Raw genomic sequence first — 106,861 nt, forward strand, 5'->3', positions numbered from 1 at the left:
TAATTTAACATGGTTTAATATGCTTGTGGAAACACCCAAAAGTCCTGTAACAACTATGGCATTTGTTTCCTGTTTATGTCACAGCCTCCAGAGGAGGAGAAGTCAGCAGATGATGAGCTTTGAGAGGTAGCGTGTAAGAGTCAGAGCTTTACTTTAAAAATAATTCCCTGCTAGAGGCTTTGCACATGACAAAGAGGAATGGATTTCTTTAAATAAAATGTTGCAACAACATGAGAACATTTATCCCATGTTTTCAGGAATGTATGCCTATGCACTCTGGGAATTTTTTAAACATTTTAACACTCTTCAGCATGGGAGCATATAGCATAGCGTGCATATGTATAGCCTCAGTAATTAAAATTGTTCACTCAGATATTAGTTGTCACATTGTGTTAAAGGAATCCTCAGCATATTCCCTTGAAAGGGTTGGGCTGCCCGCAGTCCTGTCATCTGTTCATGTGCCTTGAATATACCCAGCCAGAATGCCTCATTGGCAGGTTCTGTGGAGATTCAACCTAACCCCCCCCCCCACACACAAAACCTTCCCTTGATGAGGAAAACGAGTGGTGGTTGGGGTGGGGAGATGGAAGCCAACTACAGTGGTACCTCGGGTTAAGAACTTAATTCGTTCTGGAGGTCTGTTCTTAACCTGAAACTCTTCTTAACCTGAAGCACCACTTTAGCTAATAGGGCCTCCAGCTGCCGCCGGAGCACGATTTCTGTTCTCATCCTGAAGCTGTTCTCATCCTGAAGTTCTTAACCCGAGGTAATATTTCTGGGTTAGTGGAGTCTGTAACCTGAAGCGTATGTAACCCGAGGTACCACTGTATGGGACATAGGTAAAGGTAAAGGTACCCCTGACCATTAGGTCCAGTCGTGACCAACTCTGGGGTTGCGGTACTCATCTCGCTCTATGGGCCGAGGGAGCCGGCGTTTGTCCACAGACAGTTTCCGGGTCATGTGGCCAGCATGACTAAGCCACTTCTGGTGAACCAGAGCAGTGCACAGAAACGCCGTTTACCTTCCCGCCGGAGCAGTACCTATTTATCTACTTGCACTTGGACGTGCTTTCGAACTGCTAGGTTGGCAGGAGCAGGGACTGAGCAATGGGAGCTCACCCCGTCACGGGGATTCGAACCGCCAACCTTCTGATCAGCAAGTCCTAGGCTCTGTGGTTTAACCCACAGTGCCACCCATGTATGGGACATAGTCCAGTATATTTTCCAGGGTGGTGAGAGGGAGCCATTCAAAACTGGTTTGGGTGTGGTTTGCTGAGTGAAAAAAAGAAAGAAAAAGAAAGAATTGAACTGAACTCAACAACAAGAACAAGGTCAAGGACACCAATTGTAAGAACAGCAGAAGATGCCCTCCTGGTGATTCCTCTTCACATGGTTTGGGGCCCCAGGAAAGAACTTTTCCCATGGTATTCCCTCACATGTTGAATTCCCTCCCTACTGAGGTATGTCCGGCCTCATCCCGTAATATTTTTCTACAGGTGTCTGAGGGAGTGGGGACCTGACTACTGCTACTATTAGTAACTGGGTGGGTTATTTTTGTTTCCTTTTATGCAATTTGTTATGTGTTTTTAGGTAAAGGTAAAGGGACCCCTGACCATTAGGTCCAGTTGTGACCGACTCTGGGGTTGCAGCGCTCATCTTGCTTTATTGGCCGAGGGAGCTGGCATACAGCTTCCGGGTCATGTGGCCAGCATGACTAAGCCACTTCTGGCGAACCAGAGCAGCGCACGGAAATGCCGTTTACCTTCCTGCTGGAGCGGTACCTATTTATCTACTTGCACTGGTGAGCTTTCGAACTGCCATGTTGGCAGGAGCAGGGACCAAGCAACAGGAGCTCACCCCATCGCGGGGATCTGAACCGCCGACCTTCTGATTGGCAAGCCCTAGGCTCTGTGGTTTAACCCACAGCGCCACCCACGTCCCATGTGTTTTTAAGGATTGTGTTATTTTATGGATTTTTTAAATCTATCTGCCTGTTGTGCACTCCCCTGTGGTTTGTTCAAAAGGCAATATGTATTAATTATCTTAATAAATAGTTCCTTTAAGTTGTCTCTTTGAAACTACTTAATGCCAGTGGCGTAGCGTGGGTTGTCAGCACCCGGGGCAAGGCAAGTAATTTGCGCCCCCTAACCCGTGGATTTGCGCCCCCTAACCCTAACCCCCAGATGTTGCACCCGGTGCAGCTGCCCCCCCCCCGCACCCCCACGCTACGCCACTGGTGAGCGCCTCCTAAGCATGTGCAGAGCGCCTCCCTCCGCGTCACGTGCGCTTGGCAATCCCCGGCACCTCTCCTCTCCTCTCTCTCTCCCTGGAGAAATGAAGCAGTGACCCGACAAGGAGTAGCGAAGGATGGGCATGTTTCGTCCCTGATCCGGATGAGATCAAGGCGCCGGCAACGGGAAGGAGGCGTGGGAGAAGCAGGAGCAGGCCAGCCAGGGCTGCTCCAGACCCCCCCCCATCTCTCCCATCGCCGCTGGAGGGGTCATGGAGGCACTGAGCCCGGGAGGTGGGTAGCCAGCCAGGGCGCACCTACCCAACCTCGCCGCGCCCAGGCGCGCTGCTCTCTCCAGCTTCCTCCCAGCCGGGCCAGCGGCTCCACCTCTTCCTTTGCCTCTTTGAGCCGCTTAATTCCCAGCCAGCGATTAGCAGGCTCGGATCGGATCCTGCGGCAGGTGGCGCCTCCACCTCCTCCTCCTCCCGGCTTTGCTGCTGCTGCCGCGCAGCTCTTTTCCCTCCACCGGCGGCGTGCTGCGCCTTGGAGAGGTTCCCGCTTCCTCGAGGGGGGCCGGCCAAACGGAGACGACAACCCCCCACTGCAAACAAGCCTTGATTGCTTGTCCCTTCCCTCTGGACTCACGCCCCCCCCCCAGATGTTGAGCCCCTGGCACCCTCCACGCTACGCCACTGCTTAATGCACAAGCGAACAAGTCCCTTTGAGTCTCCTTTCTTTGGGAATCCCATATCCCATGGGTAGGCAACCTAAGGCCCGGGGGCCGGATCTGGCCCAATCACCTTCTAAATCCAGCCCCCGGACAGTCCGGGAATCAGCGTGTTTTTACATGAGTGGAATGTGTCCTTTTATTTAAAATGCATCTCTGGGAAAGTCTGGCCCCCCACAAGGTCTGAGGGACAGTGGACCGGCCCCCTGCTGAAAAAGTTTGCTAACCCCTGCCATATCTGGTCAATATAAGTGCTGCTGCTATTTAGCTTACAGAGCTGCAGACTCATTTCCACAGTGAAAACAGGCACAAAAACATGGTTACAAAGCACGGATCCACATGGATCCTCAAGCGTTTTTGCATTGGCTCACCCCAAATTCACCATCAGATCACACAGCAGGTCCATGGCTATAGCCTGCACCAAAAAAATCACATATCCACTGTTTCGTGGGGCCACAATGGTGCAAAACGTGGTTACGGATCCACATGGATCCTCATGGATCCTCAGGGTTTTTGCATTGGGCTACCCCAAACTCACCGTCAAATCACATATCATGTCTGTGGCCACAGCATGAACCCCAAAAATCATACATCCACTGTTTCTTTCAGAATATTTTTTTTTCTTGTTTTCCTCCTCTAAAAACTAGGTGCGTCTTATGGAGTGAAAAATACGGTACTCCTCATTTTTTGCGGGATATCCAAATCTGTGATCCCCACTATTTTATTCAAATTGGCACCCCTGGGTGCAAAAATTGTGCCTCTGTTGTCTCTATTTTCACATGGGAAACAGTGGAGGGCAGGGCGTAATGTCGTCTCCTTCCTATAGCAGAGGGGTTGTAAGCTTCCCATTCATTTCGGAAAAGTGGCTTTATCTGTCTTATTTATTGTATTTTTATTTTGTACCTGGCTAGGATATTTGATAACGTTTAGTAGTGTATACAATTCTCGAATAAATATATAACTGTCAGTGCAGCTTATGCAGAAGAATCTTATGGTAAAGCAAGGCAACACACACACACACACACACACACACACACACACTGATACTGGTGTGCATTAAATTCCTCGCGCAGACAAGGCCTCTCTCTGTTTTGTGATTCTTGCAAATCCCTCTCTCTATCCAGAGATATCTGTTCCTTTCAGTGTGTGCCCAGCTCTCTTCCCTCATGCGCTGCAGAAAAATGCGAGGCATGAGTTGGCCAGAGCTTTCAGTGGGCAGGAGTCCATAGCAAAGCACTTGGACTATGCATGGTATTTTCAAACCTGTGCCAAGGCAAGAGATTCACCTGTGTGGGGCAGACAGTGAGGAATTGTTCAAAGCAAAACACTGTGCAATCAAGTAGAGATAGTGGAGGCAATGGGGTCAGGCAGGCTGCCCAGGACGTCTTTCATCTCGGACTTATATTGGTGGCATGCAAAGGGTGTTCTCGATGGCCTGGTGCGCAGGTGAAAGGCAGGCTTGTTTCTGCTGTCTATCTGCCATCTCACTGAGGTCACAGGTTTCGTTCAGGTAGCTCACTTCAAAGACACTTTGGTGGGGCTTGATTTTTTTTTAAGTTGGAGGATAATAGCAAAGCTTTTCAGAAGCATTTTGCTGCGCAATAAAATCAAATATGTTTAAATGCAGCAGGGAGGGATGACCCTGTTCCAGCAAAGCAGATTTACAAGGGAAGCCAGGAGGGAGATTTGGAGGCAAATCTGCAGGGGAGCCATGGGGTACAAACTTCTCTCTGTGCAGCGCTCATTAGGCTGCAATATGATGACCAGGGAGGGAGGAGAAATTTGATTTAAAGGTGCACTTTCTGAAACAAAAGAGGACTAAGACACACCCATCCTTATCTGAATTTTGTGGCGCGATTCTCCAACCACGACACATTTAAAAAAATGCATGTATTACTTAAAATAGCATGCAAAAATATTCTACCACCACATCATATTGCTGATTCTTGTTTAGCTTCTGGTGTAGATACTTTTCTACATGTACTACTGTCAAGTCAGGTGTCCCCCATACTTTATTTGTGCATCTGATTCTTCCTGCCTAAATGCAGAGCTCTACGTCTGCTGAAATTTATTTTGTTAGTGTTGGCCAAGCACTCCTCCCTGTCTAGGTCATATTGAATCCTGTTTCTGTCTTCTAAGGTATTAGCTACCCCACCCAATCTGGAATCATCTGCATAGTTGATGGGCATCCTTCATCAAAGTCATGTATAAATATGTCAAACAATGGCAGCCCCAGGACACTATGCCCAGGACATTCTTCTCCAGACTGAGAACCAGGCAGAGGGCCTTCTCGGTAGTGGCACCCGCCCTGTGGAACACCCTTCCATCAGATGTTAAGGAAATAAACAACAACAGTGGTACCTCGGGTTAAGTACTTAATTCGTTCTGGAGGTCCGTTCTTAACCTGAAACTGTTCTTAACCTGAAGCACCACTTTAGCTAATGGGACCTCCTGCTGCTGCTGCGCTACCGCGTCACAATTTCTGTTCTCATCCTGAAGCAAAGTTCTTAACCCGAGGTAATATTTCTGGGTTAGTGGAGTCTGTAACATGAAGCATATGTAACCCAAGGTACCACTGTATCTGACTTTTAGAAGACATCTGAAGGCAGCCCTGTTTAGGGAAGTGTTTAATGACTGATGTTTTATTGTGTTTTAAATATTCTGTTGGGAGCCACTCAGAGTGGCTGGGGAAACCCAACCAGATGGGTGGGGTATAAATAATGTTGTTGTTGTTGTTGTTGTTGTTGTTGTTGTTGTTGTTGTTGTTGTTGTTGTTGTTGTTGTTGTTGTTGTTGTTACTCTTCAGCTGAATGGGCCATCAACCAGCTACACATTCACCAAACAGAAGCATCAGCATCTTGCTAACAAGAATATCACATGGGAAATTGTCAAAAGCCTTGCTGATATCACGATATTCTATGTCCACAGCATTCCTCCGATCTGCATTGATCTGGTTCTTTAAAAGTGTTTTCCCCAAAAGAAAGCAGATACCAGACTTCTTAATTTCCATGTCTGCATACATTTCACATGAGCATTTGTGGCACAAACACACATTTGATTCAGGTGCATTTGAAACGCTGGTCCAAGCTTTATAAAAGTGCATCTGTCTGCCTGCCTGTCAGTCTTTTCCAACAGGTGGACCAGAGTTTAAAGGGGAACCAACTCAGTGCACCTGTGCTCACTTGAGCAGAGGTAAAAATGTGTTTTCCAGTAGGAGTCCACTAGTGATGAAAGAGGTTGAGGCGATACGGCTTTGATGCAGAATTTTTTCCTTATCCTTCTGTACAATAATTTGAGTTTTGCAAGCGAGTTCCCATAGAAACTTGTCGTCCACAAGCCTCTGTAATCTAAACACATCCACTACAACCAGTTAGATGAATTTTCTATTTAAAAAACAGCACACCATGGGCTGCATTAAGCATGAATTCCTCCTATTTGTACCTAGACTAACAACACTAACAAGAATGTCTTCATTCGAACTTGCTGCATCCCAGCTTGTAACTTGAAGCCTTGGTTTGAGTCTACCCTCCACAGCAGGAGAAAACAATCTTGCTCCATCTTCCTTGTGACAGCCCTTGAGATATTTGAAGGTGACTATCATATCATATGGTCTGAAGCTCAACATCAAAAAAACGAAGATCATGGCCACTGGTCCTATCACCTCCTGCAAATAGAAGGGGAAGAAATGAAGGCAGTGAGAGATTTTACTTTCTTGGGCTCCATGATCACTGCAGATGGTGACAGCAGCCATGAAATTAAAAGACGCCTGATTCTTGGGAGAAAGGCAAACCTGGACAGCATCTTAAAAAGCAGAGACATCACCTTGCCGACAAAGGTCCGTATAGTTAAAGCTATGGTTTTCCCAGTAGTGATGTATGGAAGTGAGAGCTGGACCATAAAGAAGGCTGATCGCCGAAGAATTGATGCTTTTGAATTATGGTGCTGGAGGAGACTCTTGATAGTCCCATGGACTGCAAGAAGATCAAACCTATCCATTCTTAAGGAAATCAGCCCTGAGTGCTCACTGGAAGGACAGATCCTGAAGCTGAGGCTCCAATACTTTGGCTTCCTGGAAAAGACCCTGATGTTGGGAAAGATGGAGGGCACAAGGAGAAGGGGACGACAGAGGACGAGATGGTGGGACAGTGTTCTGGAAGCTACCAGCATGAGTTTGACGAAACTGCGGGAGGCAGTGGAAGACAGGAGTGCCTGGCGTGCTCTGGTCCATGGGGTCACGAAGAGTCGGACACGACTAAACGACTAAACAACAACATCACCTCTCCTCTCACTTCCCTCTCTTCCAGGTTAAACGTACCCACCTCCTTCAACCATTCCTCCTAAGGCTTGGTTTCCAGACCCTTTATCATCTTGGCTGCAAACGTTCCAGCTCATCAATATCCTGCTTGAATTGTGTCACCCAGAATGGGACACAGTATTCCAGGTGTGATTGCAGAATAGAGTGGTACTATTACTTCCCTTAATCTGGACACTATACTTCAAGTGATGCAGCCTAGAATAGCATTAGCTTTTTTTGCAGCTGCATCACACTGCATCACACTGTTAACTCATGTGAAGTTTGTGATCTACTGAGACCCCTAGATCCTTTTCACATGTACTACTGGCAAGCCAGGTGTTCCCCATCTTATATTTATGCAGTTGTTTCTTCCTGTGTAGAACCTTACATATGTCCCTGTTGGAATTTATTTCGCTAGTTTTGGCCAGTTCTCCAATCTGTTACGGTCATCTTGAATCCCGATTCTGTCTTACTGTCAGAAAGTTATTCCTGATGTTCAGTTGGAATCTCCTTTCTTGTAACTTGAAGCCATTGGTTCGAGTCCTACTCTCCAGGTGCCCCCCCCCCCAAAATCTGCTCCCTGGAATCTTATATTTGTGCAGCTGGTTCTTCCAGTTGAAGTGCAGGACCTCACATTTGTCCCTACTAAAATTTATTTTGCTAATTTGGGCCAGTTCTGCAATCTGTTAAGGTCATCTTGAATCCTGATTCTGTCTTCTGCGGTAAATGCTACTATTCCCAGTGTAGTGTCATCTGCAAATTTGACGAGTATCTCCTCAATTCCTTCATCCAAGTCATTTATAAAGACGTTGAACAACAACGGGCCCAGGACAGAACTCTGTCACCTTTTTCCAGGATGTTGAGGAACCATTAATGAGCACTCTTTGAGTTGGGTCAGTCAACCAGCTACAAATCCACGTAACAGTTACTCATGCAGCCCACATTTTATCAGCTTCCTCACAACAATATCATGGGGGACTTTGTCAAAAGCCTTACTGAAAGGGGGGGGGGGGAACACTATCAAAAAAAGAAATGAGATTTTTCTGGCACGACTTGTTTTTGAGAAACCCTTGCTGGGTCTTCTTTAAGGATTGCTAAATTATTTAAGGATTGTTGAATTATATGTTCTAGAACCTTTCTAGGTATTGGTGTCAAGCTCATTGGTCGGTAGTTACCTGATTCTTCTTCTTTTTGCCCCATTTTGAAGATGGGGACAACATTTGCCCACCTCCAGTCTGAAGGGGCCTCACATGTTCCCCAAGAATTTTCAAAGATCATAGACAAAGACTCTGAGATTCCATCCAGAAGCCCCTTGGGTACATCTCATCAGGCCCTGGAGATTTGAATTCATTTAAAGTACCCAGATGTTCCCTTATGACCTCTTTGCCTCTCTTGGGCTGTAGCTCTCTCCTTACATCATTTATTTTGTTATCACCAGGTTGGGCATCACTTTCCTTTTGGGTGAAGATAGAGGCATACTAAGTGTTAAGTAGTTCCACCATCTCTATGTCACCCAAGAGCATTTCTCTGTCTTCCCCACGTAGAGGACTCTACCACTTGCTTGTTCTTCCTCTTGCTTCAAATATAACCAAACAAACCTATTATTATTATTATTATTATTATTATTATTATTATTATTATTATTATTATTAACCTCTCTTGCAAGCCTGAGCTCATTCTGAGCTTTAGCCAGCCTGACTTTCAACCTGCAACTGCTGGCTACTCATGTATATTCCTCCTTTGTGATTTCTCTCTTCTTCCATTTCTTATACATGCCCTTTTTAAAAATCTCAGCTCATCTGCAAGCTCCTTATGCAGCCATACCAGTTTCCTTAGATGCCTGTTCTTTCCTGCTGGAGTTTTCTGCATTTGGGCCTTCAATATTTCTCCTTTAAGAAACTCTCATCCATCTTGGACTCCCTTTTCTTCGTGTGTGTCATTGAGAGGGCTTTATGTATCAAATTGACTATATTCAATTTTGATGAATTTACTGAATCTCAGCAGTTAGTATATATATGTATATATAGTATATATATACAGAGAGTATATATATGGACTACTGCAATGCACTCTACATGGGGCTATCTTTGAAGGTGACCCGGAAACTACAACTAATCCAGAATACGGCACCTAGACTGGTGACTGGGAGTGGCCAACAAGACCATATAACACCGGTCTTGAAAGATCTACATTGGCTCCCAGTACGTTTCCGAGCACAATTCAAAGTGTTGGTGCTGACCTTTAAAGTCCTAAATGGCCTCGATCCTGTATACCTGAAGGAGCGTCTCCACCCCCATCGTTCTACCCGGACACTGAGGTCCAGCGCCGAGGGCCTTCTGGTGGTTCTCTCACTGCGAGAAGCCAAGTTACAGGGAACCAGGCTGACGGCCTTCTCGGTAGTGGTGCCTGCCCTGTGGAATGCCCTCCCAGCAGATGTCAAGGAAATAAACAACTATTTTACTTTTAAAAGTTTAGAGAAGTTTTTAATGTCTGACGCTGTATTGTTTTTAATATTCAGTTGGAAGCCACCCAGAGTGGCTGAGGAAACCCAGCCAGATGGGGGGAGTATAAATAATAAATTATTATTAGTAGTAGTATGTAAAATATTGTTTCATTTTTTTCTCTCTTACAAATCCCTCACTTTACGTTATTATTTTCCCTCACTTTTGTTATTATTTTGATTTGAAATGTGGAGGGTGGCAGCAAAATGAGAGTGGGACTTTTCTGTTTGTGGAATGCTCTCCCCAGAGAAGCTCACCTGATACCTTCGTTACATAACTTTAGGCAGCAGGCAAAACCATTCCTCTTCTCCCAGGCCTTTGGCCAATTAAACAAACTATGGTCTTTTAAATGGTGTGCAGGGAGGTTATCACATTTTGCTTGTTACTATGCTGTGTATTTTTGTGTCTTTATATCGCAAACCACCCTGTGATCCGTGGATGAAGGGCGGTTTAGAAATTTAATAAATAAAAACAAATATTAAATACATAAATAAATAAATAAAAATCCAGATGTAATGGATTTAGGGGTTGCTCGTGCGTAAGTTGCCGCCACTGCTGGTGAGGTTACCTGGTTAAACCCTTTCTGACTGAACAGCTTCCAGCATCGTGACTGTCTCAGTCGCTGGCAGAATCCGTCAGTGGGCGTTTCTTGAACCTTTTCCAGCATAAAAGTTGTTTGACGCCAAGTCTCCTCCTACTTTCCCTGCGCGGAAGTCTTCTGCGCAGGGAGGGTGTGGGCAGCGGAGTACCCATACTCTCTCCGCTGGTGTCCGGCGAGGAGTCTTGGAGCCTCCTCTCTGATCCCCCCATCTGCCCCCCTTCTCCACTAGTGTTACGCTGATTTCCTTCCCCAGCAGATGGGCTGCCTCTCTCCCTACTGGGACCCTCTCCGGCATCCCTCTGGAGCCTTCCCTCCGCCTCTAGCTCCGATGGCAGTTCCCTGACACCAGAGAAGTGCGAAAACTGAAGGATAATTATATTCTGGTCAATTTGGGAGGCGCAGAACAGGTCTTTTTGCACTGGAATTCAGAGGTGACTGGGGAGCTCCTGGTTCTGCCCTCAATGCTAGACAAGCTCATGTGTCTAAGTGTGGTGGTTTTCTGCAAGGAAGCAACCTATGTGATTGGTTTGGTGCTGCTGCATGTGCAGGGACACGGGTGGTGCTGTGATCTAAACCACTGAGTCTCTTGGGATTGCCAGTCAGAATCCCAGTGACAGGGTGAGCTCCCATTGCTCTGTCCCAGTTCCTGCCAGCCTAGCAGTTCAAATGTATGCCAGTGCAAGTAGATAAATAGGTACCTTGGTGGCGGGAAGGTAAACAGCATTTCTGTGCGCTCTGGCTTCCATCATGGTGTCCCGTTGCACCAGAAGCGGTTTAGTCCTGCTGGCCACATGACCCAGAAAGCTGTCGGTGGACAAACACTGGCTCCCTCGGCCTGAAAGCAAGATGAGCGCAGCACCCCATAGTCGCCTTTGATTGGACTTTTAACTATCCAGGGGTCCTTTACCTTTTTACCTATGTGCCAGCTGTAAGGAGTAGCATTTTATTCCACACTCAATGTTGTGCCCAAGTTGGAACAGATTTAACTGATTTTATCTGGGAAAGGTTTAGCACAGGGGTAGGCAACCTAAGGCCCGGGGGCCGGATGCGGCCCAATCGCCTTCTCAATCCGGCCCGCGGACGGTCCAGGAATCACCATGTTTTTACATGAGTAGAATGTGTGCTTTTATTTAAAACTCATCTCTGGGTTATTTGTTGGGCATAGGAATTCGTTCATTTCCCCCCAAAAAATATAGTCCGGCCCCCCACATGGTCTGAGGAACAGTGGCTGAAAAAGGTTGCTGACCCCTGGTTTAGCAAATTGGTTGCAGTATGACTCCGAGGGCTAAATTGAATTGATTAGTTAGAAGCAGATACAACCCTCTGTTACTAACCCCAATAAATATAAAATCCTATCACCTGGTGGTGCAGTGAAATTAAAGGTCGTCTCTGAAAAAATAGTAAAGAGCGTTTGCCTGTTGATTCTATTGCATCTTAAATTAATTTTATAAAATTGTTGTCAGACCATGGGTAATCCGCAGAACAAATCCTCCAGTTTGGTTGGCCTCTACTTGGGCTGCAGTTGACCCCTGTGGCCAGGGACTGAGAGAGTACACTTAAGAGAAAGGAACAAAGTTCCACGCCCAGTGTGTCAACCTTCTGCGGACAGAAGCCTTGAACCACCCAGGAGAGATACTTTGAAATCAATTGGGCACTAGGACACTGGCTAAGGACTGGGCACGATGGCTAGGAATCACCTTAAGGACAAGTGACGAAAGAGGCATCTAAGATTTCGAGTCCATTCTTATTTAATGCGGTCTTACCCCTTGCTTTGTTCTTGCCATTTTGCACTCTGCCTCCGCTGACATTTTCCCAAGAAACAGGATCCTTGCAGACATACAATGCTTCTTCTGTACCGGGGACGATGTTATCGGAGCGAGCTTGGCCTGGAGCACACAGTCAGACAGCCGCTAAGCTGGGGTGGCCAAGGCTGACAGACTGAAACAAGACTCCTGATCCTCCGTCTAATACACGCTGGGCTTTGTGAGGCCTTTTGGGAGCCAAACACATTTCTGCTTGTGTGTTGTTGGTATTTAGGGTCACCAGCTCGCCCGAGAGAGCGAAATATTTTTTTGTTGTGTGTGTGTGCACGCACATGTATACATACGTGTGTGATAACCATAGCTGTCAACCTTCCCCTTTTTTTGCGGGAAATTCCCTTATTGCAGCACAGTTTCCCACTGCTGTCCCAGATTGTTAGATATCCCGTAGACTGTCCCCGGGACAGGTGAGGCTGCTGATCCCTTATTTTTGAGGCTGCTGATCCCTTATTTTCAAATCGGAAAGTTGACAGCTATGGTGATAACCAATGGCTGCACTGCACATGTTGATCCATTTAAGCCTTTGCACATGGAACAGCGCCACTGCCCCCAAATCAAACTACTCCACACACTCCACTGGAAAAAAAACCATTAGCGAGATTAATATAACGTTAGTCAATTTCGTTTAGTCTGACAGAGGCCTGCCTTTAAAGCTCTTTTGTTCTAGACCCTCCCCCCCATCTGTTTGTGTTACAAGTACTGCATTTTATCACCCATCGCCAGAGAAACGTTCAATCTGTCTTTTTGCTCTCCTACTACACATGCTTGATAAATGCAATTACTTCTGTTTACACCATCTCAATCCTCTCTGCGTTTTCTGTTTCTCGTTGCCCTGGCTCAGATATAAAGGGAAGCCAAGGCTTCTCATTCCCCTCCTTTGTACATGAGAAGTAAGGATAAGAGCTGTTAGGACTGTGGAATATTTGGTGCTTTTTTCTGTTTCTAGACAAGGGTTTCCCATAGTGCTCAATATTGACCCCCTGAGGTCTATGGGACTGTGCAGGGAGTGAATAAAGACCTAGGGACTGAAAGGGGGTTGAAAACAGTCTGAAGGTAAAAAAGTTTATGTGGTACAGCGTGAAAAAATGTAATTAGGTACTATGATCTTCATAAATAAAGGGCATTCACAGGTTCCTTTGCCAATGAACAACATCTGTATTTAATAAGAAGATTCCACAGTACAACAGTATCCTTATTTTTTATGATTCCTAGTTATGGTAATTGATGATTAATAAATGTTGATAGTACATGGATTTTTCTTGACCATTTTACTATTTCATTTTAAAGGCTACTCAGTTTTGTTTGTCTGCTCCTTTGGCAAAATCAAAGCGATGCTAGCTAGTAGCTCCATTTGTAGCAAAAACTTTAAATAATAAATTTAATTATTGATTGAATAACCTGTACTTTTAATACAGCTGACATTATAATTGAATGCAAAAGCAAACGTAATGCATTTCCCCCAAAAGTAAAATTTCTGGAATAATTGCCTCTCTGCATCAGAGATTAGTGTTTAGGATTGCCACCTTAGCTTTATGGAATTGTATTGTATTGAATTATGGGCAAGTAAACAATCACACACATATCACAACAGATATGTTAATTCAGAATTGTTCATCCCATTCATACCTGAAGACTGAATTTTACCTGTTTTGAAAATGAACTACTCTTGCTGTAAGCTGCCCAGAGTGGTTGGGGAAGCCCAGTTGGATGGGCGGGATATAAATAATAAAAATTATTATTATTATTATTATTATTATTATTATTATTATTATTATTTCTAAGAATTTGGAATCAATGATGATGTATAAGCTCATCAAGGGGTCAATGAACTCAGAAGTTTGAGAAGCCCTGATCTAGACCATCTCCCTGGCCTGGTGCAGATATAACGGGAATCTGTGGTTTTCCATGATGAAGGCATGCCCCAAACCCTGGCAGCCTTCTGTGTTCATGGTTTCCTATTACATCTGGACCAAGCCTCTAAAGAACTGGATGAAGTGGCTGCACCTGCCAAAGGCTATTGACTATCCTGGCAGAAATGACTGGCAGAATCCGAGACCAGGGAGAAGAGTCGGTGGAAGAAGATTGGAAGAAATTTAAAGACTATCTACAGAAATATTGTAAAATTAATGAATGTTAGAATGATGTTGGATAGAAATTAAGTGGTTTCCAGCTGTAATGCTTTAAGGGGATATGAAAAATGGGTTGTTAATAGGGAAAAAATCTAATGTTACTATTTTAAGACCAAAGATTAGGATAAACAAAGAGGGTAAGGATTTGCTAAGCCAACAAATTGAACTGGAATACATAAAGGGAGGTATGAGGAGGTCCGGGAAACAAACTAAGGAAAGTAAGTAATAGAAAAATGGAGTGGTTTTTAATCATTTTTATTTTGTATTTATTTTTCTTTTTCATTTTGTATTGTAATATCTTAAAAAAATCTCAATAAATATCTTATAAAAAAGGCTATTGACTATCCATCCAACAGCTGAAACGAACAGTACAAACAGTTAGTCTTGCCTCAAAAGCTGGCAGCCTTGACCCTTATGGCCAGCACTATAAAAACTGGCCATTCAAAGAATAAAATTATTCACTGGGGAAAAGGCAATGTCATCCAACAAGCAGTAACGCATACGAGTGATCATGAGCAGATACTGCATGTAAAACGATGCTCTTAAACAATGGGAATGAATCGTGCATGTGAATCAATTTGAATAAAATATCGGGGGGAGGGGCAGGTAAGCCCTGCCCCGCATAATCGATCACAAGACACGATGCACCATTTGAATGGCAATGCCCCTCAATTATTTTATGGGCTGGGGAGAGACCCTAGGAGTTGGCTCCTATGAATTGTGACTTGTGCTTCAAGCTTGTGAAAGGATCTGTAAACGCAATGGAAATGAAGGTGTTCAAAAGCTGAGCAAAGGGGATGTGAGACACACTTCTTGCTTGCTGGGGGAGTCCCTTGGCACAGATGTAGACATCAGGGGGGGTTGGGCAGCCGCCCCCTGATATTTTAAAGAAGGGCGTCACCTCCCCCCAAAGATCTGCAGTGGTCCTTAAAAAGACGTACCACGAGGAAGATGTTTCATAGAATCATAGAATCATAGAATCCTAGAGTTGGAAGAGACCACAAGGGCCATCGAGTCCAACCCCCTGCCAAGCAGGAAACACCATCAGAGCACTCCTGACATATGGTTGTCAAGCCTCTGCTTAAAGACCTCGAAAGAAGTAGACTCCACCACACTCCTTGGCAGCAAATTCCACTGTCGAACAGCTCTTACTGTCAGGAAGTTCTTCCTAATGTTTAGGTGGAATCTTCTTTCTTGTAGTTTGGATCCATTGCTCCGTGTCCGCTTCTCTGGAGCAGCAGAAAACAACCTTTCTCCCTCCTCTATGTGACATCCTTTTATATATTTGAACACGGCTATCATATCACCCCTTAACCTCCTCTTCTCCAGGCTAAACATGCCCAGCTCCCTTAGCCGTTCCTCATAAGGCATCGTTTCTAGGCCTTTGACCATTTTGGTTGCCCTCCTCAGGACACGTTCCAGTTTGGCCCTACCATGTCCTTTTGAGGATTGCCAGGGATGAGGCAGGACAAAACATTTCCGCCCCTCGCATCCTTTTCACAAGGTAAGGCAGTGGCTGGGTGGGGGATGGCGGGCCGAGTTGGCCTGACCGGACTGGGGGGGGGTGTTGTACGTACGACATCATGCACATGGGATGTTAGGTAAAGGGTAAAGGGACCCCTGACCATTAGGTCCAGTTGTGACTGACTCTGGGGTTGCGGCGCTCATCTCGCTTTACTGGCCGAGGGAGCCAGCGTACAGCTTCCGGGTCATGTGGCCAGCATGGCTAAGCTGCTTCTGGTGAACCAGAGCAGCGCACGGAAACGGCGTTTACCTTCCCGCTGGAGCAGTACCTATTTATCTACTTGCACTTTGAGGTGCTTTCGAACTGCTAGGTTGGCAGGAGCTGGGACCGAGCAACAGGAGCTCACCCCGTCGCGGGGATTTGAACCGCCGACCTTCTGATCGGCAAGTCCTAGGCTCTGTGGTTTAACCCACAGTGCCACCCGCGTCCCTACATGGGATGTTACCTCCCCAAACATGTTGGGCACAGCTCGGTGTGCCTGATAGACATGTACCCCCCCCCGGTCTCCCTCTGTACAACCTTTCCCTTCAACCACCCATCCCACATCAATCAGCCATCAAAATAAGCATTTTCTAGCTCCTTGCAAGTACTGGCCTGAGGTGAGTGGGGCTGTATGAGAGCTGGTACTCAAGAGAAACAGATGTGAAACTGCAGGAGCAATTAATTAAGTGATAGCCCCATCTTCTTTAATAGGCCTGTTTGCGTTTAAAAGCATTCTGGAATAAGCGATAATTACTTGATTGATGGTAATTTCTCCTGCTAAGGGATGCTAGGATATGGTACCCTGAAGAATATCAGCTAAGTAAATGGTTGCCAGCCTGAGCTATGGCTATCATGCACATTATGTTATTTATCTGGGCTTATTAGCTGTCGTTACAATTTTTTTAAAAAAAATGTCCAAAGTAGCTACAAAAGCACTGATGGAAAAGAGTGCTATAGAACACTGGCACAGGAATAGAAGAGAAAGATGCTCTGGTGTAATAGGATGCTACACATGACCTCATATGATCTTCAGGAGGCCAGAAATCGGGTAAGAAATCGAATCAATCAATCAATCAATCAATCAATCAATCAATCAATAGTATGTGTGAAAGATTTTGAGAAGGCATTTTAAGCCTAGCCGAATTTCAAAGGATGCTTTACACTGTGTGAGAGAATAGGCTATCTTAAGACCTGTACAATGTGCATTTACCGTATTTTTTGCACCATAACACTCACTTTTTTCCTCCTAGAAAGTAAGGGGAAATCTCTGTGCGTGTTATGGAGGGAATGCCTACGGGTGGCATGCCTACGGATTTTCCTCCTCTAAAAACTATGTGCATGTTATGGTCGGGTGCGTGTTATGGAGCGAAAAATACGGTATATTATCATGGCAGATACCAAACTTGGAGATTCTTCCTTATCAGCTGATAGGCCATTGATGCCAGCTATAAGCAGGAAAATACTTTGTGGACATTTTTAGGGAACGTGACACCTGGTCTGTCCTTCAAAAGGCAGATTTTATTATTTTATTGTTTTTACTCATTATTTTAAGGGTACTAAACAGAGTTGCTACAAGTTTACTGGCACTGGAGTGAGCTTTGCTAAACAGAGTATAATGATAGTATCACAAATATTTGATGGGGTTATTATTTTATTGCTTAACTGTAAAAAAAATTGTCATGTGTGTGTTTTCTTTGGCTTAACTGTAAAAATCTATCTGTGCGTGTGTTCTGTCATGGCTAATGCCTAAAAACAATAAAATGAGCTGCAGTTTGAAATTCTCATAATGTTATGTAATGATATATAATGCAAACAATATGTATCCTCACCTCTCTTTGTGGTGAATGCAAGTGAAGTGACTTGCCTGATTCTGTATTTACGTGTTCTCATCCGTTTTAACCACTACAACAGCCCTGTGTATTTGTGTGGGCATGCATGCCCTTTACCTGATTAAACAAACAAACAAACTTAAAAGTGAAAAATCACTATTAGAGTTGGAAAATAAAAGCTACTGGTGAAGAGAGCCTTTCTAGGAGGTGGAGCTCGGCTATAGTAAAAAGATGCAAACTTTACAGTGGTACCTCGGGTTACATACGCTTCAGGTTACATACGCTTCAGGTTACAGACTCTGCTAACCCAGAAATAATGCTTCAGGTTAAGAACTTTGCTTCAGGATAAGAACAGAAATTGTGCTCCGGCGGCGCGGTGGCAGCAGGAGGCCCCATTAGCTAAAGTGGTGCTTCAGGTTAAGAACAGTTTCAGGTTAAGAACAGACCTCCGGAACGAATTAAGTACTTAACCGGAGGTACCACTGTATTCATATATACCTGGAGGGAAGAGGCACATTTATCCCCGACCCCAAGGTCACGCGACAGTTTGAGCCCCTCTTGTGATGAGTGTGAACTTCTGTAGCAAGGAGCCTTCTGAATCCATGGCAGCTCCCTGCATGACTAGGTACCCTAGAAGACAAGGTTTAAAGATCAAGACCCCCACCTTAAATTGTCCCCAGTAACTAGTGAGGTGATGTTGCTGCAAAACTGGAACTTCCAGGTGAGTGTGTCCTGGACCAGCTATAATTTCTGAGCATGTTTTAAATACAGCCACGCTTAAAGCATGTTGCAGTAACCTAAGGCATATGTTCATACGTTACCAATACATGGGTAAACATAGAGAGACTAGTGCCATTCGCGTGTTCCAGGTTACAGAATGATGAACTGCCGAGAGGTTGGAGAGTGAAGCAGAGGCCCCAGATCAAAAGAAGATGTGTGCATACAGTCGAATCTTATGTCAATACCAGCAACGTGATAGTGTCGCCTAACACACCTGAGAGGAGCAGAGTAATGATGGGGATTCATGACAGGGTTATGGCACCCAGAGCTTTGATCTCCATCAGAGGTGAATGGCCACAGGACTTGTGGGAAGAAGAAGAAGAAGAGTTTGGATTTGATATCCCGCTTTATCACTACCCGAAGGAGTCTCAAAGCGGCTCACATTCTCCTTTCCTTTCCTCCCCCACAACAAACACTCTGTGAGGTGAGCGAGGCTGAGAGACTTCAAAGAAGTGTGACTGGCCCAAGGTCACCCAGCAGCTGCATGTGGAGGAGCGGAGACGCGAACCCAGTTCACCAGATTACGAGTCTACCACTCTTAACCACTACACCACACTGGCACTGGTGGGGGGGGGAATGGCTGGAAGTGGGCTGCTGCCATTGCTGCCCCCAGGAATCTGGCACCTGGGGTGTTTGCTTCACTCTCTCTATTGGCAGGACTTCCCCAGTGTTGACACATGTTCAGGTAAGGGCAGCCAGATGTTTTCAAATCAAGCAATTTCTGCACTTCAAGGAGTCCCAAAGCAGGGAACTGACCCAGGGGGCAGGTAGCTTAGCTCTTGGCCTTGTTTTGCCTTTCCTGCTACATAGTTGGGCAAAAGTATTTAGATAGGATAGGATGGGCAATGACAATGTATCTATGGTTTGCAAGGAATCTGAAGGTGTTCTGGCAAAGGTGAGGCGCCTTATAAGGTCTGGTGCTCCTTTTCTGAGGTTTCAAACCTCCAAATGGAGGCTTGAAATACAAAGCTTTGGCCTAAAACTACTTGAACATATAGTTTTACATTTTGTTTCAGAGTTTTGGCGCATCCACATCATAGTGTAGTATGTTAAGTGTATTGGGAATTGTAGCTTCATGAGAGGTAAACTACAGTTCCTATGATTCTTTGGGCGATGCCATTATCTGAGTCCGACTTCGGCTGGGGAGGGCAGGATATAAATAAATTATTATTATTATTATTATTATTATTATTATTATTATTATTATTATTATTATCCTTTAAATATACAGTGAAGGGGCTGATTTTACAAGATCTCTGCCAAACCCAGTCCAAGGACTCCAGGTAAGCAGGAAGGTCTCTGGTTTAGCTCTGCCTAGCTTAATTTGATTTATAATCTTCCCAGCAATGATATATTTATTTTGTAAAGGGGGTTGGGAAGCCTTTCTTCCGACCATTCCTCTCTTTCCATAAGTCTTTTCATCATTAACTATCCTCATGTCAGCCCATGTCAGTGGTTGACTTTGGCCCAGTCTCGATTTCCAGGTTCTTTCTCTTCTCCCTCTTGCCAAGATGTGGCATAATCTCTTTTGCTGGAAGCAACTTAAAATTAACATAATATTAGTTAGAGCAAGCTTGTTCCTCCCTATCAATAGCATCTAATCAGCATCCTTACCTGAAAGGTAATCTCTGCTGATCTCCCCTTGGCCATCACACAGCTTCCAGGAAGAATGGACGCTTTGTTTATTCAATGTTACAGCTGATACAGGAAGGTCAGATCCCTCAGCCCCCCCCCCCTTGTCCTTGGCTGCAGCAGCAAAGCAAGCAATGTCCAGGTATCTGCAAAGATACGGCCCATGCCCCCCCACACAGTTCCCAGTACGGACCCATGGACGATACCCTTGCAGGGAAAACGAGAGCTGATGATCTACATCACAGGTTTCCAAAATAGTGTCACTCCTGTTACTGAGGCATCTGTTGCAGAGCCCATTTTTCCAGCGTCTTGTGGAACAGGAGAGGGGTATGAGCTTTCCTGAATCTATTATTTGTTTTCCTTTCGGCCCTGCTGCTCAGAGCCTGGTAAATGGCTCCCTGAGCTCTATTAAAGGTAAAGGGACCCCTGACCATTAGATCCAGTCGTGGCCGACTCTGGAGTTGCGGCGCTCATCTCGCTTTATTGGCTGAGGGAGCCGGCGTACAGCTTCCGGGTCATGGGGCCAGCATGACTAAGCCGCTTCTGGCGAACCAGAGCAGCGCACGGAAACGCCATTTACCTTCCCACCGGAGTGGTACCTATTTATCTACTTGCACTTTGACGTGCTTTCGAACTGTCCTGATGAGGAGATAAGGCTACATAGACCAGATGAACAGAAAGTGTTGGTACTGGCAGCCTAGTTTCCTGGAAGCTTTGTCCCCCGAGAGATACCGTATTTTCCATGTATAAGACGCCCCCAGGTATAAGACGCCCCCTATGTTTTAAAGACAACCCCTATGGGACGCGGGTGGCATTGTGGGTTAAACCACAGAGCCTAGGACTTGCCAATCAGAAGGTCGGCGGTTCGAATCCCCGCGATGGGGTGAACTCCCGTTGCTCGGTCCCAGCACCTGCCAACCTAGTAGTTCAAAAGCACATCAAAGTGCAAGTAGATAAATAGGTACTGCTCTGGCGGGAAGGTAAACGGCGTTTCCGTGTGCTGCTCTGATTCACCAGAAGCGGTCTAGTCATGCTGGCCACAGGACCTGGAAGCTGTACGCCAGCTCCCTCGGCCCATAAAGCAAGATGAGCGCCGCAACCCCAGAGTCAGTCACGACTGGACCTAATGGTCAGGGGTCCCTTTACCTTTACATTTAGGTATGTTTTATGTTATGAAAATAAGGTAGTGTGTTGTGTATGTGCATTGTATAAATGTAAATGTATGTGTTTTATATGTTAATAAAAAAAATCAAAAATCAAATAAAATTGAAAAGGCACTCTGTTCCACTGAGGTTTGAGCAATTGAGAGCAAAGCTACAACACTCCTGGGGTGTGGTCAGTTTTCCCCGGTCTGTGGATTATCCTTTAGCAACAAGTAGCAACAAGAGATTCTCCAGAAACTGTTTTCAGCAGCACAAATATTCATGTTTCCTATGTAATATCAGCATTCACTGAGACTTCCCCCTCACAGCTGCGGGCTTGCTAGAGAGACGTGCAGGTCTGGCCATGTGCAAAATGCCTTTGTTTCACCACTGAGTACTGAGTAGCCATTTTTGTGTAAAACTATAGTTGCATTAGATGCTGTAACACAGCTGATGTGATGTGCAAACTGACACAGAATCCACCTAGATAATTCATTCCGAAGTGAACTTTGAACCGGGGACTTCTGGGCTCAGAGTCTTAGCTACTATTCTACATCAGCTATTCTACAAACTTTCACGACAGATCAGTCTTTTTTCATGTTGTTTATTCTCAAACCCCTCATTTATTCTCATAATCTTACTTCCATTGATGCAGCAGTTCCAACAACTTGTCACATTCTGTTACATTCAGTGTATAAACTTTAGCATGGCCAAAACCTATAGCATCACAACTACTTTTCATTCAGTTTCTTTTCTTTACATAATTTATCAATGAACAGCATAATATTTTTATACAACACAAACTATGATAGGGACAACGAGGCTGTGTGTGCAACTAACCTCGGCAAAGGCTTTAAGGGACATGACTCATGAGTTCCATAAGAAATTTCTGTTTTAAGAGAAGACAATTTCCATGTATGTATGGCTTTGCGTGGACAAATGTTTGCAAGTTCATTCTGTGTGGTTCCAAAAAATTACCACTACTGAGCAATAATAGATTTTTCATGTGTGCTTTCACAGTGTTCACAGTAATTTCCCTAAGTTAGTGTCAGGGACTGGGCAGAGGAGGAATAGTGGAGACCGCCTCCCCATCCCAACCCTTCCAGGGAAGAGGAAGACAGTATAGATTTACAACAGGGGTTTGAGGGAGGTAGCAGCTCAGAGGCAGATGAGGGGGAAAGCTGGGAAATAATGGGAGAGGAGGAGGCAGAACCAGGTTAGCAGCTGGCTGACACGGTGTCATTAGAAAGCATCCCAGACCCTCTATCTCCCAGAAACTGGCGAGCCTTGAAAGTAGGAGAGCAAAGAACTCAAAGACAGAGGGCACGTAGCAGGACCCATAGAGCAGCATTTCCAACCTTGGGCCTCCAGCTGTTTTTGGACTACAACTCCCATAATCCTCAGCTAGCAAGACCAGTGGTCAGGGATGATGGGAATTGTAGTTCAAAAACAACTGGAGGCCCAAGGTTGGGAAACACTGCAGAGGACAGGATGAGAATGATGAACAAGGAAGTGGGAGAGACAGGGGTGGAGATTCACTTGGGACAACACCATTATCCAAGAGGCTGGGTTCTATAGCCTCTCTCTGTGAAGACTGAAATAAAAAATGATGGTAAGAAACTTTTCATTGTCTTTATACTTTCCTGGGCAACGAGCTGGAAGCTGCTGGAAGCATCCTGACAATTAAGGCTGCAACCCTGTTGTCCCTACATGGGTAGAAAAGTAGAAAGACACCCCACACCAAAGTAGTAGAGTCCTTTGGTCTCCTACCAGGCCAACCCCATGCAGCTGGGCATAGCAGTGAACCAGTGCATTCATCGTTCAGTGGCTCATTCTTCCTCAGATGCTGTGTCCGACTCCTCTCCTGCTTCCACCAGGAGACACATCTTTGTACTAGGGCTCTGAGGAAGAACAAGCTGCCGGATACAAGACCTCACCTTGGAGAGCACAGGGAGGTTGCAATACTGCATGCCTAACAGCGCAACGGCCAGCAGACAAGTAATCTGGTGAGGAAGGGAGAGCTATACCGTTTTTATGGGGTGCCTTAGCATCTTCCAAGATAGCCCGCCTTGTCATTCTGAAAATGGACTTACCATGTGAGCGCTGCAATCATTACTTGGAAAACATGATGATGAGAACTCATGCTAGGTCTTATTATCCCAAAGTCTCAAAGTTGAGAGTTGCTAACTCAACTATCCATATACCTCTATGCCATTCTTGGTCATTCCAGTGGACCACCAGTGGCCTCAGGATCACAGTGGAGATATCATTTCCTGGAGCGGGAATCTGGCACCTGGTAGTCATTGACAGACCTGTCTCCACATGTTCACCCAATCTGTTGGGGGTGGGGTAACCTTTATACTCATTTGCATCATAGCATCTTATGGTAGATTGCTTGTCAAATCCAAACTCTTCTTCTTCTTCTTCTTGTGAAGTACTACGACTCTGTCACAAGAGACTAGGGCCCTGCGGGACCTGACATCTTTCCGCAGGGCCTGCAAGACAGAGTTGTTCCACCAGGCCTTTGGTCAGGGCGTAGCCTGACTCCCTCCTCTGGCAACCTGCGCAGAATTTTGCTTAACGGTTGCCATTAATTTGATTTTAATTAATTTGTATAATGAAATGTTTGTAGAATGTTGGATTATTTGATTGTTTGATTATTTGATTGTTGTTAGCTGCCCTGAGCCCGGCTTTGGCTGGGGAGGGCGGGATATAAATAAAATTTATTATTATTATTACGTTCTTTTAGATTGGAGATAGACCGTTATTTTTCAAGAGCTGAAAGTGATCTGAGAGAAGCTTCATTTCTTCTAGTATTACTTTTGTTCTATTGTTGACATGGATCAAGCAGGTTTTTGAAGCAATACCTAAACTTGCAAGGCATGTTTCAGTGGAGAAAAAAGAAGGGTCAGGGCATGCATTATGGGCAGTGCTCCCTCTTATCATGATCAGCTCTGAAATATTGTCTGTCTCCAGTTTTAGACAAACTGAATATTACTGATCACCATGTTTTAGGGAAGCTGGGGGGGGGGAATGTTACGTGCTTCCTCCTACTACACAGAGGAGCATGGTCAAGTCAGCACCATCAGCACAGAAGGAAGTCAGGCCCACCAACAGAGACAGGGAAGAAGAGCAGGGAGCTGGATTCCTACAGCTCCATGTCAGAGGAACTTGAATCTGCCTGGGTCCTCTCCAGTTCCCTCTCAGTCAGCCCATTATGAGTCTTCTCTAAATAAGAGGTGGAACTCAGCATGTTAAAGACATATATGTAGCGATCCTTCACTCCGGCCAGTTCAACAGAAGATTTCTCGGTTACATTGGAAGACTCCATTATTTAAGTGGCAGAAGAATGAGCTAGTCTAACTCATCTGGAAGGCACATGAAGACCAATGTCCATTGCCTATGGAGTTCACCGGAAGTCCTTTCTATTGCAACAAAGGACTTTAGAATGGATACCCATGACAATTGTCGATGTTATTTTGTCAAATTCTTTGTGGTGTTTTGTAGATCCATCTATTCTATTCTTCACCAACAGCAGTGGAGGTTCTGGTTTCTGAAAGGAGTCAACCATTTAGTTTCTTAAGTGTTCCTACATCATCCCCTTGCGAATCTTGATAGTGGGATTCTTAAACTCTCCACAGCCCATGAATGTACTCTGGAATTGTTAGAAAATCCAGAGGCAGCTTTTCCATTGCTTTGAAAGATGCCTTCATTTAGAATAAGGGCTTCCTCTACGTGTATGTACAAGGCTAACCTCTGTGCTGCTGATGCGACACGAAGCATGATGTGTCTCTTTCTTGGGATGACAATTCTCTTGTATAGAACCAATGTTGGCTGCAACCCGAATTGCACTGAAGTCAACAGCAGAGTTTTCCTTTATTCTAATGGAACTAGATTGCATGCATAAGGGAGGATGGGTAACCCTGATATTTTCAGACGTGGATTTTCATTTGAAAACCAATGAAGAAATGGAAAGAAGCATCAAATTGCCTCCAGCTGAGACTGCTACTCTAACTCTGCTTTTCCGTCCTTGCAAACCAAATGTGATATTTTAGAAAACCCAGTTCTTTCGTTTCATAACTTAAGTGCATTGAGCAATTTCTTAAATATAGTTCACTCAGAAAATAAAGTTATTTTTTGCTGTGCAGAACATTTCTATCATTAGGGATAAACCTGATGCAATATTAGGTGCGCTTGTATCTTGCATATAAATGCACACGCCCTTACATGAACACACTCAAACACCTTGACACACATGCTTGCCAGGCACCAAATTGATAGCTATATGAACAAACCATGAGCCTTCCCACCCCTCCCTACATTTTTGCCAGTGTCAAAAATGCCTCCCATGTCAATTATTTTCTGTCACTCATTGCAAAATAATAATAATAATGTTCATTTATTAGTTTAAATTGCTCTCACTCTCACATGCCCAGATCTAACTGACTTCATTCTGATATCATCCTGTTCACTGTGTGATTCTGATAAGGTGGGTTCACTTACGTGATTAATCCAGGAAGGAGAAAGAAATAGCAACCAAGGAAGAAATGATAGCAATGCAGAAATCGCAGAAGCCACCAGGATTGCCAAAAAGGATTGCAAAATGCACAAATTATTGAAAATTATCTAAGTCCCCCCCCCCGAAGGGTAGTCCACCCAAATGAGGAACTTTTGTTTCAGCCCCAAAGTGGGAAATATTGCTTGCCTATCTAGTCTAAGCCTAAAGTACTGCTTTTTGCAACTTGCCTTCAAGACAGCCTTAAATAAAACAAAGGGGGGGGGGAATAAGTTTTTGTCTTCTTTCATGCATTCCTTGACACTTCAAAATTTAAAACTCAGTTTCAAAAAGTCGTTCCATAAATGGGTTCGCGAAAGGAGAACGGAGTTTTGAATTCTTCCTTCACAAATGTTCCTGATTTCCGCTGAATTTTTCAAATGGGAAACGAAGCGAGCCATTTCAAAATCCTTTCCTCTCCTTCTCTCCAGGTGGCACCTGCAGTGAGCCCAGCCCTGGTCTGTTCAGAGCCTCAAATGCCTCAAGATGTGAAGTAGGAGCTCTGCATGGAGTACAGGTGGTCAATGGGGTTCCCCACTCTGGACTGCAAGGCCCCAGGTTCCACAGTTGTTAAGAAACAGTCGCCCAGGTTGCTGAGGGAGGTGTCGTCACTGTCCATCTCACACAAAAGGTGCTCAGAACCTTCAGAACAGAGAGAAAGATTTGTTCCACTCAGGCACAATCCACTCACACAACACTGAAATGAACGGGAGCTGCTTGGGTGCAGAGTCGCGCTCTTGCGCCATTATTTTTAATGGCGCTTGCACACGAGAACTTCTTTCAGAAGTGCCATCAGAATTTTGACTAAGCCACTCTAATAATAATAATAATAATAATAATAATAATAATAATAATAATAATAATAATATCTCATGTGTTTGAGGTAGCTAAACAGACATACAATCTGAATCAAGGATCTAGACCAGGCATAGGCAAACTCCAGCCCTCCAGATGTTTGGGACTACAATTCCCATCATCCCTAGCTAACAGGACCAGTGGTTAGGGATGATGGGAATTGTAGTCCCAAACATCTGGAGTTTGTCTATGCCTGATCCAGATGGAAACCAGACACGTTTAAAATCTCAAGCTCCACTAGCTTAAGCCTGGAAGCCCAAGCCCAGCGCGGATATTGTCTTAGAGGGCTATGGACTCTTGCCATCCTAAATTCACGTTGCTAAGGGGTTCCGCTTAGTCTGTCTGAGACGTTGCAATGGGACATACAGAAAGAAGCCGTTTCAAACTCTGACTCAATTTACAGCTCCCTCAAAATGTGCAATATGCAGGGTTTCCGTTCTTACCATAAGGGTGCATGTGGTCTCCTGGCATTTGTGGCGGAGTGAGCCCTTGCCGGAAGGGGTCTGAGCTGTAAACACTTTGATCAATGACCAATACTTGTTGTGGAGGTGGTTGCAAGGTGGTATAAGAGTTCATGATTCCTTCGAGGCCTGTGTTGTTGCCACTGTTTGTCTGAGCTGGAAGACAATGGCAAATAAAATGCATGTGTTCATAAGATCAGTCTCCCAGTACCTTATTATTTCACTTATGTCAGCAAGACCTGGCTCTTATCTGTCTTCTATACTTATCTGTCTTTTTTCTTAATGAACTTTTTTCTTGAATTTCCAGTCCCAGGAGGTGCGAACGTTTTCCCAGCTCCCCTATTTTCAAAGCCATACCCGACCAACCCATATACGACTTCTCATAAATGAATTAAACCATCAGTCAACTCAAATATATGAGCTGCTTAAAGGGTCACAGCCAGCCAGACCTACATTTTATCAAGTTCATGAAAAATATAACTATAAGCTCCTTTGGAACTGGGATGCCAAGTTCACTGTACGACAGGACTCCTGTGATGATAATGATGATGATGATATTTATACCCTGCTCATCTGGCTGGGTTTCCCCAGCCACTCTGGGCAGCTTACAGCACATAAAAAATTGTAAACAATTAGATATTGAAAACTTCCCTAAACAGGACTGCCTTCAGATGTCTTCTAAAAGTTAGATAGCTGTTTATTTCCTTGACATCTGATGGGAGGGCATTCCACAGGGCGGGTGCCACTACTGAGAAGGCCCTCTGTTGCACAGAATGGAAATCCCCCCCATGTTCAACCCCCTTCTCTCTCCCCTCTCTCTTTCTTTCATTCTTTGACATGCAAAAGAACCCTCAACAGGTTCAGTCTTAGAGTCAATCCAGAAAAGATGCTGAAAGATCAATGTCTGGATCTCAGACTTGTTTTTCTTTTTAGTTCAATACATCTGAGGGGGTTGGGGAACATTGGATCAGGAAACTCCTCTGCTTTTTGTCTCACAGAGGGAAGTATACACACTTTAAAGGGGGTGACTGAGATCAGGAAAAGAACACAGGAAGGGTTTCCCACCACTGCTTTCCCAATTCATGTCCCCTCACTGAACTAAGAGAGAGAGAGAGAGAGAGAGAGAGAGAGAGAGAGAGAGAGAGAATATTCAGAAGACCCAGCCATGGATCTCCCAGTGCCTTGTTTTCATTGGCCCTTAATTCCTCTTATCATTAAACTAGATGTGTTCACTGTTCAGGGTGGGAGTTGAGTAGCATCATGCAAAAGAGGGGGCGTTGTGCTAGAAGAGTGACCCAAGCGTGGAAAGAAGAGTTGAGATGGGAAGCACGTTCAGCCTTGTATAGTAAGGGGAAATTGGGAAGCAAAGCTAAGGACTGAAAAAGCTATGGAGATTACAGTGGAAAACCCATGACAATCTGAGGAGAGTTCCCAGGTAGGACATGGCAGCTGAGAAGTCCTAGGAACCAAGGAGAAGTGAATCATAACTTCTCCGTATCAATATATTCTAGTTTTTCAAGGTAACACCCAAGAACTGAGTGTTGACAAAGCCATGGGATAAGTCAAATCAATATTGTGGGGAGGACCATAGCTGTTCATGGCATGCTATTAAAGTCTTTGAGGAAATGAAATCTTGCCCATTGCAGAGGACTGGTTCACTGGCCGCCATATATTGTTGATGCCCTCCCTCATTCAGCATGGCATATTCTGCCTTCTGGCTCAAGTAGGAAGCACCTGCATTTGAAAGGAGGGGAGCTAGGAAAGTATTTGGTCCTCCTGTCCAGCAACTCCTGGTGCCTCCATGGAAAGAGAATCTACTTTCCATTTTCAGAATCCTGGCTGTAGGTGGTGGAGTTTCAAGGAAGAGGGAACAGGCAGCTCCCATGACAGAAGGGGGTTAGGAGACAGGCTTACCAGAAGTGAGCCTCTGTGTTGTTTGCTGATCTTGCTGTTGCTGCTGCTGTCGTCTTGCTAATTTCTTCATCTGTTACAGAAAGGGAGGAAAGGTTAGAAGAAGCCAATATCCCCTCCTTTTCTTTTCTTAAATGGTGGAAAAGCATCCACAAGGTTAGCAGAAGCATGATGCTGCCGTTACACTCTGATAGTTCTTAAGATGAGCATCTTAAAATGGGCTGAGAGAGAGAGCCCTGTCTAAGGAGGAGGTGGGGTTGCAGGCTTCACGGCCCCTTCACACGTGCGATGGGTGGAGGCCAGCCCCCGCGCGATTGGGGGGATTCCCGGCTGCGTCACCCCCTAGCCGGCCAATCGGCCAGTTCAGGGGGTGTGGCCTGCCCTATAAAGGCAGGACGTGGCCGGGGGTCTCCCTCTTTGCCGCTCGCCAGCTGTTCCTGCTTTTCCCACCCTCCCGCCCTATAAGGTTGTCGTTCTTTGACCTTGCTATAGACCTTGGTTGGTCGCCGTTGAGGGGCCTGGTAGGAATTTTTCCACTTGGCAAATTGGCACCAGCCACTTGGTTTTCACCTAAAAGGTAAAGGGACCCCTGACCATTAGGTCTAGTCGTGGCCGACTCTGGGGTTGTGGCACTCATCTCGCTTTATTGGCCGATGCAGCCGGCATACAGCTTCCTGGTCATGTGGCCAGCATGACTAAGCAGCTTCTGGCGAACCAGAGGAGCACACGGAAATGCTGTTTACCTTCCCGCCGGAGCAGTACCTATTTATCTACTTGCACTTTGAGGTGCTTTTGAACTGCTAGGTTGGCGGGAGCAGGGACCAAGCAACGGGAGCTCACCCCATCGCAGGGGATTCGAACCGCTGACCTTCCAATCGGCAAGTCCTAGGCTCTGTGGTTTAACCCACAGCGCCACCTGCATCCCCTACCTTGAAGTTTTCACCTACCTCATAGCAAATCATCACAACTTTTCGGGTATTGGCAGTTAGGCATTGGTATAGTTCTGTAGATGGAAGAGGGGAGATGGCGCCATCACCTGCCCCATATATTGAAGGGTAGTCTGATAAAGGATTCCGGGGGGTGTGGCCCTGCCAAAGCCTAGGGAGGCGAGGGCCTAAGGCACGCCCCCAAGCGGTGACTGCGGGGGAGTTCCTAGTCGATGTGCATCAGCAGGACTCCCCCTATTGGTTGTTAACCCTTCCCAGATGTCGAGCGGACGGGCTGAAGTCAGATATAGTCAGTTAGGACCAATGCCTAAGCCAATACTGCTCATCACCTGTAACCAATAAAGTTGTGGCCTTTTTTAGCCCATTAACCTTAATAATTGTGTCATGTGTCATTATTTCCACCGGGACTCAACCATACAACTTCTGCCAGCCTGTGCAGCTCAGTGCAACTATGCTAGATGGTCTGTAAGATAGCTTCCCAAATCCAAAAACGCAATCTGCAAATTGCCTATTCCTACTCCAAACTAAGACTACATTTTAAGTTTAGATAGATAGCCCTCCTATCTAAAAATGGATGAAAGGCCCCAGCGTCATTATGTAGTAAGTGATTCGAGGAGAAATGTTGTTACCTTAGCTCTTTGATTCTGGAACCAGACCTGAACAACTCGGACACTCAGACCCGTCTCGGCTGCTAACGTTTCCCTTACCTTCATGAAATGTCAGAACAGCAGACATGATTATTCGTTTAAAACAGAGGCAAAAGGATCAGCAAAATACTAAATGTGTAGGACCCCCCACACAAAATTCAACATTTTCATAAAAGGGTTTTTTCATTGTGGCACAAAATCTCAACGTTTGCAGTTGCTCCCTAGATTTCTCACCAAAATCCAAAACCTTAAGAACTGGAAGTTTTTGGAGTTCGGCAGTCAGATTTCAAACATGTGTCTCCAAACAGGGGAGCTGTGAAAACACACGGAATACTGATCAGTGCGCATCAAAAGTTATCACGGGGATGAAGCAACTCCCCCGGGGGGGGGGAGTTGCGGCATTTGGGACTTTTTGGTTTAGAGCAAAGGCTAGTAGCAGGTGACAGGACAGAAGTTTTAAAAATTATGCATGGCATGGAGAAAGCGGGTGAAGAAAGGTTTTCCTTACTGTCTCATAACACTGAATGTTGGAAGATGCAGGACAGTCAAAGGAAAGTGCTTCTTCGCTCAGTGCGTAAACTATGGAATTTTATCCCACAAGAGGTTGCAATGGACACCAACTTGGATGGCTTTAGAGAAATGGCTATTAGCTACAATGACTATTGTAGAGTATGCCTCTGAAGAGTAGTGCCTGGGGAAATGAAGTGGGCAAGGGCTTGCCACGGGCTCATCACTGGCCATTGTGAGAACAGGGTCTGGGCCTTTGGTTTGATCCAGCAGGGATCTTATGGTTTAATGTGGGATTATTATTTTTCTAAAGAACCCACAACTCTTTAGTTTTTCCCTGTAAATGTAAAAAAGGTAAAGGACCCCTGGATAGTTAAGTCCAATCAAAAGCGACTAGGGGATTGCAGTGCTCATCTTGCTTTCAGGCCGAGGGAGCCAGCATTTGCCAGCTTTCCGGGTCATGTAGCTAGCATGACTAAACCGCTTCTGGCGCAACGGGACACCGTGACAGAAACCAGAGCACACAGAAATGCCGTTTACCTTCCCGCCACAGCAGCACCTATTTATCTACTTGCACTGGTGTGCTTTTGAACTGCTAGGTTGGCAGGAGCTGGGGCAGAGCAACAGGAGCTCACCCTGTCATGCGGTTTCGACTGGTAAGCCCAAGAGGCTCAGTGGTTTAGACCACAGCGCCACCCACATCCTCTGAACAGTAGCTGCTGGGGAAATGAAGTGGGGGAGTGTGCTGTGCTGCTCAAATCCTGTTTGGGGCTTTCCACGGGCATGTGGGGTGTGAAACACAGAGCAGTCAAATGCATCATTCCTAGAGTGGACATGTTTACACATGAAGAGGGATGTTTGTCCAGACAGTAGAGAAACTTCCTGTTTTCTCCTGTGCTGGGACAAACTTCCTCTACATGTGACCAGAGTTGGGTATGACCTTACCTGTGCAGGTAACAAAATAGCACAGGGCAGGCAGCCATCTCTCTCTCTGACTCCATTCCTTGAAGAAGCAACAGCTCCTTAACCTGAGATGCTCTCTTGGCTGGAAGCCAAGAGAGGACAAAAGAACTATCTCCTTATGGGATAGATTCCAGGTGTATATATTTTGTAACTTAAGTCTGCCTTCTGGGATCCATTTGTGAACAGAATGTGTGAGTAAACTCTTTTTATACTTTTATACAAGACTGTGTTGTGTTTATTCTTTTTAGGAGGGAATAAAAGGGGAATTACCAGGAAACTTATTTTAGAGGTTTATGCAAGCTTGGCAAACCTATCAGCTGTGCAAGTTTAAAAGGGGAATGTTACTCTGCTAAATCATAGAACTGGTTAGGAAGGATATTATTAAATAATATATCCTCTCCTGCCTTCCTGAACATTCCCACAGGGCACCACACTGGTCATTGTGAGAACAGAATGTGGGAATAGCTGGGCCTTTGATTTGATCCAGCAGGGAATCTTTTTTCCAAACTAAACAACCCACAATTTTTGAGTTTTCCCAGCAGGTAAGGGGCTCTCAGGCTTAAGTAGGCTTAAGCCGGGCTACACAACTTGCAGTCCATCATCATGTCATCTACATACAGTGGCTCACGCCTGGGTCATTAAATCTCTCTTGTCCTTTTGCTGACTGCTCAGGAGTGATGGTCAAGTGCCTGGGAAATCACAACACTTGCCTGTTGGGCTGCATTCTGTTTAGTGGACCACACGCCTGAATCTGACTGCCACCGACAGAGCACAATGTCTAGGAATTATTAAGACAGGAGTCACTCTACGGCCATGGAATTTAACAACATCTTAGGCAGTGTAAACTGGCTACCTCTGGTGATTCCAGTGTTCATGGTGCCAGTTTCTTCTTATGATCAAACTGTACCTTCCTGCATGGTTTAGAAGACACTTCAAACGATGCCTTGAATGCCCGGCGCTGCTGGGTCGTCAAGATGGTCCGGGGTCGTTTTGGCCGCTTGTGGTCCTTGCTCTCCTCGGCTGTTTTCCCACTGCCATCTCCCATTTTGCACAGGCTCCCTTCATCATCACTTTTACCTTGAAAGATTGGGGAAGGGGATAAAATCCCACACAGTGTGATTCACGAGCCAGCCTTTGCTTAAAACGAAATCACCCCAAATTGAGAAGCCGCATGGAAAAGCTCCATACTAACAGGAAGATGCTCAAAAACCCTTTCAGAATTTGCACAGGTAGGGCTACAAAGCACTCAGAAGCATTTGGTAAGGAAAGGAAAGACAGTGGAGAGAAACCAGGGGTCCTGTGTTGCAACCTTTACAGGGGTGTGGCTGGGGTGGTTGTAAGAAAATAACAAAGCAGTCAAAAAAGGATTATAAACTCAACTCAAATCTGGTTACACAGCAAGTCAGCAGCCATCTCCCAGTGGCCTAAATGCCTTCCTAAAGAAGGATATTTAAACATCCTTCTGCAAACTAGAAACAAGATGGCCAGACAGGCTTCTCTGGGCAAAGGTTTCAAAGCGGGAATTAGCCTTGCTCCAGTTGCCACTAATGGAACCTCAGACAGCCTAACCCTAGATTCAGACCATTTCAAACTTTTTAAGTCAACAGTAACACTTGGAATTAAGCCCAGAGATTAACTGTTACCAAGTGCAGTTCTGTATGTACAGGTATCATATGGTGTTTTTAGCTAAGACCCAACCTATAGCTCAGCTCCAAATGCTCTTTAAGAATGTCCCCATTGCACTGGAGAAATCTCACCTCAAGGCTCTCAAAGCATGCATCATGGCAGCCAGAACTCCACTGAAGAGTAATTAAGCAGGCTTTTCAATTAGAATGTGTGAAACGCCGGGACACTTTACCTGGGAGGTGTAGAAGCTCTTAAGCCATCGGCCTCCATTACTCTAAGTAAATGTCTGGAATAAGGTAGTCCTAATTGGCAAGGTTAGCATTCATGTAAAATGTTTGGCACTAGAGTGTGTGCCTTCAATAGTATGCCGCTTCATATTGCACATGGAGGGGGGCGCGCCATTTTAAAAAAATGTTCCCTCATATTAACAGTTCCTTGCAAACAGAAAATGAGCATAACAATGGAGAATGCTTCTGGCCCTAAACCAAGACCCAGCTGTGATAATTTTCAACTTGCACGGTGCATTTAAAAACGACAACAAATCTGTGGAGTGGTAAAAGCTTTCTGGGAAATGATATATAATGAGTTAAAGAAACTGTTTAAGAAAACTTTTGTTAAAAAAACAGAAGGTTTTCTGTTAGGTATACAGTGGTACCTCTAGTTATGAACTTAATTCATTCCGGAGGTCCGTTCTTAACCTGAAACTGTTCTTAACTAGAGGCGTGCTTTTGCTAATGGGGCCTCTTGCTGCCGCCGGCACACGATTTTCATTCTCATCCTGGGGCAAAGTTCTCAACTCGAGGTACCTCTTCCAGGTTAGTGGAGTTTGTAACCTGAATCATTTGTAACCTGAGGTGTTTGTAACTCAAGGTACCACTGTAAAAGGTGAAGAGATACCAAAAGAAGACATAATACTTTTAATGTATGCAAGGACGGCAGCAAGAATACTACTAGACCAGAGATGGAAGGAGGGAAAGGGTCGACTAGAGAAGAATGGCATACTAAATTGATGGAGTACGCAGAGATGGCAAGACTGACGGGAAATATCGGAAACCAGGAAGACCAAGTATTTCTACCAACTTGCTGATATAATCTTGGGAATTGGGATGCACGAGGGGGGGGGTGGGGGGAAGTCAGGGAACAAGGTTATGAGAAGAGGATCTGCTGAATTTATACATGTTTGTGTCTTGTGTTATTGTTGTGTTTGTATTGTCTCTATAAAGGCGGAAAACCCAATAAAAATTTTATAAAAAAAAAAAAAAGGAAGACCAAGTATTTCTAAAGTCTGGAAGAAAATTTTAATGTATTTAAAAGACCACTGTAAACGGTTAAAATCATTGGCAGGGATACAATGACACTTGTAATGTGAAATGAACGATGGTAACTATGGATATATAACAGATAAAGGTAAAGGTAAAGGTACCCCTGCCCGTACGGGCCAGTCGTGACCGACTCTAGGGTTGCGCGCTCATCTCGCTCAAGAGGCCGGGAGCCAGCGCTGTCCGAAGACACTTCCAGGTCACGTGGCCAGCATGATGAAGCTGCAACTGGCGAGCCAGCACCAGCGCCGCACACGGAAACACCATTTACCTTCCCGCTATAAAGCGGTACCTATTTATCTACTTGCACTTAGGGGTGCTTTCGAACTGCTAGGTGGGCAGGAGCTGGGACCGAATGATGGGAGCTCACCCCGCCGTGGGGATTCGAACCACCAACCTTACGATCAGTAAGTCCTAGGCACTGAGGTTTTATCCACAGCGCCACCCGCGTCCCTATATAACAGATAGATAACAGTAAAAGATGCAGAATATATATTTTTTTAATATGGAACTTTTGAAGGGAGAGAAGAGGGTCCGAAGGTTTGAAAGAACCTTTTACTTTAATGTTTTGAAATGGTTAAAGTTAAAATGTATAAAAGTATGTAAAACCAATACATTTTTTAATAAAAAATAAATAAAATAAAAACAACAAATCCTCACTTGCAGTCTGGACTAAGTATGGTCCATACTTCCACCTCAGTCCCATCTCCTGATGTGTTGCATGTGTGGAATAGGCCTGAGTAGAGTTCAAAATAGTAGCATTTTACTAATGAATAGTATTTGAAAACAATGAGTTGATTGCTCTAATAAAGCCAGTGTATGCAAGACTTATAGCTCCTGATTCTGAATAACTTTTTTAAAAGGCACCTCACACTATGTTGTGCGTGTGTTTTCATACATTCAACAGTTTATTTTACAGTGCAGAATATGGGATAACTGGAGGCAATGAGACAAAAGGGAGTCAAGTTTGCATTGTGCAAACACATGTTTCAGAAACTAGGCAGACTCCTAGTTTGGACCAATTTCTGAAAATGCTCTGTATTTTGCAACTTTTAACTAAAAGGGCATCAAGTCCCAAGACTTGGAGTCTATTCAGAACACACTCAAATGAAACCTATTTTCTAGCTGCTGGCAAATCACAGTCTCATTTTTACCACTGGATGATGTTTTGGTCAAATATAGTGTGAATGTTGTGTTATTGTTCAGGATTTCGTTCCCTCCACAGAGTCTCTTGAACTTGAAACTCCAAGTGGCCAACAGGGAATGTATCTTGTCCCTATGTGTAATAGGTATGAGTTACTCGTGCGTAAACTGGTGCCTTTCTCGGTTAATTTGCCTTGTTAAACCTTTCTGACTGCACAGCCCCTTCTCATGGTGGCTGCCTCAGTCACTGGCAGAATCCGTCAGTGGGCGTTTCTTGAACCTCTTCCAACATAAAAGTTGTTTGACACCCAGTCTCCTCCTCCTCTCACTGCGCGGGAGTCTTCTGCGCAGGGAAGGCGTGGGTAGCGGAGGACCTGGGCTCTCCTCACTGATGTCCAGTGAAGAGTCCTGGAGCCCTCTCTCCACTTCCCCCGTCTGCCTCCCTTTATCCCTGGTGTTGCACTGATTGGCTTCCCCCTCTACTGAGCTGTTTCTCCCCCTGCTGCTGGGTCCTTCGCCAGCATCATCTGGGAGCCTCCCCTTCGCCTCTCGCTCCGATGTCAGTTCCCTGACACTATGTTTGCTGCAGGAAACAGCACAAGTGCTCGATAAACACATCTGATTGCCGTATGTAGTGTGACACTGTTTCTAGACAAAGGTGCTTAAGATTTTTTCTGAGCTTTCTGGCATTTTACAACAACAGGTTCCTCAACTGCTAAATTTGCAATACATTTTTGATTCAAGAAAATGGAAGCCTACTGATTTTTTAAAATTCTGATATCCCACGTTGGAGTTCAAATTATTATGTTGGCTGCTCTGAAATCAATCGCATTGGCGAAGTGACAATTAGTTGGTTTGTGTTTGGGGACCAATCATTTGGGTAGGCATGAGATTTCAGAACTCGGCACTGTTTCCATGCGCCTGTCTGTGCTCCTGTCTGGGTTTGTGCCGTATTTTTCGCTCCAAAAGACGCACCAGACCATAAGGCGCACCTAGTTTTGGGAGGAGGAAAACAAGAAAAAATTATTCTGAATCCCAGAAGCCAGAACAGCAAGAGGGATTTGGCTTCTGGGATACTGTGTGGCTGTTTTGGCATCTGGGATAACCATGCCAAGCCTCTTCAGGGCAGCGGGATGAAGGCTCCCCCTGCCCAAAGAGGCTGCGCAGGGCTAAGGCAGAAGCCAGGACGGTGCGTCGCTGAAGGGGCGCTGCACAGTTCTCCCTCTCTGAGAGGGAGAAGTGCGCAGCGCCCCTTCAGCGAAGCTGGAGTAGGAACAGAAGGAGTCTCTTCTGTTCCTCCTCCGGCTTCGCATGACAGGCGCGTCGCTGAGGGGCGCTGCGCACTTCTCTCTCTCTGTGCAGAGAGGGAGAAGTGTGTAGCGCCGCTTCAGTGAAGCTGGAGAAGGAACAGAAGGAGACCCTTCTGTTCCTCCTCTGGCTTCACAGGACAGGCACTACGCAGAGATGGAGAGCTGCGCAGCACCCCTTCAGCGAAGCGGGAGGAGGAACAGAAGGGGCTCCATAAGACGCACTCACATTTCCCCATACTTTTTAGAAGGAAAAATGTGCGTCTTATGGAGCGAAAAATACGGTAGTTCAGTGTCTACAATGTTGCCAGATTCTTAACTAGAGCAAAACACCTCCCTGGTGCTGCGTTTGCCCCTCAGCGCATTATTGCTAGGAGGCGTTCCTGTTTCTTTTTCGCAGGATGACTAGAGAAACGGGCTGATTGGAAGGAACATTTTATCATATGTGGTGGGAATGTAAGAAAGTAAAAAACTTCTGGGAAATGATATATAATGAGATGAAAAAGATGTTGAAATATAAAAAAACCAGAAGCATTTTTACTTGGCACTATAGGTGAGGATATTAATAGAAAGGATGTAAAATTGTTTTTATATCCAACAACAGCAGCAAAAGTATTGTTGGCTCAGAAATGGAAACAAGAAGAAATACCGACGAAAGAAGAACGGCAGACAAAATTCATGGACTACGCAGAATTGGATAAAATGACAGGAAGGATTTGAAACCTGTGGGACCAGAGATTTACAGAAGATTGGAAGAAATATACAAACTATTTGAAGAGCAACTGTAATCAGCAAATTATGCTACAAGAAGTTCTGTAAGGAGAAATATATGAAATTTTGCTTAGAAGAGAAAGAAGAGAGATACTAGTTATGAGATTTCAATGTAATAGTGAAAATAAGAAATGTAAATCAAATAAATAGATTGGAAAATTTTCAGATGTGATTGTTGGAAGTCAAAACAATTGTATAAGATGTTAAAGTACGTTTAATTATTGTTGAAAATGATATGTTGAAAATTAATTTAAAAATTATATACGAGAAAAAGAGAGAGAAACGGGCTGATCAAATATTTCCCACATCTGTCCATATAGGAGAATGAAATAGGGAAATGCTTTGAAATGGATGGGGAAGGGGGGAGGGAAACAGTGCGGAGAGAAGTCTGGGGGAATCCCATCCCATGAAAGAAGAGTGGCCGTTTTCCCCCGCCACCCCAGACACCTGCTCGCCAAATCCCTCCAAGTGATGGAAAGTTGATTCTGCTTTAGCGTGGCAATGCTTTTAATTAACTCTGCCTTTCAAGCCTTCCTCGAACAGGGTAGGAATTAATTAATCTTTAAGACTCCTCCTGGTGTCACATGGGAAAGGACTACAGGCGGTTTATATTGTCTGCCGTGACCTCTGCGCAACCCCAAGGCTCACTGGGGGAATGATGAAGAACCGGCTTCGTGTATGAAGATGAAGAAATTCTTTGGTTAGGGGGAATTAGGAAAAGGAGGGATGTTAGTACACTTTTAATTGGAAAGGGGGTCCTCTTTCACAGGCGCCTGTTTACTTAGGCTTGGACACTGGGGCTCAAGGGAAGGAGTCATTGAACTGGGGGCTTTGCAGATTATGGGCAGCATATGGCTTCCAGTGCTTTGCTCTTTATTTTTATTTTCTCATAAAGTGGTCCTAAGTTTGCATTGTGCTCCTTGTTCCCTTATGTTTCTGACTGGGTCTTTAAAGATACATATATGCTGACTGGTCAAGTAGATGCCATAATCTCATAGCCTCACAATTAAATGTCACGGGGGAAAGTCTGTCCTTCCTCTTAGACAGAGAATGATAGAATCATAGAATCATAGAGTTGGAAGGGACCACGAGGGTTATCTAGTCCAACCCCCTGCAACGCAGGAATCTTTTGACCAACGTGGGGCTCGAACCCACAGCCCTGAGATTAAGGGTCTAATGCTCTACTGACTGAGCTATGGAGCGCTCCACATTTATTTTGCTTTTTAGAAAACTTACATTCTGCCAGTCAACCAAACAGGTTCTCAGGCCAGCTTGTAGCAAATCAGGACAGCCCTTTGAGAAGTTAAGCTGAGAGGGTTAGACTGCAACATAGAAAATATACTGGTGCTTTTAGTTTACATGTGAGAGCTTTACATGTGAGAGCCTAATGGCCCAATCCTACTTATGACTAGATTGTACTGAAGATAGTGAGACTTATTTTTGAGTCAATGTGGTTTAGGGTTGGATTACACAACTTTGTTGTTTATCATCAGCATCTACGTAAAAAACAACAACCCCAATCAGGCCCAAATAAACAGAACTGGACTCCTTGATTAATTGTAATTCAGCAGCTTCACACCAGAGAACCCTTTAAAATGACTTTGTTCTAGTATGACTACCTTAAGAGTGTGGGGTGTGAAACACAGGAAAAGTCAAATACAACATTCCTAGAGTGGACATGTTTAGACATGAAGAGGAATGTTTGTCCAGACAGTAGATAAACTTCCTGTTTCCTCCTGTGCTGGGACAAACTTCCTCTGCATGTGACCAGAGGTGGGCGTGACTTTACCTGTGCAGGTAACAAAAGCACAGGACTGACCACCACATCTCTGTTTCCTCCATTTTGCTTTCGTCAAAGAAGCATCAGCCTGAGATACTCTCTTGGCTTCCAGCCAAGGAACAAAGGACAAAGGAGCAAAGGAACAAAGGAACTATCTCCCTATGGGATAGATTCCAGGTGTATATATTTTGTAACTTATGTCTGCCTTCTGGGATCCATCTGTGAACAGAATGAGTGAGTAAACTATTTTATACTTTTATACAAGACTGTGTCGTGTCTATTCTTTTTTAAGAGGGTATAAAAGGGGAACTACCAGGAAACTTATTTTAGAGGCTTAAGCAAGCCTGGCAAACCTATCCGCTGTGTAAGTTTAAAAGGGGACTGTTACTCTGCTAAACTGTAGAACTTGTTAACACAAGTTGGGAAGGATATAATTAAACAATATATCCTCTCCTGCCTCCTTGAACATTCCCACAAAAAGCGCTCTGGTTTCTGGATGCTGCCATTTCTCATGTCAGATTTGGGTTTGTTTATTCCAGAGGTAGTGAACCTTTCTGTTCCAATGGGAACTACTGCAAGCCAGCTTTGACAGGCAGACAGGGCCACCCAGCTCTCAACCAACTGAAGTCATAAGGGTGTCAGGTGATTCACAGGTAGGTCACTCACCTGCCAAAAGTAGTCCATGGGACTGGGGGGGGGGGAGAGAGAGGTTTTAAAGCACCGTACAAGGCTTGCAAAGAGCACTGTGCAGTGCTTTTAAGCGCCAATGATCAGCAGGCTTGAACTGCCTACTCATCAGCAAATGGGCAGGAAGCTCAAGTCTGCAGGGATCGGCTGTGTGCAAGTTGCGCATCAAGAACTCAGTCGCACAGCCAAACCAAGCAATCCTTGAACTGATGGGTGGGAGGTCCAAGCCTGTTTTCTGCACAGATCAGCTGCACAGAACTTGCTCTTGCAGCCAAATTATCCACGCCTCTCCCTGGCCAATTTTGCTCCATTGGTCTATCGCGTAAAGACAGGTTTGTTTCTCCATTCCTGGCAGGAGATAGCACATATGACAGCGGAAGATGAGCAAGTGAAGCAATCTGTGGTGCTGTGGCTGACACTGTTAGGTCCTGTAATAGTGTTGCCCGAGTAGATATGGGAACAAACATGGCATCTTGGTTTGTGGTAGGGTTTGGTCTCTGTGTTTATGCCTTTGTGACGTAGTCTGTATGTGGTCCAACTAGCGATGGAAAGAGTCTGAGGCTCAAGGGAGACTAGCTGTCTGCAACCAAGTACAGGTTGACTACCCAAGACCTGCAAGAGGGAAGTGTCATTGGCTATAGACCACTGGAAGTATGCTGGAGCAGCTTTGGCTTTGAGCCGTAGATGACATCAAGTGGTGCTTCATTATCTTCTCTTCGAGGTCTGTAGTGTAGTAGAGATCTAGGTTTGTGCAAGGAAAGTAGATTAAAGCACATTTTCTTTCTTTAGGGGGTCAGATTGTCCTTAGGAAAGGGACACGGAAGGGATAGATATAAGATATATGTTCAAAAATACAGTAAAGGTTTGCTATCTATGCTAGCATTTGACTGACGTTGGAGAGAGACTGAGTTGAGAAATAAGACCAAGGGTACATATTGATAGAGGAATGTATTAGATAAAACGTAAAGAAATATACAATAATAAGAGTACATTCATTTGTAAAAAAGGAATATGCAATGGGATAGACAGGAAGTCCAACGTGTTGGTGTATATATGATTTTGGAATAGTTTTTTGTCCTTGTGTTTTGTTTTGTTTTCCTTTAAGTATATAAACTTTGTATACATGCTGAAAATTACAGTATAATAAGCCTTGTGATGTAATATGGTAATGTTTACAGATGTAACATAAGAACTTTAATAAATAAATAAAACTGCAAGCAAAAACAAAAGGAAAGGGACACGGACAAAAAAATGTGCGACAATGACACCACCAGGTAGATAAATCAAAATAAATGCTCGTTGTCACATGATCTCCTCACTAACAAATCAGAAGCAATGTTCAGTAAAAGGCAGGCAGCACATAACCTCCACATGAAGCTTTGTGCAAGCAAATCAGGACAAATGCTCCCTGAACAGGTCGTCTGGAGAAGCACTTAATGTCTACTGTTTTTGCATTTCATTTCCATTTGGCCTCCTTCCTTTACTTTTCAACCACCATCTCTTTCCAATTTAGAATTACAAGACATGCACCTGATGAAATGGACTGTGGCCCTCAAAAGTTTCTGCCATAATCCATTTCTGCCACAAAGAATCTTTATTGCTTTTGCCTCATTCTACTCAGTGCTCGGCGTGATATCAGAGTTGGGGCGTTGTGTTCAATTTCAGGAAATATTCCTGGAAGAAACCTGTGAATGGTACCTCTAAGGGGCAATCAGAGACGCATGACAACCTGGCAACTAGCCGTGGAATGGGCCTGAGGCTCAATAGGCCAAGTCTGGCAGTCTCGGTCTTCTGCTCCACTGAGCCCAATCTCCTTCGCGAAGAACGCGATGCAACTGCTCTCACTTCTGAGAACTATCTGGGCAGAGCAATTGAGTCTTTTCAATCAAACCTGGCTCTTTCTCATTGCGTATCTAGTTACTTCACTCTATTTACCACCCATCTGCCAGAAGATGGCAGCATTTTGCTGGTTTTGTTCTACGTGGCAGCTGCATTTTCTAGAGTCACCTCTCTGTCAAAACGGTCATTATCAAAGCCATCACGGTGCTGTTTGTGATGTGGGCGAGTGTGTGAGAGAGTCTGGTCCGTCCTACAATCCTAACCTTTCTCTGAAAAAGGTCTCATCCCCACTTTTGGATTTACAGCTGGCAAAAGAAGAAAACTTTCCCTATGTAATTCTTACTCGTTCCTGCTTTCTGCCTCTTATCTCTCTCGTTGCTCCAACCAGAGCCAAGACTCTGACATGGAGGGAGAGGAATGCCAGGAGGGTCAGTGGCAGAGACTGCACAAGTGTTAAGCCCCCAGCACCCAAGCAAAGAGTCTTTCAAGCCGGAGACTGGTACCTCTGAAGGCAGCACCCACTGAATTCAGATTCTCCCAAGGGACTGGCACCCTCAGAACCACAGGGGGTATGGAAAAGCTCAGGAGATGCCAAGAACCTGCTGAAATGGTCTGTTCCTTGTGATCTGTCCAGGGTACTGAAGGACCAGTTGCTAACTTTGTTTCAACGTTTCTTGGTTTCTGATTGGACGTGCCGTCCCTGCCCACTGCTCAGCACTGCCTGCCCCTGACCACGACCAAAGATTTGGAAGGTGATCTTGAGATGGAGGAAGAAATCAAGGAGACGACTAAAGGATAAAGTGTTGCAACAACGAATCTCACACTGAACGGATAGATGCATGCTTGAGTCATGACAAAGAAACAAAGGAAATCGTAAGAGGCAAGAAGGCTTCCTTCGGAAAATGCGAGTCTTGACCAAATGAGAACAAAAAAGGGTACAAACTCAAGGAAAAAATATAACAGCTGAAAACAAGGCAAGCAAATAAGAAAAAAATAGGAGGATATTGATAAAAACACTAATACCAATATTAAAAAAAATTAAATACATGAGAAGTAGTAAAGTGGTCAGGAAGACCATTGGGACATTAGATAACAAGGGACTGGCTTTGTTGATTGTGCCGCAATTTGTGGAACATCATCTGGTCACCGTATAAAAGTGAGTGTTCTCTATAGTTGTGCCTGTCCTCTGAGATACCTTCCATCCTTGGACTCAGGAGGCATCAATCTTTGGGTGCTTCTGGCATTTATTAAAAGCTCGTTTGTTTGTTCAGGCTTCCCCTGATTTGTAGCATTCATCCTACTGCCTTGAATGGTATAAGATACCTGTACTATTTTTGAAACTGAAGTGGCTTTGAATGCATTTTTATTTACTTCTTTATAAACTGCTACAAGATTTATTCGCAATGATAAGTGGAGGGGGGTAATTGGGCAGTTCAAGACAATGCATGAGACTTGACAGAGTCTGAGACCTAGTTTTAATTGAGTTTACAAAACTACCTTTGGGCTGAGGCTGGGCTGCTTCAGTTTGTGGCTGTTGGGCCACAATATTTATCGCTCCTCCTTGCAAAACAATTCCCTGTGCACAGAACACTAACATGTTGGGGAGAAGGCTAAGTCAGAACTCAGACACAATCCAGAAACAGGTTAACTGCTTGTGAGGGAACATTCTCCACAGAGTTTTTTTGATGGATTAAGCAGATATGGAGTTATTTTAATCAGATACAGGTTTGTTTGTTTCCTTGTTTCCTTGCTTGTTTCCTTGCTTGCTTGATTTAAAGTTAGGTGTGTTTTATTCTATTGCTTTTAAATATTGCTCCCTTGAGCTTCAGCTGAAGCTCAACATCAAAAAAACGAAGATCATGGCCACTGGTCCCATCACCTCCTGGCAAATAGAAGGGGAAGAAATGGAGGCAGTGAGAGATTTTACTTTCTTGGGCTCCCTGATCACTGCAGATGGTGACAGCAGCCACGAAATTAAAAGACGCCTGCTTCTTGGGAGAAAAGCAATGACAAACCTAGACAGCATCTTAAAAAGCAATCACCTTGCCAACAAAGGTCCGTATAGTTAAAGCTATGGTTTTCCCAGTAGTGATTTATGGAAGTGAGAGCTGGACCATAAAGAGGGTTAGGGTTTGCTGCCGAAGAATTGATGCTTTTGAATTCTGGTGCTGGAGGAGACTCTTGAGAGTCCCATGGACTGCAAGAAGATCAAACCTATCCATTCTGAAGGAAATCAGCCCTGAGTGCTCACTGGAAGGACAGATCCTGAAGCTCAGGCTCCAATACTTTGGCCACCTCATGAGAAGAAAAGACTCCCTGGAAAAGACCCTGATGTTGGGAAAGACTGAGGGCACAAGGAGAAGGGGATGACAGAGGACGAGATGGTGGGACAGTGTTCTTGAAGCTACCAACATGAGTTTGACCAAACTGCGGGAGGCAGTGGAAGACAGGAGTGCCTGGCATGCTCTGGTCCATGGGGTCACAAAGAGTCGGACACGACTAAACAACAACAACAACATTGCTCCCTTCCCCTGGGGTTGGTGTGAATCAGAAATAAATAACATATTTTGCAGCCCAGAGGATTTTGAATTATAAAACTAAGAGCAGATTGGGGAATGTCACCGGGGAACATTTCATACCCTGACCCCCAAATATCACAACAAGAGCCCTTCTGCGGCAGGCAGTAACCAGCAGCACCCTTAAGACCCCCTTACCAGAATCAGACGCAGTTGGGCTCACTAGGCTGAGGAGATCACGCTCCTTCTCATAGTCGCTCTTGCAAAGCAGCTGGTCCTCCTTCAGGACAAATTCGTCCCCCTTCTGAAGCTGCTTCTCACAGACGCAACAGCAGAAGCAGCCCACGTGGTAGACACTTTTTTGGGCTCGCATGACGAACTCGCTGGGTGCAATGGCTCCAAAGCAGCTGCTGCACTTCACTGCAAAGAGTCTGCCATGCAAAAGGCCCAAAGCAGAGTGTTAGGTTTAGGCCTCGATTGGGGTGGTCAGCTCAGCAGTCGGTTTTGGAACAGTCCCCATTACTCCCTTACGTTGCCCCCCAAAAGTTAAGGCTATCTTGTGCTGGCAACAGAAGGCAGAAATTGCTTGTTTTTCTTTCTCTGCGTTGACATTGCCCCAAGCTTGTGCTTTAATCTTGCTTTTACTGACAATTTTTTGTGTCAGTGAATTTCAGTTCAGGGCCATAGCTGTCAAGCGCCCCTTATTTGGTGGGACAGTCCCTTATCCCAGCGCCATGTCCCGCTGCTGCCCCTTATTGATGATGTCCCTTAAATAAGCTACTGAAAGTAATGTGGCCCTTTCTATGTCCAGCTGTGCTTTGTCAACAACAAATCGTTGCTGTTTTTTGTGTTGAATATATGCTATATGGTAATTTATGGACCTAATAGGTATCTAAAGCCACTTGCACGCAACAAAATATGTATTTTATCAAAGTAATTGTTGATCCCTTATTTTGGCTGCTGATCCCTTATTTTCGAGGCTGCTGGTCCCTTATTTTCAAATCTGTAAGTTGACAGCTATGTTCACCTAGGGTGCCCTCTGACTTTTTGAGGAAAATCTCACTCTAGAACACAACTTATGTTCTAGCCAAACACCCACCAATTTGTAATGCCTGGAGGGAATATCAACCTTTGAGCTTCTTGGACCTTGTAATAGCCATGGAAACTGCAAGGTGGCACAGCCCTGAGCTAGTCTGAACTAAGAACTGTGTGCTGCTCCAGATTGTGGCGGGGGCAGAAGGGGTGGGGAATGACCCAAAGTTTCTCCACTTTAAACGGCACACTGCTTTCTCATAAAAGGCAAGCAGGCCACAGAGAAGAGCAGGGCTCGTCTTGCAGAGACAGGGTTGCCATTGCAAACTTTTGATTTCGAACATTCTGGCAAGTGGGCTGCACCTGTGACAGGTTGAGGGTTGAGGCAAAATGGAGAAACAGGTGTGAGAGTAATCTCTGTGATCTACTGCTGCCCCATCACCATATAGCTTTGCCCTCCCAGCACAACAAACACACATACAGTGCAGGTATTTGGCAGCTCACGAGAGCCAATGGAGGGAATCACAAACCTGCAGACTTCAGTCTCACATGCAACAATGTGTGAAAGTGTCACAGTGGCTGAGCTCAGAAACCTGAAGGGGTTGTAACATGTCTACCCAGAAGCAAAAGGTTGCAGCAAAGAATGGAGTTCATGATTGGCTGTTGGACCTGTACTAATAACATTCCAGAAATTATTATGAAGTATAGAACACAACAAACGTTCTTAGAATACACTGCTTGCCTTCCAGTTAGATCTTGAATTTATCCAGACCTGGGCACCTAAACACTGGTTGCCATAAATCTCTGCTGACTTAAAACACTTCCCTGCCACCTGAAATATCGCACATGATCTTGTACTGGATTGCCAGCCTAAGATCAAATGATGAAAGACCTGCAACTAGTTTAAGACTCAAGAAACTTGAATTCTTGACATGGTTTAAGGTTGCCATGGTGAGAGAGCAGAGCTCTTGTTTCTTTAACAGCTGTGTGACTAGCAGAAATTCAATTGGTTGGCCCTTTTTTAAGATTTTGTTTATGGGTTTGCCTGTAGACATGCTGTGCCTATCAATCATATTGCTCATAGTGGTTGATCCACTCCAGCCTATCAGTCAACGACCCTTTATGGGGACCCTTCATGGGGTGGGCAGTGGGGACGGCTTCCAATCCCTGCCTTATGCTTCCTGAAACCAAGAGGGTCCAAATAGGGATTAGAGGGGATCTCACCTGGTTACGGGATGCGGGTGGCCCTGTGGGTTAAACCACAGAGCCTAGGACTTGATCAGAAGGTCGGCGGTTCGAATCCCCGCGATGGGATGAGCTCCCATTGCTCGGTCCCTGCTTCTGCCCACCTAGCAGTTCGAAAGCACGTCAAAGTGCAAGTAGATAAATAGATACCGCTCTGGTCGGAAGGTAAACGGCATTTCCACGTGCTGCTCTGGTTTGCCAGAAGTGGCTTAGTCATGCTGGCCACATGACCCGGAAGCTGTACGCTGGCTCCCTCGGCCAATAACGTGAGATGAGCGCCGCAACCCCAGTGTCAGTCATGACTGGACCTAATGGTCAGGGGTCCCTTTACCCTTTACATTTTACACCTGGTTATGGCCTCCTCCACTATGGTGAGGTGTATATTTTTATTTTAATAAATGACTTCTAATTTTGCATCTATTAACACAGTATAAATAAACATATTTTCATGCAAATTGTGCCCTCTTTTGTGGATCCAATCCACATACAGTGAACATGCACAGAAAAAAGTAAAAGGTAAAGGACCCCTGGACGGTTAAGTCCAGTCAAAGGTGACTATGGGGTTGCGGCGTTCATCTTGCTTTCAGGCTGAGGGAGCTGGCGTTTGTCCACAGACAGTTTTCTGGGTCATGTGGACAGCATGACTAAACCGCTTCTGGCACAATGGGACACTGTGACAGAAACCAGAGCGCATGAAAATGCCATTTACCTTCCCACCACAGTGGTACCTGTTTATCTACTTTCACTGGCGTGCTTTTGAACTACTAGGTTGGCAGAAGCTGGGACAGAGCAACGGGAGCTCACCCCGTCATGGGGGTTCAAACCGCCAACCTTCCAATCGGCAAGCCCAAGAGGCTCAGTGTTTTACACCACAGCGCCACCCGCGTCCCATCTTGCTGGCATCCCTGTTGTCCAGGGAGGAAGTTTACTACCTCATCTGCTGTTTGAATGAACTAGGCCTAGCCCTAAGGTTTTTGCTCCAGAATGCAGAAGCTGCTGTGACAAATCTTCACACTGGGAGCCAGTGTGGTGTAGTGGTTAAGAGCGGTAGACTCATAATCTGGTGAACCGGATTCACTTCCCCACTCCTCCACATGCAGCTGCTGGGTTACATTGGGCCAGTCACACTTCTCTGAAGTCTCTCAGCCCCACTCACCTCACAGAGTGTTTGTTGTGGGGGAGGAAGGGAAAGGAGAATGTTAGCCGCTTTGAGACTCCTTCGGGTAGTGATAAAGCGGGATATCAAATCTAAACTCCTCCTCCTCCTCCTCCTCCTCCTCCTCCTCCTCTTCTTCTTCTTCTTCTATGCACCCAAGATGCCCATTTTAAAGGTCGATTCATGTCTCTTTATCTCAATCATTTGGATCTCTTTTGAGATTTCCTAAGCAAACCTATTAGTGGTCATTACAGCAAAACTCTGCAAGAGCTAGGCTTGTTTAGCTAGAGATATGACAACTTTACTGTAGACCAGGGGTTGCCAACTTCCAAGAGACTGTGACTACTCACAGAGTTAAAAACTGGCAGTGATCTACCCCCTTTTGGGTTCAGGTCACAGTTGTTAAGCTTTTTTTAGGAAGGAAAACCCTGTTTTGGGTGGTTCGGGTCAAGGTTGTTGAGCTTTTTAGCTTTTTTATACCACAGACGTCCAGTGATCTACCAGTAGATCACAATCTACCTGTTGGACATGCCTGCTCTATTGCTGGACATGAGATGCCCAGTCAAAATAAAGCTGCTTCCAAGTGCTCAGCTTTTGTGAGAGTAAATGTGAGCTTTGCTAAACCTTAATGACAAAGGTACCTCAGTTCCAAGGTCTCATGGCTCCAATCGTGGTATCTCTGTCTCTCTGTCTCCAAATACCAAACAGTGTCAGGTTCCCAGATGGGTTGTTAAGCTAAGGTTACCAGATTTTTTTTTTCAATAAATCCGGGGACGCTTAAAATAAATAAATAAATAAATACATGTTGATGCAGCAGCGATGGCAGTGGCAGAGGGGCGGCCACCGCCTTGACCTCAACCACCACGTTTCCCCTTCCTCCAAGGCTTATATCTCCTTTCTCCATGAGCCTGGACAGCCCCTGAGTTGTTGGTTCTTCGCTGGTGGTGGTGGGGAAGCAGTGCGCGGTGGGTCAGGCATGGAAGGCGGAGAAGGAGGGCCGAGAGCGGTCATGGTGGCGAGGCTCAGGCAGCGCGATGCCTCCCTTCCCATCGGGGCAGCCCCAATACCATTCCAACTTGCGTGCAAGCAGGAGGGGCGGGGATCCCTCAGCTGGGAAGGGAGGCTTCCTGTTGCCTAACTGAGAGATCCCTGCCCCCTCCTGCTTGCACACAAGCTCTGATAGGCAGCGTGAAGCCTCCCTTCACAGCTTAGTTGCTGGGGTCAGGGAAGTTGGAGGCAGCCCGGAAGCTGCGTCTTAGAGAGCCTGAACCACCATCGTATGGGGACTTCCGAGCAGCTCCTGAAGCCAGCCAGAGCCAACTGCTCTGGGCTGCTGAGACTGCCGCTGCTGCATTAGATGAAATCTGGGGACATTCCAGGGATGGAATTTGTCCAGGGACTTATTCGCAAATCCGGGGACTGTCCCCGGGAAACGGGGACGTCTGGTAACCCTATGTTAAGCTACACCACAGGGGCTACATTATATGAAAGGCAGGGATCCAACATGGAATGCCATACATAAATCTAATTGCAGGTCATCACAACAAAGACCAGATGAAAGACTAGATACGTAATAATTCTGCAGATGTCCAAAACTATTGTAACGGGAGCATAAAAAGGTAAAGGGACCCCTGACCATTAGGTCCAGTTGGGACCGACTCTGGGGTTGCAGCGCTCATCTCGCTTTATTGGCCGAGGGAGCTGGCGTACAGCTTCCGGGTCATGTGGCCAGCATGACTAAGCCGCTTCTGGCGAACCAGAGCAGTGCACTGAAACACCGTTTACCTTCCCGCCGGAGTGGTACCTATTTATCTACTTGCACTTTGACGTGCTTTCGAACTGCTAGGTTGGCAGGAGCAGGGACCGAGCAACGGGAGCTCACCCCATCGCAGGGATTCGAACCGCCGACCTTCTGATCGGCAAGTCCTAGGCTCTGTGGTTTAACCCACAGCGCCACCCGCGTCCAACAGGAGCATAATTTATTGTAATTATTGTAAGCTCTTTTCTTCCTGATGATTATTAGTGTTGAGCTGAACATAGCATGCACAAACTTTTGTGGAGCCATTTCCAGCAACTTGGGTGGGGGCTTAGCAAATGCTTATACTTGTCTATTAGGTGGGGGTCTTACCATGATTGAGGCAGCAGAAGCCCCTCCCCCCCCAGTAAAAATGCTTTCCTGCTCCTTCAAACTGTGGCAGAGCAGCACAGCAGACTGCCCTTCGTTTTGATGGCAATGTCCAAGGGGGAGAAGAGCAGACATTAGACGGTAATGTTTTCATTGTGGAAAAGCAAATCGAAAACCACGGCAGCCTTGTCAATAATGCCACCCACCCCTGAAAAGTATTCAAATTCACTAAGCTCTCCAAAATCATTCCAGTCTCAGGGTGCATTTTCAGCTTACCCACCAAAACAGCCTAGCCCAAATACTCCAGCCTTACCCCAAGGTATGTACAGTGGTACTTTGGTTTACGAACTTAATCCGTTCCCAAAGTCTGTTCTTAAACCAAAGCATTCTTAAACCAAGGCATGCTTTCCCCATAGCAGTGGGGGACTCAGTTTACAAATGGAACACACTCAACAGGAAGCGAAACATGTTCTTATTCCAAGGCAAAGTTCACAAACCAAAACACCTACTTCCGGGTTTGCAGCGTTCTTAATCCAAGTTGTTCATAAACAAAGCTGTTCTCAAAACAAGGTACTACTGTATCTGCTTTTTCATTTTTAAAGTGCGCCCCCCCCAGACCTTCATTTCGTCTATTATTTATTGTTCCCAATAATGAAATATTGAAATATATTACTGATTGAAACAACAAGAAGAAGCCGGGCTGATTAAGAAAGGGGGCTTCTTCTCCCTGCAAAATGGACCACCAGCGGTTCTTGCTGGAAGAAAAGAACAATGAAAATGCCGACAGACAGCCGCAAGGCGCTGCACCACATCATATCTCAAATTCAGCCCAGGGAGGAAGAAAAGATAATCTTCCAGTCCTGGCCAGGGATAGCAGCAGGAGGAGGTACGATCCTGTGGTAGACGCAGCACTGAGCTGCCTGGTAACAGGAGACATGAGAATGAGCTTGACCCACTGACGGATGGGAGATTCCTTCGCTGACTTTCTGAAGCACCACTTAACTCTGACAAGCCTGTGGTTTTTGTAAGATGAGCTAACACCACACTGGATATTGTGCTATGCCAGATATTTGGCTCTTATTCTGCCGAGAAGATGCAGAAAACAAAACCTACCATATGGGGAAGCTAATTGCAAACACTTGCTGCTCTTACTGAGGGTCCTATTTTTCAAAGGTCTGCTGAGATCCGGCAACAGCAGCAGTGAGAGCATCCAGCAAACTTGCGTGCTCATGCAGCCAGGGCCCTGCCACACTGGAGACAAAAGATCAGCACTCCGAATGGTTCGCAAGGACAAAATCTATCTCCTCTCCCTCCCTGACCCTCTCAAACCCTAGATGGACGGGTGCTGCTCCACTAACAGTGACTTCACAGATTACATGAGGGTGAGATGAGAAGTCAACTAGCCTATTCCTCTCTGCCCCCCAGGCCTCGTTTTCATTTCATTATTTCATTACTTGATAGGATAGAGGCCACAGGCTATCACCAAATCTAACACCTGATATAAAACTATCCAGAGCAACCGAAGGAGTTGCAATCAGGCGCGGCTGATGATACATTTGCCTTCTTTAACTGACTTTCCTTGGCACAGAGCGTTAATTGTGAGGCTATCACAGATGGAAGGGGGTGTGTGGAAATAGACGGGATTTGCAGGGCTGCCCCTCCCAACGAACAACATTTTTCTGACATGACAGAAGAGAAAAGAACGTGATTGACAGGGGCTTCTAGATTGCTGTTTGTTACTATGATAGTTGCATGTGACGCATTTGAACAATGACCTTCAAATCCCTCCAGAACAGGCCGTGGAGAGTCAGGGATTCCATGATAAATACTGGACGGACACAATTCAAGAACTTCCTCCATCTCCTTATCCCACGGCTTTAGCTGCCATTAATGTGCATAATGCATTTTCCCCATTTAAAAGGAAATGGAAACGGGGGGGGGGGAGAGGAGAAACAAACTGCTCCCCCCAAATAAGGTTGCTTGGAGGGTGGTCCCCCTGCCCCCCCACCAGTGAAGTGCTTAGAAAAACATAGAAGCCCAGGCTGAGAAAGAGGCAGTTGGTGGGTGATCCTATCCTGTGGGCTGTGGGCAGCTGATAGCAAGTGCATCAGAATCCATTGCTGTCTCCAAAGGACTCACTGTTTATTAAGTTTGAAGGCTTAAGGAAACAAAAGACGGGCAAAGAAAAAACAATAAATTCCATCCACACCCTATTCCTTCCTTGCAGCACTTATTCTCTTAAGTTTCTTTCAAAACACAAAATTTCTTCTACAGTAGTTTCACTTCCCCATCTACCGTATTTTTCGCACCATAGGGCGCACCGGACCATAGGGCGCACCTAGTTTTGGGAGGCGGAAAACAAGAAAAAATTACTCTGAACCCCGGAAGCCAGAACAGCAAGAGGGATCTGGCTTCTGGGATACTGTGTGGCTGTTCTGGCTTCTGGGGTAACCGCACCAAGCCTCCTCAGGGCAGCGGGATGAAGGCTCCCCCTGCCCAAAGAGGCTGCGCAGGGCTAAAGCAGAAGGCAGAAGCCAGGACAGACACGTCGCTGAAGGGGCACTGCACCTTCTCTCTCTCTGTGCAGCGCCCCTCCTTCACAGGAGAGGTGCTGCGCAGAGAGGGAGAAGGTGCAGCGCCCCTTCAGCGAAGCTGGAGAAGGAACAGAAGGAGACCCTTCTGTTCCTCCTCCGGCTTCGCATGACAGGCGCGTCGCTGCCAAGCGGGAGGAGGAACAGAAGAAGACCCTTCTGTTCCTCCTCCGGCTTCGCTTGATAGGCGCGTGCTCAAGGGGCGCTGCGCCTTCTCTCTCTCTGCGAAGCGCTTCTCCTTCACAGGAGAGGCGCTGCGCAGAGAGGGAGAAGGCGCAGCACCCTTCAGCGAAGCTGGAGAAGGAACAGAAGGAGACCCTTCTGTTCCTCCTCCGGCTTCCAGGACAGGCACGTCGCCGCGAAGCCAAGGAGCCTGCTTCCCCAACCTCCGGCCTCCAGTTGTTTTTTGGCCTACAACTCCCATCATCCCTAGCTAGCAGGACCAGTGGTCAGTGATGATGGGAACTGTAGTCTCAAAACATGTAGAGGGCTGAGGTTGAGGAAGCCTGCATTAGACTGTGTGTACAGACCCTGCAAGGATACTAACTGTATGTGTTTAGGCTCTGTGTGCATGGTTGAGCACTCACTGAATGCTTTTTGCTTTTACAGAGGTCTTGGCCGTGAGTACAGTGGACGCTCGGGTTGCGAACGTGATCCATGCGGGTCGCGATTCGGCGCTTCTGTGCATGCGCAAAGCGCGATTTAGCACTTCTACACATGCGCAACCGCCGAAACCCAGAAGTAACCCGTTCCGGTCCTTCCGGGTTTCGGCGGGTGCGTAACCTGAAAAAACACAACCTGAAGTGGCTGTAACCCGAGGTATGACTGTACAGAGTTTATATATGTCCCACTTGTGCGTGCTGTGGATTTGTGCAGACAGTACATCAGACGGGGCGATGCCTGCCATCACAATCCTGCTCCCTCCCACTTACTCGCATGTGTTCACACCAGTGCTATTTTTCTATAATAATAAAAGAGGTGGCAGAACTCACCATGAACGCCTCCCTTGTTCTCTTATAATGGCAATGGTGCCCACCTGAGAGGTGCCGGAACTGAGTTCTGGCTGGGGGAAAAGCCCTGGTTCACAACTACACATTTGAAAAAGCCGTTCTACTTTAAGAAGGGTGGACCCAAGCTAGACAGAGAGGCTCTGCCATTGCTGCTGAGGTCTCCCTGTTTTGTTTTCTTCTTCTTTTTTACAAAACAAAAGTACAGCAAAATTAAAAGGTCCCTCTTTAACCTCTCCAACCATGGTCATGAGGCAAATAGTCTCAGTCTTGAACCATCAATGGAACATTTCAAGATTTAAATATCCGAGGCTTGCCATAGTCATTCCTTTAAACCTTTGCAGTGTGCTCTTTCTGTAAATAAAATATCGCCACTGTCAAGTAAACAGATTGAAGAGGGACAATTTCTGAGGTTGTTAGCACAACCCTTATCTCCCTTTGCCTCTCCTACCCCCCCCCCCCGTGGTGGACAAACGTCCATTTTACTGCCTGGCAACGGGTTAGGGGCTAAGCCTGCAAAAATATGAGTGTTTTTTGGCTGGAGTACCGGAGGGCTTGCAGCCCTACCGAGAGAGAAAAATTAAACACCCCATGCCATGGCTCCAGAAAGGGGAAGAATTAGGTTTCATACCGTGAAGGCTGGACCATGGCATTCTTTAGCTAATGCTTAACAAACCCTTCAACAAAAGGAGCCAACTTAGCTGCATGTTTGTAAAATGTATTCTCAGCAGAATCAGGTTTATTGGAGAATTTTGTGGTCCACCCACCCCTTTCTCTGCATCCCTTCCTTGACTAAATTCATGCCCATTCATGCCAACAGAGCAACATTTAAGGCTCTGAGAGGTTTAGCTACCAGGGCAAAAATTAGGTATATCGGAAAAACTCCATTAATTACAGCTATAGCACAAATGCCCACTGCAAGGAAGACAAGAAATAACGCCCATATAAAAACCACTTTATGTTTCCCTACTTGTAGCTTGAAATGATGCATGAAGAAATATTAGAAAACAAATAGCACTATTGCCGCTATTAGGCCATGTTACGTTGGGAAGAACTCCTGCACTCACCACACTGGAAAATAAAGAGAATATATGTGTGAGGTGTTTGTGGAAGGGCAGCTATTGAAGCCTCCCATCCCCAAATCAAAGACATAAAATGCACACCAGCTGAAGACAGACAATACATTTTAAGGGAGAGGACAATGTTACAATAAAGCCGCCATTGTCTGGGTTATACCTACTCATTTGGGTAGGGTATTTATGTGTGTATGCCCATGTCCTATGAGCCTCTCTAGTAAAACAAGTCATGAAGGTTTGTACAATAATAGGGAAACCTAAAGAAGCTATTGAAACCATAGTATGGCAAAATAAACATTCAGGACAACTTCCTAGAAAGATTATAGTTCTTCATTTGCATGAAATGCGCTAAAGCTGTTTAGTTCAGACTGAAGTCCTGGCCTGCCCCTAAATACAGTGGTACCTCGGGTTAAGAATGTAATTTGTTCTGGAGGTCCGTTCTTAACCTGAAACTGTTCTTAACCCGAAGCACCACTTTGGCTAATGGGGCCTCCCGCTGCTGCCACACCGCCGGAGCACGATTTCTGTTCTCACCCTGAAGCAAAGTTCTTAACCCAAGCAACTATTTCTGGGTTAGCGGAGTCTGTAACCTGAAGCATCTGTAACCTGAAGCGTATGTAACCCAAGGTACCACTGTAGTATCCAAACTTGCCCCCACCCCCACAATCCCTGCTACAGTGAGCAGGAGGTAAGTTTCGTGCCCCCTTAATTTAATGGGGGGGCAATCTGTCGCCAAGAAAACAAAGATAACTGGAAAATATAACACTGCTAGTCAAATTTATTATCAGAAAACAGGGAGGAAGCTAGCGGTCAGAATTAATTACTCCCAGGCAATTTGCAGCATAGCACAGCATAAACATGCCCCTCCAGGGTGGCGTGGGGGTCCAACAGACCTTGCTAATTATTAAGTCCTAGTTTAAACGTATCCCCAGAAGCTTTTGAATGCTCTTCTCAGAGCTTCTGCTTCTGCTGAGATTTATGATTAGGCAGAAGATATAATCACAGTGGCCCATTTAGGAGGCTGAGTGCCCCTTCATTCGGATCATAGAATCACAGAACGGTAGACTTTGAGGAGACCCTAAGAGTCCTTTGGTCCAACCCCCTGCGATGAAGGAATCTCAACTAAAGCATCCATGACAGATGGTCACCCAACCTCTGCTTAAAAATCTCCAAGGAAGGAGAATCCCATAACCTCCAAGGGGGGGGGGGAGTTGCTTTGGGGGGATGAAGAAGGCACACAGGAATTACACATCTGTTTAGAGCAGCCTTGACATTACAGCCTTTAACAGATTACAAAAAACTGGAATAAATAACCTTTGTGAGGAATTTGAGTGAAAGTGTTTTGATAGCAACTTTTTAATAAATATATATATGGTCATACCTCAGGTTGAATGTGCTTCAGGTTGAGCGCTTATGGGTTGCACTCCGTGGCAACCTGGAAGTAACAGAGCACATTACTTTCAGGTTTTGCCACTCGCGCATGCGCAGACACTCAAAATGATGTCACACACATGCGCGGAAGCGGCAAAACGCAACCCACGCACGTGCAGATGCACCATCGCATCTAATGTTCTGTTCAGGATGCGAACGGGGCTCCGGAACTGATCCTGTTCGCATCCCGAGGTACCACTGTATATATATGAGACCGAGCAAAACCTCATCAAAATCACTTTGTGTAGTACATGATTTGAGTCAGTAGACCTGGATCCTAGTGGAAAATTGGGTGATTTGCAGTAGTTCAGTCAGGATTTTTGACAATACAGTGGTGCCTCGCAAGACGAAATTAATTCATTCCGCGAGTTTTTTCGTCTAGCGAATTTTTCGTCCTGTGAAGCACGAAATCCCATAGGAATGCATTGAAATTCAATTAATGAGTTCCTATGGTCAAAAAAAGTCCAAACAAAACCAAATTTGGTACAACAAGAGTTTATTAAGTGCTCTTTAAAGTCACAGATACTGTAAAGAGCATTTCAAAAATTGAAGGAACAATAAATTAAGTTTCTAAACATGACAGAAAAACATTTAAAAATCAACAAAGTGTACAGTACACTTTCTAAGACTCTGGGGACAACTCAAAGAAGGTTCCTCTTCCACTCTTTGCTTCTTGCTGAAGAACGGTACCTATTTATCTACTTGCACTTTGACGTGCTTTTGAACTGCTAGGTTGGCAGGAGCAGGGACCGAGCAATGGGAGCTCACCATGTCATGGGGATTCGAGCCGCCGACCTTCTGACCGGCAAGTCCTAGGCTCTGTGGTTTAACCCACAGCACTACCCGCGTCCCTTATCTCCGAGGCAACCCTCCACAAATGTGGACATCTTGAAAGAATAGCTTCACTGGGTTCAAACATACCTCCAGCATGCAGCCAGCGGAAATTGGCACACTCACGTTGTTTGGGCTGCCACAAAGCACCGAGGTTGTGCTCCAGTGAGGAGCAAAGGGAATCAAGGGTGTGGAAATAGGGACTACCCACTAGAATCACCACCACACACGGCAAAAAGAAAAATGTTCTAATGATCTGCCACACCAGTGGTGACTGAAGATGTATAACTGACTGTTTTTTCTTAGCAGCTTTTCTGAGTTAAGAGGAAATCTGAATTAAGTGTTGTTGTTCTTTTAATTATTAAAGATTTTCATGAATTACAAAAGAGCGTACAGTGGTACCTCGGGTTACATATGTTTCAGGTTACATATGCTTCAGGTTACAGACTCCGCTAACCCAGAAATATTACCTCGGGTGAAGAACTTTGCTTCAGGATGAGAACAGAAATTGCGCAGTGGCAGCGGGAGGCCCCATTAGCTAAAGTGGTGCTTCAGGTTAAGAACAGTTTCAGGTTAAGTACGGACCTCCAGAATGAATTAAGTACTTAACCTGAGGTACCACTGTACAATGTCTCTTTCTGTTGTTGTTCAGATTATAAAGTCTTTTGGTTACGTTCGACGTAAGACGATGCGGTTGAATTAAATGTTTTTAAAAAGCGGCCTGACATTTTGGTGACAAGGATGTCATGTGGGCAGCGCGTGAGCGGCACTGATTCTGCAAGAAAACCCCATCTGGAAGCCCCCACAGAGGTGGCAGATGGCTGTATCATTTTTTGATTAAGCAACGCAAACTGTATTATTTGCTGGGTATATTGTTCGAGGGATTAGGCGGAGATAACTTGAGTGAGTGGCTAGTAGGAAGCAGATATATTGGAGCAGATCAGTCCTCCAACTGGGGTCTAAGCGGTTCTTTGTCTCCTCAGCTGCAGTCAAGGACTCCGTTTCCCTTCCTTATGACAGGAAGCCAGTTGGGGAGAGCTGGAAAAGGACATAGCACTTTACAGATGCTCAGTCTGTGTACAGGTGTGCCAGTAAAGAAGCTGTCAGGTTCATTCAAGGTGCAGGTTCCTTGTCAATCCTAGTCCCCCATCACTGATAATTCCAAGTAGCTCAAAAGCAATATCCTTTTAGAATGAGGCATGGTTTGTTATATTTCCGTAGGAATTAGCTGCCATAAAATCAGTGGGCAATATAACATTGAATCAGAGTAAACTATAGTCGATGAACAAACAGAGTTGCGGAGGGGAAGCCTGAAGTTGTAAAATGGAGTTATCCATTTCCAGTTAGACTCTGACTTCATGATCTAATCTTTCATCTTCAGCTCATTCCCCTGTGGCAGGTGGGAAATTATTTTTGTTGATCCTCCTCCTTTTTTTTACAAGCTCTATAGCCGAAACGTGCAATCCACTGGTTTTCAAAATTTAATTTATAAAATCAAAAACAGCTGTTGTGGTATCAGTTACAAGCCAGATGAGAATCTCCCAAACCCCAACTGGACAGTGGATCTAAGTGTCTCAAAAGAGGCATTCCTCATTCATACAACCCTTTGCTCCCTCATCTATATGCATGCGCTTTCTCTATCCTGCTCAGGATTTGCTGAAGAAATGTATCTTGAACGAACAGGAAATGCTAAGCCAAAAGGAAACGGGCTTTGTATTTTTACTCAGGAGTAAGCCCCACTGAACTGAGTGAGCCCCACGCTTAGTTATGGAGCGAAAAGATTTCCACATAATATTACTATTGCTGTCTACCTATGCTACTTGGCTGTATTCTTTGGTACAGACAGATTTTCGTTCAAACACAGTCAGATAGTCTCACGATAAGCTTGCCGTCACATGTGTAACTGTACTTCGTGGGATGAATGATGCAAGAGTTGCTAGTGGTACATGCTGCACAAAACTCAAAGGTGACCAAATAATGTAATAGTGTCACATTACGCAGAGCAGTTGTTGGTTATGACTCAGATGTGCTGGCGTTGCCTCGTGCCCATAATGAAGACTAGAGATGCAAGAAGTGTCATCAAAAGAGGTTATATTTCTTAAATTAGGATCTGTTTTTTTAAAAAAGTTTTTTTTAAAAAAACAAAACAGTTAGCCAAATTAGTCAAATCAAAATAGTACAGGAAGCAGAGTTACCTAGGAAAGTGTGTTCTGTGTTGGGGGGCAGGGGGAGACACCAATAATATGATTTCTTTTTCCCTGTTTTCTTTATAAACACTTTGTCCTGCTTCAATCCACACGTAACAGAACTGAACAGGGCATAGTGTACTGTACAGCATGGTAGGCAAACTAAGACCCGGGGGCCAGATCCAGCCAAATTGCCTTCTCAATCCGGCCCGTGGACGGTCCAGGAATCAGTGTGCTTTTATTTAAAATGTATCTCTGGGTTATTTGTGGGGCATAGGAATTCGTTCATATTTTTTTCCCCAAAATATAGTCCGGCCCCCCACAAGGTCTGAGGGACAGTGGACCGGCCCCCTGCTGAAAAAGTTTGCTGACCCCTGGTGTACAGTTTAGGTGGTTTTGTTGTGGGGGACAGGTGATTGCTGCTGCTGCTAATTTTTTGTACCTTTATTTTGGATCTTATGATTTATGTAGAAATTGTTTCAGTTGGTTGTGCCCTCTTGGATGTTTGTTATGTTTGTCTTTCCTTAATATGTTGTAAGCCGCCTTGAATAAGGTTTTAACTCTGGAAAGGCTGCATGCAAATAAAATGACTGATCGCCTGATCATGATGTCATATAATTCAAAGGGAGGATTCAATAGGAAATCACTGAATTCATTTCTATCATCTGTAGCTTGAATCAGAAAAAGATGAGTTTTTTAATTCAATCACACTCTATGTGTGTAAATTAGCTAACCAATGCCTGGATGTCATTGAAAACTGTTCTGTGAATGACTGCTAATAATATAATTATTCCGGTATGTACTTTTTGTATTTCATTTCCCCCAACCTTGCTGTTTATAATTCCCACCAATCATGGGTTATGCTGAAATTCAGAATAACACTTCATGTATCTCATGAAATGGAGTGTAATCCATGGAAGTTTATCACAGAACAGATCTTTTAATCTTTGAAGTAGCACAACTCTTCACTATTTTTTATTGAAAATTTGGGATCTGTGATTGTGTGCGCAGAATATGGACCGCCCTATTTTATAGCTGTTCAAAGCCAGAGGAGAGCAACTTGCACCAGTGATGAGCAGTGTGAGTTTGTCTATGCCAGCAGGATGAAGAATCTTGGTCCTTTTATTGTTGTGTGAGATGTAAAGACTGTTCATAGAAGCAACTCAGAGAGAGGATATTACCTTTAAACCTATTCGTTTTATTGCTTCTGCTCTGCAAATATTTGCTCAGCAAAGGAAAGGTTTCTTTCCGTGGTATCTGTGTCAAAACAGGCCCCATTAATTTCTGATTCTCCTAAATCTTTCTTTCCCATAATTTCAGCTTACAAGGCAAATATTGATCATACCAATTAACTGCTAGCTAAATAATGTAAAGTTGCATGATGTTTTCCATTCTGCATGGATGGCAACATGAACGTTGAGCACGACACCAAAAACTAGCCTCACAAACACACCTGGTGCAAAGAAGGCCTGCCTTGTTCACTTCAGGAAAAGATGCCCTTAGAAGATGCCTAGCAACCATTTCCTGCCCAACACCAGGAAGAGTTTATCTTGCAATCTCTGACAAAGGCAAACGTCTTCTTCCATTCTTTCACTCGTGTAACTGCATGCAGGGAAAAACTGGGCCTACTATACTTCAGTTGAGCACAGCTTCTCAAAGAGCAAGAGCAACTTCTGGATTCTCAAAAGCCGCAATATTTTCTAGGTAGGAAACCCCGGCCTGTGAGGCTCACACATCAACCACCTCATGCAAGGTCAAGACTCTGTTATGAAACTGATGCTGTCTAGCAGTGTTTTATAATTGTGAACCACACAAGTGCAGGCATGTTATTTACAAATAACCTCCTTCCCTGGCTTTGAACTTGAAGCCATTGGTTTTGTAAAGGTAAAGGGACCCCTGACCATTAGGTCCAGTCGTGGCCGACTCTGGGGTTGCGGTGCTCATCTTGCTTTATTGGCTGAGGGAGCCAGCCTACAACTTCCGGGTCATGTGACCAGCATGACCAGAGCAGCGCACGGAAACGCCGTATACCTTCCCGCCGGAGCGGTACCTATTTATCAACTTGCACTTTGATGTGCTTTCGAACTGCTAGGTTGGCAGGAGCAGGGACCGAGCAACAGGAGCTCACCCCATCACGGGGATTCGAACCGTCAACCTTCTGATCGGCAAGCCCTAGGCTCTGTGGTTTAACCCACAGAGCCACCTGCGTCCCCCATTGGTTTGAGTCCTACCCAATTCCTCCTTGAATTGTGGAGGTGGAGTACAGGATCAGGTTTAAGGTGCTGGTTTTAACCTTTAAAGCCCTATATGGCCTAGGACCCTCGTACCTACGGGACCGCCTCTCCTGGTATGTCCCACAGAGGAACTTACGGTCTTCAAATAAAAACATCCTGAAGGTCCCAGGCCTCATTGAGGTTAGGCTGGCCTCAACTAGAGCCAGGGCTTTTTCGGCTGTGGCTCCAATCTGGTGGAACGCTCTGTCACAAGAGACTAGGGCCCTGCGGGACTTGACATCTTTCCGCAGGGCCTGTAAGACAGAGCTGTTCCACCAGGCTTTTGGTCAGGGCGCAGCCTGAATCCCTCCTTTGGCAATCTCCACAGATTTTTGTTGATTCATCTAGAATTTTGTTGACTTTTGTTGATTCATCTAGAATAGCACTAGCCTTTTTTGATGCTGCATCACACTATTGACTCATGTGAAGTTTGTGGTCCACCAAGACCCCTAGATCCTTTTCACATGTACTACTTAATTAATTAATTTTAATAAATTAGTTTTAATAAATTAGTTTTAATTTTTATTAATTTATTAATTTATTAAAATTAATTAATTTTAATTAATTTATTTATTAAAATTAATTAATTTTAATTAATTAATTTTATAATGAATGTTTTTAGAATGCTGGATTATTTTGATTGTTGTTAGCCGCCCTGAGCCCAGCTTCGGCTGGGAAGGGCGGGATATAAATAAAATTTATTATTATTATTATTATTACTGGTAAGCCAGGTGTTCCCCATCTTATTTTTGTGTGGCTCGTTATTCCTGCCTAAGTGTATAACGTTGCTTATAATCTATCTCACCCACACTTACATTTTCCTCTGCGCTTTCTAGGCACAGGTCCATGCTTTAAAGCGCTGTGTCTGAACACTGTTGGGTTTTTGTTTTGTTTTTTTGCCACAGAGCTTTCCCCCTGCTCTTTAATGCCAAATTGGAACAAACAGCAATTTGTGTTTTCCTCATATTTGCTCCCATTTGCCATTAGGTCTAGTTGAGTTGTGAAGAGTGGGTTTTCATAGGGAAAGCGTTGCGGGGGGAGGACATGGCCCTATAAAGCACAGGCCTGTGCCTAAAAACGCATCACAAATGGCAGTCTGCATGGACCACATAACAGTGAGCTCACTGCTGGGTGTAAGCAACCTTGCATGTTTCCATTTAGTAGAGGGCAGGGTTGAGACTAACAGATAACCCCCAAGCTTACTCCCCCTCTCTCCCTCTTGCATGAGGCAGCTACGATACCAGCTTCTACCATGTAGGCTTAGAATCCAAAGCCATCCTTGTAAATATTAAGAAACTGCAAGTATAGAACCTTTCTCTTTTTTTAAAAAAGGACCTATATTTACCTTTTCAAGCAAGCAGTTGTGAGCCTGGTCCAGGTTCCAGGCTTTTTAATGCTGCTATTTAAACTATAAAACCAACCCATTTTATTTCTAAAAACACAAGAATCACAAGGGAAAGAGCCAAGATAGAATGAGGCGTGTGTTTGGGATTTTGCATTTGGAAGTCAAATCTACTTGTTGCTACTGTATTTTAATATTCTGTTGGAAGCCGCCCAGAGTGGCTGGGGAAGCCCAGCCAGATGGGCGGGGTATAAATAATATATGATGATGATGATGATGATGATTACTGTTCTGCTCAAATAGAACTACCAATATGAAATGGTGCTCCATCTACTAAAGGGGTGCTTTGAGACATAAAATATGCCATTTTATCTAGGTGGAATTTAGAAGAAGAAAAATGAAACAAAGAATAGGAATACACTGCTAAATATGTACAACTGGTGTCAAAACTCACAGCATAATTCAAAGGTGTCCTTGGAAGGTTTTAAAAAACCTCCACTAAATTTATCTCCAGAAGCAGAGGATGTGAAAAGCAAGATGTTAAACACTATAATACTTGTTACAAGATCACTACAGAGTATTTCTCCCTCTTCCAGACTCAGTCACAAAATGATAACTTAATGTCGACTCCCAGTGAAAAGTAAGGAGTCTGCCCACCCACAAGGCCCATAAACAGCCAGCTTGGCCAGATATCCTATGTGGGTTGACTTTGTAAGAACAACAGCTGATTACAAGAGTTGAAGCCAAAATATATCCATTGTGACTTCATTCAGACAACACATTTCTAGCCCTCCAATCCAAACCATGGTTTGCAGGATCAGAAACAAGACCTGAGTTTTCCTAGCTTTCTCACCCTCGCCTCTTCCCTTGTGCCCTCACATATTTATCCACTTATTATTTTATTTATTTGCAGTGTTGATAGCCCACTCTTCATGGAACGTTTTCAGTCCCGGAATGCAGAACAAAGGAATAAAATTAAATTAAAGACTGGAAGACAATACTGTATACAAAAATTACAAAATCATGTAAACGGGTCTAATAAACATCTTAACAATTCTATCATAAGGTAAACAAGCAACAAAAATATTTTTTCAATTTCACCAGCTTATCATAATCGGTTTTATTTTAGCTTCATGGAACACTTCCAGTTTGCTCAAACCATAGTTTACTCTTGCATCGGAGCTTGCAAACTGCAGTTTGAGCGAGTTGTCCAAACTGAGATTTGCAATCCTAGTTCAGAGGATTTCCTTGGACACAATAGCAAACTTTGGTATGATCAAAAGGGGAAGAATTTATGTAAGCAACGCAAGTGGGGGGAGCAGGAAAGGGATGTGGAAGGAGGGAAGTAACAAACAGGGGTCTCATTCCTGATCCTGGTTTGGGGGTTCAAAAATATGAAACAGAAATGCAACCAGTAGATGGCCTAGTCTCCATGTATGCCTGTCTCATGGTGTGTACATCTGCAACGCATCTCGATGCCCATTGCAATATGCAATATATAGACCCTCAATGCATAGCACACCCACAATAAATGAGTGGATGTTTCAGTCTAAAACAAACCAGAATGTGATTCTAATTTTTGTATTATTTTTTCCAAAGTTTAGCTAGATTCTGTATTAATCCTAAAGTGATTTTTTAAAATAAAAAAGGAAGTAAAAGGGAAGAAATACCAAGGATACTTTAGGCTGCTGTTGGTCCTGTCTGGCAATCTCCTTTTAATCTGTAACTTGATTAGGTAAGGTTGTTATATTATACGTGACATTAACTGATGCTCCCCAATATCCTGTACTCTATTCCCAAATCCGGCTTGGAACTGTAAATTCTCTTTAACTACTGAGCAGCCCGGCCAAATATAGCACTTGCTCAGATTTCTAGGAGCAGCGGAACCATTTGGAAATGATTAGTGCTACACTATAACTAAAGACTGATGGGGAAATATTAATCTGGATAATGACGAGCGATCACAAGACTCAACATATACCCACACAGCCCATGCTTTCACAACTGTTCTGTTCGCATTTTTCCTATTGTATTCAGCAATGGCACACATATGGGGAATCTGGCTAAGTTTTTGAATTTATAATACTGCATCCATTCAGTAGTTATCTCTGACCATGTGCAGTTGCAAGGTTTTTCCTGGGTGTTTATGTTGTCTGACTCAAATAGTTGCTCAGCAGGATGAAGGCAAAGCAAGAAACTGGAGAGAAAGGATAGAAAAGAAATAAAAATGAAGTAAGTTGTGAGAAAGAGGGGAAACAAGAAAGTGGTGTTATCCAGCTTGTGGGAGTGGGTTAAAAAAATAATAATCGAGGTCAAAATCAGAGTCAAGATACAGAAGTTTGTAAGACCAAGCTCTTTCGTGTTGTAAACCAGCCATTTTTAAAAGTTCTACCTTGAGGAAGAAGCTTCCAAGTTACCGTATTTTTCGTTCCATAAGACGCACCTGAGAATAAGACGCACCTAGTTTTTAGAGGGTGATGCAAGAAAAAAAAATCCTTTAAAGGGAGCGCTGAGCAGATCCTGTATGCACCCCAGGCTATGCACAGCACTCCTTTTCACGAGCCGCGAGGAGCATGTGTGCGGCGCTTGCAGGCTTCTCCCCAAGGAGGGAGAAGGGCAGCCCCTCACTGACAGGCTGCCTTTCTCCCTCCTCGGGGAAAAGCCCCCAAGAGCAGCACACACGCTCCGCACGGCTCTTTAAAGGGAGCGTGGCTCTTGGGGGCTTTTCTGGGAGGTGGGGGAAGGGACAGAGTTGCGAGCTCTGTCCCTTCCCCCACCTCCCGCAAAAGCCAAGGATAGCTGCGTGAAGCCTCCGCAGGGCAGTGGGATGAAGGCTGCTGTGCCCTGCGGAGGTTTTGCGCAGCTAAGCCAGAAGCTAGAACAACTAGAGGGAGCACTGCGCAGTGCTCCTTCTAGCTGTTCTGGCTTCTGGGATAGCCTGCAAAGCCTCCTCAAAGCAGCAGGATGAAGGCTCCCTGTGCCCTGAGGAGGCTTCATGCGAAGCTAGAACAGCTAGAGGAAGCGTTGCGCAGTGCTCCCTCTAGGTGTTCTGGCTTCTGGGATAGCCATGCAGCCTGCATTCGCTCCATAAGATGCACACATACTTCCCTTACTTTTTAGGAGGGAAAAGGTGCGTCTCATAGAGCGAAAAATACGGTAACCCAATCGCTTAAATACCCCTGTGGGCAAACCAGGAAATCAGCAGATGCATCAGCAGAGTGGAGTGTGGCAGATGGGGGCAGAGAAGCAGAGTGGCAGATGGTGATGCCAACCTGGGGCTTCCTGATTTTGCCACCACCTTACCCTGCCCCGTCAAATGCCCTGAGCCAAGAGTATGCCATAGAACACACTCAACACTCTGCTACAGTTCCTCGGAAAGTTCTGCCTGCCATTTGTGAAGTTCCCTTTGAAGGACCATCCGATAAGCTTACAAGTTTTTTTGGAACATGGTTGAAAATCGTTGTGGTAGAATGTATGAACTGGCCGATACATATTTTTTTCTTCATAGAATCATAGAGTTGGAAGAGACCACAAGGGCCATCGAGTCCAACCCCCTGCCAAGCAGGAAACTAAATCTTTTGGTCTTCTTTGGAGATACATTTGACAATGTGAAAGAAGCATCTTCCAAGATACTTTTGGGTTTTGTCACTGCATCCTGCATTTGCCCCTCCAAGATGGCCTTCAAACCGTCATGACGCTGGGGTCAGAGTTCCCTTTTTTCTTCCAGGGATGAGTCTGGTACTCCCCAAAATGATACTCCCACTAAAATTTGAAGATTGTGATTTTAAGGCAAGCAATGTTTGTGTCTCCCCACCAATCATTCCAAGCTGTAGATCCTTACAAACGGCTGGAAACATACTGTTCTGATCTCTGCCTGGTTTGAAATTCATAGCTACCTGCCAAGTACCTTCCCAAACACCCCAAACCCTTGTTACTCTGCACACCTTCATGTCAATGTTCTCAGCTCCTTGTGATTTGAAAGGCTGCTCCACATTCTCGTCTGCTGCTTCTCCTCCAGTGCGCCTCTGAACATCTTTTACCACATCATCCTCAAACATCCCAGTATAATCGTCCCCCAGTTTCAACTAGCCTGGAAGTGAGGTGGTCAGCTATGATCCAAGGCCTCTTCTCTTCCAGGCCTTGTGCAAATTCATCCAGAGAGGTGGACTTACAGGAGTCAAAGGCCTCATTCTCAGAGGGAGCAAAACCGTTTCAGACGGCAGGACAGAGTGCACATGGCAATGCTCTTCTAAACTCTCCAGTTCACTGCACACTGAAAAGTGGCTGTCAGGGCATCTCCTCCTCCCAGAGGGGAGGAGTTGTGAGCGGGAGCAACTTCCTGCAGTGGCAGAGAGGCGTATTGAGCTCCCTGCTCCTGATTGCCTCTGCTGCTGCGGCCAAGCCTTCCAGCCGACCAATAGGGCCAGCTGGTGGGCGGGGCTAGCCACATTTAAACAGCCACGGCAGCACTCAGTTCCCAGTCGGTTCCTGCTTGCATCAGATCTCCCGCCCTCCCTTTTAGGTCAGCTTCCTTTGCATATTGACCTTACTATGGACTTCGGTTGGTTGCCTTGGTTGCCCAAGGGGCCTGGTAGGACTTTTTTATCCATTTGGCAAATTGGCACCAGCCTCTAGGGGTTTTTTTGCCTACCTCGTAGCAATTCGTCACAACTTTCTGGTATTGGCAGTTAGGCATTGGAATATGTGTGCTGTGTTGGAGGATTGGGTATGCGCCATCATCTACCCCTCATCTTTTGGGTATTCCGTTAAAGGAATCTGGCGGTCATGGATCCTGTCTGATGCCCTGCTAGTGGCTAGGGCGATGGCACGATCCCCCAGTGACGTCATGGGGTTGCTTCCAGTTGTATTTGCATCAACAAGCTCCTCCCATTGGTTGTTAACACTGATATGACTCCCGGCTGAGCGGGGTGGAGTCTGGTACAGTGGTGCCCCGCAAGACGAATGCCTCGCAAGACGGAAAACTCGCTAGACAAAAGAGTTTTCCGTTTTGGAGGTGCTTCGCAAAACGAATTTCCTATGGGCTTGCTTCGCAAGACGACAATGTCTTGCGAGTTCCTGCTGTTTTTTTTCCTCCCCCCCCTTTTTCTAAGCCGCTAAGCCGCTTATCAGCTGATCCGATCAGCAGATAAGCCGCTAAAAGCTGCTAAAAGCCGCTAATAGTGCTAATCCGCTAATCCTTCAATGGCCTTGCTTCACAAGACGAAAAAACCGCTACACGAAGAGAATCACAGAACGGATTCTTTTCGTCTTGCGAGGCACCACTGTATTGCTGTTTCACCCAATGACCTAAGCCAATACTACTCACATGCTGTAACCAATAAAAGTTGTGGCCTAAAATAATGTGTCTTTGTGTCTTATTATAATCCTATGTGGGTGGGGGGGTCGTCAACTCACAACCTAGCTGTATCCCTGACATGCAATTCCCATCCACATGCTTCCTGTTCTATAGGACATATAAATAAAACACACAAACGTTCATCTATGGGCACAACATTAAGATCATCAGTGTCGAAGCAATGACAACTTCGTTGTTCAGATGCCTGATTATTGTCTCCCAAAGCAGCTACTCCATTCCGAACTTAAAAATGGAAAGCATAATGCTGGTGGTCAACAAAAGAGGTATAAAGACTCTCCCAAGGCAAATCTAAAAAATGTAGTAGAAACACCGACAACTGGGAAACACTGGCCTGCAAGCGCTCCAATTGGAGAATAGCCTTTTCCAGAGGTGTCATGGGCTTTGAAGACGCTCAGACTCAGGACAAAAGGGAGACATGTGCTAAGAGGAAGGCACGCTTGGCAAACACTCACCATGATCAACTCCCGCCCGGAAACCTACATCCCCACTGTGGAAGGACGTGTGGATCCAGAATTGGCCTCCACAGTCACTTATGGACTCACGACTGTGTTCATGGAAGACAATCTTACTCGGCTACGAAGGATCGCCAAAGAAGAAGGACCAAAGGGAGGGGAGTGTTGGAGGTTTTCCTTTTAGGTAGGAATTCTGAAAAGGCTATGGCTACTTCCAGCACAACTCTGCAGCAACAAGAGGAGCAACATATCAGAAGTGTCTAGATCATTGATGGCCAAACTTGGCCCTCCAGCTGTTAGCTAGGGATGATGGGAGTTGTAGTTCAACAACATCTGGGGAACCACAGGTTGAGAAAGGCTGGGAAAGGGCTAGGGCCATGCCATGACCCCATTAGAACCCAGGGGATGCTTGAGTTGATCCACATCGGCAGGGCTCCCCCTACTGGTGGTTTGCCCTTACCAAACTTCCTGCAAGGCGGGCAGGAGTCAGATATAGTCTGTTGATGCCAGTGCCTAAGCCAATACCGCTCACATTCTGTAACCAATAAAGCTGTGGCCTAAATTTTGCCCATTAACACTTAACCTAAAATTCTGTGTCCTTGTGTCTTTATTCTGCTGGGGGTGGCTTGGGGGCCTTGGCACGCAAAGGAGATTTTAACTAAACATCATGGAAAACTTTCTGTCGGAAGGAGCTCTTTGGCAGTGGAACGGACTCCCTTGAAAAGGTTGTGGGCTATCTTTCACTGGAGGTTTTTAAGCAGAGGTTGGGTGGCCATCTGTCAGGGGTGAATTGCAGGGGGTTCGACTAGATGTCCTTTGGGTTCCCCTCCAACTCTTCAATTCTATGATTTCGCCACACCGCAACGAAAGGCACAGGCGCCCTACTCAAGTTATGCAGGGTCAGGAAATGTTCGCAATTTTAGCTTGTTAAACTACTGCTCATTGTTAGAAGAACTGGCTCCTGTTTGCTTTTCATTGTGGTATTAAATTAACATACCTTGGCTTTAAATAGTAAATAGGCCTCAGCTCTATCAAATCTAATAATAATAATAATAATAATAATAATAATAATAATAATAATAATAATAATAATAATTTATTTATACCCCACCCATCTGGCTGGGTTTCCCCAGCCACTCTGGGCAGCTTCCAACAAAATATTAAAATACAGTAATGCATCAAACATTAAATGCTTCCCTAAACAGGGCTGCCTTCCGATGTCTTCTAAAAGTCTGGTAGTTGTTTTTCTCTTTGACATCTGACGGGAGGGTGTTCCACAGGGCGGGCGCCACTACCGAGAAGGCCCTCTGCCTGGTTCCCTGTAACCTGGCTTCTCGCAGTGATGGAACCACCAGAAGGCCCTCGGCGCTGGACCTCAGTGTCTGGGTAGAACGATGGGGTTGGAGACACTCCTTCAGGTATACTGGACCGAGGCCGTCTATCAATTAAAAATTGTTCCCACCAATCAATCAAAGTTTAGCTGTTTAATCTATCAGTTGCACTGATGTACATGTTAAGCCCTATGATGGATTCAATTAGGTTACAGTGTTTTTGTGTGTCAACCTCCCAGGTTGACACACAAAAACACTGTAACCTAATTGAATCCATCATAGGACTTAACATGTACATCTGTTTAGCAGAGAAGCAATGGGAGAACTTCCCCCTGGAAATGTCAATAAAAAGGAATCTCTGTCTGTCTCATACACAGTTGGGAACCATTGTATTCCACTCTGTCGGACACAGATACACCTCTCTTCTATTGGGTCAGTCATTTTCCTCTCCATTTTTAGGCACGGTAACGGCTTCCTCAACTGCTGTTGCATCACATGTTCGTTGCATTCACTCTGGGAAATGGTAGCCAAAAGTTATTGGGAGCGTGCAGATAGCAGGGGTTTGGTAACTGCTCTTTTGAACCAGAAGGAGAAAGGGGTAGCAGCAAACCATCAGATTTGGTGAGCAAACACAAGGGGCTTTCTGCTGGCAGCAAACAGAACCACACGCCAGCACCCACCTGTGAAATAACTCTGTAGCAAGCTGGCAGTGGTAGTGGGTGCCAGAGATAGCAATGAAATAAGAGCATATACTGTATTTTTCGCCCTATAGGACGCACTTTTTCCCCTCCAAAAATGAAGGGGAAATCTGTGTGCGTCCTATGGGGCGAATGCAGGTTTTCGCTGAAGCTTGGAGAGCGAGACACCGACCCCTCTCGCTCTCCAGGCTTCAGCAGAGCCCCAGCGCCAGCCCCACAAGGTCGGGGGACAGAGGGAGGCGGAACGCCGCCATCCCGCTCTCTCCCGAAGTGGTTTGGAGGCTGACGGCGGGGAGACCCCGCCGCCAGCCCCACAAGCTCCGGGGACAGCTGGGAGGCGCAGCGCGTCTTCCCGCTGTCCCCGGACCTGATCTGAAGGCGGGCTGCGGGGAGAAGAGCGCTTCTCCCCGCTGCCGGCCCCACAAGTGCCTGGGGGGGAAATAAAATTTTTTTTCTTTATTTCCCCCCCAAAAAACTTGATGCGTCCTATGGGTCGGTGCGTCCTATGGGGCGAAAAATACGGTACTTCAGACTTCCTAAAGACTTTTTAGGTAACAGATGAAAGGGCAAAATAGCCATGCTCCAAGTTAACTGAATCACAGGACCCAAAGGCATCAGATGTTAAATTTACTATTTTAAGACGGGATCTGACTAAAGCCGCTTTTCAGCAGTAGGTTCCTCAGAGTAGCTTACAATAAAATTGTGTTGTAATAGCAGTTATAATATAATACTATTATACAGTCAAAATGTAAAGGACGCCCAACAGTTAAGTCCAGTCGCGAACAACTCTGGGGTCGTGGCCCTCATCTCACTTTACTAGCCGAGGGAGCTGACGTTTGTCCACAGGCAGTTTTTCCGGGTCATGTGGTCAGCATAGTAGTAGTAATAATAATAATTTATCATTTATACCCCACCCATCTGGCTGGGTTACCCCAGCCACTCTGGGTGGCTTCCAACAAAATATTAAAATACAATAGTCTGTTAAACATTAAAAGCTTCCCTAAACATGGCTGCCTTCAGATGTGTTCTAAAAGTCTGGTAGTTGTTGTTCTCTTTGACATCTGGTGGAAGGTGCCACTACCGAGAAGGCCCTTTGCCTGGTTCCCTGTAACTTGGCTTTTCGCAGTGAGGGAACCGCCAGAAGGCCCTCAGCACTGGACCTCAGTGTTTGGGCAGAACGATGGGGGTGGAGATGCTCCTTCAGGTATACTGGGCTGAGGCATGACTAAGCCGCTTCTGGCAAAACCAGAGCAGTGCACGGAAATGCCGTTTACCTTCCCGCAGGAGCAGTACCTATTTATCTACTTGCACTCTGGTGTGCTTTCGAACCGCTAGGTTGGCAGGAGCTGGGACCAAACAACAGGAGCTCATCCCATTGCGGGGATTTGAACCGCCAACCTTCCGATCGGCAAGCCCTAGGCTCATTGGTTTAGACCACAGCGCCACCCGCGTCCCGATTCTACAGTAGCAGTTTTTAAAAGTTGGCTTTAATGGAATAAAAGCATATTTACAGCAGTCTTCAAGATCACAATCAACTGAGCTTGCTGGATATTCCCAGGAACAAAAACCCACAGTATAGATATCAGGAAAGTGAATTCACTACAGCTGAAACAAATAATCGCAAATATTGAAATATGAACTAACATTCTAGTTTCATGGCTTAGATTGTGATTGTGACCATTTCAAAATCAAAATCTGAATTCACACCTTGTATGTGAATGTTTGCTTTAAAAATAAATAAATCAAAATGCTGATTTTTAGAGTTGTTGACATTCTTGGTTGTTTTTGCAAATATACACTGAACCACCATGGGGAATAGTAGGTAGAATGTTGGACACGGACAGCTTTCAAATTGTTACTCAGCCATGTAGCTCACTCAATGACCTTGGGCCAGACATGCTCACTCAGAGAAACCCACCTCAAACAGCTGTCTTGGATAAACTATGTACAGCATCCAAGAAGCTTATTGGAGGGGTGCTGGATTAAAATGAATGAAATCTACCATTTACCAATATGTTCCATTTCAGCTTTCAGATACAATCAGATACTAAAAGCTGTTGCATGTCAGCTATGATATGCTGCGATTCCTGTATTGCAGGGGATCGAACTAGATGATCTTTGGAGTCATCTCCAATTCTAAAATTCTACGATTCAATATTCCATCAAATACTAAAGCACAACCCTTCAGATGTTGTTGGACCCAACTCCCATCAGTCCAGCATGGCCACAAGTCAGAGATGGGGAGAGATGTGGTTGAGAAAGATTGGGACAGGCCAAAGGTTAGTCACCCCAGCTATATGCTTGGAAGGAAGTCAGCTTTCCGGGCCATGTGGCCAGCATGACTAAATAATAATAATAATAATAATAATAATAATAATAATAATAATAATAATAATAATGTTATTATTTGTACCCCGCCCATCTGGCTGGGTTTCCACAGCCACTCTGGGCGGCTTCCACAGAGACCAAAAGTACACTAAAATGTCACACATTAAAAACTTCCCTGAACAGGGCTGCCTTAAGATGTCTTCTGAATGTCAGGTAGTTGTTTATCGCTTTGACATCTGATGGGAGGGCGTTCCACAGGGTGGGTGCCACTACCGAGAACGCCCTCTGCCTGGTTCCCTGTAGCTTTGCTTCTCGCAATGAGGGAACCGCCAGAAGGCCCTCAGTGCTGGACCTCAGCGTCCGGGCAGAACGATGGGGGTGGAGACGCTCCTTCAGGTATACTGGGCTGAGGCCATTTAGGGCTTTAAAGGCCAACGCCAACACTTTGAATTGTACTTGGAAACATACTGGGAGCCAATGTAGGTCTTTCAAGACCGGTGTTATGTGGTCTCGGCGGCCGCCCCCAGTCACCACTTTAGCTGCCACATTCTGGATTAATTGTAGTTTCCGGATCACCTTCAAAGGTAGCCCCACGTAGAGCGCATTGCAGTAGTCCAAGCGGGAGATAACTAGAGCATACACCACTCTGGCGAGACAGTCTGTGGGCAGGTAGGGTCTCAGCCTGCGTAAACCGCTTCTGGCACAATGGGACACCATGACGGAAGCCAGAATGCACTGAAACACCATTTACCTTCCCGCCACAGAGGTACCTACCGTATTGGCCCAAATATAAGCTGCACCTGAATATAAGCCATACCTTTAAAATTCAAGGGGGGGGGGTAGAGAAAAGACAATACCTGAATATAAGCCGCTCCCTTAAAATTCTGCAGGCACTCACACCCATTCCATTTTACCGTATGTCTGTTGCAGCAGCGATATCGTAAAAAAGTCAATTTTTGTAAGGTCATGAATTTAAGCCACACTTTAACTTTTCACGGTCAGAATTTGGGGGGAAAGTGAGGCTTATATTCAGGCCAATGTAGTATTTATCTACTTCCACTGGTGTGCTTTTGAACTGCTAGGTTGGCAGGAGCTGGGACAGCAACTGGAGCTCATCCCGTTGCGGGGATTCAAACTGCCGACCTTCTGATCGGCAAGCCCAAGAGGCTCAGTAGTTTAGACCACAGTGCTACCCGCAAGCTAAGCACCAAAACTCACTACATAAATCACTCTTTGGTGAATTCGCTATACCTAAAAGTAATGAAGGAGAGAATTGGGGGTGGAAAGGTGATAAAACTGTTGCAGGATTGGTGTAGCCATCAGTCTGGAAAGCAGAGAAGTACTGCCCATTAAAGATTTTCCATTCCGAAGAAAGGAAAGTGCTTTGAGGTTCATTCTTGTAATGTTTATACAGTGTGCATCACTTAGTGCATAAAATCCACTGTGAGTTTCTGGTGAACACCACAGGCAAAAAAACACAGTATCACAATGCCACATTTATAGCAGTTGAAAGGTTTTCAGAAAGGACTTGTGCCCAGAAGGTTTACTGCAAACTATTATCTAATCCACTTTCATGCATCAAATTACTTAAAGATTTACAGTGGGCACCTCTTGCTGAAAAGCTTTCTGGTAAATCTGTTGAGAGAGCTCTGTTGCATCCACAAGGTTCAGGGTCAACAATGCATTAACAACAGCAAAGTATTCTGTGACTGGCTAACTTGTTCCCAAGCAAACTATTTTATTCATGTGTTTTAACTTCAGGAAGCAATTAATCGTTCCCACAAAGGTAGCATGCACCTCTGGAAAGAGAAGAGATGGAGGCAGACCGGAGAGCAACCCATCACTTTGGCCTAGGAGTGAGCAAAAAGAACAGAGAGATTTGGAAAGGGCTTCTTCTAAAAAATTACATTATTCACAGTTTATCCCTATACATCCTTACTCAGAAGAAAGACCAACTGAGTTCAGTGAGACTTACTCTGAAATGAGTGTGCATAGGATTGCAACCAGGATGTGGAAGCAAGTTGGCATCTGTTTAAAGGTTATGACAATTCTTTACCTCATTAGCCATTACACATCACCCCAGCCCACAGGTTGTGTTTCTTCAATTAAACAAATTAAGAAACTGAGAGGATGCAACTTGTCACCTCATACAAGGTGCAGACCCCACTCAGCTACGATTGTGGAAGGAGAACTTGAAAGCAGGCCTTCTTAGGTAAAAAGGTAAAGGTAAAGAATCCCTGGATGGTTAAGTCCGGTCAAAGGCAACTATGGGGTTGCGGCCCTCATCTCACTTCAGGCTGAGGGAGCCAGCATTTGTCCACAGACAGCATAACTAAGCCGCTTCTGGTGCAACGGAACACCATGACGGAAACCAGAGCACACAGAAACACCATTTACATTCCCACCACAGTGATACCTATTTATCTGCTTGCACTGGTGTGCTTTCGAACTACTAGGTTGGCAGGAGCTGAGACAGAGCAACGGGAGCTCACCCTGTCATGGGGATTCGAACTGCCAACCTTTTGATCGGCAAGCCCAAGAGGCTCAGTGGTTTAGACCACAGCTCCACCTGCAACCCTTCTTAAGAGTGCATTCAACACCCTGTGTGCTAGCAATGAGCAACCAGCAGTGTGTATCACACTGGGAATATATCAACGAGTGGAAAATCACAGCTAATATATTGATGGATGACCTTCATCATGAGATAGCCAGGGTGATTGAAGTAGATTAAGTTAAATAGGCTGAATCTGAATCCAAAATTGACCGATGTCCTATTCTGGTGTTCAACACCCACATAACATGAGGGGGAGCAGAAATGTCCTGACAGGCCCTGCCCCTTCCATCTTTTCAGGATTCAGATCCGGCCTGTTCAGACTCATCTATTTGACTGAGACCTTCACAATTTGGGTTTAGAACTCAGATTTCTCCTAAGGGTGTAGTCAAGGTAAAGGTAAAGGGACCCCTGACCATTAGGTCCAGTCATGACCGACTCTGGGGTTGCAGCGCTCATCTCGCTTTATTGGCCGAGGGAGCCGGCGTACAGCTTCCAGGTCATGTGTCCAGCATGACTAAGCAACTTTTGGCAAACCAGAGCAGTGCACGGAAACACCGTTTACCTTCCCGCTGGAGCGGTACCTATTTATCTACTTGCACTTTGACATGCTTTCGAACTGCTAGGTGGGCAGGAGCAGGGACCGAGCAACGGGAGCTCACCCCGTCACGGGGATTCGAACCGCCGACCCTCCGATTGGCAAGCCAAGAGGCTCTGTGGTTCAACCCACAGTGCCACCCGCGTCCCTCAAGGGTGTAGTAAATGGCATATAAAGCCGAGTGTTTTCAACCGTGAGATGTTAGAGAATACTGTCACTATCACAAGTATTTTTGACAGAAGGAACTACAGCTCACCAAATAACACCTGTGCGCGCGCATGCAATTACACACAGAATATCATTGTGCCGTCAGGCGTTCCTTGAAGAGATCTTTCTTCATTCTCGAAGTGAACTGCACTTTCTTTAGAGCTCCCTAACTCTGCTAGCCAACCTCTCTCCCATTACTTCCTCCATCCATCTGTCTCTATGATACAAGCCCTCATCGAGCAACCATTTGTGGCTTCCCTGCAGGTAATGTGTGGGTGTACGATAAAAACTCTTTCCTTTCTTTCTGGTTAACCAGCGTTCTCAGGGCCAGATCAGAAACAAGCCCGGTCCTAATAGTCCAACGTATAAGCATTTTAAAGCGTCATTAAACTTTTAAGCCGGTCCGTCGAGATCATCCCGTAAGCTTCTAATTATTATGGATGGAAGCGGGGAAAGAGAGCTTTTACCTGAGCTTGTCTTAAGTAGATTTGCCCCCTAATGGTTTTCATACCATTGCACCGTGTCCATGTTGCTGCTTAAAAGGACGTCTCCATTTCATATGCCCGCCCCCGCCCCCTCAGCTCTTTAAGTGTCAGCGGAGAATTCAAAAGATATAAATAATTAAATCTTTTCTCTCTTCCCCCAAACGGTGAGTATTCTTAGTATTCCTATCAGCCGAACAGCTTTGCACTGCAGAGTAAAATAAAGAAGTTAAGTTGCATCTGCGAGGTGTTGGTAAGACATGCAACTCTGCGAGAAGGTAAGAAAAAAGCCTAGCGTTCTAGGCAGGGTGATCACACGCCCTGCTTTGTAGAAGACAGTCCTCTATTTGACAAAGTCCTGTATCTTTTCCAAGACAGATTTAAACCTAAAGCACCAAAGGATGGCAGCAGGCGAGCAGGTCAGCTGACCACAGCTTTCCCAGCTAAGATGAGATGTATTGCATTTTTAGTTAAATTATGGCAATTGTTTCAACATATGCATTTATTCAGACAAAAAGAATCAGGGAACCCCCACCCACACAAAGAGTCTTCAGAGAGAAAAACGAAAGCAAGTAACGCACAAAACTATTGGAGGTGGGTGGAAGGAGTGCAGTTTGGATCATGGCAGCAGTCCCAGAACAACGGAACCTTTAAACCACACGCGCACACACAAAATTCCCTGGAACAAACCCATACCCCCAAAGCTTTGATCAGTGCTACTTGGGAGGAAAATCAGCTAACCCTTATTGTACTTGCCTACAGTTTGTGCATGGTGAACAGTTAACAGCCCACACCCAAGGCAATCCTATGATCAACCAGCCATAAAAAAAAGCAGCCCGACGTTCTTCAAAATTATTTGAAATTTGGGAGATAGAAAGTGGCCATACAATCATAGAATTGTAGAGCTGGAAAGAGTCCCAGGGGTCCAGTCCCCTGCAATGCATCTAAACCACTGAGTCTCTTGGGCTTGCCGATCGGAAGGTCGGCGGTTCGAATCCCTGCAACGGAGTGAGCTCCCGTTGCTCTGTCCCAGCTCCTGCCAACCTAGCAGTCTGAAAGCACACCAGTGCAAGTAAATAAATAGGTACCATTGCGGCGGGAAGGTAACTGGTGTTTCCATGCGCTCTGGTTTCCATCATGGTGTTCCGTTGCGCCAGAAGCAGTTTAGTCCTGCTGGCCACATGACCCGGAAAGCTGTCTGTGGACGAACACCGGCTCCCTCAGCCTGAAAGCAAGATGAGTGCCATAACCCCTTAGTTGCCTTTGACTGGACTTAACCGTTCAGGGGTCCTTTACCTCTTTACCTTCATCAGGCAACAGTGGCTGGTTTTGACCAGAGGGGTCTGGCTGCTTTTGGAGACAAGTATTGCTCAGCTGGGGGACGCGGGTGGCGGTGTGGTCTAAACCACAGAGCCTAGGGCTTGCCGATCGGAAGGTCAGAAGTTCAAATCCCCACGACGGGGTGAGCTCCCGTTGCTCGGTCCCAGCTCCTGCCCACCTAGCAGTTTGAAAGCACGTCAAAGTGCAAGTAGATAAATAGGTACCACTCCAGCGGGAAGGTAAACGGCATTTCTGTGTGCGGCTCTGGTCCGCCAGAAGCGGCTTAGTCATGCTGGCCACATGACCCGGAAGCTGTCTGCGGACAAACGCCGGCTCCCTCGGCCTATAGAATGAGATGAGTGCACAACCCCAGAGTCGTCGGCAACTGGACCTAATGGTCAGGGGTACCTTTACCTTTACCTATTGCTCAGCTGAGAGGATTTGTGGTCCTGCTTCTTCAGTAAATGTGGGTGTAGCACTCTGGAGCGAGCTTCTCCCATGGGAGGAAACAGACAGACAGGCTTGATTTTCATGGCTATCACTGAGGGTGAGGGAGAAGGGTTAGGGACAGTGGGAAGAGGAATGATGGCTCTGTTCAAAGCGATTTGTTCCGCTGTCAACAAGAGAAAGCTCTCCCTAAGAGTAGCATTAGGAGACAGAGCCCACAGGGGGAAGACTGGGACAGACAGTGTATAGTCAACCATGACAGGTCAGCAGCTGGGCAGAATCAATACAGGGCCCTGAAGGACTGCAAGAGTACAATTAGTGTCTTGGGGACAGGCAGCAAACACGATAAGCTCATCTAGGAATTTGTGCCTTAAAAGTTGGACAGTGACAACCGACAGAGGAACCCAGCAAACCCTTCTCAGAAGAGCACGAAGGAGGATCGATTAGCATACTGAACAGTTCAAGCAAACGCTGTTCTTTCCCCATCAAACTAGTAGCAATCTGCTTTTTCAACTCCAGTAACAAAAGAGAAGAAACAGAGAGTGGGAGAAGGAACCGTGGCATATATTCAAAACATCAACTGGCTGTAGAATGATTTTGTAATGCTACCCATATGATATGACTTAATATCACCATATAATATTATAGTAGAAGTTTTCCTGAGCAACTAAAATTCACAAAGTGGTGAGTAAGCTCTCAGTTCACCACATCCCTTCTTCAGGGAGGAGGTTAAACAAACCAAAGAGCAAAAAGGAAGGGAGGAGAGAAAAAAGAAACTCTTTCTTGGCGTGATGAAAGTATTCGTTTTCAGTCTATAACAATCTTAAAATGGGAGGAGGATTTTTGCTGAATTCATAAGGCCGGATCATCTGTGCCTGGTGCAAAAAGATCTCAAGAGTCACCTAGAAACGCATGAGGAATTTGGTCAGTTCGTATTCAGGTATGAATTCACCTGATCTGCCTCTCCTGGAATATAATGTACATCAGAACATCCTTGTCCCTCAGTTCCACACACTGGTCGGTGGGTGGTAGGCCTCTTCCATGGACTGCCTTTTAAAAATTATTTCCCTTCTTGTTTTATAAGTACAGTGGTACCTCGGGTTAAGAACTTAATTCGTTCTGGAGGTCCGTTCTTAACCTGAAACTGTTCTTAACCTGAGGTACCACTTTAGCTAATGGGGTCTCCCGCTGTTGCCTCGCCGCCGCCAGCACGTGATTTCTGTTCTCATCCTGAAGCAAAGTTCTTAACCCAAGGTACTATTTCTGGGTTAGCGGAGTCTGTAACCTGAAGCGTATGTAACCTGAAGTGTCTGTAACCCGAGGTACCACTGTAATAGCTATTCCAGGCAGCTAGAATGCCCAACTGCCACCACAACTGAGGCATTCATAATGGGGTGCAGATGCTTGTGTGAGTGGCAGTACAGTGGTGCCTCGCAAGACGAAAAGAATCCGTTCTGTGATTCTCTTTGTCTAGCGGTTTTTTCGTCTTGCGAAGCAAGCTCATTGAAGGATTAGCGGATTAGCGCTATTAGCGGCTTTTAGCGGCTTTTAGTGGCTTATCTGCTGATCGGATCAGCTGATAAGCGGCTTAGAAAAAGGGGGGGAGGGGAAAAAACCAGCAGGAACTCGCAAGACATTGTCGTCTTGCAAAGCAAGCCCATAGGAAATTCGTTTTGCGAAGCACCTCCAAAACGGAAAACTCTTTCGTCTAGCAAGTTTTCCGTCTTGCGAGGCATTCGTCTTGCGGGGCACCACTGTATATCATGGGCCCATTGAGTAGCCATCTTTTCCCCACTACACTTATGGGGAGCTTCCCTTGTCGGAGTCCCGTATAAAGCATTGGCACACATCCGAAAGACATGTGCACGCATATCAGCAGAGTCAGCGAAAGCAGAATTGTGTAGGAATTGCAGCATCAAGCATTTTTTTATTTACAGCAAAAGAAACATGGCTTGTTGTGTAAGCTGCATCCCACACACATCCTCTCTCACTGAACAGAGAAAACAAAGAAGAGTTTGGATTTGATACCCCGCTTTATCACTACCCTAAAAAGGTAAAGGTAAAGGACCCCTGACTGTTAAGTCCAGTCGCAAACGACTCTGGGGCTGCGGCGCTCATCTCGCTTTACAGGCTGAGGGAGCCTCAGTGTTTGGCTTACTCCCATGGATGTGGCAGACAGGCCAAGCAAAAACCTCAGTTGTGTCCCATGTTGACAGGCATAGGACTCAGCTAGGACTTAAGCTGAGAGTGGTTTTGGATGGTATAGTTGTGACGTACTAAACTACAGCTAGGTTGTGGGGGGGGGATCAATAGGTTATTTCTCTCCCTTTTTTCTTTTGAAGAGTGTTGAAGAAGTTACAACAAGCTGCCTATTTATCCCAGTACAGTAGAACCTCGGTTTTCGAACATAATCTGTTCCGGAAGACCAGTGGCGTAGCGTGGGTTGTCAGCACCCGGGGCAAGGCAAGTAATTTGCGCCCCCTAACCCTAACCCCCAGATGTTGCGCCCGGTGCGGCCGGCCCCCCCTGCACCCCCCACGCTACGCCACTGCGGAAGACCATTCGACTTCCAAAACGTTCGGAAACCGAAGCAGGCATTTCCGGAAACATTTACGTCCAGAAAACTCAATACGGAAGTCGCGTGGCACATTCAGCTTCTGAAAAGTGTTTCAAAACCGAAGCAATTACTTCCGGGTTTTCTGCGTTCGAAAGCCAAAACTTTCGATTTCTGAGACGTTCAAAAACCGAGGTTCCATTGTAGATGCACTGCAGATGCTCAAAATGATGTCACGCGCATTTGCAGAAGCGGTGAAACTCAACCCGCGCACACGCAGAGGCACAGTCGCGTCTTACGTTTACTTCAGGATGCGAACGGGGCTCTGGAACGGATCCTGTTTGTATCCAGAGGTACCACTGTATCACCTCAAGTCAAACAGCTTTTGTTTAACCAGAGACAAAAGGAAGGAGTTTATGAAAGAAAGAAAGAAAGAAAGAAAGAAAGAAAGAAAGAAAGAAAGAAAGAAAGAAAGAAGATTCCACCTAAACATTAGGAAGAACTTCCTGACAGTAAGAGCTGTTCGACAGTGGAATTTGCTGCCAAGGAGTGTGGTGGAGTCTCCTTCTTTGGAGGTCTTTAAGCAGAGGCTTGACAACCATATGTCAGGAGTGCTCTGATGGTGTTTCCTGCTTGGCAGGGGGTTGGACTCGATGGCCCTTGTGGTCTCTTCCAACTCTATGATTCTATGATTCTATTATTCTATTCTATGCACCACAGGCGATGATGACTCAATCATACCACCTACAGCTCTCTGAAGGATAATTGTCTGTTGCTACCTAGAGTCCTTTTATTGCTTCTAGTATTGCTGAGTTCTACAGAAAAGTCCAGTGGCATCTGGTGGCGGCTGGACCAAGAACAGGACTGCTAGGAAGTTATGGGGGAACACCAGGTTCTGATCATCTCCCCATCCTCCTCCTTTTCAAATATATGGTGGGCACCTAAGTATTGGAGTTAGCAACTGCCTAGTTGATATTGCATATATAGCAGTTAACTAAACTGAGTTTAGTCCTTTGTTTCAGAAAGGGTCCCTTGCTTCTTTGCTGGGAGAAACGTTGTGTGGCTGCCCCCCCCCTCCGCCTGTTGGGGTTCTCTGCCTTCACTCCTCCTTTGCAAAGAGGTCCTTAAACACTGCCATTTTATTAACATTCAACCGTGTCTTGCCTTGCCTGCTGTCACAATTGCTAGTGCAAGTTCATACCACAATAACTATTCATTAAAGGTAAAGGTAAAGGACCCCTGACAGTCAAGTCCAGTCGCAGACGACTCTGGGGTTGCGGCGCTCATCTCACTTTACAGGCCGAGGGAGCCAGAGTTTGTCCACAGACAGTTTTTCCGGGTCATGTGGCCAGCATGACTAAGCCCCTTCTGGCGAAACCAGAGCAGTGCACGGAAACACTGTTTACCTTCCCACCGGAGCGGTGCCTATTTATCTACTTGCACTTTGACGTGCTTTTGAACTGCTAGGGTTATGAGCAAATGAAAAGGCTTTCAGGGCTATATTAAGCTCCAGAGTCTGATATTCTCTCTTTTTCTCCTCCCTGCTCATGCTTTACAGATGATAGCTGCTCCAGGTGGCTGGAGTGCCCAGCTGGTATGTATGTGTGTTCAAAACTGGCTGCAAATGCCCCTGGGAGCGGCAGGTCATGATAACGTACTGTCTCATCTAGGGACAGTGATGTCAGTATTTTCACTGCTACTATTGCAGAGATCAGATTATCACATTTCTTACCACTGTGTGTGATAGCGGAAGTCAAGCCGACAACTTCCGCTATTTGAGAGAGCCAGCATGGTGTAGTGGTTAGGAGTTGTGGACTCGTAATTTGGTGAACCGGGTTCGATTCCCTGTTCCTCCAAATGCAGCTGCTGGGTGACCTTGGGCTAGTCACACTTCTCTGAAGTCTCTCAGCCTCACTCACTTCACAGAATGTTTGTTGTGGGGGAGGAAGGGAAAGGAGTTTGTTAGCCGCTTTGAGACTCCTTAGGGTAGTGATAAGGGACGCAGGTGGTAGTGTGGTCTAAACCTCTGAGCCTCTTGAGCTTGCCGATCAGAAGGTCGGCAGTTCGAATCCCTGCGATGAGCTCCCATTGCTCAGTCCCTGCTCCTGCCAACCTAGCAGTTTGAAAGCACACCAGTGCAAGTAGATAAATAGGTACCGCTCCAGTGGGAAGGTAAATGGCGTTTCCATGTGCTGCTCTGGTTCGCCAGAAGCGGCTTGGTCATGCTGGTCACATGACCTGAAAGCTGTACGCCGGCTCCCTCGGCGAGATGAGCGCCAGAACCCCAGAGTCGGCCATGACTGGAACTAATGGTCAGGGGTCCCTTTACCTTTACCTTTAACTCCATCCAGATTTTTGGAGGGCCTTGAGGGACAGAACTTCACTGAGCCCCTTAAGGCAGTGCCCCTTTTTCTGCTGACTAAGCTCTTTCCCTCCTTGACGCCTCCCACTTCTTTCTAACCCCGCCTCTTCTCTCTTTAGCCCCTCCCCTTCTCCTCTATAGCCACCAAATCTTTCCCACCTTGGTCTCTCTTGAATTATACACAAGTCTTGCCCAGCACGACTGCTCCTTATTGCCAAAGATAAACAATATGAGCATTTAGACTTTGCTGGCTGCCTCTTTGCAATGTTTTGTAAAAATATATTAAGTGGGAAATGCACAAATCAACCGCAGGCATTCAGAATAACTGACAACTGGCAAAAATGGGAGTTTGGTGTGTTTTTTCTAGAATAAGAAAAGAACTAAAAGTGGCTAGGAAAGTATTATCCAGTACAATTGAGGATTGTGGACTGGCCTTCCCATGTATAAATGTGAATGATCAGGCCGCCATGTTGACGATTTTGAAAAACTGGTTCCAGACAGACAGATCCTCCGCACTGGCAGCACACAATCAGACAAAGAAATAATTAAATCAAATCCCTGCACTGAAACATTGTTCAGTATTTGGAATGAAATTAAAAGGAATCTAACTGTTTAAAAAAAAATACAATAAGGAAATGGAACAAGGAAATGGAACAAGGAAATTTAATGGGTAATCTTTAACTTCTCTCTAATCATGGACTAATGGGACTAAGAAAGCTAATCAGAGACGGTATCTCTAAAACATTTCATTTAACAATGAAACGCAACAGGCTTTCCCACAACCTTCAGTGTTAAAGATAAAGAACATAGCCCATACTCTGATCATAAAACACACCCCTCTTTGGGGAACAGCAGAATTTGAAAATCTGACGTTAAAAGATAATTTGCGCACACACAAAAAAGTAAAATATACAAAATTGCTACAAATATCAGGTTACATACCTAAGATCCTGAGATCAAGAAGTAATGGATGCTCTGAGATATTAAAGTCTGGTTGGTAACCTATATCTATTCCAAGCCTTAAACATGTACCGTATTTTTTGCTCTATATGACACACTTTTTCCCTCCTAAAAAGTAAGGGGAAGTGTGTGTGCGTCTTATGGAGCGAATGCAGGCTGCGCAGCTATCCCAGAAGCCAGAACAGCAAGAGGGATTGCTGCTTTCACTGCGCAGCGATCCCTCTTGCTGTTCTGGCTTCTGAGATTCAGAATATTTTTTTTTCTTGTTTTCCTCCTCCAAAAACTAGGTGCGTCTTGTGGTCTGGTGCGTCTTATAGAGCAAAAAATATGGTAGGTTCCTAGGAAAGGCAAAGAGCGGAAATACCGTATTTTTCTTTTTCCTTTTTTCTTTTTTAATAACCTTAATTGGTTTAAAATACAGACATAAAATATCATTTACAGCAGAAACAAAGAAGAAAAAGGAAAGAAAAAAGAGTCAAGATAAAGAGAGAAAAGAAAAAACAATATACAAAAAGAAACTGCAACTTCTCAAATAACAATCAAATAAAAAAATTGGATATAAAACTTCCAGTTGTTCTCATTATACTGTTTATACTGTCATTGTTTTCTCGCACAGCTTTACGTTATATCATTTTTTTTTCATAAAATCCAACAAAATATTTATTACTTTTTTTACTTACAGGTATCATTCAAGTTCTGCTAGTATGGTATTATTTGTACAGTATAGTCTTAAATATTACTTAAATATTCTCCATTCTCCATATACTTTCTGATTTAAAGCTCCTCTAACTCTTCCCATCAGTTTTGCTAGTTGCAAATACTCTATCGTAAGTGTCTGCCACTCTGTTATTGTTGGTGTTATTTCACTTTTCCAGTTTCTCACCAGGAGTATTCTAGCTGCCGTAATTGCATACATGGAATACCGTATTTTTCCATGTATAAGACTAGGTTTTTTTCCTTAAAAATAATGTCAAAAATCAGGGGGCGTCTTATACACGGATAGTGCCGAGGGTGGACTGGCAATTGGTTGTTGGCGTGAGCAGGGGATGCGTCTTATACATGGGGGCGTCTTACAGACAGAAAAATACGGTATATTTCATTTATTTCTCAATAAATCTTGATATAGATAGGAATGATTGAATGAAACACTGGGAAAAGGTCCTGGATGTATGACTCTGTGTGGGCTTGTGCATTTGTATGAGTATGAGGTGTAGGGCTTTTTTCGGCTAGAACTCTCCAGAACTTAGTTTCGGCACCTCTCAAGTGGGCGCCATTGCCACTCTACGAGAACGAGGGAGGCGTTCATGGTGAGTTCCAGTACCTCTTTTCCTAGGAAAAATAGCACTGATTATGAGTTCTTGTTTACTTGTGAATCCTTTGGGTGTGTGCTTTTGTATTCGTGAGCTTGTGCGAAGTGTTCCCATGTGTTGGCGTGAAGTTTATGGAGGTGTGTGTGTTTGTATGAAGTCCTTGCGGTTTTGTGAAGTGCTTTTCCATATGAGTTTGTGATGAACTGCTCACATCCTTGGCTTGTTAGATGAAAGCCAGAAAGAAGATGCAGTGTCCGTCAGTGAAAGAATGGTGTCGGGACATGGATGCCTTCAATCTTCTGGTTTACTTGTTCTGTTTTAATTCATTGTATTCTGTGCAGGCACTGAGTTTTAAAAAAAAAACTTGGTCAATTAATCATCCAAAGCATAGCTGTCAACCGTCTCTTATTTGGTGGGAAAGTCCCTTATCCCAGCGCTGTGTTCTGCTGCTGTCCCTTATTGATGATGTCCCTTAAATTTCCCCGGTTTCAAAGGAAGCAGCTCCTCTCCCTCCCTCCCTGCCAGCCAGGGAGGAGGGAGGCTCCAACTGTGTTGCTTGGCTGTGTTGCTCACCCAATAAGGAGTCTAAGAACAACTGGGGGGTGGAGCTTGCATGCTTTGTGCTGATCAAATCGCCCGCGTTGCCTGGGGACTCGCCTTTGCTCAGCGCTTCCCAGCGGAGAGGTGACGGTGGTTTTCCTTGCTGCATCCCCTTTGCCGGGTTGCTGCACTGTGGGAACCACCGCTTGAGGCTTTGTTTGGCTGCTGGTTGACTAAAATCCCTTATTTTGGCTGCTGATCCCTTATTTTCGAGGCTGCTGGTCCCTTATTTTCAGATCTGTAAGTTGACAGCTATGATCCAAAGAGCATTCAGAACGTAACCAACAATTGACTAAACCGAAACTCAGATCCTGCTCTCTACCGTCACAAGGGCTTTGGGACATCATGCTTCATATCATCTGGAACCTTAGCTACAAGTGACTAAAACTTACAAATGTGGTTTATATTTTATCCCCCCCCCCAGTAAAATGGAAGCCTGAGTAAATGATTGTGATTGTGGTTTTGTAAAAGCAGTTCTCGGAAAAGCAGTCACAGCTGTCATTTTGATCTCCAAGTTGGTACCCAAACTCCATTCCCGCTCACACAAAAATCGACCGAGATGAAACACAGCCCTGTTCCATCTTCGTTTCTTCTGCTGCAAAACGTAAGCGCTGCCAGTGGAGGGTTTGATCGGACAATGTTGGCAAAGTCACACTGCATTGCAATGGAATCATTCGTTTATCATGAAACAACATATTACATTTCCCAAACCACTTCTCTGGCAGTTAGCCAGCTGAACTCAACAGCAGAGCAGCTCCAAAGTATTTGGTGCAAGAACTGCAGACAGTGCCAGTCCAACGACAGGCAAAAGAGGCAGCTGTTTCAAGTGCTCAATGTTGGCCGCCATTAACGAAGCGGCAGCTCCCCACCAAAGCTGATGACCCAAAGGGTTCATAGCAGTCTATTTATATATAGATATATATATATATATATATATATATATATATATATATATATACACACACACACACACACACAGTGGTACCTTGGTTCTCAGGGATGCTGGTGGCGCTGTGAGTTAAACCACAGAGCCTAGGACTTGCCAATCAGAAGGTTGGCAGTTCGAATCTCCGTGACGGAGTAAGCTCCCGTTGCTCGGTCCCTGCTCCTGCCAACCTAGCAGTTTGAAAGCTCGTCAAAGTGCAAGTAGATAAATAGATACCGCTCCGGCGGGAAGGTAAATGGCATTTCTGTGCGCTCCTCTGGTTCGCCAGAAGCGGTTTGTCATGCTGGCCACATGACCCGGAAGCTGTACGCCGGCTCCCTTGGCCAATAAAGCGAGATGAGCTCCGCAACCCCAGAGTCGACTGGACCTAATGATCAGGGGCCCCTTTACCTTTACCTTTTTACCTTTGTTCTCAAACTTTATCCATTCTGGAAGTCCGTTCCAAAACCAAAGCATTCCAAAACCAAGGCACGTTTTCCCATAGAAAGTAATGAAAAACGGATTAATCCTTTAAAACTTTTAAAAACAACCTCTAAAACAGAAATTTAACATGAATTTTACTATTTAATGATACCATTAATCCATAAAATGAAAGCAACAAACAATGTACTGTACTATGAAACATGATCCAGCCAAAGCTGAGGACTTTCAAATAACATTGATTTCAATGGGCGTGCCAAACATGCCTTTTAATATGTGCATTGAAATTGGTGGGACTTTTTTTTAAAAAAGCTTAACTTCAGCAGAATTTGTATTTATTTATTAGTTAATGCTTAGCGTTGTTTATTTCAGGTCTGTGTTACTCTTGCGTGTGTTCATGGCTAAGCCCATTTCATTCTCTTTTTGCATTAATCTGCAAGGTTTTCTGTTGTTGTTTTTTAAAGAAATCAGTTTAAATGCCATTTAAACACAGACTTTTCAACCTATATTGCCCTAAATTTGCCATGTAATTTCTCTCTGTCTGCATTTTAAAGGCACTTTATCCTAAAATATAAAGCAGCTTTTTAAAAAGTTAACATTTTATTGTTTTGTTAGGGGGGAAAGTAAAAACATTACTAAAAGAAAGTAAACAAAATATATATATCTGAAATTCAAATCATGAAGTGACAAAAATACAAAGATACAGCACAGTTCCAAAGGGATAGTAGCAAAGATTCCCTTTACAAATGATACAGATATATAAAAATAAAAGTATGCCCTGCCTTTATTGAGAAAAAGGGTTCTATATAGTCTTCAATGAGCCAGACATTTGCATATACTGGTGTGACCATGTGCCTCGATATATGAGAAATAAAATCATGCAGTATAGGTCATTTGAGCTCTAAAAGTATTTAGATACTTTTAGTATATGAGGTGTTTTTTCAAGGAAGGCAGTAAACCAAACCCTCTTATGCCAGCAATCCAAGCAGCTTTCTGAGTAAAGAACTGCATCGCACAATTTGGAGAAGTTTGAAATCTGAGGAATACCTATGTTTCGAACCAGGAGGCCAGCTCAAAGTGGAATTTGGCAAGAACCGATATTTTGAGCATCCCTACAATAGTTGCTTTAATATTTCATTCTGTGGCCTGTCTAATTAATTTCAGCTCAACTGCTTCGTTCAATCTGGCATGTAGCCTTTATCTAACTCTTGTGCAAATGAATATGCCGTCTTCGATTACCTTTGCACTGTTTATGTCCCATATCGTCTAAACCATTGTAAACAAATCTGTCTTGTGGAAGGAACCAAAACTAAAATCTGAAAGTTGCTATGAACTAGTTATCTAAACTATACAGCTGAGTCATTAGCAAAGAAACCAAAGGCGACAGAAATCAAAGACCCTTGGGCTGCCTCTGTGACTCAAACGACGCATGATCTTAATCCCCACCAACAGAACTTAATTTTCATTTTTCCTATCTTAAGAAGACACGAAGGCTGCAGTCTCCAGCCCCTTAGCCAGCCTTTGCTGTTTCAACCATGACCATGTAAAATAAAACAGTAATTACAACAAACAGAACATTCACAACAGCAGTTGATCTAATCTGTTTGCAATGCTGCTGGGAAGGCAGAAAAGTGGTTCAAACTTTAGAAGACGCCAGGTCGAATCCTGCCACTGTTAAGAGAGTCAAGAAGCCAGCAGAATATCAATCCAGTTTCACTCTGGATAAACTTCATTCATCAGATTATTGCTTGCGTTTTTGTGAAGTAGTTCCCATTCTTATCACATCCCACACACCCTTTGCTTAATGGGTGGTTAAATGGGCACATAATAATAATAATAATAATAATAATAATAATAATAATAATAATAATAATAATAATAATTTTTTTAAAAAAAATGTACCCCGCCCATCTGGCTGGGTCTCCCCAGCCACTCTGGGCGGCTACCAACAAAGATTAAAAATACATTAAAATGTCACACATTAAAAACTTCCCTGAAAGAACAATCCGAGAAGAGTGGTCCCAAAACAGCTTCACAGTCACAATCGCCAACCTGTTTAATTCTCATGTCCTGCAATAAGAACGGCTGTAGGAACAGAACGTTTTTCCAATTGCTTGAAGGCTAGATTGTTTCCTACTGTAAATATATATATATATGAGTAAAATAAGACATAAAGAAAGAAAAGAGGAATACTCTTTCCTTCACTCTAATAACCAATAGCATATAATTAACAACTTATCATGGGGCAGTGTGGGTATAGGGAGCACAGCATAAACCCTGCAACTGGAAAACTATAAGGCTTTGGGGAACCAGAGGCAGTTCTACCAGACAATAAGATTATCTGAGGCACAGAGGTGTAGGCAGGTCAGGTGGTACCCGGTGTGCGAAATTTCTTGTCACCCCCCCCCATTGATTTTTTATTTTTATTTTTTGCCTGCAAAAATGGTTTTACGTTATTTCATATTTTCTTACAAAGGAATGTGGATTCTGAGCCTCTGATAACAAGAGTAGGCGACTATGGACAGATACTTAAATCTACAGGATGGGTTGTGTTTTGCCTTGTGTTATTTTATTTACATTTACTGTTTATCTATTTAATAAAATTTATTTTTTTAAAAAACTGCAAAGTGGTTTACCAAAACAAAAAACCACCACAGCAGTAAAATCAAGAAAAATTAACAATCCTACTTTAAAACATACAAAAGCTAAAATGTTAAGATTAAAATTACTTCAACTTCCTAAGCATCTAGGTATGCTTGCCTAAAGAAGAATGCTTTTATAGCAGGTGCCCAAAAAGAGTCTAGCAAAGGCACATGCTTTGTTGAAATTTCAGCTTTCATGACATAGGAAAACGGCCAAGTAAACAGCTATTTTCGTGGAGGAGGGTCAAGATATTAACTAATATGCATGGAATTTCATATGTAGCTATATAATCCCTAGTGTAGTAAGATAAGATCTTTGGAGCAGACATTTTCCAAAAAAAAAAAAGTTTTTAATGTAATTCTTTAGTTTTTTAGGAATTGTTCCTTGATAATTTGTCACCCCCCTCCATGATGGCACTTGGGGCAGACCGCCCCACCACACCCCCTTTCCTACGCCCCTGCTGAGGCAGACACCTCAGCTAGCAGATTTGGGGCACCTTTGAAGGTGGCAGAATGGAAGAGACAAATCTGACTCACCACTAGGAAACTGTCATTTGTTTGTTTGTTTGTTTGTTTGTTTGTTTGTTTGTTTTTGCACAAGCCCTGTAGAAATGGCAGCACTTTCACAGAGCAGTTGCTCGTTTCAATGAAGCTTCCACAGGAAAGCTTTCTGCTGGTATATCGTTCCCCAGCATGCCAGTTAGTGGAAGCAAAAGTGCCATCTAGATTTTCTGTATCAGATACCAAAATGTCCCAGGCCAGTCGATGGAAGTAATCATAGTGGTATAATTACAGATATGAGATAGGTTAGGGTTTTTTTTAATTTATTTTTTATGCTGGAAGCCTCCCAGAGTGGCCGGGACAAGCCAGTAAGATGGATTGGGTGCAAATAATAAAATTATTATTTATTATTATTATAGGTTTGTTCTGCAGCTAGTCACCATAACTCAAAATAAATAAATAGTGAGAGTTTAGCCAGAAGCAGAAGAGAAAATTATTCTGTTTTATCATACAGCACAGAAAGTTGATCCTGCAATCAAAGTGAAATTTTCAGACAATGGGAAACAGGCAAAAGGTGCAATAGTACATCTTAACAACATTACCCTTTTGTCTAATTATTTGGTTCATACAGAAGGCACGCTGCCTTTCTTCTTCTCACAAGCATTATGCTTTAATTATCACTTGCAAACATATATACCTGCCATGTGACATTTGAAGGCCATGCCTCACGGGCAGAGAATGTCCTTCAGCAACAACTGTCTGTTGCAGTAGCCATTCAAATGAGTGAACTTTCCCTGCACTCTCAATTCACTGTCTGCATTTCCCAGCACCTGCTCAAGGTCTCTTTGCAATCTGGCCCTGCAAAGAAACTCGGGTCGAGAGAGAACAGAACAAGTAACAGTATAACTCTGACCCAAGAACATGCCAATTTCCCAGCTACAGGGAGCTCATTCGCAAGCCAAACGGAACTGAATCTCCTGCTGCACACACAGCAAAGATATTGACAAATGCTACTTTAAACAACAACAACCAGGTATTCACAAAACGTTCGTCCATTCTAATACTTCCAAAGGGGTAGTCGTGTTACTCTATTGCAGCAAACACAACATAAGAGTATTGTAGGCACCAAGCTTTCCTATGCCAAATAGCTATGGACATAAACTCACACAGAACAGCAGGCCTTTAATGGAGGCAAGCACCCAGAAATTATGAGTGATAGGGTCTCCCTCTACCATGCCCACTGCAAATCCAGCCCTTAATCTAACCAGGGGAACTGCCATTTGGATAAGTCTACAAAAAAAGGGTAAAGGCTGGGTTGCGTTATGTCAGGAGAGGGGAAGGACCCCAAAGCAGGAACAAAATATTTACTAAAAAAAAAAAATATTCAAGCCGACACAGATGTTATTAATAGTTGTAATTGCATTACAATTAAATGCAAATCGACATTACATATTTATATCAGTTTTATGTCACTTTAATGGTAGTGATCTCCTGCAAAGAATGCTGAGGGTTGTAGTTTAGCAAGGTGCTGAACATTTTCTGTTAGCAATCCCTACATTTCCCTCAGATTCTATTGGGAGACAATACCAGGGTTAAATTCAGTGTATGGCGCAGAGCTTAATGACAAGCCCTCTGGCTAAGATTTAGAGACCTTCCTAGGCATTACTTTCTCTCTGTAAAGAAAGTATTCTGCCACAAAAGTGTCTTCTGGGTCAAAACTGGTTGTTACTCCTTTTTTTAAAAAAACAACAACAAACTATCATTTTCTTAGTATGGAAACACAAAGGATTACTGGTACTACCCCCCTCCTTTTTATTCAGCTGTCTGCAATTGCATCTGCTCAGCATCACCAAAACTGTCACTGTCTTCTCAGTCTAAACCACTGAGCCTCTTGGCTTGCCGATCAGAACGTCAGCGGTTCGAATCCCCGTGACGGGGTGAGCTCCTGTTGCTCGGTCCCTGCTCCTGCCAATCTAGCAGTTCGAAAGCCCGTCAAAGTGCAAGTAGATAAATAGGTACCGCTCCAGCGGGAAGGTAAATGGCATTTCCGTGCGCTGCTCTGGTTCGCCAGAAGCGACTTAGTCATGCTGGCCACATGACCCGGAAAAACTGTCAGCAGACAAACACCAGCTCCCTCGGCCAGTAAAGCAAGATGAGCACTTCAACCCCATAGTCATTCGCGACTGGACTTAACTGGCAGGGGTCCTTTACCTTAAGGTGCTACTGGAAGGATTTTTTTTATTTTGACTATGGCAGACCAACATGGCTACCTATCTGTAACTTTACCTTTAAGTGCTTTAAAAGTACAATCTTAGGTTGCCTCCAGGCTGTCCATGTTTTGCAGGAGGGACTCAATTGCTTACCAGAGAATTTAGGTTGTGTGATTAAAGTGGATTCAAGTGCTCCAGCAGAACACATCCACTTTTTTTAGAAAGTGCATTTTGTGGTTAAGAAAGTAGCAAGGGAGTGCATTAAAAAGTGTGGGGTAGCAACAATTTGATGGAAATGCATATTCCTCAAAAATAAATAAATCAGGATGAATACTCACTGTCATATAACCTCCCCGCAAACAAATAAGAATGTATGCTCAATAAATAGCAGGCATCATATAACCTCAGTGTAAGCTTTGTGCAAGTAAATCAGAATGAATACCCAGCAAACTAGTAATCAGGAGAAGTCCTAAATCTCTTATTATTACAACCGTTGTGCACATGGTTTTAGTCAGAATAGACCCATTGAAATAAGTTCACCTAAGCAAGTAAAACTTAGTTGAATACCACCCATTCTTGCCAATCCACATTAACTCTGTAAAGCCATGCATAGGCGCCGACTCCATGGGGCTTGAGGGGGCTCGAGCCCCCTCAAAAAAATTTTTGGGGGGGCTCAGCCCCCCCAATAATCTCAGGCGGGCGCCCTTCCAGCAGAGCGCCGCCGCCGTCCCCCGCCTCCTCCCCACTGCTCCTTCGCCAGCCAGCCAGCCGCGCGCCCTAATCGGAGAGCCCCGGCCGGAAATCCCGCGAGAACAGGGGAATCCCGACTGGCCACACCTCCCAGCCAGCCAATCGGCTGGCTGGGGGGGCGTGGCTTGCCCTATTTAGGGCCGGAGCCACTTTATTTGCATATTCATGAGCTTATTTATTATTCATGAGCTTTCCCGGGCCCCCCCAATATTTTTTCTAAGTCCGCGTCCCTGAAGCCATGGGAGAGGGGCATTCAGTACCGCCAGATGTCTCAACACTATGATATGAGCAAAACACTTCCACAAATCACTGAATGAAACCAGTTACGGAAATTCTAACACAAACCCTTTCCAATTCAGGACTACAGAATATGATACAAGTTTTGACACAACCAGCACTATTCTGAAAAACTGCTTTGTTTCTCACAGATAAATCCATCCTAGAACCATGGGCCTCGGGAGGACAGAAGTCAGCCTTGGCATAGTTTGAAACTGGGTGCCTCAATTGTCCCACCCTGTAAAACTCCACTAATGTATGGATGGATAGGGGCTTTCTGTTTAAAGCACTTAGCTAAAGTGGAAGGTAATTCGACAGATTAATAGAGAACTGCTATATAAATAAGTCACTATAGGTAACCGGAACATCCATTTTGGAGGCAGTTCTTGGGGAGGGGGGAATGTGTGAAGATAGTTTCCCCCATCCTCTGCTTGTGGGTTTCCTGGAGGCCTTTGGATGTAGCAGGATGCTGGACCCACATGATCCAACAGGACTCTATTATGGGTTACAATCAGAGTCAGTTCAACACTGAAGTGAGGAACATAATAGGGCCATCTGACCAGTAGCGCTTTGAAGGAAACAGGAAAGACTGCAGCAATATATAGATATATAGGCACCGTTTTAGCTGATCCCTCCCTTTGAGAGTTGCACCCTTGCCTCAATCTGGGCACTCTCCTTCACAAAAGACATGGGTATCACTTAGGTGTGGGAATCAGAAGCTGCATACAGAGGATAACTTGCAGCAAGATCACATGTCTGCAGTGTGAAGCCATGAGCCAAATTGTGACTCCTGTTTATTCTCAGGTTGCCCTTAATAGGAAAGGGCAGCATTCATTCACCAGCGCTCACTCAAACCGTGGGGTGGGGAGCTGTTATCCCCCCCCCCTCAGTTTCAGTGAGAGAGATCCAGAGAGTTTTGCCCCATTGTCCTAGAGAAGATTTGCTGAGGTGTTGTTGGGTGGGCACCTGTCTATCTGTAACTGCCAAGTTGGTCCTTACTTGGGGGGGGGGGGGACTCCAGCCATGACGAGAAACCTTTTGCTTCCCTCTAAAGCGAGATGCGCCGCGTTCAACCGGGAGCGCGAAGAAGCCCGCAGGATGCCGGCACAGGCCATCCCCCATCACACTCCTGGTCTGCAACTGGCAGACCAAGCTGTGCCCCGAGTCTAAGACTGCAATCCCGTGTCTCCTGGCAGCCTGACCCTATTCATATCCAAGTCCTCCCGCTGCTTTGGCCCGCCAAGTCCCCTAGGACTGCAGCCTGGAGAGGAAACGCGGGCGCTCCGGGGCGCACAGGCCCCGGTGGCTCTGGGCGCCTTGACCCCACTGGCCGCCCGGGTTTCCTCGACTGCAGCCCCGCGCCTTCGCTGCGCTTCGCTCGTGGGAACAGGCTCCGAGGCGCCTTCTGGCTCCGACGCGCCTTCCGCTCGCGGGTCTTGGGTTAAGGTGAGCGCGGGGCCCCGCTGCCCGCCCCGACGGCGCGCACTTACTTCTCGTAGTCGAGGCGGCAGTAGAGTTTCTGGTCGCGGAAGAAGCAGGTGCCTCGCAGGGGATCCTGGCAGGCGGCGCAGCGCACGCAGCGCTCGTGCCACAGGCGCTCGTTGAGGCGCAGCAGGAACCTCTCCGCGATGATGCCGCCGCAGCCCTCGCACACCGAGCGCGACCGCGCCGGGGCTCCCCCTGCAACGAACGCGAGGGCCATGAGGAACCGTCCCGGGGATCGCCCCATCCCCTCAGCCTCGCCATCCAAGGCGCAACTCAGCCCGACGGCCAAGAAGGCCCCCTGCTCCCGTCCCCATCCCCTCGCGGCGAGCACCATTTCCTTGCCCCCGGAGCGAGGGAGCTGAAAACTGGCCCCCGCCCCTCCGCCGTCCCCTTTCCCGGCGCGCTGCGGACTGGAGAACAAGGCGCGCAGCTCTCTCGGCACGGGGCGGCTGCGGAGGGCTGCTTAGGCAGGTTCCGCGCGAACGAACTACTCCAGCCGGCGGAAGGGACAGCTCTTGGCAGCCGCCATTCGGGGGCTCAAACCCGTTTTCTCCGACGGGGCGCAGGCGCTTGCGGTTCCTTGGACGCGCCAGGACGCGCCTCCTCCCCACCTCCATTGCGCCCCTGCCTTAGTTCCATGGAGCCGGACGGGACTCCTGGCTAAGAACGTGCGTTAGGATCGGGCTGTGGCTCGAAAGTAAACACCGGCCTGAGGCCAGTCCGAAAAAACAAGGCTATGGCCTTGAGGTGGGAATCTGCGCAGCCCCAAATGGACTTGCGACGGGGCGCCTCTCAAACCACAAGTTCCCTCTCAAACCACAAGTTTTATTTCGTTTCCTTACATCTCCCAAACTAATCGCGTCCCTTGCAAACCCCGATGGGGATTTCGCTCTCCCTAAAGATGTCTGTTTTCAGTAAGGAGCGAGCTGATTTTTAATGTCCTTTCAAAACGAAGGCGCGGGATCCTGAGCCGCTGTCGAAACGCTCTTTGGTTTAGATGCAAAGCATCCCGCCCGTCATCGTGGCGTTATGAAAAGAAAGTTTATTCTTTAGAAAAATGCAGCTGGATTTTAAACAACAAAAAAGGGGCTCTGTGGTTTTCTTTTTTGTTTGTTTGGTTTTCTTTTTTCTAAGGCTGTGACTAATAAAATCCTATTACACTTGAAGAAAGGAGGCAAGATTCAGGCTGAGCGAATGTTTGCCGCCCTCGGGCCAAAGCGAAGCGAAAACGAAAAAGGCCTCGAATTCTAAACGAAAAATTATTTTAAAATAAGGTGTCTTATTCATATCTGCTTGTCTTTCGAAATACAATGTGAAATATACTTCTGAGACTCGGTCATTTGGTGACTTGAGCAAACGATTCAAAGGCGCGCTGCTCCCCGAAGTCCCCTTCCGCCCCTTCCAGGCTGGAAAATATTGGGCACCAGGGGCTGTATATTTGGAAGGGCAAAGACAGAACCAAGATTTTGCTCCCTGGAAGGGGCGAAATATTTCGAAATTTATCCATGTTTTCTTAGATACAGAATCGATCTTTCCTGCCTAGAATTTGCGGTCCTGTTATATTACCATTTAGAGATGATTCGTCGAGACAAAAGTTGCTTTTTGTCCTCGGGTGGGACAACCGCATCCCGTGCCACCTGTGGTCGCGATGTTCTCCATCTGCCCACTGCGCGACCCTCGAAACTTGAAACGCGCAACGTCCAGGACAAAGAGGCTTTCATTGCGCGGCGCTGCTGAGTGAGCCGACGGAGAAGATGCGCCGTCGACGACGGCAGAGGAACAACTGCCGTGCAGGGTGCGGGCATACAGAAGCGGAGGAAAGAAGTTCTCCGCTATTCCCTTCCAAGAAACGTTATTAGCCCTGGCGCGATGATTATCCGCTCCAGCTCCATGCAGCGTGCACAGAACAAGATTTAGTTATTAACCTCATAGATCTCTCTGTGTTAGTGGGCTTGGGTAAGTAAACTAATAAAGACATAGATATTGCTATTTGGGCAGGTTCGTTCTTAAATTCTATGGGTGATGGTGAAGATTGCAAGGGGTCCCTTCTCTCTCTCCTTCCTCGCCAAGGCACTTGGGACGCATATTTTCTTCCCACTACGGAGACAACCGCTCCCCCCGCCCTCTTTTCCTCCCACCTAAGACGCACCCCGGAGCTGGTCGTTTGAACCCCGCCGGGCTGGCGAGACTGCAGGCGCCGCCTGTCTTCCGTGTCTTCCTTCGGGATCGGGATCAAACGAGCAGCTCCCGCGGGACAGAAAGGCAGGCGGAGCAACTCCGGCACCCGAAGGGATCCGGCACGGAAGCAAGGCTCGCTTTGGGAAGGGGCTGCCTCGGCGGCGGCGCGCGGGAGACTTTGGCACTCACCCAGCACCGAGGAGAGGGAGGTCGGCTGCGGCAGAGGCGGCTCGAGTGCGTCGTGCAGAGGCTCCTCCATTTTCAGGCCGTCCAACATGGCCCACAGAGGCAGGGTGGGCAGGTGCGCCGGCGACTCCGCTTTAAAAAGGGCCGGAGGGGGGAAAGTCAGGGCCAGGGCGCTTGGGATCTCCCCCTCCACGCCTCCCGGCAAGCCGGGCCTGCAGCTCCCTCCCGCCGCGCGCAGCTTCTTCCCTCTAGCGGTTGCTGGACGCCCCGAAGGCGCCCGCGGGAACTCGCGGACCCCGCAGCCCGGCAAGCCGCGGAGAGTGGCCGGGTACCGGGTGCCTCCTGGCTTCGCGGGCCTCCCGCCTTCTCCGTGTGCACGCGGGGGGCGCACGCGGCAGAAAGCGCTTACCTGGCTGCTGCAGCGGGCCGAGGCTGCCGTCGGAGCCCGGGTTGGGAAGCCCCCTGCGCCCAGCCTTCACAAGGGCGCCACGTCCTTCGCTGCGCTCCGAGGCGGGAGGTGGGCGCCGCCAGCAAGGGGCGGCGGGCGGCCCCCAGCGGCCCGGAGCTCGGCCCGAGGTAGCCGCGGTGCCATCCCCGGCTCGCGGAAGCCGGGCCAGGCGCGCGGGTCTCCTGCAGGTGGGCTCGGCTCGGCTCGGACTGGGCTCTGCCCCCTCCCCGCTGGGCGAGCCCCGCAGTCGGAGGACGGAGGTTTCCTCCCCCCGGTGCGAGGCTCATCCCTGCCCCCCACCTCACCTCAAGCCGGCAAACCCGGCGCTGGAGCAGGACAGGAGCCCGTGCCGCTTGGAGGAGACGCGTTCACACGTCAGGGCGGGGAGGGGTTGTCCTTAGCCGGCCAAAAAGATCGACAGAGGCCCCCAAGTTGAGATGAGGGAGTGACGGAGGGAGGAGGGCAAGGGCGATCTGCAACTTGCAGAAGCCGAAGTATTTCTGAGACCGACGTCGCAAGGCGACGTATTGTTTGGAAAAACGCATACTTTGGCTCAACAGGGTTAGCGCTATATTTGCTTTGTTGTTACTGCTGTTGCTGCCGCTCCTGGGACGCTTCTCATCCGTTCTTCCCTCTAGATTCCGCGGCTCGACCGGGTGGGGTGGCGCTGAGCCGTCGGGGAAGGCAAGAGTTCTTCGCTGCGCGAGGCGCTTTACTCCCGAGGCACCTTTACTCAGGGGTAAATGCCGCTGATTTCAGGATGCATCGAATGGGAGCCTTAGCTTCGCTGTGACTGTGACCCACAGCCCAGTTAAGGCTACATTGGCTTCGACCCGATCCACGTGCGAAGGAACCGGTATGCGAATACCTCTGCACCAGGGATTCCTGGTTTTGGGGAGACCCAGCCCTAGGCACCCTAATATACGCATCTCGCAGGAGAAGAAGAATCCGTCCTTCCCAAACACACCCAAATAAAGACAAAGAAAGCAGGCAACGTCCGCAGCCCACCGAAAAATCGAGAAACTCCGCCTCAAACCAACAGTGGAAAAAAGTTTAACACTCCTATATCTTTTTAACAGATAAAACGGGGCTTTGGCAAGCACCAACGGTGCCCGAAGTTGGTATGATGCCCGTAGACGCCACCATGGGCGTAGTCAGGAATTTTGTTGTGGGGGGCAGCCAAAGTGGTTGACCTTTTTTCCTTTTTTATCTCTTTTAAATCAAAGTTGTTGGGCAGTTGCTGCAGGAACGTCGACGCAACCGGGTTTCGCGTCAGTCCAGGAACTCACACAAGCCTTTATGAGGGCTCATGCATACGATCAAGTTCTACCTTTAAATGCAGTCACGTGTGGATGCGCGCGCCAGGCGCTTTCACGTCGACTCAGAAGGAAGTCCCATTCATTCCCACAGGGCTTCCTTCGTTCCAAATAAGAGCAGGGAATCTAAGTGCGCAATTGGAAACGCCAAACACCTCAACAATGAGATGCTAAGAATAGTGCATGATCATGATGATTGCCTGATAAAACCATTATGTTGTTGTTTTTGTTTATTTCTCGCATTTATATCCTGTCTTCTCCGCACCAGGAGCATGGGCGTAGCCAAGGGGGCAGCTGCCCTCCAAAGTCCATCAAAATCAAATCAATACAAATCTGAGGTTCTGCTGCCCCAACAAAAGCCTGCCCCCCTAAAAAAACCCTGGCGACGCCCATGACCAAGGTAGCACACACGGTTCTCCCCCCTCTTCATTTAACCCTCAACAAACCTGTGAGGTATGTAAAGGTTAAGGACCCCTGACAGTTAAGTCCAGTCGGGAACGACTCTGGGGTTGCGATGCTCATCTCGCTTTACTGGCCGAGGGAGCTGACGTTTGTCCGCAGTTTTTCCGGGTCATGTGGCCAGCAGTGAGGTAGGTTAGGCTGCGGCATTGACTGGCCCAAGGCCGAATGAGGATTCCATCCGTGGCCTCCCAGGCCCTAAGCCCACACTTTAACCACTGCACCCCCCACTGCCATCGCAGCTTGCCACGATAAGGGACTGAGACTCGAAATAAATTGCTTTTCCAGCTCCCATCCTCTCTCCTGCTCCATCATTTCCCGCTTTGATTGTTCTTGAACAACAATCTCACAGGAGCCAACTCCTAGGGGATGAGGTCACTTCGGCCCTCGCAATAAAAGCCATTCCAGGGGTGCGCGTGGGCCGCGTCTTGTGATCCATAACGCGAGGCGGAGCTTACCTGACCCCACCCTATATTTTGTTCAAGCTGGCGCCCCTGAACAATATAGACGCTTACTCAGAAGTAAGTCCCCACTGATTGCAATGGGATGTATTCCCTTGTGAAGTGTGCAGGGCAATAGACTCCAACGCGCTCTGATGAGGGCGTTTTAACAGCAGGTTTGGCCCAATATAAGAAAGAGGGTGTGTGCCGGAGCGGGGTTGGGACTGGAGAAGCCTTGTTTCCTCTCGTGTGGCCTTGGAGCAGGGATGGCCACGCTGGCTGGCGCTTGGAGTCCAGCAACCTGGGGCAGGGGGACATTACTGTTTACCTCTGGCCTCGCCTTTTGCGTTATAGCTGATTCCACGGAAGGGGAAGGGGAAGACAGGGGAGTTGAGAAGAGCTCTCCAGGAAGAATTGCGCGATGGCGCGAGAGACCTCAGGAAACTTTGCTCCTCTCTTTCTCTTGGATATTGCGCGCAAAACCTCCAAGGGAGTCAATCCTCGCTCTTTCCTGCTCTGCTTCCACATCCTGCCATCTCCAGGGCGCGAGGCGGTATACCAACTGGCAAAAGTAATTTAAAGAGCAGAGTTCTGTTATCGGCTGCCCGTGGGTATGCAGCCAGTCCCCGCGCCTCCTTAGTGGCGTGGCGCGTAGACCACAACCAAGCCACGCCGTTTACGCAGCAGAGCGGCGCAGCTCTAGGGAAAGCGACGCCTCCCCTTTGCCATGCATGGCGTCAAGCATCCACAAAGCATTGTTGCAACGGGGAGGCGGGCGGGGGGAGAGAGATTCTGGGGGAACGTGGGAACTGAGAAGCAGAGCAGCGCTTTGCGCGCAGAGAGTTCGGGCTCTAGCTGAAGCATGTCAGGCACCAAGTCTAGGGTAGCTCCAAGGAAGCCTCTGCCACGCCAGGCAATACCGGGCGAGAAGGACCAAGGCGCAAAGTGGCTTCAAGGGTAGCTTTTAGAGCTTTTGAGAAGGAAGAGGCGCTCGAGCCGCTGCTTGGGCTGGGCCGCCCCTCCTCAACATCCTGAGGAATGTCCGCAATTCGCTTGCTGACTCATCAGAGGAGTCTTTGGGTGCCTCCATGTGGGCAATGATGGAACTTGGGAAAGGAAGAACCGGCTCCGGGCAATGGCGCCACCAGCAGCAGATGGAGCTACTTTTCAACAAGTGGAAAAGGTAAAGGGACCCCTGACCATTAGATCCAGTCGTGGACGACTCTGAGGTTGCGGCGCTCATCTCGCTTTATTGGACGAGGGAGCCGGCGTACAGCTTCCGGGTCATGTGGCCAGCATGACTAAGCCACTTCTGGCGAACCAGAGCAGCGCACGGAAACACCGTTTACCTTCCCGCCAGCGCGGTACCTACTTATCTACTTACACTTTGACGTGCTTTCGAACTGCTAGGTTGGCAGGAGCAGGGACCCAGCAACGGGAGCTCACTCCATCGCGGGGATTCGAACCGCCGACCTTCTGATTGGCAAGCCCTAGGCTCTGTGGTTTAACCCACAGCGCCACCCACGTCCCATTCAACAAGTGGACATTTACCGAAAAGGGTCGAGGTAAAACAACAACAAACAGATATTTAAAGAAAGCAAACAATGGGGTGGAATGCATATAATTGGGTGGTCATCAAAAGACACATTTCTATATTGCAAAGCAACAGTTTCCTTTTTCTCTCCTCAGCTGTTTCTAGACTGGAAAAGAAGGGGAACCCAGACTTTGAGAAAGTTGCCTAAACCTGAGAAGGACCGGCTTGGCTGCCTCTTAGGGAAGACCCAAGTCATCATCAGCCTGACTTTCCACAGCCCCCACCACACACGAACCACCACTGGCAGCAAGAGCAGCCGATATGTTCTGTACCTAAGATAACATTTCATTTTCTTGCTAATGATGCTGTTTTAAATGTACATTTTATATTTGACTTCCTCTGGTGAAATGTTTCATTTTGAAGTGTTTGAGATACTTTAAAATTCACTTTGCTGCATTAAATGTGCATTCTGCAGTTGGCCTTGGTAATGTTTTGTTTTGAAGTCTTTAAGATAATATTTTAGTTTCCTGCTAATTGTACTGCTTTGAATGTATACTTTATATCTGACTTCCTTCTTGTAAAGTTTTATGTTGGATTGTTTTATTTGGTGTTTTCATGTAGGTTGCAAACCAATTTGAGATTTCTTTCTTAAAAATGTAAAGCAGTATAGAGAAGGGGAAAGGGGAAGGTCTAGACTCAATCTAGATGGACACAAACATTTCTTTATTGAGAAAAACTACATGTTAGTGTGTACACAGCCTACAGTGTAAGATGTGGTTTCAAGATGTGTAAGCCACTGATCCCCAAATTTTGGAGTTCTAGGGTGTTTCCATGTGGGCATTTTTGTGGAATTCATGCTGGTCACATGCACAAATTTTTTGCACTGATCTCTAAGGTGCTACTGGGAAGGAATTTTCTTATTTTGTTTCACATAAAACCCTCACTGTCAAAATGCCATAGGTAAAGGTAAAGGGACCCCTGACCATTAGGTCCAGTCATGGCCGACTCTGGGGTTGCGGTGCTCATCTCGCTTTATTGGCCAAGGGAGCCGGTGTGCAGCTTCCGGGTCATGTGGCCAGCATGGCTAAGCTGCTTCTGGTGAACCAGAGCAGCGCACGGAAACACCATTTACCTTCCCGCCAGAGCGGTACCTATTTATCTACTTGCACTTTGACGTGCTTTCGAACTGCTAGGTTGGCAGGAGCTGGGACAGAGCAACAGGAGCTCACCCCGTCGCAGGGCTTCGAACTGCCGACCTTCTGATCTGCAAGCTCTAGTCTCTGTGGTTTAACCCACAGCGCCACCCGCGTCCCTCAAAATCCCATACTGTACCTTAAAAAAATTAATCTGGATTTTTTTCTTCCTGCAGGAAGTCCATGGAGTGAAAAATAGCCTGTTATACATCTGCAGTCCCCTCTGCTGTGGAAACTTGTTTGCACATTTTTATTTTTTTGTCATAAGTATGATGTTTTGCAAGGACACTGCAGTCTGCAATATTTTCTCACCTCTTGCAAGCTCTGTCATCCAAAAATCTTGCACTCGTGGGCATTCATGACAGTGTGAAACTACTTGACCACAATATTTCCACATTAGGAGAATATACCACAGGGATTCTGTTTTGTATTCCCACCATTGCAATATACCAACTGGGACATCGATTTAAAATTGTGCTTCTTAGAAATTAGTGCTTGAAAGTAAATTCCAAAGGTTCCCCCCCAGCACTCTTTTTCAATCACTTCTTTTGTATTACCGTAATTGTATTTTCCTGCTGTGCTTTCATCCCATAGCACTGGTGTGAGACCTAAAGGCTAGAAAGACCAACTAGGTGAGTCTTTCCCATCAGATGGTCGTCTGCAACCCCAGACAGATGACAACTGTCATGTTAAGGACCCAATCTGTACGGTGCTTGTCCTTTAAATCTTGCATGAGGTAACATATGGGAGGGCCACTTTCATGCCGCTGTTGTGACGTACCCTAGGCTGCAATCCTAAACAAACTTAGCAGAGAATAAGGCCCGTGGACATTTGAAAAACAGGTAAAGACTGGATTCCCAGTGTAAAGCTGTGGAGAAAAACACAAGCCACCAAGTGGTGAAGGTTGGTAGTGCACTCATTGTAAGTGACCAAAGAAGCATCGCTAAGACAGAGCCAGAATGTTTGCGTATTATTATTATTATTATTATTATTATTATTATTATTTTATTAATACCCTGCCCATCTGGCTGGGTTTCCCCAGCCACTCTGGGCGGCTTCCAACAAAATATTAAAAATACAATAAAACATCAAACATTACAAACTTCCCTAAACAGGGCTGCCTTCAGATTTCCTTGACATGTGATGCGAAGGCGTCACAACTGAGATGGCCATCTGTCTGGTTCCCTGTAATGTCACTTCTTGCAATGAGGGAACCACCAGAAGGCCCTCGGCGCTGGACCTCAGTGTCCGGGCAGAACAATGGGGGTGGAGACGCTCCTTCAGGTATACTGGGCCGAGGCTGTTTAGGGCTTTAAAGGTCAGCACCAGCACTTTGAGTTGTGCTTGGAAATGTACTGGGAGCCAATGTAGGTCTTTCAGAACCGGTGTTATGTGGTCTCGACGGCCATTCCCAGTCACCAGTCTAGCTGCCGCATTCTGGATTAGTTGTAGTTTCTGGATCACCTTCAAAGGTAGCCCCACGTAGAGCGCATTGCAGTAGTCCAAGCTGTAACTGTTATAATACGTTGGCCAGCAAATGGCTGCTGCAACAATTGTGCCTCCTCCCCAGATACCCCCAGTAAGTAAGTAAAGAGCCTGTTTCACCTTGAGCACAAGCAATACTGGGAGCTCAGAGGTGCAGTCAGAAATGGAGATTAATATTTTAAGATTAAGACTGAAACTCCCCCCCCCCCTTTGTGGAGTGAAGCACTGAATGGTTGCTGTTAGACTTATTTGCAACTACAGTGGTACCTCAGGTTAAGTACTTAATTTGTTCCGGAGGTCCGTTCTTAATCTGAAACTGTTCTTAACCTGAAGCACCACTTTAGCTAATGGGGCCTCCTGCTGCTGCCGCGCCACTGGAGCATGATTTCTGTTCTCATCCTGAAGCAAAGTTCTTAACCTGAAGCACTATTTCTGGGTTAGCGGAGTCTGTAACCTGAAGCGCATGTAACCTGAAGTGTATGTAACCCGAGGTACCACTGTATGTAGTAAGGTACTTGCAGCAGAGTCAGTCCCTACTGACTGAAATTGTCCATGTGCAGCCCCAGAGTTCCTGGCTGAAATCACTACTGGGGTGAAGTATTTCTTTGCCACGCGAATCATCAGGGTCCTACTTGCACTTCTGATTGGCTGGTGCTATGGAGACCAGAAGGAGCTACAAGCAGCCTTCAATTTTGCTGAAGTTCCTTGAGAAATAAAACACCCAAATTCACTCTTGCCGCCTGCTGGAGAGTTCACAACACGACACTCTTACATGTTTGCATTATGTATTTGTGGGATGTGAACAGGGCCGGATTTAGGTCTGATGAGGCTCTAAGCTACTGAAGGTAATGGGGCCCTTTATATGTCCAGCTGTTCTTTGTCAACAACAAATTGTCGCTGTTTTTTGTGTTGAATATATGCTATGTGGCAATTTATGGACCTAATAGGTACCTAAAGCCATTTGCACATAACAAAAGATGTATTTTATCAAAGTACAGTGATGCCTTGGTTTACAACCATAATCCGTTCTGGAGGTCCGGTTGTAAACAAAAACAGGTTGTAACCCAAGGCGCACTTTTGCCAATGGGGCCTCAAAAAAAAAAAGGGTTGTAATCCAAAAAAAGGGACACACACTTCAGGGTTTGACGTGGTTGTAACCCAAAATGGTTGTAATCCAAAACGGTTGCAAACCAAGGTACCACTGTAGTTGATATAGAAATGAGCAAACCAGTGATATTTTAGGGAGCAGGCTAGCAGGCGGGGCCCATGACTTACATCATAGGAGCCTACACAACACAAAACACTGCTGCTGTATGTAAGTTTTATTTGATTTTTATCTTATATTTCGGAAATGTACATCCAGTTTTTTCCCCTTTAATTTTTCGGGGGGCCTCCAAGAGAGTGGGGGCCTAAGCTATAGCTTGTTTAGCTTATACGTAAATCTGGCACTGGATGTGCAAGGAACAAAACAAATCCAATCAAACACACAGCAAAA

The 106,861-nt window shown here is 45.8% G+C and overlaps 1 protein-coding gene across 2 annotated transcripts; it reads right to left on the reverse strand.

Annotated features, from left to right (window-relative positions):
- Positions 1-25,571: 25,571 nt before the first annotated feature.
- LMX1A (LIM homeobox transcription factor 1 alpha) lies at positions 25,572-98,607 on the reverse strand. 2 transcript variants are annotated; one of them, XM_081194491.1, is made up of 8 exons: positions 98,495-98,607; positions 96,133-96,322; positions 45,224-45,456; positions 32,945-33,114; positions 30,550-30,627; positions 28,977-29,046; positions 27,045-27,218; positions 25,572-26,388 (listed from the first exon to the last, which is right to left on the reverse strand). In XM_081194491.1, exons 1-8 carry the CDS (start codon positions 98,580-98,582, stop codon positions 26,228-26,230), a joined length of 1,164 nt encoding a protein of 387 aa, XP_081050617.1. In that variant the 5' UTR covers positions 98,583-98,607; the 3' UTR covers positions 25,572-26,227. The 2 variants fall into 2 exon arrangements, with proteins under 2 accessions (XP_081050617.1, XP_081050618.1); XM_081194492.1 differs by lacking the exon at positions 98,495-98,607 and adding an exon at positions 97,694-97,902.
- Between the last annotated feature and the right edge of the window lie 8,254 nt (positions 98,608-106,861).

Source organism: Podarcis bocagei, assembly GCF_964188305.1.
Source record: "Podarcis bocagei genome assembly, chromosome: 5".
In the NCBI taxonomy this organism is placed as follows: domain Eukaryota; kingdom Metazoa; phylum Chordata; class Lepidosauria; order Squamata; family Lacertidae; genus Podarcis; species Podarcis bocagei.

Excerpts from the sequence above, each read along its gene's own strand:
- LMX1A (XM_081194491.1), bottom strand. The coding sequence starts at position 98,582 with ATGTTGGACGGCCTGAAAATGGAGGAGCCTCTGCACGACGCACTCGAG. Across the intron at positions 30,628-32,944 it reads CTTCTAAACCATGCAGGAAG|GTAAGGGAAACGTTAGCAGC; the intron begins GTACAGTTTGAT and ends CATTTCATGAAG. Across the intron at positions 29,047-30,549 it reads TCCAGAATCAAAGAGCTAAG|ATGAAGAAATTAGCAAGACG; the intron begins GTAACAACATTT and ends TTTCTGTAACAG.